At 41.7% G+C, this 144,179-nt stretch overlaps 1 protein-coding gene and 1 long non-coding RNA gene across 4 annotated transcripts; one reads left to right on the forward strand and one right to left on the reverse strand.

The window, feature by feature from the left end:
- Nucleotides 1-20,750: 20,750 nt before the first annotated feature.
- On the reverse strand, nucleotides 20,751-82,056 carry LOC135178774 (uncharacterized). The gene is made up of 3 exons (XR_010303745.1): nucleotides 81,414-82,056; nucleotides 26,143-26,241; nucleotides 20,751-22,254 (listed from the first exon to the last, which is right to left on the reverse strand). It is a non-coding gene; the product is annotated as an uncharacterized LOC135178774 (long non-coding RNA).
- Nucleotides 82,057-84,092: 2,036 nt separating this feature from the next.
- Nucleotides 84,093-120,289, forward strand: PCDH10 (protocadherin 10). 3 transcript variants are annotated; one of them, XM_064149995.1, is made up of 7 exons: nucleotides 84,093-87,824; nucleotides 89,445-89,503; nucleotides 90,076-90,182; nucleotides 99,252-99,557; nucleotides 114,215-114,310; nucleotides 116,170-116,244; nucleotides 118,635-120,289. In XM_064149995.1, exons 1-6 carry the CDS (start codon nucleotides 85,221-85,223, stop codon nucleotides 116,202-116,204), a joined length of 3,207 nt encoding a protein of 1,068 aa, XP_064006065.1. In that variant the 5' UTR covers nucleotides 84,093-85,220; the 3' UTR covers nucleotides 116,205-116,244; nucleotides 118,635-120,289. The 3 variants fall into 3 exon arrangements, with proteins under 3 accessions (XP_064006065.1, XP_064006067.1, XP_064006068.1); XM_064149997.1 differs by lacking the exon at nucleotides 114,215-114,310; XM_064149998.1 differs by lacking the exons at nucleotides 114,215-114,310; nucleotides 116,170-116,244 and having other exon boundaries at nucleotides 84,094-87,824.
- The last annotated feature ends 23,890 nt before the right edge of the window (nucleotides 120,290-144,179 follow it).

A 144,179-nucleotide genomic window follows, 5' to 3' on the forward strand; every position in this document is an offset into this window, starting at 1 on the left:
ATTCCTTAATCAATCAATTCTTGTTTCTGCTTTTCTACCCATTTCCCAATGTGCAGTTCCATTTACTCTCTCTTTTCCTCTCTAGCATCTGTTTTGTTTCATTTCTTTATCTGGCTGCTTAGTTTCATTGATAATAAGAATGCTTTTTTCCCTTAGAATAAAAAATGCAGGCAGCCATTTGCCACTCACCACATTTCCTCAAACCTCATCACTTTTCCCCTGTGTCAGCTGTTTTGTCATCAAAATTACTTCCTTTTACTCTTCCTTTACAAGGAATAGTCCAAATTTGATGATCTTTTGGGAAGCATTACCTCTTGTAATGATTTGTGTGAGTTTGTTATTGTCTACAACTACCTGAAGAGAGGCAACAGAACAAGGGGACACAGTCTCAAGTTGTGCCAGAGCAGGTATAGGCTGGGTATTAGGAGGAAGTACTTCAAAGAGAGAGTGATTGGCATTGGAATGGGCTGCCCAGGGAGGTGGTAGAATTGCACTCCCTGGAGGTGTTCAAGAAAAGACTGGATGGGACATTTAGTGCCAGAATTTAGTTGATTGGATAGAGCTGAGTGATAGGTTAGACTGGATGGTCTTGGACGTCTCTTTCAACCTGGTTGATTCTGTGCTTCTATGATTTATCTCTCTCAGCTATATTATCCCGTCACAGGAGTCACAGTGGCTTTGAAACTTCAACACATTTTCAGCCCTACAGGAGCTGATAAGCAGGAGATTTCCGCTTTGTCTTCCTTTGCACTACATCAGAGTAGATTTAGCATTGACCTGACCCAGAGATTGAATTGAATCATTAGGTAAAATTGAATGCTTGTAGAAAATATGTAAAATTGTGTAGTGATATATAATGTAATGGACTCCCTCAAAAGCTCTTCTGAACAACTCTGCAGAGATGTTACGAACGTTATTTATTTTGCCTCAGACATTTATTCCGTTCGTTTCTTATGCAAGCTTCCAGATAAATTTATATAAGTTCTAGAGGGATTGTTTTTGAACAAAATCCTTTGTAGCACTGTCAGTGATAACTCAGCATACATAAGGAGAAAGAAAACAATAAAAAAAAAAACTCTTATTTTCTATCTTTCTTAAAAAGCAGTGATTTCCAGGAATCATTCTTTACCTCAGTTATTATCTATAACACTATACCTTCACCAGAAATATGTAGGTACTTTCACAGATTTCTGAAATAGAGCATTAAAATATTACTAAGGAGAAAAAGAAAAAGTTGTAATCCATATAAGATACCAATTTTCCTGTCCACCCTTTGATTAAGTATTTCATTAGTCTCTCACTCCTAGCAGGAAACATTCTTTGGATATAGCACATATGATTTATTTCAGGACAAGAGACCCAAGTTTAAACAATTTTCACATCTCCTCATGACATGGCATAGTGGAGAATCTTCCATAAATCACTTGAAGGTGGACAGTTCTCCAGATCATTCAGCAGTAAGATTTAGTTGTTACTCAGTGGAGATTTTTTTTACATATTTATTTATTTATTTTTGATCTGTGCTGGCAGTTGTGATAGGGTGATGTACTTTTCACAATTTTATAATCACTATCAGCTCAGGAGAAACTGGTTTGGAGATGTCTTATGCAACTTCTTTTCCCACCTAAATGACAAACTCCGATTTTGGATATCTTCAGTGACTTACTGGAGTTGAGCTAGAGGAAATCACAACACATCTGCTGCTGTGTTCAGTCCTAATTCAACTTTGCTTTCAGGGAACATTTAGGATTCCTCAAGTAGTGATTTTGTGTCTACAGTCAGAACAGCAACCATGCAAACTATGGAATCACAGAATGGTTTAGGGACCTCAAAGCTCATCTAGTTCCAACCTCCCACCATAGGCAGGAACACCTCCCGCTAGAACAAGTCGCTCAGGGCCTCATCCAACCTGGCCTTGAACACCTCCAGGGAGGGAGCAGCCACAACCTCCCCGGGCAACCTGTGCCACTGTTTCACCACCATCACTTTATCTCTGAGTACGGGTAAGACTGCATTGGACTCGATGATCTCAAAGGTCTTTTCCAACCTGATTAATTCTGTCATTCTGTGATTAAATCTATTAAACACTGTTGCCATAGATCTGAGCTTAGTTTTTAAGAGTTTCCTTTCTGTCTTTGACTTTCACTCACTTCCTTGTTACAGAATCATATAACGGTTTAGGTTAGAAGGGACCTCAAAGACCATCTAGTTCCAACTCCCCACCATAGGCAAGGACACCTCCCACTATCTGTCTTCTTTACTTTGTTTTTGCTGCTTTCCTCATAAAGTCTTTCTGGAACCTTCTTTGACACAAGTGTTTGAAAGCTTCCCTGTCTGAGAAACTGCTTTTCTTTCCAAGTTTTCCTATCTGCATGCTACTTTGATGGACAGTCTCCCTTCAGCAAACATGTTTAGGTTCCTCCAAGCAACACCATCATCTCACTTGCTGCAGTATTTGTCACATACTGTGGGAAAGTTAACTTAGGCTAAGCATTGTAGTCTGGAAAAAGTAATGTGCCCATGAGAACATTAACTTCCAAACTGAAGAACAATATATTGATTTTTAGGAGGATATTAGTTAAGCCAGTTGTCAGCAGTTGTTCTAAATATACAGGAAGATAGGCATGAAAGAGGGTTTATCTAAACAGCTTCATTACTTTAGCCCTTCCTTAAAGAAGGGCTTCTGTCAGGCTCTACTCCTTGATAGCAGTTCAGTCTTCTCAAACAAGGAGGGTTAGAAAATGCTTCTCATATGAAGTGTAAGCATCATCCACCTAAACTGCCAGTTCTAAGGAAAACTTGTACAAAGTTGGGTTATGAGGACACATAATTTTAACTGAAGTTTCTTGCTTTCAGTTACTTTTTTCTTTTTCACCTGCATGCCCTTCACTTCTTCAAAGCCAGCTGAGTTTTCTGGAAGGTATGAAGAGGTTTTTTTCCCTCTGAAGCGGCTCACAGGTAACTAAAATAAGGGACAGTTCCTTTGGCTTGAAAAAAGAGGTTATTAGCTCTCCATGTCCCAACATGAGAAAGAATAAATGTGCAAGTAACACATTTTCTGAACGAGATGCAGAGTCTTTCTAGCAAACATGTTTAGTGAGGTCAGTGTCGGTCTCTTCTCCCAGGTAAAAGAATCACAGAACGTCAGGGCCTGGAAGGGACCTCAAATGCTCATCCAGTCCAACCCCTCCCTGGCAGAGCAGGATCACCTAGACCAAATCACACAGCAATGCATCCAGGTGGGTTTTGAATATCTCCAGAGAGGGAGACTCCACAACAGCCCTGGGCAGCCTGATCCAGTGTTCTGTCACCCTCACAAGGAAAAAAATTCCTCCTCGTGTTTAATTGAGACTTTGAGACTTGCATCTGTTTCCCGTCTCCTCTCACTGAGGAACGGTTGAATGTTTTGTCTTAACACATCTGAGATTCCCCCTTCCACTAGGATCTTTTTTTCCCCTTGTGTCTCCTGATATGAAAAGTTGGGCAAATACACCAATATAAGCAATAATATCTGGACAAAGAAAAAAAAGTAACCCAGTGTTTGCAAAGAAGGCAGGTAAATTTGATATCACTAAGCAAGCCCTATTGTACCTGCCAGATGCTAAATAACTGCAAAACCTGCAAAATGTCACCTTCCAAGGGATGTTTAATGCACTCTATAGGAAATTGCTTAACTGGGGCTTGTATTTTTAGGAAGCTTCCATCCATTTTTAATGTCACTCACTTTTCCACATCTATTTGCATGTTCTAAATCAAACCAGGAGCTGGGAGCGTACTGAAGAGATCTTTTCCTTGTTTGAAATGACTACTCTAAGCTAAACCCAGTGTTCTATAAGCAACCTGTTTGGGTTTGTTTAAAAGTAATTTAAAAATATAATTTCAGCTGCTAATTTCAGGCTGCCCTCACATTTTTGCTCTGTGCCCTCTTCTTTCCTTAAATCTGCCAACCAGTCTATCTTCAAAACTGAAAATTAGCTGAGATGTTATTACTTCAATTCACTGATAATTGCATTGTTTGTCTTCAGTGGTGATTACCTATTGCCTTCTCACACTCAAACAGGACTGGGGCTTGTTTCTTGTCAATTCTTGCTGTCTCTCTGAAAACCTGCATTTCCAGCTGTGAAATAACAAATAACCAATCTTCACCCCTCCTATAACTCCTGAATTTTCCAGAACTCTCAAATGTGAAAATTAAGTATCTCCAATGTGTCTACAGGTTCTCATCTTATTAAGAGTTTGGGTTTAGTGTTTTTTGTTGTTGTTTCTTTTAGTCAATAATTATGAAAAGACATAATGTAAAATATAAGTATGTAGGAGAGAGGAAGGCAGTAGATAAAGTGTGGAAAGAGATAAACTGAGGACTCTAACCCTCAACATTCATCTTTCCTTGCAGGTAAAATTCAGATCTTCCATATCTACACTAATGCAAAGCCTCCTTGCCTAGCTTGAAAAATATTTTTACCTCATTTTTTCTTATATTGGTTCAGAGATGGTGATCAAAGATATCTGCTAGGGGTATTTCACTGCATCATCTTTAAGGCCTCCAGCTACCCATGTACTGTCTGCACATCCTTCTCTCCCAGCAAACACAGTTCCTCATTCTCTGTGATTGGAAGCATTAACTGCTTGCTCTCTGTGTGCTACACAAGCAAATCTCTGCTCAGCTGAAGAAGTTCCCTATGCACTGTCTATCCTCCAGAGCTAGTTGCAGAACTAAAATATGCATCAGCTGAACATGAAGATGTTTTTCATCCCCCTTAAGAGTGCAGTTTCTAAGGATATATTTTTTTGACTATTTAGCTGCAAATGCTGCTTTAACATGGGAAAATCAGAGGGAGATAGAAGTTCTAAAGTCAGACAGTGACATATTTATACCTATATAGACCTATATACATTTATCTATACCTATATATACAAAAACAAGTCTTCTACTACCCATCTTGGAAATATAACAAGGTACGTGATACCTTAGCTTTAAATCTGCCCCCTGAATCTCATGTTTTCCATATATCTTAAGTATACAGCAGCTAAGTGGTAAGCTGACTACCTGACCAAGGGAAGTACTTTCATGAGATGATCCTCAAATAATTAAGATTCTTAGCTAAGAGCCTTGCCCTGTCCCTACATTTATAAAAGAAAGGCACCCACATTTTATTTTTTTAGGCTTCATTTTAGGTACGTCCTTTAGCAAATAAAACTTCCTACAAAATAAGCAAGCCCTGTACGTGGTCACAATCTCTCATTTTAGCTGTTGCTAAAAGTGTCTTTGAAGAGTTAACAGAAACTGCTGTCAGTGAGAGAAACCACTGGGTTTCATAAATAAACTTCAATTTTACTTCCAGGGGTTGAAAGTGAGAATAAAACCTGTACTTTTCAAACAAATGACTTCTTTTAAATCTTCTAGCATGCAACCTCTGTCTGAGTCACCTCTGTGAGTGCTGTGGTATCCCAAAAGGACTTAATTATCTTTCACTAATGCCAGAAGCATCATGTTGCAGCCCTGACACTATCAGTAAGTGACAGTATAGACTGGTGATGTAATCCTTCTAACTTTGTCTTACATTGTTCCATCAGAGCAACCTGTCCACACAGGTAGGGGACAAACTGCATTGCCAACTCTATCATCAGCTCTTAGGACATAAACATCCTCCAACCCCTCTAGCTCCAATGCAACATTAATTTTGCAACATTCATTATGACTGATAAATATACATTTGAATGCAGCAGCTATTAGCACATGGCAATTCTTACCTTCAACCAGGAGGTATTTTCATATTTATAGAGATCGTGACTGTATGTCATGGAGAGTAGCAAAAGCCCCTCTAAAGTCTCCATGTCATGCAGATTTCTAATGCCTCACATTCAAGCCAGAAGCATCGAAAAAACCAAAACAATCTTTCAGTCCCATGGGAAGATTTCTCCCTAGGGTAAGTGAAAGGTAAACACTGGCCATGTTTCCCTTTCACTTGGCCTTGCTTTCCAGACAACAGGGTATTGTTTTGGTTAGTAGAAACGACTATCTTAGGCCTGCCCAGCACCTGCAGGTGGGCTGGCCTGAGGAGTGGTCTTTATATTGTTTAAGGTAATGTTGTCCAATTGTATAAGTTGCTTACTGTTTTTTACCAATGTATGTGAACAACGTAAAAGTGGTCCGAATTGTGGGCTAGTCCTATTTTGGAACATTATAAAAATGGTGGACAGGCCAGGATCGAGGCCCTTGCGCCCTTGCCCTTGCCTTCTGGGTTTTTCCAGCCTTTCTGGTTTTTTCCCGTCCTTCTGGACCTCACCCTCGCTCCTGTCCTTCCTCGGACTTCTAACAACAACAAACTGCTTACCGATCTAGCCTCGCCTCGGGCAAACGCCAAGCCGCAGAGGCTGGAAGACTGCATATACCTGGACCCTCACCAGGAGAAAGGGACTCCCTATCAAGCTACAGACTGTGAGTAGCTGACAAACTGTTAACTCAAACCTCAGAGACTCAAAAGAACTCTCTTTAAACATCATAGACTCTTTAATTTGCCATTCTCTGAAATGTTATTTCGACCTCAATCAAAAGAATTCACAGGGGTGGTGTAGTTTCGGGAAGAGGGAATTCGCATTCTTTGCAATAAATCACTGATAAAATAGTCAACGCCTCGCGTATTTCCCCCATAAACTCTGCCGCGAAACTGCGTTCCACGACACTGTAGAATCATAGAATGGTTTAGGTTGGAAAGGACCTCAAAGATCATCCAGTTCCAACCCCCCACCATAGGCAGGGACACCTCCCACTAGAACAGGTGGCTCAAGGCCTCATCCAATCTATCTTCTAACACCTCCAGGAAGGGTGCAGCCACAACCTTCCTGGGCAACCTGTGCCAGTGTCTCACCACCCTCACTGGAAAGAACTTCTTCCTAACATCCACTTTAAATCTCCCCTCTTCCAGTTTAAACTCAATACTCCTCATCTTGTCATTACAAGACCTTGTCAATAGTCCCTTTCCTCCTGTAGCCCACTTCAGATACTGTAAGGCCACTCCAAGGTCTCTTCAAAGCCTTCTCTTCTCCAAGCTGAACAGCCCCAACTCTCATAGCCTGTCCTCATAGCAGAGCTGCTGCAGCCCTCTGAGCATCTTCATGGCCTGCTCTGGACTCACTCCAACATTTCCATGTCCTTCTTGTGCTGGGGGCTTCAGAACTGCACACAGTAGTCCATTAATCATATTTTAATGCTGTTATTTTTCTTTACCATTTTGTTTCTTTTGCATCTTATTTCACACGTAAAATGAAATTGAAAATGAAGTTTCAAGAAACACTGACTTAAAGATATTTTACAGACAAGAAGAAATGAGAATTGTGACTTGAGTAGGACTTGGGAGGGAAGGGGTTGTTGTTTTGATGACTACCTAATATCCATAAGGGTCTAAAGAAGATAATAAGGATTACAACAATTCTCACATTTTCTTCACACCACTTAAAAAATCTGCAAATAAAAATGAGGATAAGATATTTGCTGTTATGCATCTGGAATTCAAATAGACCAGAAGAGGCACCAACACTATGTCATTCACATTGTTACTTGCACGGGACTTATATCTTGTTTTTTTAAATGGAAGAAGCCTCCAGGCAGATATTACAAAGAATTTTGAAACCAGAAGTACAATTAGGCCCAGGGCCAACAGCCTGAAGCGTGACTCAGTCAAGGGATATCAGATCATAGATCAGGATAGGATAAAAAGAACAAAAGCAGAATTAAGCAGCCTGCACAGGCAAAGAAATAATGGGTAGCAATATTTTCCTAGCCTGAATTTGAAGAGGAAAATAAATTAAAGAGTATGATACAACAGTCACATATTGATATTATTGCTACAGTCTTTTTGGGGGAAAAAAAAACACCTTTAAAAATCAAACTAGGACTGTGCTGCCTAAAGCTTCTCTATTAAACCACAAACCTTAGTGATTTAATGCCATCCTCTGACCCTATTACTACAGACTCATATACATAACTCTACCCACATGAGCAGTCTCAAAGATTTCAGCAGGATAATACATACACCGAATGCACAGACAATATATATCTGAAATGAGTAAGTACACAGTAACATATGAATAAATAATGTTTAGTGAAAGGTTGGGTTTGAGGCAGCCTGATCTCAAAAGTAAGAGCTATCAGGTTATTTGTAAGGCAAGTATGTTCCAAAGAGAGCAGGCACAATCTGCTGGGGCAGTCTTTTTTTGCTTTCATCATCTCAGTCACCATGTCTGAGAGAAGGGAATAGGCTGAACCCCCACTCCCCAGGACACAGACACTGAGTACCTCCTGCTGTAGTGACAGCACCTTTTGCCTACTGTCAGTTCTGGCTTGGCTTGAGAGACTGTCCCAGTTTGGGGCCACAGGTTACCTGGCACTGGAGGACAGAAATGACTCCTACCCCTTTCCAGGAGTAAGAATTAGGATCACAGGGTCACAGGATGTTAGGAGTTGGAAGGGACCCAAACAGAGCATTGAGTCCAACTCCCTCTGCCACAGCAGGACCATACAATCCAGCTCAGATCACACAGGAACACATCAGACAGGCCTTGAAAGTCTCCAGAGAAGAAGACTCCACAATCTCTCTGGGCAGCCTGTGCCAGTGCTCTGGGAACCTTACAGTAAAGAAGTTCTCCCTTGTGTTGAGGTGGAACCTCCTGTGCTGCTGCTTGCATCCATTGCTCCTTGTCCTATCCCAGGCAGCAAGTGAGCAGAGCCTGTCCCTCCTCTCCTGACCCCCAGCCCTCAGATACTTATAAACATTTATTAGATCCCCTCTCAGTCTTCTCCAAGCCAAACAGCCCCAAGTCCCTCAGCCTCTCCTCACCAGGCAGTGCTCCAGTCCCCTAATCATCCTTGTAGCCCTCCGCTGGACCCTCTCCAGCAGATCCCTGTCCCTCTTAAACTGGAGAGCCCAAAACTGAACACAGTACTGAAGATGGGGTCTCACCAGGGCAGAGTAGAGGCGGAGGAGAACCTGCCTGCACACTAATTGGAAGTTTAAAGGGAAATTCTGTTTACATAAGTATATATACAAAAAGCAATCAGGTAGAGTAAGCATAAAACCCCTTATGCCAAATCTGGCCTTCTAGAATCCTCCACCCCTTCCACCTTCAGTCGGCCTAAGGGTAGGCCGAAACTGCCCTCCCCAGCTGGGGCCTGTAAGGCTTCAGTAGGCCACAAGAAGCAGCTCCTTTTCCTGCCAGCCAGGAGCCACCTCCCCTACAGACCATGAGCTGCTCCCAGGGAGAAGTAGCGAAGGGGAAAGGCAGGGAGAAGAAGGGAAGGGTATCAGTCAGGCACTGTCTTTTATCTATGATACAGAAAGACAAAATAGAATAACAACATTACAATATCCTGGGACGAGCAGGTCCATTCCCCCTGGGATGAGCCTCTGTCCCTGTGGCTTTGCTAAGGGAGACTCAGAATGCCTCAAACTACTGCAGAGACCTTGGGAGGAGTAGGCACAGAATAATAGAATTGTTTTGGCTAGAAAAGACCTCTAAGTCTTGACCATGAAGTCCATCTTCCAACCTAACACAACCATGGCCATTAACCTGTGTCCCAAAGTGCCATGTCTGCAAGTTTTTGGAACACCTCTATGGACAGTGACTCCACCACTTCTGTGGGCAGCCTGTTCCATTGCCTGACTACTCATTCAGTAAAGCAGTTTTTCCTAACATATCTGACCTAAACCTTCCCTGTTCCCTGGCACACAACAGGAGGACATTTCCCCTCAAGATTTTGCTAGTTCCTTGGGAAAAGTGACCAGTAGCCACCTCACTACAAGCTCTTTTCAGCTGTTAAGAGCAATAAAGTGTTCCCTCAGCCTCTTCTTCTCCGAACTAAACACTGGCTCACTCAAGCCACTCCAGAACCTTCACAAGCCCTTCTTAGCAACTCTATGTCCTTCTTGCAGTGAAGGGCCCAAAGCTCAATCACAGAATTAACTATGCTGGAAAAGGCCTCTTGAGCGTGTCCAGAGAAGGGCGACAAGGCTGGTGAGAGGCCTCGAGCACAGCCCTACGAGGAGAGGCTGAGGGAGCTGGGATTGTTTAGCCTGGAGAAGAGGAGGCTCAGGGGTGACCTTATTGCTGTCTACAACTACCTGAGGGGTGGTTGTGGCCAGGAGGAGGTTGCTCTCTTCTCTCAGGTGGCCAGCACCAGAACGAGAGGGGACAGCCTCAGGCTGCAGCAGGGGAGATTTAGGCTTGAGGTGAGGAGAAAGTTCTTCACTGAGAGAGTCATTGGACACTGGAATGGGCTGCCCAGGGAGGTGGTGGAGTCGCCATCCCTGGGGCTGTTCAAGGCAAGGTTGGACGTGGCACTTGGTGCCATGGTCTAGCCTTGAGCTCTGTGGTAAAGGGTTGGACTTGATGATCTGTGAGGTCTCTTCCAACCCTGATGATACTGTGATACTGTGTGATACTGTGATACTGATACTGTGATCATTGAGTCCAACGTTATCACCTAACCCTTCTTAATTAAATAAACCATGCCACAAAATGCTTCATCCTCTTAAACACTTCCAGGGACGGTGACTCCCTGTTTCTGTAGAGTGAAAAAGAAACTTGTCTCCTTCAAAATTTTTCTTGACTTCTCTATGCTGCACCTCCCCGGGCAGCCCATTCCAATACCAATCACTCTTTCCAACACAATATTTGAGGTGCAGCATAGAGAAGTCAAGAAAAATTTTGAAGGAGACAAGTTTCTTTTTCACTCTACAGAAACATGTACATTAAATAAATGTTGTGGCTACAAATCTTGCTTTGTTTCTGAACTTGCCTTAAGCTGCTATTAGGGTATTATTTCACTCTTTGACAATTTTCTGGCATCCTGCTAGCATGGGTGAAGTCATAACTAAATTCTTTCTCAGGACTCACTCTAAAGCTGATGTGAAAGTAAACACCTTTGCACAATGTTTTTTTTTTGCTTGTGTGTTCCTCTAGTTGCTTTTGCAACACAAGCAGCTTTGCTCAGCAGCAAATCCTATTCGAGCAGTTATTGTGATTGCCTGCACTAACATGAGACACTCATTTAAGAAGATTACAAAATAATGATGAAATTGCAGCATTACAGCATTGTAAATCTCATTGGTGGGGACAGAGAGGAGCTCTCAGAAAGGAGCAGACTGCTATTTCAAGTTTCTCTGTTTCCATTATCTGACTTCTCTGAATGTAAGGAAACTAAAACCAAAATCAGTATATTAAACTTAAATACTTTAGAAGTAGATGTGTATAATGTCTACAGTGTAGGTTAGAAGTTTAGTTTCACCCTGGAGTCAACAAATTAATCACAGGTGATTAAAATGCTATTCACTGTGCCAGTAACTTGTTTCATAAATAAGCATGTTGACACTTTACCTCATGAAAGCAAAGTCACACCAGCTCCTGCAAGAGGAAGTTTTGTACTGTATCAGGTATTTGCATTGGGACTGTTTGAAACTATGGAGTGCATATGAAGTGAAGAGCCAGTAAGATAACCAGTACCTTAAAATATACATTTATTGGCAAATATTCAGCAAAACAAAATCATGGACTTTGATACATCGCTATAAACAGACTGAGGGGGCACCAAACCCATAGGGTCGAAATGCTGGATTGCTCTCACAGCTCAGCTGAGAGGCTCAGGTTCAGGCAAAACTGAGGACTGTTGAAAGTATGTGCAACTTCAACCCCAGCAGGAAAGCAGACTTTGCTGCAGGATACCTCAGTCTCTGTAGTTACTCTCAGCACAGTATTTCCTTTTTCTTCCCCACTAATCCCACAGCCTTGAGGAGTTTCAGGCTTTATGTGGTGTTCTGGGTTGTGTGTTATGTTAACAAAATGAGAGAGATGGCTTCCTTCAGAACAATGTAGGCAATGATTAAAAGCTAAGAGTAGCTGTTGTCAGCTTGGATGTACTGGCTCTACCTACTTTTTAGCATCCCAAGGGTGTCATGAGTTACTGAGAGTCTTCAGTGCTCTCACTTGCCCTGGTCTCCTTTTCTGAAACAGTTTAAATAATCAGCTGAGAAATTTATGCCCATATTCCCAAGTGGTTCATCCATCCAGGCTGTTAGTCAAAGTATTATAAAGCACATTACCATATGTATAAGGCACTATGTACAAAATGCACATTCATACAAAGATATGTTTTAATTTAACAGAACTCCTGAGAAGGAAAAATCTGCGCAAGCAAAGGTTAAAAAGTAAAGCAAGAATGGGACATAATGAGAAAAAACTTCTGGATTCCTTTTCACTGCTTTTTGGGGTGGTATTTCTGCTAAAGCTAGTGAAATAAACTAGTTGGTGATGGAAAGCTACAATCTGCTGCCTTTGTCTCTGCATTGGCCCTTGGAGCAAAGCAACTACACCACCGATAGGAGTCTGCCAGAAAAACTGTATCCTCCATGTAGATAGAAAACAAATACCTTTTAAAATCTAAATGCCTTTATATTTTTTTTCATTAATCCTCTAATAGAGCTCCACCTGGGTTATCTGTTTAGGTAAATTATCTTGGAAGGAGTTTTATATTACACGATTAGCAAAGAGCTAGGTTGTATCTCTCTTGTGGGTAAGACTGCCAGCAGGAGTACATCATCTCTGCATTCCGGGTAGGTCACAGGTTCCTGCTGCCACCAGAGATGCTCCATTCTGGGCCTGGAAAATATGCAAACATTGTAAACAAACTATTGACTCGATTTTTAAAACATTTCAAGCAGGCTGTGAATGTCCCCAGCTCTCCCAGCATCTTTTGTGGACGCTGCTTGCCCATTTAGAATATCTTAGATTTAGAATGTTTTGGATTGGAAGGGACCTTTAAAGGTCATCTAGTCCAACTCCTCTGCTGTGAACAGGGACATCTTCAACTAGATCAGGCTGCTCAAAGTCTTGAATGTTTCAAGGGATGGGGCAACTATAGTCTCACTGGGCAACCCCTGCGAGTGTTTCATCACCCTGTTGGTAAAAGATTTTCTCCTTCTCCCTAGCCTAAACAATTACCTTTTGCACTGCATTCACACAGAATCATAGAATCACTGAAATTTTCTGGTTGGAAAAGACCCCCAGGATCACCAAGTCCAACCATTATCCCTACTCTACAAAGTTCACCCTCTAAACCATGGCCCCAAGCATCACATCCAAACAGCTTCTAAACACATCCAGGGTTGGTGACCCCACCACCTCCTTGGGCAGCCCATTCCAATGCCTGACCACTCTTGCTGGAAAAAACGTTTCCTAATATCCAGTCTAAACCTACCCAGTGGCAGCTTGAGGGCATTTCCTCTTGTTCTATCACTATTTACCTGTGAGAATAGGCCAGCAGCAGCCTCTCCACAATTCCCTGATAAGTGGTCCCTCTCTATCTTTCCTGTTGACTCCCTTTAGGTACTGAAAGGCTGCAATAAGGTCTTTCCAGAGCCAGGCTAAGGTCTCTTCTCCAGGCTAAGCAACCCTTTCCACCCAGAAGAGCGTGAGTTTTGATGCAATGAGATACTTGCAGGATTAGCTGGTAAAGAAACCACTTCTTTTTTATTTCATGGAACAAACCCTTCAGAAATTCTTGGTCTGGTGTTCCCTATTCTAGTCCGTTTACTTTTCAAGAAATTTGAGAAAACACATCTTTATAGCTTAAAATTTTGCCTTTGAAGTTAGCCCTTACAGGCAGATTTTAAAACAGCTGAAATTCTTTGGGAGAAAAAATATAATTACGATTTACAATTACAGTATCCTGCAGTTACAAGAAGCATTTTACCCCAAATGTAAATTATTTATATTTGAAAAACAAAGTTGAGCAAAACATTATTCTGCTTTCAGATTTCAAATGAGTTTTGGCAGACAACATATGTTCCCCAAAAGCATACTTTGGGGACTTGGGCCTTGACAGAAGGGAAGCACTAAAAGGATGAGCAACCAAGTGATATATTCCATCTCTGTTTTCAGTAATGTTGCCTTTTGTAGCATTTACAATAACAACAAAAATGATTATTCACAAAGCAACAGCTGTCCTCTGCAAACTACTCTTAAAACTTGTCTCTGTCATGATGTTTACAGAAATTTGACAATGGTTAGGCAGATGATAGCCTGCAATTGACACTTATTCCAAAGACAAGAATCATTTAATCCCTAACTAGTGTTTCTTCATTCTCCTTAGTGTGTTTGCTTGTGTAAATTGCTATACTTTCCAAACATGTAGGTAATTGTGATAGACTTTAGATATTATCAATATTAAAGTAACAGGATCAAAAATATATTTAGTTTTAAAAAAGTCATCTTTATCATATTAGTTTAATCATATTATTAATCATACTTATCATATTAGTTTAAAAATAAATCGTATTTATTTTTCCACCAAAGCACAAGTTCTCAGTCACAGAGAACTGAGTAAATGGCAGCAAATGGCTCCAGTGTTTGCATTAGGTGATTAGGAGCCACAGGATGCTAGAGGTTGGAAGGAAACTCCAGAAATGATCAACCCAAACCCAACCCCAACATCTAATTGTTTCTCTTAGGTAACTATAACCTATTAAATAAACCTATGTGTGAAATCAGATTGAAGTGCCAAGTTGAAAGAACTTTGAGTAGCTCTCTCCAGGTATCACAGGATTGCAAACATTTAACAGCAGATAGGAATAAAAAAAAACATTTGCTGAATAACCCTAGCAATAATTTGGGGAATGGATCACAAGAGAATTCCAGTCAAATAAAGAACTCCTTAGGTATATTGCTGAGGCTCAACAGTATCAAAGCAGCTAGTTTTCATCAGCTGCCTTGAAACCCCTTAGCTCTCACTGTTTCCACCACTGTCATAAAAACACACCCAATTTCAAGACTAGTATGTTTACAGCTCCAGGGGTAGAGGCAGCAAGATTCATTTGTCACCTTGTCTCCAACTAGAGCAGATCTATCTGATAGGTGTTCTCAAAATATCTTATCATGCTGGATTTCTTAACACACACACACACACACTGTGAGGAAATGTGGAGGTGAAAAAAGCTGTCCTAACATACCAGTACTTCAAGAACCCCGGTGAATATTGGAGAATCAGCTTTGAAATTTCACTGAAATTCAAAATGTCCCTCCCTGGCACAGGAATGTGTAATCCCCAAGACAACAGCCCAGTGCTCAGGCCCTGGCCACGGTCTGGCAAAACTGGGTTTCGCCAGCTGTGAATGCTTGGAGATGGGGAAGGAGAGAAATAGAAATAGAAATACATGCTTCATCCATCTCAAAACAACCCAACGATCAGAGGTTTTTTATTCACATCAGTGAAGTGTTAGAGAACTCTATAGAATATTCTAAAGAAAAATCTCCTCTGAATATGTATATAAAAGCTGGAATGATTTTTTTGGAGGGCATCAGTAACTCCAGTAGTAACCAATGAAGTGCTGGGCTGAAGCAGTTCAAATGGTCGCTAATATTCAAATAATCCATCGAAACTGTATTTGCAACAGCTTGGCATCATGAAAAGAATTTTGGATAAAGGGGAACAGATGAAGAGAAACAGTAAAGATAACTCAGAGGAGCTGTCAAAGTCCCCCAGGACAGTTTTAGACAGAATTAGGACACCATTTGCAGGGAAAGATGTTGTTATGGACACTGAAGGCTCAGTCCCAACTCCGCACGAAGGAAGCAGTCAGCGAGGACTGTTCAGCTGCTCAGCACTGATCGGAATTCAATTTACATTTAATTTTCCTGTAACTTGTTGGCTTCAAATTGTGAGGTAGAGATCCAGCCCCAGACTGGACTTTAATCTTGGATATATGCTCTCCTGTGGAGCACCCTGCCTAGGAAATCCAGGCAAAGCTGAGATACAGAGTCACACAGAGGACACTGATCTCTGCTTCGGAGACACAAGAGTTAAAGAAAACATTCTCGGTTAGGCAGTGACAGAGAGTATTGGGTAGATGCCAAAACAGGTAGAAAGACACCATCTGGGAGGTGTAACTGATACTTTGGCAAAGTACATTCCCTCTGCAAAGAGAAGATGGCACACGGCAGGTTCACAGCCTCAGCAAGGTGTTCCAGAGATTATCTCGGCATCCCTGCTGCTGAATCCCAGCTACAATCACAGCACTGACTTGTACCTGATTTCCCCAAGTCTTCAGAGAGTGCTGTAGGCACTTTCTCTTCCTTTTCTCTCCTCCACAGGCTTCATGGCCCAAAGCTTGGCATAATTAATCTTTGATTAAGGATTAAAAATAGCTTTAGAAGAAGCAATCAAGGCAGATTGTTTCCAGAATACCAAAGACTGCGGTGTTGGGATATTCTTAGGGACAGCAAGAAACTTTTCAATTCTGCACCAGATAGGACTGGCTTTTTTTTTTTTTTTTTTTTTTTTTTTTTTTTTGTGCTTTGAAAGAATTATTTATAAAATTCTACAATTTTTTAATAAACTCCAGAGGAACATTGGACAGCAGGAGCAGGTAATAGTTTTTATAATGAAAAGAGGGATAAGCTTCAGACACTTTCCCACCTAGTCTGCAATTGCCTCTGTGCACCACTCTTGCACACCTTCCAGTGCACAACGTGAGGTTATTCAGTGACTTGGGTATCCAAATTTCAGTAGACAATGCAGTGCCCAAGAGCTGGGAGACAGAGACCTTCACAGACTGAGCTCTTTGCCAGTACTCAGTCACTCGTTTATTCTGTAGTGATACAGCAAACATTTGGACCCATCTGAAGAGCTAGATTACTATTGGCTAAACAGTCAGTTTATCAAATTATTATATTTCATTACTGTGGAGTCAATATGTCCTGGCTTCCTGACAGAGAATAGGAGTAGGAGGAAGAGACTAAATAGTGCTTTTAAGAAGAACTAAGAGACTAAAGAGACATTATAAATACAGTTGAAAATACGGACCACTAGAAACTAGCAACCAATTAAAGCCCTTATATCTTACTGCTTCTTATCTCCATCTCAATTCTTATCTTATAAAACCTTTGAATAGGAAAAGGAATAGACCATTATAAAGGCAGCAAGTGGAGTTCAAGGTGGATAACTGATTATAAAGTCTCCAAAGGCACCCAGGGCTCTCAGAAGTTAGGATATAATTTAGAATTTGATAATCTACCTCTGAGTGCTTCAGCCACAAAATACTCTACATTGCCCTAAGTGAACTAGAGATATTGGCAGCCAGATAGTCACCTCCTTGTAGACCTCCACAAAATTGCCACCTTATTTCCAGAGAAGGGAGTCTTGCAGTAGCATGGTGCAGAGCTAAGCAAAGAGACTTGGCCTTTCAGTAGTAGCCAATACCTTGGCCCATTTAGCCTAGAGCATTCAAACAAATTTGACAAAACAAAGTGATGGTGCAAACCTTACTTTCAATGAAAGAAAGACCTCAGAAATTTAGGTCAGCGCTTACTATGTTAATTTTTTTCAGAGGCTTTTTGGCTAAAGCCCAGGTAAATACCTACAGCAACTACAGGTACAAAACCTATTTGTACCCAAATGCTTCACTTTGTTAAATCTGACTCTAAAATTACAGTGCAATAGAACAAAGCAGTGATATGTCAAACTGAAACTATAATTTCCCTAAAACCAGAGCTGGCAAAACCACTCTGCATTGCTGGTTTGCATAAAGTCCTCTTCCTCAGGTTTAATGCACTACTCAAACAAGTCATTGCAGGCTATGCTTTTTTGTGTGCTTCAGGCAGCAGCTGTTAGGAAGGCACACAGGTCTACATGTAAATTACACAGCTGCAGACCTCCTGGGAGAAATTAGCATAGGTCAGACCAAGATATTCTTTGTATTAAAAGAAGGACTTTGTTCAAGTAATGCTGTAGACTTAGTTTCTTTAACTGAAGAGTTCAAGTTCACAGACCAGCTTCAGCAAAAAGAACCTGACTGGAAATGGCAGTGCCTCATTTTATTCCTTTTTTCAACATACAGCCTTAGGATGGGGTGAAAATGTTTTATTCAAAACTACATTTTAATTAAAACAAGACAAAGAAGGAGAGAATTCTATGTATATAGAAAAAATGTTAAAGAGAGCAACACACCTGTCTGATGCAAATTTCAGTTAGATTGGGCTAAGTTTGAATTTGAGAGCTGCATTTGGGCTAAAGCACAAAGGCTTAAAAAAAAAAATCTTTCAAAGTCATGCAAATTTAGCCACCTCAAGGAACAAGTTTTACGTGTTCTCTGAGGCCTTCTGGATGGAAATCTGAACTTGGCCACTCTGAAAAAAGACATCTCTTATGGCACTGAGACAAAAATCTTAATGCTAAGTTCAGCCATTTAAATGTTTAAAAGCTGTAGTGCTATTCAGAGTTGGCTACGAAAGGCTAGAAACCTTTGACTATCTGCTAGCTCATAGCAATTAAAAAAGAATTAGAGATAGCACTCTCCCAGAATAAACAAACAGTTGAAGTATGAAGAGAACCAATGAGCCAGAATGCTCCTGATGGGTGTTTCAGAGAATTTGTGCAGGCAAAAGAAAAGCAAAACAACTTGTCAAATGGTATTTACAAACTTTAAATGCATTTTTATAGAACTCAAGATTTTTATGGACAGGTCTAAACCCTCTGCTGTCCTGTTGCCTCTCTGACCCTAATATTTTCTGAGCACAACACCTGGGACCTTGTCTTAATTTAGAACTAACAAGCATCAAAATTAATCAATTCTTCCATGTAGAGCCCAAATACAGTGTTTCAGACTGAAGGTGGAACTCACTGAAACTGTTGAATTCAGCTGAATTCATCCACCTTTACTAAAGATTGTTCCAATTGTAGGTGTTCCCAAACTGTCCAAAGCTTGACCTGCTGAGGAAATCAATTAGTCAGTGTTAGAGGCTCTAATTGGAAATTATTTTGTTCATTAGGGAGGTAGGAAAGAAGATAAACGTGTCAGAAAGATTGTAAGAAAGAGAAAAGCAGCATCCAGGTGAACACTGGGGACTGCTCCAAGGGGTTGACCCCAAAGAGGTGGGAGATGTGCCCAAGCACCTCCTTTCCTCCCGCATTCAGGGAGACTCCATTGCGTACATTTCCAAGAATGAAGAGCATCATTGGACCTGCTGGAATGAATCAAGAGGAGGCTACAACAATGCCCAGAGGAATGGAACACATCTCCCATGAAGAAAGGCTGAAAGAGTTGGGTTGTTCAGACTAGAGAAAAGAAAGCTCTGGGGAGCTTTCTTACAGCAAACTTTTGGTACTTAACGGGGGCCTGTAGGAAAGACAGAGAGGGACTTTTTAGCAGGGTCTGTTGTGACAGGATGAGGGGTGATGGTTTTAAACTAAAAAAGGAGAGATTCAGAGTAGACATAGGGAAGAAACATTTTACAATGAAGGTGGCAAAACACTGGCCCAGATTGCCGACAGAGGTTGTAGATGACTTGTCCCTGGAGATATTCAGTGTCAGATTGGATGTGGCTCTGAACAACCTGATCTAGTTGAAGATGCCCCCTGTTCACTGCAGAGTGGGGATGGACTAGATGACCTTTAAAAGTCCTTTCCAACCCAAAGCATTCTGTAATCTATGAACATCGAAAGTTAACCCAGTGTCACAACACACAGAGCCTTCACTGCTGTCCATCTCTGCAGGCTGAGAGGCTAATGAGGAAGAGGCTGTCAAAAGCCTGGGCACTTTGAGTTATTTATACTCCCTCCTCTCCAGGATATAAATGTACTGGGGAAAAAAAAATGCAAATACATTTTTAGTCATCTTCTCACTACATGCACATACATATATAAAAATACACACACAGACACACACACAACGTGTCTTTGAAAGCCATGAGAAGGGGGAAGCCATTCTTAGCACTGCTCCAGAGCCTTCCAGAGCATCCAGAGCACCAGTCCTGCACATGTGTTCTCAGAGAGGAAAGCACTACAGTGGAGACCAACGTACTTGCAGCATGCTGCCAACAAAGAAAAGGGCAAGCAGGAAACATAACTAGGTCCTCCCTCCAGACTGCCTGTGACTAAAATACAGGATGCAAAGTCCAAGAACTAAAGGGAAACTGAAGCCTCACTGATAGTAAAATTAATTAATTAAACATGCAAAAAATCTCAAACCTCTCACCCCCCAAAAAACCACAAACTCCAAAAATCTCCCAAAACAGCAACAAACCCCAAATCAACCTAATACTAATAAAAAAACCCAGGTGTCCTGTTCTAAAACTTGTAACTTCTAATCTATAAAATGAAAACTTTTGATGGGCATCAGATTGTGTGTCCCTGGAACAAAATATGGATCTGTAGCTCTCATGAAAGTAAAGTATTTCAAAGAAGGAATGAAGGAGGAAAGACATCTTAAATATAGTACCTCTCTCAGGAGGAATCTGCTCAGTGTCAGTTCATGACACTGCAGACTTTGATGCTGCTTTGACAAATATTTTCTCTAAGGTGAACTATAAGTTACTTTAGTTTCTTTTTTTTTCCCCCACACTTCCAGTTTATGTAGGAATTGAACTGAAATGACAACCTCTACTCCCTCCAATCATTTAGAGATGGGAGAATAAACACCATTTATTTTCATTAAACTGCTAACATTTCTTATTAAGGGAATTTAGACCATTAGCTCATGACAAAATATCTCATTCAATGTAATTTTAATTTTGACCTGCAAGGAAGAGCAGAAGTAAATAAGATACACTTGAAAGAGCAATGTAAGTTGCAATTCTTAATTTCCCTTTTAAAGAAAGCAAGCACTGATATTTGTCATTCTGGCAAACTAATGAAAGATGTCCTGATACTTCCTCTTTATTCTTCCAAATTTAGAGTGGCCTGCAATTTTAATATTTTTTTCTTAGCATTTTTTTAAAAATTATTATTATTTTTGGTGAAAAGCAAAGCTATCTCTTCACTCCACATTGCTTTGCAGTCTCAAAATAGACATCTAACATGAAAACACAGGCAGAGCTGTAACAAGCAGAGCTGCCAAGATAACGGCAAGAAAATTCACCCTTTGCTTTTACCTTGGTGCTAAGATATATAATGCACCAGTTTAAAACATTTTGCTTTAAACAGAGTATTTAAAATCTAGATTGAGAACAGGATAAAGCAGGTGGTACTGGCCATGCTGCCAGAAAAGCTTCATGACCCACAGCCACAGTTCAGATTTTTTTTTTTCTTCTTTTAATGCATTAGGTTAGGAAGAGAAACTACTTCCCTGTTCAGCTCTATCACTCAATTTTCACTTTGTGCACAATTCTTATGGGCTGCCATCTCTATCTCCTTCAATTTTCTCCTTCCATTCAACTGCTGTCATTCCTTGAAGCATAATGTAATGGTAACTTACAGTGGTATCAGAGAAGGTTTTATTTCTCTGCTCTTGCTCTGCTCAACAAGGAACACTTCTTGTCTTTTTCTATGCATACTTTGAACCTTTTCTGTAAAAAGGATTGCAGCTCTTCAGGTTTGAAGAGTTTCACATCTGAGCTGTGAAATTTTCTCCAAAAGTCCCCTAAAAAACTGTATGTGTAATTGTACCTTCCACTGTTTTGATGCTTTCCAAGGTTTGAAGGCATATGCTTTCAGTTTTAATAGAAAACTTCATTCTTTTATTCCAGTTATATAAGACTATGCTTTCTGCTCCCTGTATTTCACGAATTTAGACTCATGCAGTTTTACTTACAGGACAAGTCAGTGGTCAGGGCTGAAGCACCTCTCCTACAAAAACAGCCTAAGATAGTGGGGACTGTTAAGCCTGCAGAAGAGAAGGCTCTGGAGAGACCTTACTGCAGCTTTCAGATACTGGAAGGGGGCCCACAGAAAAGCTGGAGAAAGATTTTTTTACAAAGGCATATAGTGACAGGAGAATGGACAATGGCTGAATTGGAAAAAGCTAAATTTAGATCAATGTTTCCAAGTAGTATTCTTTCTGTAGTGTTCCTCAAAGATCATTACACAGCTTTGCACCCCATATGTAGACAAAAAAGTTAACTGCACAGCTATCACTGTGTGTCACACTAGATGGTATTAGTAAGACAGTAACTGGTGATGAGATGTGTTGTTAAGTTTAAATAAAACCAACCAATTAGACAGCCATGTACTTCAGGATTCTGTGGACAAAACTGATATTCCAGACCAGTTGTGGAGCAGTTATCACAGTAACAGGTCTTAAAATGAACATTCAAATCCTAGTCTTGGACTTTTTTCTTTCATAGAAGCTTAATGTCATCGCAAATGATAGATCTTTAACACTATTAAATGTCAAAGACTAAACAAGTAAAACTAGCTTGATGAAATGGAACATTGTTATGCAATTATGATCAGTTGTCTTCTTGGCACGTAAGGCTTGCCAGTTGTCTCATCTGAGGAAAGAAAGAGAGAGATACAGAGATCAAGAGTGGAGCTTTTTTGGTAAATCATACACTTCTTCCTCAGGAAAATAACTATTCACCCAAAAACTCCAAAAATGAGATCACAATAAACTTAGTTCAGTGAGGATAGACTATGAGAGTTGGGGCTCTTCAGCCTGGAGAAGAGAAGGCTTTGAGGAGACCTTGGAGTAGGCTTCTAGTATCTGAAGGGGGCTACAGGAGGGCTGGGGAGGGACTAGGTTTTGTAATGACAGGACAAAGAGTAATGTCTACAGCAGAGGGTTGGAACTAGATGGTCTTTGAGGTCCCTTCCAACCTAAACCATTCTGTGATTCTGTAAATGGGTCAGAGAGGAGAAAAGGAAGATTAGCAGTTAACAAGAACACTTGAACATTTTCAAACTAACCCCCAAACTTCCATATTTCAAATAAGAAAGGACTTCCTAGAAAATATTAAAACAGTCAAACGAAACGATTGTAAGGAAGAAAACTGTTCTGTTTCCTACAAGACACTATGTTTGACTACAAATCAGGGTGAATTTTTGATTCATCTTCCCTAAATCAGGAAGAAGTGTGCTATGAAAGTAATGATTATCCTTCATGGGCCTGTTGAAGTCAACAGTCTTGTATTCATACAACAAACGTCGCTTACAAAATGAAAGCCAGATCTTTTATTGGCTCAGCAGCTCATCTGGGAGATGGATTTCCTAGCAGAGCTTGTTTAGACTGCCTATCTCCACACAATTAAACAGGAGGCTGCCAGTGGTAAATTTAAATATTCATGTCTATTTAAAGGAAGGGGAGACTAGAAAGAGAGAGGCAGCATCCACCAGAAGATGGTGGTGCACAGTATGATATGAAACTAGTTCTAATATACCTGGACATACTCAAGGATCCTGAGGAGTTGCCACAGATGCTGTTAAGAGTAGAGTGCAACTCAAATCTCACATTTGTGTTACGAGTTCTTCTGCTTCAGTTCCCTGTGGTACTCAGCAAATCACTTTGTGTGACCTGGTGTAGATTTTCCCTTTCTATTGTCTTAGTAAAAGCAAGGAACAAGGGGTCAGTCATTCATATTTTAGGAGGAGATAAAGAGATAAGACAAGATCTGATCTTTCATATTCCTGTAAAGTATTGATTTTTTAAATGAGCATTAAAAGGCCTTTTTTATTTAATCTTTTATTCATATTATCCTAAATATTTCTGATACTTTCCTTATACTCTGCTCCCATTCTAACCCAACGAGCCAGCTTTAAATGAGAAAACATGGAGAATAAACTTTAGATTTTACTTTCATCAGCGCTTCAGACTCTGATCAGTTCAAGCCAGCAAGGAGCTTCCACACATCTTAGCTCTGTATACTCTGCACCATACTTCAACACAAAAGTAAAAACTAAATTGTAACCCTACTATGTTCAGGCTTCTACATAAGCCACATTAAATGAGAAAAATATTCTTTAATTACATTACTGAAGCAAATAATGCTCTCATTTCCAAACCTAACACTTTCTCACCCCTTCTTGAGTTTTCAATGCCTTTTGAATGACCTCCTGACCTCAGGAGGCCAACAGGATGACACTTAACAAAGCCAAGTGCAGGGTTCTGCACTTTGGCCACAACAACCCCAAGCAGCACTATAGGCTGGGGACTGAGTGTCTGGAAAGCATCCAGGAGGAAAGGGACCTGGGGGTACTGATAGATAGTAGGCTGAAGATGAGGCAGCAATGTGCCCAGGTGGCCAAGAGAGCCAATGGCATCCTGGCCTGCATCAGGAACAGTGTGGCCAGTAGGACAAGGGAGGTTATTCTGCCCCTGTACTCAGCACTGATCAGGCCATACCTTGAGTACTGTGTCCAGTTTTGGGCCCCTCAATTCAAGAGAGATGCTGAGGTGCTGGAATGTGTCCAGAGAGGAGCGACAAAGCTGGTGAGGGGCCTGGAGCACAAAGCCTATGAGGAGAGGCTGAGGGAGCTGAGGGTGTTTAGCCTGGAGAAGAGGAGGCTCAGGGGTAACCTCATTGCTGTCTACAACTACCTGAAGGGACATTGTAGCCAGGTGGGGGTTGGCCTCTTCTCCCAGGCAACCAGCAATAGAACAAGGGGACACAGTCTCAAGTTGTGCCGGGGAAAGTATGGGCTGGATGTTAGGAGGAAGTTCTTCACAAAGAGAGTGATTGGCATTGGAATGGGCTGCCCAGGGAGGTGGTGGAGGCACCGTCCCTGGAGGTGTTCAAGAAAAGCCTGGATGAGGCACTTAGTGCCATGGTCTAGTTGACTGGCTAGGGCTGGGTGCTAGGTTGGACTGGATAATCTTGGAGGTCTCTTCCAACCTGGTTGATTCTATGATTCTATGATTCAAGCTATGGTGTTCCTCTTGAATCACAAGTTTGAGGACCTACATTCCCCAAACCTCACCCTTGTTATTCTGAGCAATGTTTTGTTGTTGGGTTGCTTTAAAGTCAAATTCACAACATTTGATACAGGGGAAGAGATTGAAAATATCCTGAAAGAGAAGAATATTTTTGACCTAAATATTATGCCTGTTTTTTAACATTTCAACCAATGGTAAAATGCTTTCTTTATATGTTGCTTCAAGAAATTTTATTTGGGAGAGATAAGCATTCAGATCACCAGAGCTTAGAATGAGCAATTTGATCACAGTCCTTAAGTAGCCTGTCACAGTTATGAACTTTTATGCACAACATCGCACACCTGGGGCAAAACTAGGTCCAAATCACTATCCTAAGCCAATGCCCTATCCAGGGAGAATGAACGATAGGTTTAGTTACACCAGAATTGTGCCAGGCCTTCCTTGCAGTGGTAGACTTTTTACCAAGCAGGATTTGAAAGGTGGAACCTTGAAATCTTTATAATTACATTAATGCAATCAGAAGGTAACTGGCAACCAACACCTATCTCAGAATGCTGACAAAGCTTTTTTTTATTCTAATGGGCAGCTAAAGGATTTTTCTCTAAAATACTCAAAACTTTAGACAAAAGCAAATGAAGTTTTTGCCTCAAGAAGATTAGTTACAGGCATATCAAGCCTTTCTATGCTGTGAAAGATAAAAATAATTGCTGCCAGAGAACAACTGCTGTTAGTCATTGGCATGAAAAATGCTGGCCTGACATCTTTGAAAGCTGAAGCTATCGGCTTAGCCATGAGAAACTCACAACAGGGGCAGGAGCAATAGAAAAATTCAAATCTCTTCACAATCAGTGTGACTAATTCTGATTAAGGATTATCTTGTTCTTACGTTTGTAAAAGTCTGGGATGTGCAGATTTGCACCAAAGAAACCCCACAACAAAACAAACAAAAACCCCCAAACAACCAAAAGCTAAAATAACACCTCTAAAATATAAATATTGCACTTACAGCTGTTCCTGTTAAATAGCTCTAACTATCAATTTCTTTAGGAATGGGAACATGATCTAGATACACCCACTTCCTTGCATACAAGCAAAGATACATAATGACTAATGCTAGCTTCATTTACTTTTGGAGGAACTCATTGAACTTCTACACATCAGTTTCTTCATTTGCTGTTGCATCTTTTTGCAGTTATTGGCACACAGAAGAGTCTATTACTCTCTCAAGTGCAAGAGTTCTTAAGGAATTTGAGCGCACATGAGACAGCCATTTGGGAAAGGAGAGGCAGAAGAGAAGGAAAAAGAGGGTTATGATGGTGCTTCTCCCTGAGGATTTCTGCAGCTTGAATTTTTTATTATGCATTTTTTCTATGTAAATTTAACTTTTTAAGATTTTTTTTTAATTTAAATCAAATTAAATTTAATAAGATTTCACTAATGCAATCATTTGAATTTTAAATTACATTTATTTTTTATAAGGAGGGCAAGGCAGAAAAAAAGGGGCACTTACAAACATCAATATGCAGCTTCCTCTCTCCATAGATTCAAGACTGCAACCAGCTACATTTTCATGGAGGGAGGAATACGTCCAGAGTTACCCAGGAAGGCTCTGGAAACAAACAAACAAACAAACAGTTGTTCATGTGCCTTCTGTCAATGTACAAGTCAAATCACTGCCAAGTCCTCCTCTTTTCCTGTCACAGATTAATGGCCTCTGGGCAGCTGCCTGGGGAAGAACAAAGGAGGTGCCCATGTCACTGTTTGAAGCATTTGGTAGTGATTCCACATCACTGCACTGGTGTCTACTGGTGACAACAGAGAAAACCAGTAGCTGCTGGCTCTGTTGCTGAAGCAGACCCAGCAGTGCAGCCAAAAAGCCAATACTGTCAAGATCCGAGATGAATATATTAAGTAGATGCATTAGCTTAGCTTCTGGAGTTGCTTTTGCTCAGTCTGCATGAAAACTGGCTTGAGAACAGTAGATCACCTCTGAAAAGTCTCTTGTCTATGAAGTGTGAGTGCACTGAGCTATTAAAAATCCCCTTTTAAAGGTTAAAGTGACCCTTTGATACTAAAGTTCCATTGCATACGAATGGAGCCTTTCCTCACCTTCCTCTACCAGCCGTCTTACCCCAGCCCTTCCTCTAATGAAATTTCTTCTTTTTCATCTCTTTGCAGTTCAGTGGCAGTTGACATCATGAAAGATAGATGTAGAAACCTGCAGAAGAACATGCTAACCTTTCATGCTGATAGAGGAGACTTTTTAAAGGTTTGGCTGAAGCCAAAGATAGAGACTTGTGCCATCATTTTTACAGATGGATAGTGAATTTCAAGTATCCCAACATCTATAATGAATAAATCTTGGGTTTGGTTTTTTTTTGTTCAAAGGGCCACCAGGGGACCTCCTGTAACACCCATTATACACAATCTCCACCTCAAGAGTTTATAGGGCTCTGCAGAAACTACATTCAATTATAGGGACCAAAACTTGGGGCTGAGTTTGTTGGTTTGTTTATTTTAATTATTGCTGCAGTGCCAAAGGCAAATAGGAAGGGCTTTAAATCACAAGACTTCCCTTCTGACACACCAAATAGCTTCAATAAAATCACATTTCTGACCTCATTTCAGGCATTTAACATTATTTTCACAGAATCACAGAATCAGAATCACAGAATTAACCAGGTTGGAAAAGACCTCTAAGATCATCGAGTCCAACCTACCACCTAAACCTTCTAATTAACTAAACCATGGCACAAAGTGCCTCATCCAGCCTCTCTTAAACCCCTTCCCAGGCAGCCCATTCCAATGTCAATCACTCTTGCTATGAAGAACTTCTTCCTAATATCTAGCCTAAATCTGCCCTGGCACAGTTTGAGACTATGTCCTCTGGTTCTGTCCATGAGTGCCTGGGAGAAGAGACCAGCCCCACCACCTTAGATTCATGCACTTGGGTCTTTGAAGTAGTTCTGAATTCTTTCCCATTCCACTTCACTTTGTAGCATCTCAGCAGATGTGCAGACATTTGTGGCACCTAACTCAAGCATATTTCTGAAGTTGGTCAATAGGTCTTTACACTGAAATTGGCAAGGAATTGGCAGGGTGGCAGGGTTTATTGTTTTTACATTACTGCTATACAGACATGTTTCTACATCACAGGTTATTGAATTGAATTTCAATGTTGATTCAAGCAGCATCACTCCAATCTTAATACGGTGGCTTATGAAAGTAGAAAACTACTCAGGATTTGATAGTTCTCAGATGGAAATTGGTGAGAAAATTGCATGGCATCACAACTTGCAAGGCAGCTGGTGTGCTTTAAGTTTCCTTTTTGCGTAGAAAAAAAGGATCAAATGCCAATTGTGAAGTTCAAAGGATTTGCACTGCAGACAGGAAGAGTTGAATGGTTCATCATCACGACTTTTCAAATATTATGTATGCACAGGAGGAGAGAGAGGATTTCCTTGTAGGAAAAAAAAAATGGAATAGTGTAACATACACATGAAGTTGGAGGAGGGAATTTTTAGAGATTAGATCAAAGACACTGATCTGCATCTTGTTTATGACAGTATAAAGAAAGAAATCGTTCACGCTCTCATCAGTTACATTCTACAACTTAAGTTTCCTGTAAGAATCAGGGCTACATTCATCTGACATTGAACATTTCCGTATCAGTGCTAGAATGCCACATTTCCAGTGGTTTATATAACTGAAAGACACAAGCATATCCTATCAAACAGCTTTCAAGGGGAAAAAATAAGTCTCATAACATAACAGCCTTGATAGGTTTTATAGTATTGTCTTTTCTTGTCATTTCTTAATTTCATACAAGAATTTAATAGTTTTTCACCATCCCCCTCTAATAACAAAAATCTCTCTGCAATAATTACAGGTTTATTGTGTCCTTAAACAATGACACAAGCTAGGCAGAATTTGACATTGCATAACTATTGTCAGTCTTATCATTTCAAACAAAACCCAAGCAGGCAATAAATCCAATGTTTATGAAATCTAGGATGTCAGAGAAATCTGTGACATTAAATGAGGCTCCTTGATATCACTTTATCTTGATGTTGCTTAGGCATATCACATGTGAAGCATAAAGTTGAGCTCCAGACCTCTGCTGCAAATTTCCTCTGACTAGGGTGGGAAAGAAATGGAAGTAGCAGCACCTACAAGAATGTGCCTCTGCCACTTTTAGCTCTGAATCACTGCTTCCTTCCTTCAGCTCAACTACCCAAGTTGCAGCAGAGTCATTTTGTACAGTTTGTGCAATATTGAAAAGCTTTTCTCTCTCTCATTTGCATGTCTTTTGGCCACTTTTTCCAGCTCATGAAGCCAGAACATTATCATAGTTTTGAGCTTCTCATCAGTAAGGAGGAAAAAAAAACAGAAAATGGTCTCTTTTGGGAGAGCAAGGATGTAGAGGGAAGAAACATAGCAGCAAAATGTAAAATAGTTGCTTCAGAGCTATATCTTCCTGGTGTTTCTATGAAAAGACCTCAATCAAATGAAATTATTAGCTCATGCTATAGGCCATTCATTAAAGAAAGAAACAAACAAAAACAATAAACAACAACAACAAAAAACTCTAGCAGCATCTCACTTGAGGAAGTGCTGCCTTAAGAGACATAAATCATTAATTCATCAGACTTTTCCACAAGTAGAATTTTTTTTTTTAAAGTACACCCAACTGCTTCTTGTTGATGTTTCTCAGTTGCAGGCAAAAATCTGAACCAACAGGTTGCACTGATGTCTAAGGAAGCCAGTCACAGGACACCCACAGCTGCAGCAACAGCACACAGACATGATGCAAGCTGGTAACTGTGGGAAAATCCAGCTAGCACAGGTTGAAATTTCACAGGATCACAGGATGTCAGGGGTTGGAAGGGACCCAAACAGAGCATTGAGTCCAACCCCCCTGCCACAGCAGGACCATACAATCTAGCTCAGGTCACACAGGAATGCATCCAGACAGGCCTTGAAAGTCTCCAGAGAAAGAGACTCCACAACCTCTCAGGGAGCCTGTTCCAGTGCTCTATGACCCTTACAGTAAAGAAGTACTCCCTTGTGTTGAGGTGGAACCTCCTGTGCTGCTGCTTACATCCATTGCTCCTTGCCCTATCCCAGGCAGCAAGTGAGCAGAGCCTGTCCCCCTCTCCTGACCCCCAGCCCTCAGATATTTATAAACATTTATTAGATCCCCTCTCAGTCTTCTCTTCCCCAGACTAAACAGCCCCAGGTCTCTCAACCTCTCCTCATCAGGCAGTGCTCCAATTCCCTAATCATCCTTGTAGCCCTCCGCTGGACCCTCTCCAGCAGATCCCTGTGCCTCTTAAACTAAGGAGCCCAAAACTGAACACAGTACTCACTCTTGCACAGCAAAGGAAGGAGAAGCAAGGCTCCAGTCAGTTGTCACTTCTAAGCAAATATAGAAGTAACTGTGTCTCTCAACATGATGTCTATTTAGAACAGATGTTGTTCAATCCAAAGCTCACATATCAGCATGGGTCACATCAGTTTTGTCTTCATTTTGAAAGCATCTAAAGGTTGTTTTAATGTAATAGTGATGAGAGATGCAGTGCCACCAGCTGTACAGCAGAAAAGGCTGAAATATTTCTTTTCAAAAAGCATCAAACAGATAGAAACTGTCCAAATGGCATTTGGTCATTCATTAGCACAGAGAAAGTAGAGGTTACTTGCAGCACTACTCACCATGTGAACACAAATGCTGTTTTATGGCTAGCTGGTATATTTATTTTTTCCACTCCTACATGGTTACGTAGTTACTTCCTGAGATTTAAATGTATATGCTCCCTAACTCAGTTTCTGCTGCTTAGATCTTAGAAAACAGGAATATGTTGCTTTGTAATATAGGAAAGTTCTGTCAGGTCTTTCCAAGCTTATTATCAGTGCATTTTATGGAGATATTGATTTGCTAAGAGTGTTCTCTGCTATTTGATCAACATAGTTTTCTGACCCTAAAGACTACAGTGTGCATGCAAGGTAAGTGGACACATTGCCTCCAAAATTCTTAGAGCCCATTGTGCATGAAGCAAACAAACCCTGAAGAAACAGCTGTGCCAGCACTTGGTTACAGTGCAAAAGCTTAATTTTGTCCCATTTAAATGACAACAGAAATAAAATAGCATCCAAAGGTGGTTCATCACGAGTTTCATTATTTGGTGGCTTAGGAACGCTGTGAATCCATGAGAAACATCTTTCCACCACCACCTCCTCCTCATAATGAAACAACAGAAACCAAAAAGACACAAAAACAGCCCAGAGGAAATCCTTACTTGGAATCACTTCCTTTTCAACTAGCATTTGTTGTGGGATGTTGGTCATTTTTTAGACCCATGCCAACAGAACACGAGGTGTTTAGTAAACAAGTCCTTCATACTTTGAAGCAAGTGCTACACTCTCCTTACTGTGCATAGCATTTTGCAACCACACTGCAATGAAACATTTTAAAGGATATGTTGCAAAATGTTGGAACATATTTTAATGTAGTGTATTTATAAGCCTTAGCCATTACAAAAAGATGTGTAAACTATTCCGCGTATGTTACAACCAGAAAGAAGTGATTTTACTCAATGAGGGGAAGGAAGACAAAAGATCCAAACTTTTTCCTCTTTCATTTTAAACTTTATTTTCCCTGGTAGAACAAATAAAACCATACCAGAAGCATTTAATGGCACTATTAGCTCAACCATCTAAACCCAGAATCTATATTAATTACATTCATTAAACTTAATTGAACATAATCATCTAACCTAACAATTCCTTGTACACTAATTAATAAAAAAGCATGTCTCCTGGATCAGGAAAAGGCAGTTATTTATTTCTTTCAAAGACAGAGACAGATAAAATTCATAACTTCCATCACTACTATATTTGGATAGACTTAAAGTTTTTCAATTTGACTGTCCAGGGCAACAGATCTTAAAATTTCATGCAACTGAAATTTCATGCAACTTTTGCACATCTAAGTATTTTTTTTCCCCTCTGCTTGGTCGCATTTGGAGAGAAAGACATGGATCAGCAAGGTCATTTTCATGAAAACACTGCAAAGAGTCACAACAAATCTAAAAAGTGCCATCTATATAGTGAACAACCTTCAGTAACTCAATTTTTACATGGTGGTGTTCAAGCAACCAAAGTCATCTTCTTAAGCAGGTAAAGAGTAAAACATTAATTTGATAAGTGAGAAGCCTGGGCAGATCAGATGGATCACCTCAACAGGAAAAAAAACAAACAATTGCATAGACTACTTTTAATGTGCACACAAAATAAAGCAGTCTAGAGCTCTGCACCTACCACTTGCTTTGATAAGAAGCCTGACTGCAACTATGCCTTTGCCTTTGATAGCTGAAAGTCTTAGGCATCTGCAGGATTTTTTCTACATATTAGGTTTGAGCCAGGCCTAACTTTTCCACCTTGCTCTTGAGAAACCTCATTTGACAGACTTTTCACCAACAATTTTCTTTCAGGAACACGGATGAACAAAAGCAAGGAACATTTTCATCCTGATGTTATAGTCAGAACTACTCAAGGAGACCAAAACAAAGATCACCCTCAGCCTGGGAAGTCATCCTAAAAACTAAAAAAAGGACATCTCTAGGATAGAATTATTCTCTAACCCTCTTATTAAAGCTATTATAATTTCTAATAATAATTAAAGAAGCAATAGGCTAGAAGGAGAAAGGTCTAACCACTCTGTCATTTGGTAGCTATATAGGTCTGCATCCTAAAGCATGCATCTCATTTCATATTGAATAAATAATTTCAGTAATATTAGTAAGTAATCTTTGAAGAAGGAAATGGAGGTACCAGGCCTACACTTAATAAGCAGGATAGTTTCTTGGGAAGGGACACTAATGTGCATTTGGCAGAATGACTCTTAGATGTTACTCCGCTGTTCACAATAAAATTAAAATCACAGACTAAATCAGCCAAATAGCTTAGATGGCAAAACCAAACAAACACAAAATAGCAGACTCCCATGATGAAGAAATTGGCACCTCCATTTCACATCCTACAGAAGTGTACCAACTAGGGAACTACATTTGGTGGACTAAGCAGGGAAGAAGGTGGAAAGAGGGAAGAGTAGCATAGGTTAGCACTCCTAAATCTTTGAACTTATTAAGGAAACAAAACAAATTGAAGAAAAACTGATCAGCCATCTGTGATGGTTTGGGTGTTCTCTGCCCCCCCATACTGTAGAAATCACCCAGACTAGACTCAGCTGGCTCTGGAAATATGAATGAAGCTATTTATTTACAGCTAGCACAATATACAAGCAGATATTTACAGTATATACAGTTATAGACAGAAATATACAAGGTAAAAGGTAATACAGAAACACAACTCCCCTCCCAGAAACCTGAGTCCCCAGGAGGGGCTCTTAGCCAACCCTTCACCTTCCCCCTACCCCTCTCAACCTTACCCCAGTCCCAAGGAAGAATGGAGGTTCGGCCAGGGGGGTTAGGAAGCAAAGTGGATTAGAAAAGAAAAGGAGGAAGGGAGGGAGGTGAGGTTAGAAAGATGCAGCTCAGAGCTCGCCAGCAGCAGAAGAGAGAGTAGTTGTCTATGTTTTTATTTCTTGTTCTTATACATCTCAGCAAGCCTGTGAGTGAAGTAGACATCGTCATTGTTTTCCTTTCACAGCCTGTAATCTAGTCCTTTCCACCAAAACATTCCAACTAGCTTCAAACTAGCACGGCATCAATATGCAGATAATGGCAGTTTTGTCAATCACAAGGTGAAAGTACGTCCCCCCGAAGAACCAAGAAAGAAAGCTACATTTTAGCTGTAGCAGTTTGAAGATCCAGTCCCGCTCCCAGCACTTCCCACAGGGAAGTTCAGCAGTTTCTGTCTATACAACACACCTTGACCCAGTACCACAAGAGGAGAGGTCAAACTCTCCATCTTTCCCCCAGAACTTCAGATCACAGTATCACAGTATCACCAAGGTTGGAAGAGACCTCACAGATCATCAAGTCCAACCCTTTACCACAGTGCCCAAGGCTAGACCATGGCACCAAGATGATTAACACAGTTGCAGATCTCACATTGGAAAATTACTGCCTAAACTGGTAGCTATTCAAAATGAGTCAGAAAATAACCTTTCCACTACTACCATCCCTTGAAATTATTTAGCACACTCTCTGCACTTGATTGGGCGTAAGTGGCTTGTTTGAGGGATGCTATTTCTGCACATCATGAGCAAATGCATTTGTCTTTGTCTCAGTGTATTCACTGTATGGCCCAGGCTCTCCCACTGGAAAGTTAGACGAGGCACATGTTTGGAAGCATAAAGTCCACAAGGCTTCACAAAAACATGTCAGTACAGAATGGTAACGTCAGTCACGGCAGAAGCAAGAACAAAGTTCAGTGGTTGTGTTCCCCAGCTCTGAATTAATTTAGCCCAATTACACATGCTTTAAAGAAATACTTCTTCCTCAATGAGAATGGCTGAGCAAAAGTTGCATTTTAGTCACATCCAAATAATGAAAAGTTTTGGTATTAGCATCATTCCAAAAAGCCTCATCAGTTCCAACTTCCCCTAATTTCCAACACCACATTTTAAAGGAACAGGCTTCTGTATTGCCTCAGTCAGCCAGTACACGAATATGCTACATCCTACTGGAAAAAAAAATCAAAACAAAAAGATGTTTTCATGAAGTCTCCTTCCATCCTTCTTCTTTTCTCCCTTGAATCATTTCATTAGCACATCTTTTCAGGCCTCTCTCTTCACAGCCATTGCCTCTTTGAAGACGTAAAAGGTGGAAATTACATTACTAAACTTCATCTAAGCTGTTCAAGAGAATCTTTGAACCGTGTACTAAATTCCTGCTCTCACATACTGTAGAAATGGATAAAACACAAACACAACTTTGATTCTCTCACCTAAATTTAGAAATAGCACATTTCTGTATGTGTAAACAGCCATGTTCCTCTCTACTTGAATTTGTCTACATGAACTTCATTTCAGACCAACCCCATGTGAACCTCTTCCCCTCCTCTGCTGCTCCTTCTCAACAGAGTTAGTGGATTTTTGACTAATACAAAATGTGAATGTTTGACCTGAAATGACTGCAGCCTATCGATTTTCAGGATATATTAGATCCAAGTTATAGCCTCTGATCTCTATTTGGGACTCTAATGTCATTTTCTTAGTCTGTAATTAGCACTATTATTTTAGTGCCTTATTAGTAACTCATGCCACAAGTTAAGCAGCCACAGTTTCAGCCAAATCACAGTTGGGATCCGGTAAAACAAAGAGTGTACAACGCACACATTTCCGAGCTGCAGACAGCTGGGCAATTTCTCATTTCGTAGGAATAAACAGAGCATGTTTGGCTACCCAATGATTAAGTGATTATGCTCATTAATGGATTAAGCAACTTTTCAAAAACTTCATCATTCATAAGCAGTGTACCTGACTCACTGGCTGAGGAGCTCCTGCCCTTTCCCAGGCAGCGTGCTGGGAGTCACACCCACGCCCGGTGTCTGTTCTGGCTTGCCTCTGCAGCACAAGCCTCTGAGAGAATGCTGTTATCTCCTGACACTCATAACTGCACAACATTGCAGGATCTGCAGCCCTCCTCAGTATGTTGCAAATCTTTTTCTGCAAGAAATTTCAATGTAATTTTAGTGTTATTAAAAACATTGAGTCTTGCTAACAAATTTCATTTGATGCTCTGAGTCTCAGTAGAGCCATGGGATTTCTTTATAAAGAATTTCAACAGGAATCCAAGCTGGAGATAGATTCCTGACCCAAAACACTGCAACAGTGTGGTAATTCCAACAGTTCCACACCAGCCAGAATTGTTCTTTTCCAGTTTTGATTTTCTCATTTGTTTATTTTCAAGAAAAGGGTAACAATGGAGGAACAATTGTTATTTGTTTTTTTTTAGAATCACCTTTGGGTTGAAAGGGATCTTTAAAGGTCACTTAGTCCAACCCTCAGCAGTGAGCAGGGACACAGAATCACAGAATCACAAAATGTCAGGGGCTGGAAAGGACCTCAAAAGGTCATCTGGTCCAGTCCCCCTGCTAGAGCAGGATCACCTAGAGCAGATCACACTGGAACACATCCAGATGGTTCTTGAATATCTCCAAGGAAGAAGACTCCACAACTCCCCTGGACAGCCTGTTGCAGTGCTCTGTCACCCTCACAGTGAAAAAAATTCTTCCTCAGGTTCACATTGAACCCTCTATGCCTCAACTTCCACTCATTGCCCCTTCCCCTGTCTCTGGGCATCACCCAGCAGCACCTGGCTCTATCCTCCTGACATTCACTCCTTACATATTTACAAACATTACTGAGGTCACTCCTTAGTCTCCTCCTTTCACAGCTAAAAAGCCCCATCTTTAACTAAAAATGTTGATGGAAATCAAAGTTACCAGCTAGACTTGAAGATGGCGTGGGCTGCATTTGCTCTGGAGAGCAGAACTGGGATGTGTTGAAACTAGCTTAGCTGGTTACAAATGTAAATGTAAGATATGGTTATTGTATGCACACTGAAACCAAAGAAAAACTCTAATTCATTGCTGAAGAGCTGAGAGTGGCAAAACAAGTTTCCCAGCATTATTCCTCTGAAGCCCAGAGGAAAATTGGAAAATGCAACCTAAATTAGTTTTACTTCCTGCCCCACTCCCCACCTCTACCCACAACCAACCCAAATACTCCCAAGGCTGAGTCGCCCTATTTAATAGCACTCTTTAAAAGACATTTGCTATTAGTCTGTGGCATGGTCCATTTTCTGGAGCGCACTGTCAGCATGAGAGCAAGTGCAGATGTGGCATTCATAGAATGGTTTAAGTTGGAAGGGACCTGAAAGATCATCCAGTTCCAATCCCCTACCATAGGCAGGGACACCTCCCCCTAGAACAGGTCACTCAAGGCCTCATCCAACCTGGCCTTGAACACTTCCAGAGAGGTTGTGGATCACAGCATCACAGAGATCACATTCAGTGATTCTGTGATTCACAACCTCCCTGGGCAACCTGTGCCACTGTCTCACCACCCTCACTGGAAAGAACTTCTTCCTAACATCTGGTTTAAATCTCCCCTCTGCCAGTTTAAACCCATTACTCCTCATCCTGTCATTTACAAGGTCACACAAGACCTTGTAAATAGTCCCTTCATAGCCTTCCTTTAGCCCCCTTCAGATACTGGAAGACTACTCCAAAGTCTCCTCAAAGCCCCAACTCTTGTAGCCTGTCCTCATAGGAGAGGTGCTCCAGCCCTCATGCATGTGTGTTACACAGTATGGCTCACCTTCAGCATTTCTTCAGTATTTCTCCATCTTTGAGAAGCAGGAAAGTAATTATCAAATTAGTTGATGCAGAAGCCTAGGGCTGCAGAAACTAATTAACTCAATTTAATTTTTGCTAGATTTGCCAATATATGTGTGATGGTTTGGGTGTTACCTGTCCCCCTGCTCTTATGAAATCACCCAGACTAGACCCAGCCAAGCTAGAAGTTAAGGAATGAAGCTTTATATTTACAGCTTAGCACAATATGCAAGTAGATATTTACAATATATGCAGCAATATATGAGTTAACACAACACCCCTCACAGAAAACAGTCCCCAGGAGGGGCTCCCAACCTCCTTCTTTCCACCCCTCTACCTTATCCCTACGTGCAAGGTGAGGTTGGAGGATTGGCAAGGGGGATTAGAAAGCAGAAAGATCAGTTACAGGGAAGCACCCCAGGGAGAAAGCACAGGCTCCAACAGACACACATACACACACACACACACACTGTCTTATCTGTTTTGTGTTCTTTTTTTTATACATCTCAGGATGCCTATAAGTGAAGTAGACATCACCACTGTTTCCTCTCCACAGCCTATAACCTAATTCTTCTCACTAAAATATTCCAGTTAGCCTCAAACTAGCACAAGGTAGATGGTTTATTTTTTAATGCTTGAACTGCCTCATTTGTGTCTTTTTTTCTAACTGTCAGTCTGTAAGTGTTATGTCATAATTCCCTTTATGCAACAAAGTACCACCAAAAGAGGGAAAAAAATAACCATTGACAGTTCCATTCTTTCATCTCTCTGACAAAGAGAAAAAGGTATTCTTAAACAGACTTCAATTAAAGAAAAAATTGACTGCAGATTAAAAAATGTGTTCTGAACTCATTTCTATATTCCTTTCCTTTTTTTCATGTAGTCAGGGGAGAATTGATGGGCCCACTAAAACCTGCAGCTGAGATGCAACAGTAACAAGTTTCTACCCCAGGATTGCTTCACAGCTACTCCTGGTTTCCCTACAGAGGAGGAGGCAGGGACAATCCCAGAACCAGGTAATGAAGTGTCAGCTCTGCTCCAGCACAGGAGGCTGCTGCTCTCATCCTGGACTCCACAGTCCAACCCTAAAAGGCAAAAGAAAAGAGAGACAATCTGAGAGTTGTCTCCCACTGCTTGGCTTTCCACTACTTGGCATTTCCCACCTTGAGGCTTCTCCATCCAGAGGGGTAGGCAGAGCCTCTCTCCTCTCCCTGCTCATTGCTCTTCAAGGCAGTAGATTAAGCAAGTGCTTCTTTCCCCTCCAACTGAACTCCTTTCATTTATACTTTCTCTCTTGAAATCTCTCTATTTTGCAGGCTTATATCACATTACTCCCCACCTATCATCTCCCTCCAGCTGAGAAATTCTGCTTTCCCACATTTGACTGTTCTTTAAGCAAACCATCCCACAGTAGTCCTTCTCTGCTATATTACATCCTTTTTGATACGGTACATCAGCAACCAGTACTATTATAGTACTCAATGAGATCCAGGAAAAACAGGATTTAATACACCATGCTCTCTTTTGTTCTTTCCCCAACAACCCCTGATGCTCTGTGCCTTTTTCTTGCCTTTTGTTTTCTTTTTTTCTTTTTTTGGATTATTACTGAGCTGAGGGTTTCCCAGAACTATTTATCATAAACTCTGAAACTCACTACTTAGTGATGATGAGACTTCAACCTCAGCAATAGAATAAGTATGCAGAGCAAGGACAGCAGCAGGGCAGTGGAATAGAAAACTTTAAAGGCATATTTTGAGAGCTATACCCCAGGGCTAGCTTCTCTGTTTATGAAAGTTTACATTAAGAATTCAAAATTTGTTTTCATTCTTCGTGAGCACAAAAGCAGAGTTAAGTAACTGCCAGGAAAAAAAAGCCAGGTCAACACAGCAAAACCAGAATACAATATCACAAGTGACCTGTGCAGTGCAGAATGCTTCAGAAACCACTGAAACCTAAAGGCTTCTGTGCCTCCTGCATCCCAGGCGAGTGCTGCTCCTCGTCACTGCACATGGCATCCGACATTGAGGCGCTACTGCTGGACCAGAGCTGCTGCCACACAACCCTTGTAACAGCTGTCTTAGGCAATAAAAGCCAACACCACACCTCTACAATGCTTTCTCAGCTAATTCAGTCACTCTGTCCATGCTCTGCTCTTGGAAGAAAGCCAGCAGGACTCCCAAAGTCTGGATAGTGATAGGTAGCCAATTGCTTCACTTGAGCTTTAAAGCCTTTCTCTCAGCAGGATTTATGATCTCAGCACACCACCATGCTAAATGCAGTGACATAGCTGCCTATTCAGATTTCCCCAGAGGGCAAGAAATGCGCTGGAGTCTGCTAGCAGAAGACCATAAAGACAGAGCATGTGGGCATGTACACCTCTTTAAAATGAAGTCTGCTTGTTAGTGGACTGAGTGTCTCTGGATGCTAGCCCCTGCTTGCACTTTGCCTTTGGGCAAATCAGCTGGCGTCTCTCCTGGATTAAGCAAACTATAAGCGTAAGGATGGAGCAAAGAGAAAGAGTCTCCTTTCCTTCAATGGTGGCTTAGCTACCAAAAAACTGTCCTAAATCCCTTGAGGCACATGAATATGGCAGTACGCAGACCGGATCAAGCTGCTTGTTATAATATGCTGCTAGCACTCTAGAAAACCATATGTGAGAACAAAGAGGGCAGGGAAATTGCTAATCTAACTTGTACTTTTTGAGAAAGATTAGTCACAGCCATGGGAGTATGCACCTTGCAGTCCATGCTGAACAGATGAAAAAACATCCCAGAAGGATCACCAGAGACCTGATACTTGTGACGCTTTCTGCTGTGAAAGGCAGGTAATTTCCCTACAACCCCTTCCAAAGGCACTGGGTGAGTAAGAGGAGTACTTTTGAAGAATTTACATTGCAAAAGTGTGAGAGATTGCACTTCTTGCTCTTCTGGTCATCTCAAAATTGGTCACACAATGCAAGACTTGGCTCAAACCGAAGTGGAAGAGAAGTCCATTCTTGTGTGACAACATCCATTGCTACAGCAGATACTGCACACTCAGAGGGATGATGTATGAAGAACAACATAGCAAAGCGATCAAGCTCTGGGGAGAATGCTGCACTGGACCATTGCAAGATTTTTGCCTGCAAAGACAGACTGTGTTTACCACTGAATCAACCTTTTGTATCTAAATCTGATGGATCCTAATTGATAACAGTGAATAAACCCTGCTCAAGTGTAATCTGTATTATGGCTGGCTTGCTTTATCACTTTCCAAAGTTTTGTAGCCATCAAGTTTTGTAGCCACTGAAGTTGGCTGATAAACAGCCATGTCTCAGTTTGTCTCAGTAAATGCCATCTTTTTTTGCTAAGCCCCTGAAGCACTTTATCAAAATTTAAAGCATGCTTATTAATTTAGGACTTCCCAAATTACAAGCTTATCTTAATTCACTGTATAAGATACTTCTCAGGTGTTTAGAAGAACAGTTTGCACCAACAAATCCTGAGGGTGGTGGAGGGGTGGGCATCGTGGGCTGTTCAGCAAAATTTGAAGACTATCTATCAAATCCTCAGCTGAATATTCAACCAAGCAGCCTGGGCCAGAAAACTACATGGGTGTATCCAGAACCTGACACAGAAACAATCATGTAAGACATAGACATTATCTGAGGCACTCATTTTTCTTGGGCTTTCGAGAGAAGATGACAGACAAGATTATCTTCCTTTCAGATCACTGACAGACTTTAGGTTGAACAGCAGAGGAAGGTGGAAAATCTTACTTGAAAAGAAACTGGTATTACTAAACAGAAGAATCCAGAGCAACGTGAGTCTTGAAACTGTACTTCATGACCATTTAGCCAAGCAGAAATCTCTATCTGATTAATGGAACTACAAACATTTTCTACTTGTTAGTGAAGGACAAAATGTGAGGCAGTTTCATGTGTTCTGGCACGTGGGGTTATTTAGCTCACTCACTCTGCTATTGTTTGGTCACCAAACCAGCACCAAAACTCATTATTTCCACTGGGACAAATGCCTAAACATGGATACTGATTCAGTTCCACATCACATCTGATAAGGTTGACATCTTCAGAAAGGGGAAAATCTGTAACTGGTTATTTGGCCAGATTGTTATGTATGATGTGGGCATTTGCTGCACAGCAGGGGACGGCTTTTATTGGACAGGAGCTCAGCAGACAGGAAAGCTGTTTTGAAGCTGCAGATCTTGAGTTCCAATCCTGTTTTCCAGCGCAGGTCATACTGAGACAGACCTCTCTTTGTAACTTGTTCCACACTGTTGGAACTGCTACTACAAGTCTATTTGCTCACATACATTATTAATATCAGCCTCATGTGTCATCCCCCTTCTAACCTTCAGTCCAGCTATTTGAATTTCATTAGGCTATAACTAGAGTCTGTTGAAACTCAGCACTGAAGAGAGACAAACTGCAATAATTCTCTTACCTCATTATTAAAGATTTATATTACAGCACAAGACACAAAGTTTACAAACTTCATGTTCTTAAATGGGGGAAAAAACCAAAATGTTCCTCTCTGGCTAGGACAAAGTGCAGTGCTTCTCAAAGACTATTTTCTCCCTAGATTATTTGAGAATACCCTGTAAAAAATCAGTCCACCCCTTCAGAAGGTTGCAGGCACAAATAAATGTAGTTTTCCCAATACAAAAATACTCCTTTGGGACACATTCAACAGCAAGAATCCATAATAACATAAGGGTTTGAGACACAGAGGGAATAAAGGGTAGATAGGATGTCCAGACTATGTGATCATGTCTTTTCTTCTTACAAGAAGCTTGAAAGATGCAAGATCAGAAACTTGTGTGGTCTGTCCTAGGTGATCCTGCTTTGGCAGGGGTGCTGGACTCAATGATCTCTAGAGATCACTTCCAACCCCTGCCATTCTATGATTCCTTGACTGCAATAGGAGAACATACAGCATTTTGTCCAAAGGAAAACAGAATCATAGAATCAACCAGGTTGGAAGAGACCTCCAGGATCATCCAGTCCAACCTAGCACCCAGCCCGAGCCAGTCAACTAGACCATGGCACTAAATGCCCCATCCAGTCTTTTCTTGAACACTTCCAGGGACGGTGACTCCACCAACTCCCTGGGCAGCCCATTCCAATGCCAATCACTCTCCCTGCGAAGAACTTCCTCCTAACATCCAGCTTATACTTCCCCTGGCACAACTTAAGACTGTGTCCCCTTGTTCTGTTGCTGGTTGTCTGGGAGAAGAGACCAACCCCCACCTGGCTAAAACCTCCCTTTAGGCAGTTGTAGAAGGTGTGTGTATATATATATGTATATATATATACACACACACACATACACACACACACATATATAGATATCTTTTTTTTCACAGTTTCAAAGCAATCTCTTAGTCATTACTCAAAAAATCTTCAAAACCCAGGCTCAGTTTAAGGCCAGCATTTTGAATCCTTTTTTGGGTGTTACAGAAAAAGCTTTGTGCACAGGTAGGGTAGTTTCACACTCATGGCCACACAAGTAACCATGTTTCATAAATGATTTTTTTCCTTTTCTTTTTTGGTTCAGAACTTGGCTTTTGTTTCATTTTGTTTTCATATTTTCACCCTCCAAAAGACCCTTATTTGACAGTAGAAAATTACACCATGAAAGTTTTTGACAAACATCCCTGGAAATTAGGAAAAACAGAGTGGTTAGTCGTTCTGTTAATCATAAGCCCTCTTTATATTTTGTTTTAATGACACAGTAAATTCTCCTGTCATTTTCTTAGTGGCCGTTGGCTTTCCCTTTTATCATTCACATTCATGTACTGTCTGGCGCACTAGCTGTCCTTGACATTCCCTTATTAGGTTTACAAATAATCATTAATTTGCCCTGTGTTCTGCCTCCTGTTTCAGTGATATATAGGCATGTCATTGCCTTCCTAAAGTGGATTCATTATTTTTCTTCTTCCAGAAAAGCCCAGCACTTTTGCAGTTTGCATGGTGCACACGTAATGGTATATACTGCTCAGTGCATCTTCAAAGCTGGTTATCTATTCTTTAGATGTCATAATTAACAGACTTGTGTTCTGAAGTCTCCTCGCTGCTTGAAAGCTTTCTCTTGATCTGTTGCAAGGCATTGCACTCCAGTAAATAGAGTGCTAAACTCAGACTGAGGCTTGATTGTTATCCCTCATTTTGTCCCAGGCCTTTGCATTGAATCATCTCCATCTGATTTTGTATCAGGGGTGTTTTGGGTTTTTGGGGTGTGTGGATTTTTTGGGTTTGTTTTGGCTGGGTTTTATTTTTCTGCAGTTGCTGGAGTTTGTCTGTTTGCTTTGTTGCTGAGGTTTGTGTTGTCGTTGCTGTTGGTTTGGCTTTGTTTGTGGTTTGTTAGGGGTTCTGAGGGACAATCTCTTATTCTGGTTTTATATAGTGCCCTACAAAGATTTAAAGAATCAGTTCAGGTCTCTAGGCACTAAAGTGTTCTTTTTTCTGTTTCCATTCTCTTCCACAAGCTTTCTGAGCCCTGTACTACTACCCTCTGAGTGAAGACCATTGGTCCAAAACCATTAAGGTCTCAAAATCAAGGACCTTGGAGTTGAAGATATTTATCTTTAATGTGTGTTTCACATGTTGACAGAACTGAGTTGAACAAACTGCAAGTTTCACTCCTTCTCAGAAACAAATAGTTGTAATGGGTTAGTAATTGTAGTTTCTTTAAAGTAACTCCTTAGAGTGACTGAATTTCCCACACACACACTTCTATACTGTATTTGAATAAATGACAAGATCATGCAGCGGCATGTAGGACATTTGCAACATTTTACTAGGGAATCGTAGCTGCAATATGTTTTTCAGCATTTCCCTAATTGTTGGGGTTTGAGCAGGATTGAGTAACTGAATAGTCTGAGAAATGAGAAGAACAGGCAGGATAAGACTAGGGTCACTGATAAGAGGCACAGATGCAGGGAAGCAGCCTTGGGGAGGCTAGCAGGGAAGCTGAGAAGTTAACTGCTATCTGCAGCTGAGCTGTGGGAGGGGGCCTTGAATGGAGGCAGGCTGGTCAGCTCTGGGAGCAGCTGATGAGGGAGCCTATCAAAAGTACACACCCCTGTACCGGATGCACAAGAGAAGCATCACTCCTAGCTTCAATTGACTGATTGACCTTCTATGTACCATGCTGGTATAAGCTCACTTCTTTCCGGTCTCCCGCACGGCCTTTGAGCAACCCAGCACCTAAAACAGCTCCATATTTAGGAGAGCAAATTCCAATGAAATTTCAATTTCAAATGAAATCTGAAAACAGATTTCTCCACTCAAAAGATTTTGTTAAAAAAACAAACAAACAAACAAGCAAACCCAAATCATTAAACAGGAATGCACATGCACAGCTTATTGCAGAAATGACATTGAAGCTGAAAAGAAACTATACTCATTGTATCAGTTCATACACCAATGGAAGTTCTTTAGAACTGGAAAGCTCTTCTTAAGAATAAAAACTATACAGAAAGAATATTTTGTCCTTCCTGAAAGAGGAAACCATTAGTGTAAGATTTAAGAGAAGAATGGAAGCCACATTTGAAAGGTAAATCATCACATACCCATTCCCTTCCTTGAATTAGCCAGGTTATAACTACCTGTACCTATGCTAACACTGGGAATGCCTACAATAAATTGCATGCAAGTAAGGTAGAATCAGTAATTATGTAGGTATATTTGATAGAAGTGAGGTCTAAAAGGTAGAGTCAATCCACAGAATATTCATGAGCAAAAAAAAATTCTCACTCATTTAATAGGTTTTTCTATAGGTTCCAAGAAAGTGACTTACAAGTCAAAATACAATACTTCTGAATGTTAGCAGAATCACAGGATCACAGGCTGCTAGGGGTTGGAAGGGACCTCCAAAGACCAAGTCCAACACTCCTGCCAGAGTAGGACCATAGAATCTAGCTCAAGTCACGCAGGAACACCCCCAGACAGGGCTGGAAAGTCTCCAGAGAAAGAGACTCCACAGCTTCTCAGGGTAGCCTGTTCCAGTGGTTTATAACCCCTACAATCAAGAAGTTCTTCCTCACGTTGAGGTGGAATTTCCTGTGTTGTAATTTATAGCCATTGCCCCTTGTCCTATCCCAGAGCACAACTGAGAAGAGTTTGTCCCCTCCCTCTCAACCCACAGCCCTCAGATATTTATAAACATTGACTAGATCCCCTCTAAGTCTTCTCTTCACCAGACCAAACAGCCCCAGGTCCCTCAGCCTTTCCTCCTAGGGCAGTGCTCCAGTCCCTCCACCATCTTTGTAGCCCTACAGCTTCTCCAGTAGAACTAAGATTAGGGGGGGAAAGAGAGAGAGAAAATAGAAGCCAAGACATAACATGATTTAGCTGGGAAGAAAAAAAAAGAAAAAGGGGTTAGTTTATCCAGTAAAACTTGACTGCCACAATGCAGTCACGGTGTCAAAACCCAAATGACCAAGCTTCCCCACAGCATGTCAATGGAATCAAAATCTATTAACTGCCTGCACATCAATATTCTTTTGCAACGATCACTTTAAATCTCAAGGCTAAAGACACACTCTCAAATGAAGAACATCATCAAGTACCAAATAATTTAAAAGGTCATGAAGAAAGTTATGCTTGAGTAGGGTTGTAACAAATAAGCAAACCAAACAGGCAATAGCTCACCTGCTTCCCCTTTCTGCCTTGCTTAGAACCATCTTTCCTTGCACACACCAGGGTTTGAAACCTTGGCTAATAAGAGCTGTCATATGTTTATTAAGGTCATGAACATACAACACCTGAATGATATCAATATCCTTGATACAAGTCCTGAACTGTATAAACCAGCCACACTTGTCATTGTAACAGCATCAGTGGTACACGTTTGTTTATCCCATACATAACTTTAACAGTGGCAGTATTTACATCTTCCTAAATATCTAGGTTTGTTTTAGGGGTTGTGTTTGATTTTCCTTGTTTGGATTTTGGGGGGTAGCAGGTGGTGTTTCTTTGTTTGGGGATTTTTTGTTGGGGGCAGAGGGAAGTGGAATTCAAATTTGAACATCTTCCTTATGAGGAGAGACTGAGGGAGCTGAGACTTTTTAGCTTGGAGAGGAGGAGACTAAGGGGTGACCTCATTCATGTTTATAAAGATGTAAGGGGTAAGTGTCATGAAGATGAAGCCAAGCTCTGCCTGGTGATGCCCAAAGACAGGGCATGGGGTAATGGATGGAAGTTGAGGTATAGGAGGTTCCAAGTGAACCCGAGCAAGAATTTCTTCCCTGTGAGGGTGACAGAGCACTGGCACAGGCTGCCCAGGGAGGATGTGGAGCCTTCCTCTTTGGAGATATTCAAGAACCATCTGGATGTGTTCCAGTGTGATCTGCTCTAGGTGATCTGCTCTGGCAGGGGGGCTGGGCCAGATGATCTACAACTACAGTAGACATAGACTCAAGTTGTGCCAGGGAAGGTATAGGTTGGATATCAGGAGGAAGTCGTTCACAGGAGAGTGATTGGCATTGGAATGGGCAGTTCAGGGAGGTTCTGGAGTCATCGACCCTGGAGACTGTTCAAGAAAAGACTGGGTGGGGCACACAGTGCCATGGTCTACTTGATTGGATAGGGCTGGGTGATAGGTTGGACTGGATGATCTTGGAGTTCTCTTCCAATTTGGTTGATTCTATGATTCTATGATCTTTCAAGGTCACTTCCAGCCTGTCATTCTATGATTCTATGATTCGTGTACTTGTATCAAATATTGCTGAAGATAACCTCAAATATCACACCCCAGATCACTTATGTATCAGGATGCTCCGAGTACAGCCTATAGCAGCAGCTTTGAGTGTCTAATTGACAGGCTTTCATGCATGACTAACATTAATCAACTTATAAATCACACTGTAAAAGTTTAGGTTAAGAAAAACACAGTAATTTAATCAGTGTTGTACATTGCAGCTAGATTTTGTTCATTGCTACCCGTAATACTGTATCATTAAGCATGTTTAATTCCACATAAAGCAGTCAAGCAGTGAATGCTAAAGACTTCTTCAGACACCATTTAACCCAGCAAGCCTCAGGCACCACTGGAAAAAAAAAACATGCAATTTGAGAACAGGGATAAATCCAAAGATAGCATGAGCATAAAATATTTCATGCCTCAGTGACCAAATGCAACAAGCTTGTATTAATAACAAAATTCTGTCATTGATAACACTAATTATTGGTAGCAAGACACAGTCCCATAAAAGGAGAGTGATCTTTTGAGGTATGCATTACTGTGTATAAATCCAATATAAATACATGCTGATTTACTTCTCCATTAATCCCTCTCTATATTCCAGTGGAAGTGTTATAGCGAAATTTGGATGCAAGATACTGAATGACTTCAGCACAACTTAGGAAAGTCTTGCTCCTCCACTCTCTTCTGAAGTGATCAAACAGGTGTCTTTCAGCCACAGTAGAAGATTGTTTTCTGCTCTGTTCCTTACAGGTCACTTGATCTTATTTATCCTCTATCAAAGAGTGAAATGGGGAGATAAAAAAACCCAAAACCTATGTATCCCACATGCTTTTAATCTGCAGATTTTTGGTTTAGATTTCCATGAGCCTTGAGATTCAATCTTCCAAAATGTGAACTGATAACTACGTGGTGATAACTATGCAATTAAAGAATTACTGAAGAAATTTTTCTTTTCTCATTGTAATAAGAGATACAAACTATCATTGTCACATAGCAACAGAAACCAACTGAAACAAAGCCCTCCATCGTCCAGCAACAAGACAGTAAATTGCAGTGCATCTCAAAAGCAGCCTATCAATTGTCAGTGGGCAGTGACAGCAGAGAAAATGCCTTCCTGTGGAGTCCTGAGTCATCAGTGTGAACTTGTGCCACGTTCTTGCATTAGGCATTTGCCTGCTGAGCAGTTATTTGCCAGCATTGTAAGAGATAAACGTGTTAGCCATGCGGAGAACAGAAGTGGGGCAGAAATCCCAATAAAGCACCAAAACGTGGAGAAATAGTATAAAATCTTGTAAGTATCACAAAGTATTTCCAAAAGTGGAAATAATCCTCACCCCAGCACTCATAAAACACAAGAGGTTCTCAACGTGCACCTTCTAGGGAGTCCTCTGAGGATTTAGAAGCACTTGCTTATATCTGGCACTTCAGTGACAATACCTCTGTTTTCACATGCTTTTTGACCTGGCAATTTTTGCTGGTTTGCTGGGTTTGTAGCAACTTCAAGTGTCAGGCAACAAAACTCTGAATTAGCCATCCAGATCACCAACTAAAGCAAACCATTTCATATCAACTGAACTCACTTATTCCATTTTAATTAGTCATAAAAAGATCTAAACTCTTAGAAATGAAGATTTCTCTTTCATCTTCCAAGTATAAACATCAATCATTTCTTAAATGCCAGTTTTAAAAGAAGCAAAAGCAAAAGCAAAAAAAAAAAAAAACCAACAATCCCCATAAAACAAAACAAACGAAAATCAACCAAAATCAAAGCAAAAAAAACCAACAAAACAAAACAAACTTCCCAGATGCTTTATTTCAATGTGTAGACTGCCAGAATAATCATCAGTCCTGAAAGAACTACCACCACCAACACTACTTCATTAATAGTGAAGTTATTAATGCAGTAGACAAAAGGGACCACAAAACAAACCCTTCCAGAAGTCTGTTTATCAAAAGGCATCAAAGCAGGACTAGGGGGAATGGAGTGAAGCTGGAGATGGGCAGGTTCAGACTGGACATGAGGAGGAAGTTCTTCAGCATGAGAGTGGTGAGAGCCTAGAATGGGTTGCCCAGGGAGGTGGTTGAGGCCCCATGCCTGGAGGTGTTTAAGGCCAGGCTGGATGAGGCTGTAGGCAGCCTGCTCTAGGGTAGGGTGTCCCTACCCATGGCAAGGGGGTTGGAACTCGATGATCCTTGTGGTCTCTTCCAACCCTGACTGATTCTGTGATTCAGCCGTGAGGTCAGGGGGAAAAGTAAAAAACCAGATGAGAGGTAAAGTAAATGGATAATTTGTAACTTGGGGAAAGCTCAACAAGGAAGGGGCTGCAAAAGCCTACACATTGCTTTGTCAAACTCTTTTTTCCAATTATTTTTCCCCCTTGTAGCCATTAGCCACACCCCATCAGTGCTGGCTTGGGTGTGACTGCATCATCTACGCACTTATTCCAGAGATCAGACTGAGGTAGCTAGCAGAAGCTGCGGGTATATTGGCATTATCTGACAGCCTACAGATTTTAGACTAAATTATATGTACAATTATGTAATGGTCTGGTTTATAGTCCGTTATGAAATTTACAATATAGTCCCACAGAGAACCTACAGTCAAGAAGAATAATGTACTTTCTTTTGTGAGTGAAATCTAATTATACGTTCAAATCTCCAAACATTCGAACTGCAATTTCAAAGAGAGGAAGGTGAATTAGAAAGCAAAGATAATAAGAATTAAACAGTTGTAACATGGCTTGGCAGTGACTGTTTTACTTAAATTATGCACACTCAAAGCAACTCTCTGCACAGGTTAACATTTTCCTTGCTCACCAACAATAGCCCAGTTCACTATGGCAATATCCACTGTTCCTTAAATGGGAGCTTACGAAATCTTCTGACAGCTTCCAGCTTAATTGAAACTTGTACAGTCAGTGAAAGGTAGAGAGGGGGAAGACAGGCACAATACTCAGGATGTAATTTTATTTCACTTAATGCAATCACTGTGAGCCATCATTCAAAACTCAGGAAGAGTCTTCATGGATTCAAAAGACAAATGTTAAACAGTTCCCTTCCTTTTAGGGGATTAATACCATTCACAGAACTATATTCTTATCAGATAGCAAAAAGAGTCTTCACATTCATTCTTCTCTAAAAGAAATAAAAAGGCTAGTGGACAACAACAGAAAAAAAACCAACAGAATTTCAGAGTTACTCCTAGGGTAAGTTCATCTCTATATAGTGGCTGTGTTTATTTGAAATAGAGATGAACACATGCACTCATAGCAAACCACTAGAAAATGTAGACTCAAACTCTAACTCCACTGCAAAAGCTATAAATGAACATGCCCTAGACTGTGGTATTTGCAGATATCCCTGCTCTGTCACCGTGGCCTCTGTCAACCTTAGCTTTCATAAGCTCTGTAAATTAATTCTGAATGATTGTTGAAACAACTCCACTACAATTTAGAGCTCAGCAAGTCTTTTAAACACTTTTCAAATATGCATAACTAATCTATAATTTTATATTCTGGATCTGTGATCTTGTCATGAGGACACGCAAAGGCGCTGCACTGAAATCACGATTCAGATGATCACAACTCCTCCCACGTTTCTCCTGTTTTGTAAAGGATAGAAAATTATTTCACCTGCAAACCTTTCCTAAATGAGTTTTGTAAAATCTGGTTGCCTTTTTTTTTTTCCTTTCTTTTTTCCTTAACTCAGCCTCTCCAGGCATGTTACGTGAAGAAATGGTATTTTTAAATTCCAAGTGAGTTTCTAGTCTTCTTTGTATGGAAATTGCCTTTTTTTATACCAGCTGTGCACTAAAAAAATTACTTGGAAATTATGACATTTAAAAAAAACTTCTACTTTAAAGCCTCTTCTCTACTACTTGTCACAGAGCAGTTTCATATCATTACATAACCAGTAAGGAAAAACTAATATCATATCTTTAACCAATTCCTTCTTGTGTTTTTACAGAATCCAAACTATCACCTAACACCTTCTAATTAACTAAAGTATGGCACTAAGTGCCTCATGCAGCCTTCGTTTAAACACCTCCAGGGATGGGGACTCCACCACCCCCTGGGCAGCCCACTCCAATACTAATCACTCTTGCTGTGATGAAATTCTTCCTAACATCCAGCATGAGCCTGCCCTGGTTTGAAACTGTGTCCTCTTGTTCTGTCACTGGGTGCCTGGGAGAAGAGACCAATCCCACCTGACTGCAACCTCCTTTCAGGCAGTTGTAGAGAGCAATGAGGTCTGGCCTGAGCCTCCTCTTCTCCAGGCTGAACACTCCCAGCTCCCTCAGCCTCTTCTCACAGGGCTGTGCTCCAGCTCCCTCCCCAGCCTTGGTGCCCTTCTCTGGATATGTTCAAGAACCTCAACCTCTTTTGTAAATTGAAGGGCCCAGAACTGGACACAGTACTCAAGGTGTGGCCTAACCAGTGCTGAGTACAGGGGAAGAAAGACTTCCCTGGTCCTGCTGGCCACACTACTCCTTGTGGGAGAATTCTCCCGCAGTGGGACATGAGCTGTAAATATGAGGGAGATGTCCTTGAGCACTGCTGGCTCAGGAAGCCAGGCTGTGGACAAGTGAGCAACCCATGCACACCTGCAGGGAGCTGGACCTGCCAGCCCCTGGGGCGGACACAGCTCCAGGGGGCTGAGCCTGCCAGCCCCCTGAGGTGGGAACCACAGGTTGTTTTTGGCACAGGGCAACCTATCTGTGCCTTGCACGTGGCTCTGGGCCAATTTGTACTGTCCACTTGTGCCAGCCCCAGGCTGACTGGATACACCTCCTCTAAGCACTATATACGAGGCTTCGCTACCCTAATAAAGCTGTACTGATGCATAGAAGCTGCTGAGTCGACTCGTCAGTACCCCGATCTCACCTCTCACCAGCCTCCCGACTCCGACAATTCCTGATCCAGGCCAGGATGCCATTGGCCTTCTTAGCCACCTGGGCACACTTCTGGCTCATGTTCAGCTGTTGACCAGCACCCCCAGGTCCCTCTGTGCCTGGCTGCTCTTCAGCCACTCTATCCCCAGTCTGTGGCACTACACGGGGTTGTTGTGGCCAAAGTGCAGAACCTGGCACTTGCCCTTGTTAAAACTCATGGCATTGGACTGTGCCCATCTGTCCAGCCTGTCCAGGTCCCTCTGCAGAGCCCTCTTGCTCTCTAACATATTGACACATGCTCCCAACTTTTTATATTGTTTCCAAAAAGAGATTTTAAAGAGCTGTACATGTTCCTTGCTTCTGTGACTTAATGATAGATTAGTTTTATAAAAAGGGACTGAGGGTCCTGTCCTTTTTACCAAACCTTCTCAAACTCAGAAGAAATCCATTTATGCAATGCATCTTTACAGACCAAAGATGGACAGAAAGATTCTGGGCCCAGAGAACCTAAACATGCTCATTGTTAATTAATTCAGATTACTTTATAGTAAAAAGGACTGGAATAGAGAGAAAATATTTTTAAGTTTATTCCTGAAATAAAAGAGGTGTTTGCTGCTTCTGCGTAAGACTACCTGAATTTGGGGACAAAACTGGTCGCCACTCAGCCATGAAATCAGTTCTTAGCATTATTGGTTTCAAAGGACAGCTTTTTTTCTTGTTGGAAGATACTAACAAGTTGTTTACACCAAAGGTATATTACTGAGTATGCCACTGACTTTCAGAACGTAGGGAGAAGAGGAGGTCACTCTAGAGGAAAAGAAAAATAAAATCCTTGAAACAGTTAAAGATTTCAGTGGTACAAAGTACTTTGTCAGTGTTTGTGTCATATAGCACATTAGTGGAAAGAGTCTTGCCATTTGGAAATGCATCAATTGAGCATCTCCTTATATTTGCAGGATTTATTTGGGCATATGGGACTCCCTAATTCCACCACAGGATTAGTTCAGATTAACAGTGGTAGTGCTCTAGATCTCTTTAAATGACATCCCATCCCCTCTTAACACAGGCAACAGAGAAGCGTGCTAGGCCTTGTTAGCTTCTCCTTTTCATCTCTCCCAGGCACACTGGGAGACACCATGCTTACACAGCCAGTATCACATGCAGAGCACTGGGAGCTGAGCTTCAAAGCACCCACATCAGGAAAAAAGCACCATTCAGTGAGGTTAAGTGTGTCAGGTTTAGGGACTTTGCAATGCACTGTTTTCAATTTGTAATTACTTCCAAGTCAGAAATCACCTTCATCTGCATCTGTTTTAGAGAAATAGAAATGGTTTTGATTAGATGTTTTAACTCCAGCTGCAATCCTAAGAAATAAGTTTTCTTAGCTGAGGGCAGCTATTTGCAAAGTATCAAGGCAGCAGGTTTCTCTAATACGTGTTTTCAGTTTGTCTGTGTACATTCACAAGCTGCTTTTTATGCCCATTTGAAATAGTATTAAGTCCTTCAAAAACATCACACATCTACGTACAAAACTAAGCCTTAAAGCAAGATAATATCTCCAAAGAGAACTCTGCAGCAGAAGGCAACTCACACACAGTAAATTGTAGATCTGTCTGCTCCTTTCTGATGGTGTTTAATAACAGAGTAAGGAAGCACATGTACAGTTTAATATATGACAAAATGTATTTTTTAATGAAAATTTCAGGTGCATGCACATTCCACTCACTCATCTAATCCTGTAGTGATTATTTTCTAGGGTACATTTTACAGCCTTTGAAGCTAAGTAATTTCAAAAACTGGGAAGCAACTATTACGGCACAACTTGCCGTAAAGTTTGAAGTTTGTCAGCAAATCAGTTCTCTATCTACAGGAATAGTGCATAAAAGATTATAGAAAGCAGGATCATTAGATTTTTATCACATGAAGACCTAATATGGAATCAGCAAGTTGGGAAACAGGAAAACATACAGTAATTAATGTGCTATAGTATGCACGCATTGATTTTTACATGGACTATATTTTAGCTGTAATAATGTCTGGCACCAGACTACAAATCAATAGGAGACACTATTGTGCTGCCTTTTTTGTTCTTTTTTCTTCTTGTTTTTATCTTTTTTTCCCCCTTTTTTTCTATTTCTCTCTCTCTCTCTCTCTCTCTCTCTTTTTTTTTTTTTTTAGGGAAAAAAAAAAAGGAAAACAAAATCTTTTTGTTTAACCAGCAACTTCGGTTCCACATCCCAAGTTTGCTACTGCAATGCTTGCTGTTACTTTAAATGATATTCTCCTTCCAAACTCATTTCCCCTAATAAATGCCCAGTCTTTGTACTAGCTCCATTCTTCTGAAAAGGAGGACAGTCAAGTTTAGACCAAAAACAAATCACTTAGCATTGTGTGGGTGTGGGACTAAGTCTTCTGCATGGGATTGTTCCTGAGGATTTGAGTTTGCTATCACAGCTCAAAACCATGACGTTATGCTTTGCTTTCATCCACTGTTTCTCTTGGAATTGTTAAGCAAGTTTCAGACTAATGTGTGAACAGAAGATGAGGAAGAGACACTGGATGACTTTCCTGATCCTGAAAAGGTGTGACTGAACATTAAGAACAAAAAAGAGAGAAATGAGCATGTCTATTCTCCACCAAAAACACTAAAGTAGTGAGAAACTCTTTCATTAGGTCTTTTCTGTTTCTTTTTATTGTATCTGGGAAAGTTGAGAAGTTCAGATACACTTGCAATCCAAAAGTTGCTAATCCTCCAAGCAGCAGTTAACTCTGAAGGTTCACTATATTAACTCCTGCAAGGACCTTAGGCTGAAGGGAACACAGCAGGTAACTGCTCAGGTGTAAACCTGTAACCTCTCACAAGGGTGTTTCCAATTACTGCACAATATAGGGAAAAAAGTTAAGGGCCAGTTCCAAAAAAGAAGCTGTACTGGAGCAAGTGGCTGACAAGTGACTCATGACAGAGGCTGTGGGGGGCCAAAAAAAGGACTTGTGTGTTCGGACGTGTGCAGTCAGTTCGTGACCATGCTTTCATAGACTTAAAAATTAAAACCAAAGCCAACCAAAAAAAACCAAACCAAACCCAAACAGTCCGTAGGCTGCAACTTCACAGAACTCCATTAAAATGACAGAAGGGAAGAATATACTATACTAGCAAGTGTTGTAATGTATAGAGAAACCCAAGGACAGTTATGGTACATACGAAGGGTATTTTGCCTTACGTAAGAAACTTTATTTAAGACTTCATGTCACAACAGCCTCCAGAAGAACACAGAGAATATTATGGCATACTAGAAATTATCCAGGCATAAAAGGAATACTCAATTAAGATTCCTGTTAGTGATAATGCAGCCCATTTTAAGAAGGAAGGCATTAAAAAAAAAAAAAAGAAGGAAAATAGACTTAATTTAAGGGGGGGAAACAACCCACAAAAGTTCTATTTCTCCCAAGCACCTACAGTTCTTTTGCTTTCAAAGGCAATACCAGGTGTGCTTCCACTGTCTTTTCCTAGTAGTAGTATACAGCCAAGAAAAACTGGTATGGGTGACTTCATATCCATTGTTATCACCATTTGACTTAGCAGACAGGGTGAAGCTGATGGAAGTGATGCATTTTCTACTTTTTATACTGCAGTTAGTATTTCAGAAGTTTTAGAAACAAGAAAGCAAATGAGACTATGATGTACATTTATGGTAAGAGAAAAATTATCAAAAAATTAAATCAACACAATAACCCTTTAGAGAAAGCATGCACACAACTTCTGTAAAGGTTGTTGCTAATATGCAGTGTATTATTTGTTCTAGAATGTCTTTAGATTAGCCAGCTGGTTCTCTTACATACCAAAAGATTAGAGTTTAAAGGCTATTAGGGACCTACAGATCCCATTTCTTTCAGCAGTTGCTGCAAACACACAATTCTGGGGAAAACAAGGAAAAGAGCTCCTGTGATCTTACCTTGCAATTCCTTTCTGAAACACATTGACAGCTTTAGAAATATTCAGCCACTGTTTCCATCAAGAGTTGCAATTTAACTGCTTTATATAACAACAGCCTTCAGCCCAGAAACATACGCTTAAATTAGTTAAAATCAGGGAGCTGATATTAGGAAACACTCCTAATATGAAATTCTGTCTTAAGGTGAGGATTGAAAGCATACAGCAACTCCCAGCATTTGCTTTGCTATTTTTAGTCAGGAAAGTGTGTGATCTAGTGCAGCACCATTTGCGTTTTAAAATTGATTGTGCTGTCTTTTCAACAGTAATAAATATACTAAACCTAACATCATTTACATAAAAATCTGGAACCAACACAGCATCGAGCACAAATGCAGAACAGCAAATCTGTATTTGAGTGACCTCTACGTATAATGGGCCCACAAAAGTCTGCTAGCAGATAAAAGCTTTTTCAGGGCTGTCAGGTTTCACTGACACAAGTTCAGGAAGGATAAATGGAGACACAGCAGAAAGTAGTGTAGCATATTGTGGAAAAATAAAACAAAACAGCACTCTTCAGAAGACAGGTTAGTTAAAGAGAACCAAGCATCATGCTCACTCTGATCTGCTGGCTTTAGTATTCAAGTAGTTCAGGCACTGATCATTTACATTTCAAAGAGAAAAATGAAGCTTGCTGGTGATCTTCCACAGTGTGGGTGAGTGCTTAATTCTGCATGACCCACATCCAGGGAAGCAGAGGAAGCACCTTTGCAGCCTGCCCTTCCCAGCTTCATTCATGCAACTCAAGACACATCTTTGTCACCCAAAGCAATCACATATAACCAAGACAAAACTTAACTCAACCTTAAGATTATGGGGTCCTTTTTACATTACATCAAGGCATCTTGATAGGGCTCTGAGCAACCTGATCTAGGTGGGGATGTCGTGCTTACTGCAGCGGTGTTGGACTAGATGAGTTGTAGGGCTCCCTTCCAATCCAGTGCACATTCACGATTCAGTGATTTAGTGTATTTAAGTCTAGAAATTTTATATACAAAACCAATGTCAGACTGTTCACCTGCAGATGAAGAGATGATTTAGCTAGCATGCATCTTGACCTCTGCAGGTGCTAGTAATTCAACAAAACCAGCTTCAGCTGTTGAAGTTTGCCCATGTTCATTTGAATTTAAGCCCATTTACAGCAGAAGATGTCACTTCTAACACTGTGCAGCCCTAAGTTTCTCAGAGGAAACTCTGAGCACCTAACTGCCAAATTTCACTGTCTTAACATCTTGGGGGAAAGAAAAAAGAAACAAAACCACACAACCCTCCCCCATGCTTAAGAACAGAAAACTTGACTAATGGGCCTCAGTTGTGATTGGTTGGGAAAGAGTAGTAATACATACAAGGACAGCATTTGGTCATAATCTTCTTGTTGAACTTTAAATTGGAATCCAGGTTAGTGCAAATCTGAGAAAAGAACTGCTTTGGTTTAGTTTTCTAACTAAGGAAGATTTCTCTCTTCCTTACTGCCTAAAAGAAGTTCATATGAAATCAGGTCTCAAAGGCTTTCTAGGAGAATAAACACGTGTGAAGTGCTCTCTTTAGAACCATGGTTGCTCTGTCAGATACTACACCATCACAACTCTTTATGTGGATAAAGAACACTCATTTGTTTTCCTCTCCTTTTACTCTGAAAGTATCAATTTATAATCCACAGTTCTTAGCTGGAGAACTTCTTTTGCTGCACTCTTAGAAATAATATATAAATAGATATGAACAGATAAGTAAATAGAAAGGAGAACACAACCTTTATGTTCTCCTTGGCAACTTAATATTTTCAAAGTGTCTTTGAGACTTTTCCTGGCACTGGCAGTGTTAGATCAGACTTCTGCAACTTCAGAGTCCTATTAAAGTAAATTGGGCACAACAGCTATATCTGTTTTCTCCACTGCAATTTTAAGTTCCAATTCTAAAACAGAGAGCAAGTGGGGTGTCTTATCTTCACCAATTCAGAAAGTCCCTCATAGTCAAAAATAGCCTTAGTAAACTTCATATCAACTTGATAGATAAAACAAGAGCATTTACATTTACCCTGCCTCTTTCTTCATCCTCACTGCACCTAAAAAAAACCCCAGCTGGTATCAGTCTGAAGGATTATTTCATCATAATATTTAGCTTAAAAAAGTAAACATTATGAAAGGCAAATATCTAAATGTTTTGTTTCACTGTGCAAGTAACAGAAACAATGTTAATTTCCCCCCATTAACATCTCTCCTCTTTTCTTTCACAAGAATATCCTCTTTAGCTCCATACTCTGAAAATGACCTTTCATTTCAACAGCTCTGTGGGCTTCACCACTTGCAGAAACAAACATTTCCTCCCTGGCATAATAGTGATTATTTTAATATTCTCTTCGGCCTCTCTCTTCATTGCAATCCTAATAAATGCATTCAGGTTTACAATGAAGAGAGATCCTACCAGACAAATGGCAGCAAGGTTACAAGCTCAAGCCGGTGACCTTCTGAAAGCTTGTTTTCCAGAGCTGCCTGATGGGGTGAACATTCCACTGATGTTATTCATTGAAACAGGAACTCCAAATATTCTGCTTTTCTAAACAATGTCATTTTACCTTGACAGCGTATCATCACTGGCTTTCCTCTGTTCATCTCCTAGGTCAGGAAAGAAAGGTGAACAATTTATCACTCATGAATCCCTGATTTTAATACTGATATCAACTGAAATTCAATTTCCATTGAATACGTATTTTGAATATTATATACACATACATATGCAGCAGCATGAAGGCACAAAGGCTAAACATATCTGTCAGATCTGATCTGAGCTGGGTTGGAGATACAGCATTTTTCAACTACAGTATAAAACACTGGTGACTTAGACTTTGCACATTCCTGATTTTTCTAAAGCCTTTAAAGCCATTTAACCATTAGAAAGCAAACAGCTTAGCAGGATTTCCAGTTTTATAATTCATTTGACTTGAGATAGCAAGAGTTAAAAGAGAGTAGGTCACACAGGTTCATTTATTCTGAATACAAACCCTGTAATGATTAGTCTGCTTTCCTTTTCAGCAGGAGGATTTACAGTTTGGATTATACCCCACAGAGAGATACACAAAGGTGTCTTTCCATGTGCTAATCTCCCCTCGGTTGTTTTGGGTTTTGTTTGTTTGTTTTTTTTTTAACACAGAGATTCCACTTCTAAAATACTCCCTGGGTGACAAAGAGGAGGTCATTGTTGTTGTGTCCCACACTGAAAAATTTGGTGCCATCACTTCAAATGCATATGTGTTCCTTATTTGGGTACTGCTAAATTCCAAACATAAGTTACCTGCAAAACTTCAAGTATTCCTCTTTTCTGCCTAAAAAGCAGAAAATTCAGTCCTGACATCATAAAAGGGCACCTTTGATTTGCCAGGAAAGATTCAGAAATTCAGCTTGTTTCAGCACACAGAATTACAGGGTACAACCCCAAGTAAATTAATAACACACCAAGACCAGGAAAATAAGGTCACAGTGACTTTGGCTTGGCTTTGACTACAACATTTATAGTTGGTCTAGATTCTTGTGCTAATACTTTCTTTGAAGGCATACTTTTAATTAACTGTGGTAGAAAACATGGATATGCCAGCAATAGAGAGGAATTCTCACGTTCCTTTGCCCACTGTAAGCCAGAGTGGATAGAGTTTGGTTTTACAGTATATTTTTCATATAGTGCCCTGTAGACCCCTGAAGGAAGCTGAATCTGCGATACAAGGACTGGTTAAGGAAACACTATCTCCATCTGTAGAGATGTCTGTGGCTTTCTACAGCCTTCTACCAAGTTCACCAGCTATCATAGAATCGTAGAATCAACCAGGTTGGAAGAGAACTCCAAGATCACCCAGTTCAACTTAGCACCCAGCCCTGTCCAATCAACTAGACCATGGCACTAAGTGCCTCATCTAGTCTGAGTTGCCAAGCTTATCTTGCAACACACAGAACTATAACAGAAGAACAAAAGAACACTTATCTACTTTGTCCTTCTCCAGATTATCCCACAGATATGACAATACAGCTCCAGGTAATTCAGATCTAGGTTTGTGTATCTCCCAGTTTGCAGGATAAGTAACTGTACATATCCTAAATGGTGCTCTATTATACTATGAATCCATGTTTCTCAAAAATGTGATCCCTCCCATCAATATTAACACAATCCTTTGCTCTATTTCTTCAAGTAAGCAGCGGTCTCCTGAATAGATTGTAGACGCATAGAATTATAGAATCAGTCAGGGTCAGAAGGGACCACAAGGATCATCTAGTTTCACACCCCACCCTGCCATGGGCAGGGACACCTCACACTAGATTAGGCTGTCTAGAGTCTTATTCATCCTGGCCTTAAACATCTCCATGGATGAGGCTTCCACCACCTTCCTGGGCAGCCCATTCCAGGGTCTCACCATCCTCATCATGAAGAATTTCTTAACACCCAGTCTGAATAGACCCATTTCTAGCTTTGTTTCATTCCCCCCAGTCCTATCACTACTTGACATCCTAAAAAATGCCTCCCTATCTTTCTGTAGGCCCCCTTAAGATACTGAAAGGTCACAATAAGGTCACCTTGGAACCTTGGCTCTTCAGACTGAAGAGCCCCAACTCCCACAAATCTACATCTCAAATGGTACCATTCTTAAGATGTCTTCAAAACATTAAAATTCAGTGCAGCTGTATTATTTGACACAGCTATGAACTTAAAATTACCTTTGTCAGTCTACACAGCCCCTACACGTGTCGTCTTGGATTGATGCAGTGAGGATAATGCAGTGCCTTCGTTTGCAGTTATATGTTGTATAAAGGAGTCTGTAGCTGGGAACAGGAATAAGTCATACCCAGGACATTCCAACAACATAGAGATACTCTACAGACCAAAAGGTAACAAATGTTAGAAGGCTCAGGGTCTCCGAGAGGAAAACACAACAGAAACTTGGTAAAAAACTTCCTACAACACAAGCAAGAGGGTATATGCACAGAGATGTTCCTCAGTCAATCTGGGTTAGATGAGCTGCCTCAAGGTCTGAGCTCTTCCCATCTAGGCATGGTGTTCTCCAAATCATAGCCACTTAAAGACAACTGGAATTATAAATCAACTTCTAAAGGTTGTCTCTTTCCTCTGTCAAAATCATGAGAATTTATTTGTCCAAAACCCCACGATTTAGAGCCTTATCTCCATATGGCCGAGAACAATCCTTTATAAAACAATCCTCTGACTTTAAAATTAAAACTAGAGCTATTTAGTAGAGTTCCAAGCAAGCAGCTCTTGCCAAGTGGCTGTCAGATCAGAATGCCATGCAGTACACTTGATAGCAAAGGTAGTGTAGTTACAGGAAACCAATCTGAGATTTACTACTGGAATAATTCACACACTGCCAAAAGAATCACACAGTGAGTGCACACTGCAAGAGAGCTCTTGGGATCCTTATTCATGCATATCTGCGCACTTACAAGCACCTTACTGATTCAGATGACCTCCAAATTTAGCTTTAAGAGTTATATTTAAGGTATTCTTAATAAAAAGTAAATATACATTTATAAAAGAGTGAGAAAACAACTCAAGACGTGGAAAAAACCCAACCAACCAAAAACCATCACACCCTAAGTGCTTGAAACAATAAGACTGTAGAAGCCTTACACAACTGCTCTAATCTGTGCAGTTAAGGCATTTTTTACAGATCCAAGTAGTTTTTCCACTTATAGTTGTATAAATACACTACACTTAATGCACTTCCCTTCCCCACTGGGCCTTCTCTCCACCTCTGCCAAAGCTGTGAACTAAAATACAGTGTCACACCACACCACACTGGTGGGAAACCAGTTAAACCACCAGGAGTAGTCATTCTGATGCGTATTGTCTTTCGCAGTGCATCTGTACTAAGCCAATGAATTTATATTAACGCAAATATCTTAGCTGAGACACACTACAAACCAGTGTGAAAATACAAACATTTCAGTGATTAGAACAACAAAGCATCTAAAGGTGAGGCATTAAATGTAAAAGGACTGGAGCCTGGAGTCAAATTTGTTTAAGGGCTTAACTACTCCCCCTGAATGAAGTGTCATTCATTGTTGGAAATACAAAAGCAGACTCTGACAAGTCTAATTAATGAATAGAATTCTGGTGTCTTTTACAATAGACCTTTAAACCACTCCTACTCAGCAGGCTGAGTGATTTCACTGGGGGGGTACAGGGGCTATTGAGCTGAAATAGCAGTTCTTTTGCTCAGCTCACCTCTCACCACACCAGAATCCCAGGGAAATTTGTTCTGTATGCTAGCATCTTTCTCATTGCACCTCATCAAAAAATAAACTTAACCATAATATCCAAGTGAAAAAATAAGAGGGCAACGTGTTTCTAGCAAACTTCCAAAGACGCTAAAAAGGGCTTCGGCATCTACTTTCCCCTCCCCGGTCCTGCCCAGAACACATCAGTGAAGTACAATCTTCACACAGTCACAAATGTCTGCATTCAAAACTACCAAAATGAAGGTCTGCAAGGAAGGTAGTTTCATATTTAGGTTTCCACATGTCTATCAAACACTTTTTTTTTGAGTCTTATGAAAAGCACTAAACTAAGACGGGTCATCTAAAGTTTATTAAAGCATCTGTATGCTCCAGCATGGAGTTCACCGATCTCGAATGCAACATTATTCAGCCAATTTAACAAGATTAGCCAGCCTGCTTTTTCCACTTTCTGTCATTTCGTCCATAACAAGCTACCTTGTAGCTAAGGGAAGCCAAGCTCTTTTAAAGCTTTATTCTTTCACAGCCAGTAAAGTACAGCATTTACAATTGGGAGCTATCATGTCAGAAGCACAGTAGTTTCTCACGGGTCATTCAAAGTGTGCTACATGAACCAAAAAAGAAAAGAAAAGAAAAACAAGAAAACAGAAAGGATATTGGGAAGAAAAGAGACTAATTAATAGTTCTAAATTTTAGTTAAACTCTGTTCAACCTTCTGCCTCACAGATCCAGCTAGGCAGCTAATAAGCCTCATGGAATTCTGGCTCTTAATTAACACACAATTATTTCTCCAGAAGGATTAGAAGTTTCACCAAATGCTCAAGAAGTCAGTTTCTACAGCTCAAATTAGACTGCTGCCTACATTCAGGAGCAAGGGTTACTGCTCCATATTCTATTTGTAACAGATTTTTTTTTTCTAATGCAGTCCCATCTTTAAAGGAGATAAAGGATGCCTACATTTTCATCACACAAAGCTTCCCTCTGTGTAAGCACATAACATTCCTGGTCAGGAATTCAGTCACTTGACATGAAAAGATAACAGCCACTATTGCAAGCATCCCAGTTAAACATTAATACCAGTTTCATTGTGGCCTGCTAACGAGATTTCCAAGCTTAAATTTCTAAACTTTGTTGAGTCAGCCCAGAAAAACACCCAAAAGACACAAAAACAAGACCAAAACTTTGAATGGAGAATCTGTCTGGGCCTAGTATTTCAGTTGTTGAAGCTGTGTCAAAATCCTTTAAAAGAGATAGGTAACTAAAGCATGACTGCTTGTGTGTCAGCTTTCAAAACAGGCTGATATCTGTACTTAAAGTGCCCTTGTGAAATGAAAGCTTTGCTCCAAGCGAAACTCAATACTTACTTCACTCAAGCCTCTGGACAGAAATAGTTGCCCATGCAATTGAAGAAAAAGCCAATACACAGAACCAATTAATCATCTAAGTCTGCCATAAAAATGCAGTGTAACTTCTATCCTCAAAGCCAGTCCTCAGCTCTCTGTTTCACTGCTGCCTCTGATCCTGCTAAGCCAGCCACTAACGCCACCAGAGGCTGCTGGCTATAGACCAGCCTCTGTCAGTGTACTTCCAGCCAGCTGAAGAGTCAGGAAAACTGGAGTTGGGAGTTCTGAGCACCTGGGGAGGCAACTAAGAAGGTTTCCTGGCTTAGTGCCTGGAGAAGTCATGTAAGAAAGTCCATAGACATTTAAAACTATCAGCCAGGCTCCTGATCCCAAGCCTAGTTTGTAGGTTTAGTAAGCATCTGAAGGCAACTCCATTTTCTTCTTCTCCACCTGCTCACTCACACGTCCAATAGCAACAACCATTCTGGCTGAGAGCAAGCAACCTCTGAGCCAGTCCCTGGTCTGAGGCTCAAAGTGCCTGTGTATCTCAGAGGGGCTGGTAATCCTCCAGCTGACAGGGGGCCCAGACCACCCACAGGCAGGACAGGACACTGGCAAGAAGCAGGCTGGTGGCTATTGCCACCACACTGGGTCTCACTACAGCTCTGCTTGGGGTGGCACCAGTTCCTGTCTGCCCAGGTGCCCATGCCTCCCAGACTGATTTCCAGAAGTAAAACCACCAACACAGGAAGATATATAATTGTTAAAAAAACACTCCAAGAATGCACACAACAGCCACAAAAAGCTAACAAATTCAAACACCACAAATGGCCACAAAGTAGTGTCCCTTGGAAGTCAATACTGGGAGCAGTGCTGTTTAACATCTTTGTCAGCCATATGGGCAGTGGGATTGAGTGCACCCTGTTGTGGAGGCAGGGAACTAATGTGCATGAGTCAGGAATATGTATAAAAATAGAATTATTTTCCTGAAACCTGCCCCCAAAACTATATACAGAAATTAATTTCATTTTAATTAGCAGATTCAGTTTGATTGAGAAGATCTTACAAGGATAACATAGATAAATTGGATTATTTTAGAAGCCAGGAGATGGAAAGGCTAAGCTACTAAACACAGCATTCCCACTATTAACCGGGCTAGCCAAAGTTTACTCACAGCTGAGCCAGGCTGTCTGAGAGAAAGGGCAGCCCAGATGCTTGTCATCTCTCTCTCTTTTAAAGGACACTCGAGGCTCCTTAGCTTGAACAAAGGGTGCTTATGGTGGGAAGCCCTCCAAAGCAGAGATGGTCCTGTCCCTTAGGAGCTTGTCCTTCGGAGCGCCAGGGGACTCTTTCTGCAGGAACTATCCAGGTGGAGGAGAACTCTAAGGCAGAACCCCAAGGCGAGCAGTACCCCAATATTTATACCCTTCCTAGACTAAGAGCAGAGTTACCACTTCCTAAGCACGAAGAGCACAGCCAATCCCCAGCCCGATTCCAGCGCGGGCACTGCACAGGGCACCCCTCGTGCCAGAAGGGTCCCCTGCTCCCCCCTTCATACCTGCAGGGCAGGGGTGGGGGAAACAGGTTTTCTGCACCTTTCCTCTCCCATTCAAACCACGGAGGGAGAGGAATTTTGGGGTATACAGGATTCCAGGACACACTCTCAAGCAGGCTGGCAGATAACACCAAGCTGTGCAGTCTGGTTCACATGCTGGAGGGAAGGGATTCATCCAGAGAGACTTGGATAAGCTTGAGAAGCGGGCCCGAGCCAACCCCATGAAGTTCAGTAAGGCCAAGCGCAAGGTCCCACACCTGGGTCAGGGCAACCCCAAGCACAAACATCGGCTGGACGAGGAGCCAATGGACCTATGGGGAGTCACCCTCAGCCTCAGAGACTGCTATACCAAGTGTGCAGGAACATGGACATGGTGGCTGTGGTTGTCACAGAGATTAGATATAATTGCTGTGAGCTGATGACTGTTCCAGACTTCTTCTTCTTGTTGTTAAAAAATATATACAGGCAAACTAAATTCAACTCCTGGTTCTTCTTTACTTTTAAAGGTTGACCATTACCTTTATTTAAAATACTGTTCATTAAAACTTCCTAAGTTTCCATAGTTCCTTGTGGGTGTCTTTCCATCAACATTTCTTAGACTTTCCATAGAGGTGTGATTTATGGCCTTATTCTGCAGCCACCCACTGGAGGACTCTGTATTCACTGAGATAATCTGTGTGAGTAAATGTTACTCATGTACATCAGTGGTTTCCAAGTCAGACAATTAGCTTACAAATGTTTGCAGGCTCTTTTTTCATCTTTTTGATACCATAGTCAGGCACAGTATTAATATCCAATACTGAGCCTAATAAGATTGCCACTACCTTTGTGGGTTAATAATGAACACAGCAGGGACAAAATCAGTATCACTGCATTAACTATCATTATTAGGGTATCTAAGCATCAGCATCATAGTGACTGAATAGCTTAGTGTATATAAAAAAAAAAAATCTGTATTTGTCTGCTTATCTCCTTCAAATTCCATCTTTAACATTAAGCCTTGGATTTTTAAATTAGTAACATTCAAACACATTGTACACGGTCAATTAAACTGAACTCTGCTATTTCACATAATCAGAGAAACTGTGAAAGCCAGAACTAAACTTCATTTCAGCCAGTTTCAAATGGTTTTATATATGGAAATCTCCGAATAGTTTGACCCTATCTATGACCATTTTGACTTAAAAACAGAATCAGTACTACAACAGCAAAATTAAATTTTACCACATCACTTCTTTAGCAACAGGCATCCATGCAATTAAAATGCTTACAGTTATCAAACCTTATGCATGTATTTAGGTCTGGTCTAGCACATGCAAGTCTGTGGTAGAGGATTCAAGGCACATTCCCCATTGGCTAGCCTCGGGTACTGAAGTGTTTGCATGGGCAAGTGGGCCCCATACAGCCTGTGAGACCAGCAGAGACAAAACCAAATCATACAAATGTGAAGCCATCTCCACATATGACAAAATGAGGCAAGCAGGAAAAGAAAATGGGAAAAAGCCTCTTTGTTCAGGGGGAAGTCAATAAAACAGAAGGGGAGAGATGACACAGAAGGGATCCCCATGTGCTCAGGACATAAACTCACCCAAGCACCTTGATAATCCCATTCAAATTACACTTGGTGAAAGGCAGAAGGGCAGAGCTACAGTTTTCCCTCACTATGGACTCAGGATACAGACAAAAGCATGAGCCCACAATTTGCACAGGGTAGACACGTCTACAACTACCTGAAGGGTGGTTGTGGCCAGGAGGAGGTTGCTCTCTTCTCTCAGGTGGCCAGCACCAGAACGAGAGGACACAGCCTCAGGCTGCGCCAGGGGAAATTTAGGCTTGAGGTGAGGAGAAAGTTCTTCACTGAGAGAGTCATTGGACACTGGAATGGGCTGCCCGGGGAGGTGGTGGAGTTGCCGTCCCTGGGGCTGTTCAAGGCAAAGTTGGACATGGCACTTGGTGCCATGGTCTAGCCTTGAGGCCTGTGGTAAAGGGTTGGACTTGATGATCTGTGAGGTCTCTTCCAACCCTGATGATACTGTGATACTGTGACGCTCATGCATGGCTCTTCCCTGCACTCTGTTAAAAGCTTGATGATGGAAAGGCAGGCACCATGACAAACCTCAAAACATCCAGGTCTGCATGTTTCTGGCCTGAGAAAGTTTATTTATGGCTGACCTCCACTAGGGATGAGCTCCTACCCGCTCACACTGATGCAATACTTCAGTCGTTTCAGTTTTAGAAGTAATCTTGCCATTCTTAATGTGAACTACACACCAACACTTTGATTAATACCAGTTGGCATTTATTAGCAGCTTGACATAGAAGACAGTCTATGGGCTTAGAAAGTGTGACTTCCTAAGGCAAGCCTCTTCAGGAAAAAAAATGAGGTAACACAGCAGAGAAATGCAATGAGACTTTGCTTGCAGCCTCGTAATCTGCTTTTCTCAAGATTGGATGCACAGATGAAACACAGAGAGCAACAAGAGAAACTTTCTAGGACTAAATCTAGAAAATCTTTGAATGTTAAAAGACTTTTAAAATACACAATTAAAATGAAATGGTTTCATAAGCATCACAATTTATCTTGCCACATAAATGAGAACACAATTAGTTTTAAATATCTCAGAAGTGATTTTTTTTCCTCCTTCAGAATCAAATGGAGTTGAGGATTTTTGAACAAAGGAACTGACAGTGAACACCTGCAAGCATCTGTAGCCACATGCATTTCTCATTTACATCTTTATTTTACTCCTTCTTACTCAAAGTAATTAAAATCTTCCTTTTGCTGGAAGGTCTATGGGGAATCACGGCAAGGGAGTTGTTTTGAGAGATGATGAGATCCTGAGTGAACCAGCTTCCTCCATGTCCTCAGTCAACACTGCCTCCACAACTGGTGTGCTCCTGGTAAACCTTTCTTGGAGCTGCTCCAGGCATTGGTGGCAAATGGAAATGCAGTTTCCATCACATGGTGGACTGAATCTAATCTGCCCAAGGGCTGACTCACTTAACTGACTTCCACCCTGGCTGACCCAACCCCATTTTGTCTGAAAGAGTCAAGATGTACTTTAGGTAAGCACAGCTAAATTTGGGCGATGATGATTTTTATTTCTGCACATCCACTCAATTAATCTGTTCCTGGACTGTCAGCGATAATAATTCACCCAGAACTGCAAATTAAGTCATAGCCTTAAAATTGTTTTCTAAAACCTCCTGTTGTCGTCCAAGAACTTTGACAGTGACTCTCGTCATGACAGCTTGTTACCCTTTAGCATCACCACATCCAAAACAGGGATCATGTATTTGCTTGTTCATTTACAGGACTACAAATGCAGTGAAGAGATTACCACTTCATATTCTACTCCTTATTTGCTAGAACTTTCCTTACTTCATTTTCCTTCTGGGACCTTTGCAAACACCTATTTCCCTATCCTTTTATGGTATTTTCTGCAATTCCTCCTCGTCTCAATTGCTGCTACTGAAACTATTCACTGTCTTTCCCTTTCCATTTTGTAAAAAAACTTTAATTGCCTCCCCACCCCAGACTGTTTAAAGACTTTTGTTTCTGGTTTACATCAGATAGGCTAAAACTGCATTTTTCTGTTTTGCTTAATCCTAATTAAACTTCTGGCCCACATACAAATTACATCTGTGGCAGCTTTTGCTTTTAACTAATCTAGAAACACTAATTTTCCTATATGTTTTGTACTGAAGGAAGTTGCTTCCAAAGATGAGCAGCCCTGCTCTTCAAACACTTGCTCAGTGAACACCATGCAGAGATGTAATCTGCTTCCATACAGCCCTCCCTGCATCAATCAAGGATGAGGCGTTCTGTACTATCTACAAACTAGAGGATTATTTGAGACAATTTCACTATGATATGGCATAAATATTCAGATTAAAAAATAAGTGAATTGAGAAGATTAAAACAAACAAACAGGCAAACAAGCAAACAGAAAACTACAACCAAACAAGGAGGAAAATTAATTCTGCTGTAAAGCCAGCTAGTTAAACCATATTCTTGCTACTATATAATCACCACTAGCCAACCCCTGTAGTTTCCAGATGTTTATTACATGATATGCCAGGACAAATCTTCTTTCACAAAGGCTCTTTGACTCAAAGACATTAAACTTTAAGTACCTTAATACAAAAGCAGACTTTTTAAAGGGGATCCACTTGAACTTTTTGTATACAAAAAAAACAGCTGGAAAGGAAATAGAATGAAAATTAAGCAAAACAATGCTTACAGACAAGCAGGTAGTAAATCTCCATCTTCTTTAGGCACAAAAGCAACTCCTTACACCATCAGCACCCCATGCACAACAGTCTTATTAAGCTCCCCATGTTCTAGAAGATTAGGAGCCTGATCAAAAGAACACTGAAATCACTGGAAATCTCACATCTTGTTTGAACAGCTTTGGAGTTTGTCCATACTGACTGCATAAGAATAACTGCTCATAACAACTCAGCTTAAAGCTGTAAGAAAACAGCTCTGGTTATAGCCTCCATAAAAATACAATACACATGCTTTCTTTCTGTTTACTTTACTTACTATATTTTTTTAATGGAAACTTCCAGCATTTTGCTCCACAATATAATACAATTCATTTGGTCTGAGGAATTGAAAGGAAAATACAAGGTATAGAATTTTGGTTCCCTATTCTGAGATGTAGCATTATTCACAGTTGAAAATAACTACTATTTTACTCCTTAGCTTGATGGTGAACTAAAAATTATTTGCCAAAAACTTGGGATGAGAGTGGGACATACTTTTTCTTCCTAGAAAATGTTCTCTGTATTGCTGGTTCCAGGGTCCCTGTTCTGCACTTCAATCATGTTTCAACTACCTATGGGCTTTTCAATATAATTTCACATAGGCATTAAATGCAAGGTCAGACTTCTGTAACAGACTTGTGTGCATGCATGTGTGTGTGAGCATGTATATATTCTATAGGCCAAAAAATGAATATAGCATCAAATGATAAAAAACAAGGAGCACAACTCCAACAAAACATTCTAACTAAAACTTATGCTGGTTAGATAGTGACCATCTGTAATTTCAGGCAAGGTTTCTCTTGCTTGCACTGAGTGCCAGAATAATAGAATCATAGAATCATAGAATGGTTTAGGTTGGAAGGGAGCTCAAAGATCAACCAGTTCCAACCCCCCACCATAGGCAGGGACACTTCCCACTACAACAGACTGCTCAAGGCCTCATCCAACTTGGCCTTGAACACCTCCAGGGATGGAGCAGCCACAGCATTCCTGGGCAACCTGTGCCAGTGTCTCACCACCCTCACTGGAAAGAACTTCTTCCTAACATCCACTTTAAATCTCCCCTCTGACAGTTTAAACCCATTTCTCCTCATCCTGTCATTACAAGACCTTGTCAATAGTCCTTCCCCAGCCTTCCTTTAACCCCTTTCAGATACTGGAAGGTCATTCCAAGGTCTCCTCAAAGCCTTCTCTTCTCCAGGCTGTAGAGCTCCAACTCTCATAGCCTGTCCTCATAGCAGAGCTGCTCCAGCCCTCTGAGTGTCTTCGGGGCCTCTGGACTTGCTCCAACAGTTCTATGTCCTTCTTGTGTTGGGGGCTCAAGAACTGTATACCAAGTTGTGTAGCACAGTCAGCTTTCTAGAGGGAAGGGTTCCATCCAGAAGGACCTGGACAGTCTGGAGAGGTGGGCTCAGGCCAACCTCATGAAATTCAACAAGGCTAACTGTAAGGTCCTGCACCTAGGTTGGTGCAGTTCCAAGCACAACTCCAGGCTGGGTGGCAAATGGCTGAGAGCACCCCTCAGAAAAAGGAGCTGGGGGTCTGGGTTTATCAAAAGCTCAACATGAGCCAGCAGTGTGTGCACAGCCCAAACAGCAGCCCTGCGTTAGGCTGCAGCAAGAGCAGCATGGCTAGCAGGACAAGGGAAGGGATTCTCACCGTTTACTTTGCTCTCTTGAGACCCCACCGAGAAAAAGATGATTCTATTGCTCTGTAAAAGAGAAGAGAAAAATGAAATGAACCCCAAACCCCATGATTTGTTGCCCAGCGGCTGATAAACATACACGGATCTGCAGGATAAATGAAGCCATGTCTACAAGCAGGAGCTCATCTTCCTCCAAGGATAAAAAAAAATTAAAATCTGTCTCAAAAACTCCAGGGATTTAAGAGGGACTAGAACAGATGCCAAAGTTATGATGTTCTTTGAGCCAGAAAGGTTAAACCGTTCTGTAAATTTTCCTCTACCGCTCTCACAGACTGAAAGCAATTTTTTGCCTAATGTCACATTTGGTAACCAGATGGCATTCAGGAAACCTATATTCTTATTTTACAGGTATTTTAATAAATGCATGCCAGGCTTTTCAGATTACTAAAACAAGATTAGCATCTTCTATACATGAGTAGATAGATGATATATGTGTTACCTGATCACGCAGCAATAACAAGCTGGATAAGGTTCAACAATCGTATCGTCATGGTCCCAGTAAATTAGACAAATCAAGCAATGAGGATTATCTACTAACTTATTCCAAGTCAAGACAGATGTAACCTGTGATCCACCATGCCAGGGACACATAGAATCATGAAATTGAAGTTGGAAGGGACCACAAGGATCATCTAGTTCCAACCGCCCTGCCATAGGCAAGGACACCCTACCCTAGATCAGGCTGGCCAGAGCCCCATCCAGCCTGGCCTTAAACAACCAACTCCCTGGGCAACACTCCCAGGGTTTCATCACTCTCATGGTGAAGAACTTCCTCCTCACATCCAGTCTGAATCTACCCACCTCCAGCTTTGCTCCATTCCCCCTAGTCCGGTCACTCCCTGATATTCTGAGAAGTCCCTCCCCAGCTTTTTTGTAGGCCCCTTCAGATACTGGAAGGCCACACTAAAGTCAACTTGGTGCCTCCTCTTCTCCAGACTCAACAGCCCAAACTTTTTCAGACTGTCCTCATAGGAAAGCTGCTCCAGCCCTCTGATCATCCCAGTGGCCCTTCTCTGGACACACTCCGGCATGTCCACACCCCTCTTGTAATAGAGGGCCCAGAACTGGATGCAGTACTCCAGGTGGGGTCTCACCAGAGGGCAGTAGAGGGGGAGAATCGCCTCACTTGCCCTGCTGGCCACACTTCTCCTGATGCAGCCCAGGATCTGGTTGGCCCTCTGGGCTGCAACTGCACACTGCTGGCTCATGTTGAGCTTCTTGTCCACCAGCACCCCCAAGTCCCTCTCCTCAGGGCTGCTCTCCAGCCAGTCACTGCCCAGCCTGGATTTGTGCTTGGGACTGCCTCGACCCAGATGCAGGACCTTGCACTTGGTCTTGTTGAACCTCATGAGATTGGCTTGTGCCCATCTCTCCAGCCTGTCCAGGTGCCTCTGTATGTCTTCCCTCCCCTCCAGTCTGTCTGCTGCACCACACAGCTTGGTGTCATCAGCAAACTTGTTGAGGGTGCACTCAATGCCTCAACAAGTCCCCGACAAAGATGCTGAACAAGACTGGTCCCAGGACTGATCCCTGAGGGCCTCCATTTGTCACTGGCCTCTACTTGGACATGGACCCACTGACAGCCACTCCTTGAGTGCAACCATCAAGACAGTTCTTTATCCATCTAGTGATCCACCCATCAAACCCATGTGTCACTAGCCTGGAGACCAGGATGTGGTGCAGTACAGTGTCAAAAGCCTTGCTCAGTTCTAGGTAAATGACATCAGTTGCTTGCCCCTCATCTATGAATGTTGTGGCCTGTTCATAGAAGGCCACCAGGTTTGTCAGGCAGGATTTGCCTTTGGTGAAGCCATGGTGATTGTACCAAATCACCTCTTCATTATTCTCCAGACTCAGTATTGCCTCCAGGAGGATCTGCTCCATGATCTTACTGGGCACAGAGGTGAGACTGAGAGGCCTGGAGTTCTCTGGCTCATCCTTCCTACCCTTTTTGAAAATGGGAGTTGTGTTTCCCCCTTTCCAGTCAGTGGAGACTTCACCTGACTGCCAGGACTTTTGGAATAGAATAGAGAGGGGTTTAGCAACCTCATCTACCAGTACTCTCAGCATCTGTGGGTGTATCCCCTTGGGTCCCATGGACTTGAACACTTTCAGGTTCTTCAGGTGATCACAAACCTGATCTTCACTTACGATGGGCAGTTCTTCCTTCTAGCCCCTACATTATCTTCCATTACTCCAGGAGTGTTGCTGGAGGCCTTTGCAGTGAAGACTGAGGTAAAGAAGTCATTGAGAACCTCAGCCTTTTCCATGTCCCTTGTGACCATTTCACCTGTTTCCTTTCTGAGAGGAACCACACCTTTTCTAGGCTTCTTTTTACCATTAATATACCTGCAGAAATTCTTGGTGTTCCCTTTGACCTCCCTGGCTAGATTCAATTCAAGCTGTGCCTTGGCTTTCCTAACCAGATCTCTAGCTGCTTGGGCAGCTTCCTCATAGATCCCCATTCTAGCTGTCCTTTCTTCCACTCCTTCTAGAGTTTCTTTTTGTGTGACAGTGTGTCCAGGAGCTCGTTACTCAGCCAGGCAGGCCTCCTAGCATTCTTCTCTGCTCAGAAGTAATAAATCTCGCCACCCCAAAATTAACTTACCCATATTTTCAGAAGACACTTCAATAAATCAAACGTGTTTATATCATGCTGTATTTTGGCCATGGACACAGCATTTCTGATGCAGCACTGGAAGCTCTAAGATTTCCATTTTTTCACATTGCCAAACCACACCAAGTTCCTATAAAAAGGTCCCAGACTTCTGCTACTAGGATGCCCAAAGGAGATATTTATTTCTATTTCCATCTCATTTCAGTAGGCAGGATTAAGGAAAACCCTTTTCATACTGGACTCATACTCAGTCCAGTTCCTGTGTAGGACCTTCTGATTCATGGCCATAATTCATTTTTTTCATATAAGAGAACCAGTATATTGCCCATTACACACACCTAAAGACTGAGTCATGGAAAAGTAAAACACTTCTTCCAAATCACCATCACTAGCAAAGCAAGAGCAGTCTCTCCTGTGCTTTAGAATTTGAAACAGTTCTAACTTTGGTACTACATCAAATGGCAAATTTTGCCATTCCCTAAAAGCACATAAACTCTGGAAACTGTTTTATTACATCAATCACCTCTAGAAATGTTCAGAACCAAACGATTACTCAGCTCATTTTGGCAGAAAAAAAAAAAGAAAACACAGCTACATACATTTTTTTTCTACCCCAAATGTTTGTGATTCCTCAGATTAGAATGCCCATCAGGTATTAACTTCCCTCTTCCTGCAGAAACCACAACATAATGTGGTTATTTATCACCTATTGAAAATTCTTAAAGGGAGTATCAAAATTTAGAGTTTTATATGTACAGTTCTCTAGATAAAATACTTCTGATGATGCTATAATTTTCTGAATTTTGGCTTTTCTACCTTTACTTGCAATAGGAACCACATTTCTGAAGCTATTTATTGGGACGTTGGTAATGCCATAAAGGATATTTCTTCCTTCCTAATTGTGCTTTTGTTCCTTTCTGTGCTGAGCAAAATATGGCAAAGGGTCAAAAGTGTATATCCTTTCTTTCCAGCAAATTGAAGGTTCTAAACTAATTTCCTGTTCACCTCCAGATTCTTAGAAACTAGAGAGTACTGTAAAGAGTGACACAGTAAAGACTCTGTAAAGAGTACTGTAAAGAGTGCTCCCCAGATCCTACTGCCCAACATCACAGCAGCGTGGGAAAGCTGCAGAAAACTTTCTAGTACATTATTCCAGAAGAGGCTTTTCCAATTAAAGCCAACAAGTAATAGCCATAAATTGTTCCAAAATATTCCCACTCTGCTCTTGGCACTGCCTTTTACAGGAAGCAGCAACCCCCTTTCACCAAGTTTCCTCCAGATACTGGGAAATCTCTGAGAATCCCAGAAAACCAGCAAACTCTCAAATACTTTTCAAAGCTAAGAAAACCCAAAACTTCCTACAAGATTTCTATCCTCTTCCCACTCTGCCCTAAATCACATTTACATGACTCATTTTCCCATTTTACACTTCCCACAATGTAAGTCCTTCCTGTCTTGACTTCCTTTTCCTCCTTTTCGTGCAAATCTCTTTACTTTCATGCACAGCTCACACACAGCTGTGACAGTGTCTGTGTTGTATTTTGATTCAGTAAACTGATCGCTTTAGGTCAGCTCTCTGCTTTCTGGAGACAGACACTCTTCCTGACCATACAGCAGTGCAGATGACGACTCAACAGTATGTTTCATCACTCCTTTTACTTCTAATAAGCATAGTTCCTCTTTCCGCATGGACATTACATTGCTTGTTTGCATTCCAGCTGCTGCCTCCCACCGCTGCAGGATTTGCCAGACCAGCCCTTGGAAACAGCAGCTGCTGCAGCTCGCATCTCTCTGAGTGCCGAGCGCAGAAGGGATGCAGAAGGGCTGCTGCTGGGAAAAGGATGCTCTCCCTCCCAGTGCCCTGCACTGGCACCCAGCAACTGGGAGAAGAAGCCACCAAGGCCATCCAGCTGCTAGGCTGAGCTCCGCCACAGCGGTGTGACCCTGAAGTCACGGGGGTGACATTTTGCTGTCTTGAGTGGCAGAGTGATTCAGCCCCTCCCGAGAGCTCGAAAGTGCCTTGAATAAAAAGGCATCGCCTCTTGCTTGAAGCAGGATCGGTTTCATGCTGCCGTTGCTTCAGCTGAATTTGACTGCAGCTGCATTCCCCTCTCTCCCCACATGCGCGTCTTGCAGTACTGTCATTTCTTTCAAAGCTCAACATCAAGGTTCATGTAATTACACATAACCATATGTATATGATTGCACATGCATGCATTACTTCAAAAAGATTTATATAGTAAAGCCTGCAAAATGAGAAAACGCCAGCAATAAAGCAAGCAGGTGTGATTCAGCAGCTTGTTGTGGGCATGTTTGGAGACACCCACATGTGGCTGCAGACACTTCTTTAGTGCACACTGTGCCAACCCTCCACTTCCTATAAACCTGTAATCACCTCCAGAGCTCTTCTCATCATAGCCAAGTGCTTCCCGAGTATTCATCCTTTCATGTCAAAACACACTTGGCAATACTCTTACAGCCCTTCTTGAACCCAAATAGCTGGGGCATACATTACATATGGTTACACGCTGCAGCATATGGGATTCAACATATTTGACTATGCCAGCTTTCTTTTCCCTCCTCATTCACTGTATTCTGTAACAGAAGCTGAAGTCCTGCAAGGACAAACCAGCTCAAATTCGACATCAGCACACTGACCCAACACCTCAAGATTTCTTGGAAAAGATCTTGCCCCAGAAAAAAAAGATCTGGTACTATCGGGGCTGCTCATTCCAAGGAGCAGACTGCAGGACTGATAGTCAGCAGGCAGATCACCACCAGGTACGGGCTCATGAAAAGCAACACCCTAAGTAACTTTGAAAACAAACATTTCTTCGCTTCGACTACAGAATCTGCACACTTTAATAACTTCTTCAGTTTTGCTGAGTGGGGCATATCGTCCCCGTCCCCCATTGCTGCAGAAGCCTGCTGACCAGAGCAGCCTTGGAGTTACGTGAGAGAGAGGCTGCTGCCCGGGCGCAGCCTCCAGAGATGCCGAGCGTGGCACCCGGCTCTGTTCAGAGACACAGGCCTTCGGTTTGATTTCTCAATTGAAAAACTGTAATTGTAGCAATGCCGGGCCCCAACTTGCATAATGAATAGAGTGAGGACCATTGAGATCTATAGACTACTGCTACTTTACTTAATTAAGTAACAGCTAGTTGTGAGCTTTGCCATATGCATATGTAAAGCCTGCTGATAAAAGGGAAAAGGGAACTCTTAACAGCTTTCTGTTGTTAGGATGCAGGAGCTTAGGAAGCTGCTGAAAAGTCTGGTAGGATATTTAGCTTTGAGACTATAGTCTGATTGATTTTGCTCTTAAATTTAAATTCCTTTTAATTTTTTTTTCTCTCTTACCATTTGTTTTGCCGCACTTAAACTTTCCTAATAATTTCTCCACGCTTTAGTATTTGTGATCTCCTTTTTCTGCTATTCTGTGAGTTGCTCTAGATGTAGCCCTTTGTTTTTTTCTACTTCTTCCTGCTTCCCTACCAACAGTGGGAGTAGTAAGTGTATGGATGATAAGTGTGCACATGCTTCACATCTATATCCAGGTCTAGAAAGGAGCCTGCAGAATCCTGGAAATAATTATTCTGAGAAAAATGGTGCTTGCCCTCCACAGCAATTGCATGGAGCATATGAATTTGCACCACTTCTGTCATGAAGCCCAGCCTCTAAGCAGGAGTTGTGAGAGGAGATGGCTAGTAGAGATTTTTCAAGTACCAACTCACAAATTCCTGCAAGCGTGTAAGATGAGCTTTTCAAGGACTTAGCACTTTGGTCTATCTTCCTGAGAACGGCAAAAAGCATTTTGGAGACCTCCATCTTCTAAAGTCAGTCTTCCAAAATATTACAATAATTTTAAGAATTGACAAAACAATTAAACAATTGCTTTTCCTTAATTATTGCTTCAAGCATTACTGATTTCCACCTGGAACCTCTGTTTGAGGTAGGCAACACTATGGAAAGGTTGACACTAGCCAGCTGCAGTTTAAGGAGAAAAAGCAGGCATGTAAGTATAGGGTCTTACAATGTGAAGGTGCAAACAGTAAAATACAGCCTTAACTATTGGTAGTGCAAGTAGTATCACCTAGAACAGGAATAAAAAGTATAGATATGTGCTCTCTTCCTAAGTGACTACATAATTATAACATTGTTTTTCCCATTTTTCTCCTTTCACTTCCTAGTCAGTGCTATTGTTATCTGCTGCGTAGTTGGTGTGATGACTCAGATGATAGAATTGTGCTGGAGATTATATATACATGGAACACCAAGGCCAAAGAATGCAAATTCTTCTGGGCAAACAACCCAGGTGGGGGGACATGGGAAGGGTGGGTTGTATTTATTCTGCCAAGCACCACATGCACAATGTTACAAGGATAAAAATAAAAGTTTTATATTTTTAAGTACTGCTTTCCAGCTGAACCTCAAAACAAGCTATGCTTTAGTTCAAAGCTTGAACTTGCTGTTCAAAAGAAAATCAACAGAGTAATTTTCTTTATCACAAGTAACTGCATCTCCCTATGACAGTCTCAAACAACTGGAGTTTTCCACTGCAGTTTTGTCCTTATTTGCTCTAGTAATCATTCAAGCTTAACAGTATTTCTTAAATTCAGATACAAGTCAACTGTATTCCAATGAAATTCAAAGCAATGGGTGTAGTTCACTAAGCCATCTAAGCCATATCATAACAAAATAAAACAAAAAACCCAAACAAACAAAACCAAACAAAACCACCACACAAAAAAAAAAATTAAAAAAAAGCAAAACAAAACCAACAAACCCCCCAAAACCAAACCAGAAAAGACTGGCTTCATGGTAATATTTTGCTTCTCAGCTGATGCAATACCAGGCTTCCATCTATGGAATAAACTATTTTTCTGAAGATTCTAGTTAGATGGTAAGTAATTTGCCTTGTTGAAAACTACTTTGGCAAGAAGTATCTTCTATGAGGTAAGTTAGACACATAACGTCATCTCTTGTCTTCAAGGAACATGTATTTTTGATTGACCACCTTCTGTAAAGTCATTGTCATTGATTTATAAGGTATCTGCAGCATTAAAATAAGTGTTAACTTCAAAGTCATTACATTTGCCACTAATTAATAGGCTAAAAATAATAGGACATGAACCAAGATGATAGGAATTGGGCCAAATGTATATTGGTTAGTGTAAAGCCAAGCATACAGAAATTATTGAGTGTTTTGAAGTGACCAGGACCTTTACTGGGCTGATATGGACCATGTAGAAAGGCCTGGTGGCTAAAAAACATTGAAGCTTAACTGTGGAAGAAATGCAGACCTGAATCAGCCAAAAACACAAGCCGTTGCAACTCCTTTTTGTTATTGCTTGTTTAAATTCTCTTTTTTTTTTTTTTTGTAATAAACATTATGGTAGACTCTAAAAGCCAGAGGTGGGATAATAGCAATGGGCTGCACCAAGATGCTGTTTACCACAGAACAGTTTCTTGCTGCTTGTACGAAAATTTGAGGGCAAGGAAAAAGGAGGCTGAAGCTGGCCTTAAGAAACCCCTGAAGCACGCACACATTGCAATTTGTTCCTGGATTGTGGTGCATCCACCGCAATTCTTACCGACTACCAGCACCTTCTAGAGAGGCTCCATCACATCTGCAGTACAGAGCATGTAATAAAGCAGTATTTTATCTTCATTCATTAAAACAGCTGTCTAAGGTCATAAATACGAGTTGTTTTTATCACCAGGAGTCCTCCCCTAAGCATGATGATGATGATTAACATCGTATCTGCAGTTCTGCTTACATTTGCAACCTCGCGGCAGATGCTGGGCTCCGCTGCTGTTTAAAAGCCATCACAAAACGTCTTGATCACTGGTGACCTCTGCAAGAACTTCGGTGGCTGCTACATCGATCTGACCCAAGGAGTGCTCCCCAGGCAAACACGAAGGCAGGCTTTTTCTATTGATTAGCCAAATGGTCTAGCCTTTTTGTTTTGTCTCCTAGTTGGCAATTAAGAGAGAAATCCATTGAGGGACTGGTGGCAGTGAACCTTTCCCTCTGACACAAATAACCTTAATCAGGCCTCGTAGTTAATTTCTGATATTGTTCTGTATCGACCTCTGTCTGAAACAGGATTTTCATCCTATGGCCCTATCAGTAAAACACACACATCTTCCTGTTAGCAAAGCAGGCTTTTTCTAATGGTGACATCTTTTACTTCTTATTTACAACACTAATCACATCGTGGATTCCAGTAATCTTTTCTGCATTAAGAGCTGTTATTAATTGTCTCAAAGGAGAACCTGGATGGGTTTTGTTGGGGTGCTTGTTTTGTTTCTTTTTTTTTTTTACCCTTTCTCTCATTCTCTCTCTCTTTGGGTTTCTGTGGGAGTTTTTTTTGTCATTGTTGTTGTTTGTTTTGGGGAATTTTTGGATTTTGCTTGGTTTGGTTTTTTTTTAAATCTACCTAATGAAAATTAAACCAGGTAATGACAACCTTGGAGACTGTGGGAGAGAGGGGAAAAGGAGTAAAGTTCAATTCTCAATGTGTTTTTAATACCCAGACAGAAAAGAGGCCACAGTGTTTCTCAGCCTAAAACTAAGACTGATGTCTAAAACAGATCTAAAAGATCATTTTGATGACTCAGCTAAACAATGGGGATCACCTTTCTACACCCAAAGCTGTGATTGTCCAGGTTAGGAAAGTGATTGTTTAATCCAAACCACGTTTTTTGGGCATTTCCTTGTCATGTTAACTCCTTCTGTGTCTAAACAATGGAAATGCTACACTTGGGTAATATGAAATTAAGCATTTCCTAACCTCTTCCCCAGTAATAACTGATTTCACTCCCCAAATGGATGCATTAATCCTTTGCCTCCATCTTCCTCATCTGTTTTATAGTCTTTCATGAGAGGTCAGGATTTCTTTGTCCTTCTTAATGTCAAGTGATATTTTAGACTATGAACCACTGAAATACTTGGGGACGTTCATAGCTTATGTCATAATGACTTCACTGCTACTCTGTGATAAAGGACAAAAGAACTTGGTTGTGGGAGTGGGGGAAGCCATGGGGCACCAATGCAGGCTGAGCCTGAGGCTAAGTGCCCTTCCTGACTGACAGTTTTTGCCATCATACACATACAATCGTTTTTTCATGTTATTCACTCTCCCAGCACGTGTATGTGAGTTAAATGCAAAAAAATTTGAGACAATCCTTGAGATTTGGGAAATGAAGATGCTAGGGAAATTCTGGTCACCAGGAGTATTACTTATCACATGCTTCCTTTGCTAGAAGATGTCCCTTGTACTTGGGGTGCCAGAGACGTGAGGATTTTGGCAGGGAGGAACGATTTGAGTTACACAGGTGCTATCCCCCTCAACATGGTGGATTTACAAACCTGATGTCATCTATTTACATTTCTAACTGGCAGCATGGAGCGAGATACACCGATACAAAAGATTAGTCTTCATTTGGTGAAATAACTGCCAAATTAAATGATGACAGATGGAAAAACTAAACAGCACGGCGTCAGGGGTCTGATGATAGCCCTCTGCGTTAGCAAGAGGGTAAATACTAAAACCTCAGCTGGTGCCTGCAGAAGATACACGTCCAGTTTATAGACAGCCCTCAGAGTTTTTCTTTAATCGATACCCCCTATCGAAGAGAGCAGCGTATGGCATTAGAGCTAAAGCAGTGTTATTAGAAAATGATATACTGCACATTAGGATTTATAATTCATGTCGCCTTCATTTGCTCAGACCGTCGTGGAAATCCATAAATCATTTTCTCGTTCATGTATTGCCTAAGTGCAATTTGTCATTTCGCATTAGCAGGGCTGCCTGGGCTCAGCGGCGCTTTGAATTCCCTGCCCGGGGTTTCACACCCCACCGGGCCCGCCGCCCAAATAGGGACCTGGGTGCGCTTTCGGCGGCGGGCAGTGGAGCAGCGCGGGTGATCGCACCGCCGGGCTGCAGCCGTCCCAGGGCTGCGGCCGTCCCGGGGGTGCGCCTATACACCTATGGGCGTATGTGTATGTATATGCATATTCCCGCGTAGTTTCCCCTCGAACCAGGCAGTCTTCATGGGAGCGCTGTGGGGGTGTCGCGCTTGGGGAGGACCCCGACGCCGCCTCACCGTTACGGCGGGGACGCGCCGCACCGGCAGCCCGGACCCCCGCCTCCCCCCTTACCTCCGGCCCACGGGAGCGGGTTTGGTCACGGCCCCCGAGCGGGCAGGACCCACTCCGTTTCCGAGGTCGCCCGGGTTTCGCCAGTAGCACCACGGCTGCCCGCTTTCCTCGAAGGCAAGAGATTTGGCCGTTTGCGTGGCTCCGGCGGCGGGAAGGTTTAAGAGACGGGCTGCCCCGGGTCACGTTTAAATCGCTGGAAGCGGCCGCTGCTCTAACGGCGAGTTAACGCACTGGCCCCGGGCACCGAAGTGGCACACGAAGGGCACCAATTCTGGCATCTGTGTTTGAAATTGGCAGCCCGCGGGAAGATGAGCGGTCGCGAAGGAACCAGGGCGAGCTCCTATCCGCATCCAACAGGCAGCAGCAGCAGCAGCAGCAGCCGGGGGTTTTCTGACGGAATCCACTTTATTGGCAAACACCCACCGCGATCGACCCGCCGGCGCTGCTCATGTCTGCTGCAGGCGCTGGGAGGTGGGGGGCGCCAGGAAAGCTAGGATGTTATCTGGGGTCGCATTTCCCTGCCTGCCGTGCTGCCCGCTCCCCCACACCGGTCCCTGCTTTCCTGCTTCTCCTGCTCCGCGGCAGGCAACACCGAGTGCCTCTGGACTGGGCTTGAAAGCCGCCGCCGCCCAGCTGTATGCGGACGTAAACGCGGTAACAGAAGGGCTGCGTTCGCCGCACTCGGCCCATAGCCTGGGGCGAAAGGGTGTGGACTTTGTGTGGGCTAAAGGCGGTAGGAGAAGGGCCTGAGGGGCCGAGAGCGCGAAGCCAAAGCCCCGCTCTACCCCTGGGAACGGAGGCGGTGCCGCCGCCGAGCCGCAGTGCGCCGCTGCCGCCGCTGGGGGGTGCCCACCGCCCGTGTTTGCGGCCGCTGGCGGGGGGCGGGGCGGAGGCTGCTGATCGCTCCCGGGTAGTGTCGTGGAGGACGCACCGGTGCTTGCGCCAGTCACGGGCACGGAGTGGCCCTGCCGCGGTGGACGCTGAGTTCGCCGCCCCGCGAGCGTCGCCGCCGGCTACCCGAAGCGCAGCGCAGCGCGGCTTTGTCCCCCGGGGGAGCCCTGGGGTGATACGTTCATCGATCCGCGAGCAGTCGCTCCGCTGCAGGCCGCGCTGTAACCCGCTTGACACGGGTCGGGGGCCTTTTGACAAACTAACGCCCAGGGACCGAGGCCCCCTCCGGCGTGACGCCGAGATCGCTTTGACAGCGGCGGCGTGCGCTTGGCTGTGCCCTCGCCGCCTCTCATCGCTCCTGTTGGTCCCGGGAGCCCCTCCCCGGGGAGAGCAAGGGCAGAGGTGGGGGGCAGGAGCGCACAGCGCGGAGGTGGCTCTGATACATACTGAAGTTCGGTAATGTGTGGCGTTTCTGCAACGGGAAACGCGTCTGAGCGAGCATATAGTTCATTGAGATGTGTGGAAAGGAACCGGTGCCTACCGACGGATCAAAGATGGGGTCAGAGCATACCTGCGCTGTGCTGCTTGTTAGAAACAATACTTTGGATTATTTTTTTTTTCGCTTAGTTTTTTCATTGTGTAAAGTTACGGACATGGACAGCAGGGGACACCGACACAGCTCCGGTTCGAGCTACGACCACCCGTCTCGAAATCCACCCCTCATCCCTTTCAGTGCTAGGGGAGCTTCCCGGCGAAACGCATTGATCAAAAAAAACGTGTTAGTCGAGCACTTGCCGTGCTATAAACACTATTGGTAGAACTGACTTTATTTAGCACAGAGCTGTCTTCTCGCTGTCTGAAGGAAGGAAAATTGTTCTGTTGCTGTGTGAGGCAGAGAGGTACGCGGCGAGGGTTACTAAAATCTGCGACAAGTTGCCAGACCAAGTCTCGGTGGCGGCAGCGAACGCCGGCTGCAGCCTCCGAGCCTCCAACTCCGTTACCGGCCCTGGCAGCGTGGAAAGCCGGCTACAGCGAGAACCGACACCGGTATGGGCGCGATTGTCCTGAAAATAAACAAATCGGTGGTTCTGAGCCTCTGTCGATTCTTCCTGCTAGTCCCCTACCCCAGTGATGCCCTTCCGCCACCCCAAGCAGCCAGTGACATGAATGTATGCCCGGTTTCCCTCTTCCCTCCTACTCGGCAGTCTGTTACATTAGTGGAAATTCCAAAGTGTAAATCGGGAAAAAAAACAAACGCAGGCTCATACTTTAAATTGGCTGGAGCTGGAAACACTGTACTAATGTACGACGGAAAGTTGCACTTTCTCCGAAGTAATTAAGGCACTCCATGAAGGGCTGTGGGGGGTATAACAATCACAACTTTCCCCTTGTTTATGCTTTTTCTAAAACACGTCATTGCACCCAGCCTAGGGTAGGAAAGTTCGTAGCTGGTGGAAACTCCCTCTCCAAGGAGCGGGTTGTTTACGGTTACCCGTGTGTGCGCGTTGATGACGAGCGGTGATCACCCGGCCCAGAGACTGCGGCGGGGGAGCAGCCGCTCCCGTGGGGAAATCGGGTGGGCAGGCCGGCGGGCGAGCAGGCATTCCCTAGCAGCGCCCCGGGAGCTGCAGGGTTAGCCTTGCTCTGCCTGCGTGGATGAGCTGCCTCCCTGCCTGCTTTCCCTGCCCGCCTTGCCCGCTTTCCCTGCCCGCTTTCCCTGCGTGCTCGCCCGCTCTCCCATGTGTGACGTAGCCTACTTGACGTGCGCCACGGCCAATGGGGTGCCGCCCCCGGGGGCGTTGCTGCCGACTGATTGGTTGGCAGGAGCCGAGCGCTGCGCAAAAACAGAAAAGCCGAGCGCTGCTGGCTCAGAAACTGCCGGCAGAGATCAGAAGAGCTGGGGCTGGGACCGGGAGCGGAGCCGGGACGGGAGGCGAACGGCGACAGCGGCGGCAGCAGAAGCAGCAGCAGCAGCAAGCACAGACAGACAGACACAGAAAGAGGGGCTAGACGCAAAAGCAGCGAGAGGGAAAAAAAACCTGATCAGCACATCCATAAAAAGCAGAGTGATGATGATGAACATAATAATAGCAATAAAAGAAGAAAATGAGAGACTATTAACAGAAGAGAGAAAAATCTAAAATATATAATAAAAAAAAAGGAAACCCCAGAGAAATCAGGGAAAGTTTTGCGTGGCAAAGCTATTCTCTGCCTTTTTCATATATATATGAAATCTTTTTGCGGGTTGCAATTTTTTTTTTAATTACGCGGGTTTTTGCCTTTTTCTTGCATCTAAAGAGGGCATGTCCACCGGCTTTTCCAGCGGCATCTACCCCTCCAGCTCCCACCAGGAAGACAAACCGAGGACAATCTTGAAATACAAAAATTTCCTCCTTGGGATTTGCTGCTGCTGCTGTCTCCGCCGCCACTGCTGCTGCTGCCGCGGTGCAGTGCCAAGACTCTCGGAATAAATAAAAGCGGGCTACTGTGTATCTCTAGATACATCCAGCTAATAGCTATTATTAGTTGGCCATTTATTTCGAAGATCACAGATGAAGTGGGGACGCCTGTCTTTTTCATTTGGTCAGCGTGTGAAACAATAATACTCGTAGCAAAAAGGAGTGAGATGGGGGAGAAAAAATCTTGAACATGAATCAGAAGAAATAATACCTAGCACCCCCCCTAAATCAACCTCTCCCCCTCCCCTTTTCTTTCCCCCTCCCCCGATCCCTCTCTCCACACGCTCGCAGGCGCGGACACACAGGCACACACACACACACACACACACACATAGAGTCACGCACAGGCACACACACTACTGTGTGTTTTCGAAGGAGGAGGTGGTGGTGGTGGTAGTATTTGGAAGAGGAGGAAGAGGTAGTGCTGGGGAGGGGGGATCTCTTTCCCCATTTGGAGATGATTGTGCTATTCCTCTTTGCCTTGCTCTGGATGGTGGAGGGGGCCCTTTGCCAGCTCCATTACACGGTGCAGGAAGAGCAGGAGCATGGCACGTTCGTGGGGAATATCGCCGAGGACCTGGGCTTGGACATTACAAAACTTTCGGCTCGCCGCTTCCAGACGGCGCCTAACTCCCGCAGCCCTTACCTGGAGCTCAACCTGGAAACCGGGGTCCTCTACGTGAATGAGAAGATTGACCGGGAGCAGATCTGCAAGCAGAACCCCTCCTGCCTGCTGCACCTGGAGGTCTTTCTGGAAAACCCGCTCGAGCTGTTCCGGGTGGAGATCGAGGTGCTGGACATCAATGACAACCCCCCCTCCTTCCCAGAGCCCGACCTGACGGTGGAAATCTCAGAGAGCGCGACGCCGGGCACCCGCTTCCCCCTGGAGAGTGCCTTCGACCCCGACGTGGGCACCAATTCGCTGCGCACCTACGAAATCACCCCCAACAGCTACTTCTCCCTCGACGTGCAAACGCAGGGGGACGGCAACCGCTTCGCCGAGCTGGTGCTGGACAAACCCCTGGACCGGGAGCAGCAAGCTGTGCACCGCTATGTGCTGACCGCGGTGGACGGCGGGCAGCCCCAGCAGCGCACCGGCACCGCCCTGCTCACCATCAGGGTGCTAGACTCCAACGACAACGTCCCTGCCTTCGAGCAGCCCGTCTACACCGTGTCGCTGCCGGAGAACTCGCCGCCGGGCACCCTGGTGCTGCAGCTCAACGCTACCGACCCCGACGAGGGCCAAAACGGCGAGGTGATCTACTCCTTCAGCAGCCACATCTCGGCCCGCGCCCGGGAGCTCTTCGGCATCGCGCCGCGCACCGGGCGGCTGGAGGTGAACGGCGAGCTGGACTACGAGGAGAGCAGCGTGTACCAGGTGTACGTGCAAGCCAAGGACCTGGGGCCAAACGCCGTGCCTGCGCATTGCAAGGTGCTGGTGCGGGTGCTGGACGCCAACGACAACGCGCCTGAGATCAGCTTCTCAACCGTCAAGGAGGCGGTGAGCGAAGCGGCGGCGCCAGGCACCGTGGTGGCCCTATTCAGCGTCTCGGACCGCGACTCGGAGGAGAACGGGCAGGTGCAATGCGAGCTGCTGCAGGGCGACGCGCCCTTTCGCCTCAAGAGTTCCTTCAAGAACTACTACACCATCGTCACCGAGGGGCCTCTGGACCGCGAGCAGCCGGGCGGCGACGCCTACACCCTCACTGTGGTGGCCCGGGACCGCGGCGAGCCGCCGCTGAGCACTAGCAAGTCCATCCAGGTGCGGGTGAGCGACGTGAACGACAACGCGCCGCGCTTCAGCCAGCCCGTCTACCAGGTCTACGTGAGCGAGAACAACGTGCCGGGCGCCTACATCTACGCCGTCAGCGCCACCGACCGGGACCAGGGCGCCAACGCCCAGCTCGCCTACTCCATCCTGGAGAGCCAGATCCAGGGCATGTCCGTCTTCACCTACGTCTCCATCAACTCTGAGAACGGTTTCCTCTACGCACTCCGCTCCTTCGACTACGAACAGCTCAAGGAGTTCAGCTTCCAGGTGGAGGCCCGCGACGCCGGCGAGGAGCCGCAGCCGCTGGCCGGCAACGCCACCGTCAACATCATCGTGGTGGACCAGAACGACAACGCCCCCGCCATCGTCAGCCCCCTGCCCGGCCGAAACGGCACCCCGGCGCGGGAGGCGCTGCCTCGTGGCGCCGAGCCGGGCTACCTAGTGAGCCGGGTGGCGGCGGTGGACGCCGACGACGGGGAGAATGCGCGCCTCACCTACAGCATCGTGCGGGGCAACGAAGCCAGCCTCTTTCGCATGGACTGGCGCACCGGGGAGCTGCGGACGGCGCGCAGGGTGCCGGCCAAGCGTGATCCCCAACGCCCCTACGAGCTGGTCATCGAGGTGCGCGACCACGGGCAGCCGCCGCTGTCCTCCACCGCAGCCATCCAGGTGGTGCTGGTGGACGGCGCGGCTGAGCGGCCCGGAGGCGGGGGCGGCCTGGGCGCGGGGGCAGGCGTGGGGGGCGGCGGGGCCGGCGGCGGCTCCGGTGAGCACCGTCCCAGCCGCTCCGGTGGGGACAACTCACTCGACCTCACCCTCATCCTTATCATCGCCCTGGGCTCTGTCTCCTTCATCTTCCTACTGGCCATGATTGTCCTGGCCGTGCGCTGCCAGAAGGAGAAGAAGCTCAACATCTACACCTGCCTGGCCAGCGACTGCTGCCTAGGCTGCTGCTGCTGCTGCCCCTGCTGCAGTCGCCAGGCGCGGGCCCGCAAGAAGAAGCTCAGTAAGTCGGACATCATGCTGGTGCAGAGCTCCAACGTGCCCAGCAACCCGGCTCAGGTGCCGGTGGAGGAGTCGGGCAGCTTCGGCTCCCACCACCACAACCAGAACTACTGCTACCAGGTCTGCCTCACCCCCGAGTCCGCCAAGACCGACTTGATGTTCCTCAAGCCGTGTAGCCCCTCCCGCAGCACCGACGCCGAGCACAACCCATGCGGGGCCATTGTCACCGGCTACGCCGACCAGCAGCCCGACATCATCTCCAACGGCAGCATTTTGTCCAGCGAGGTAAGGCCCAGGCGCCTGCCACCCCCCACCAGCCCCTCCCGCCTCCAGGTACGCTCTCGGGACCCTTGGGGGTTCTTGGGGACCGCTGTGGGCCGACCATGTCCCCCGCTACACTCTGGGGCGATCCACAGCCCCGCGTCGCTTTCCCGAAGCTCTCCCCCTCCTTTCCCAAGGTGGAGAGTACTTTGCTTCTTCCTCCTGCCCTCTTTTCCCTTTAATTCCTCCGCCTCTCTCCTCGTTGGCCTCTAACGTTCAGGAGGATTCAACTGCAAGCGAGGGAGAGCTGAATGCGGGACAGTCCCCTCGCCCGCCTCCCAAATCTCTCGGCCCCCGGGCTCAGCAGCTCCTGCAGCCAAGCCTCTAAAGAAAGTCCCATCCTCCGCCCCCAGCGCCTGCGAACGAAACTGGCTCTGTCCAGGCAGCGCCGGGCGGCAGAGCCCCTTCCAAGCTGCTAGCTGCTACAGGATCTCTTGGGGGTTGGGGCTAGGGGAAAGGGATACTGCTTTTCATGGGGTAGCTGCAGCCAGCAATGAAACTGATATGAGGAGTAATCGCCGGGTTTTCTGAAACAGCATTTTAAAACTACTTTTTTTTTTTCCTTCCTGAAATCTCTGCATGTGCAAGTAAGGCTTTGGGGGAACCCCCCTCTGGGACTGTGACAATCTCTACAGTTAGCAGGAACTTTAATTAATTTGTGAATTAGGGTTTATTAATTGACTTTTCTTTACTCTATCTGAACAGCTCTTTATAACTCAAAGCTGAGTTCACAAAGGAAAGCATCAACAGTTTCTGTGAAATTACATGCAGACACTTAATGTCCCCTCCTGTTAAATATGCTGTCTGTATTGTGTTATCTGGCATGTAGAGGATCTTTATCAAAGCATATGCCGTGCCATGACACCCCTCTGTTAATCACTTTCTGCTGGGTTAGCTCATACATGCTCTCAGTCCCTCTCTGCCTGTGCGCTAATGAAAACAACACATTCTTCCTTAAACATGGACACCGAAGCCTTACACAGGCCAGTCTGGCAAAGGTTTGAATGGTATTTTCTAAAGCATTAAGCTCTGCAGTAAAACGTCTAAGATTAACTTTTCTTCAAAATGCCTATAAAACTGTCTTCTATTTTCTTTTTAAGGACTCGAGGGTATCTCAGTGTATTTTCTTCCTTAGGGTGCAGTAACTGTACTGTCTTACCCTATTTTTATACTCTGGCATTAAAAACAGGCTGAAGACTACATTACAATAAGTTTGGTGGAGGATCTTTTTTTTGGTTTGTGTTTTTTTTTTCTCAGACTTTAGTAGTACATAACTCCAGAAATAGTTCTTCTGAGTTGTGTGCGAGTCCTTGTGAGGCTTGACAGTGTGTTTTGTTAGAAAATGTGTCAGAATCTCATCTCCAAAAAAGCAGGGAAAAATTCTCCCATGCCTTCCCATCTGTGAAAGTAAGAGCTGAGTTTTTTTTTCTCCTTGCATACTTAGAAACAGATTGGGTAGGCCTACTTGAAACTAAACATGACCATTTATAGTGAATTCGGTGAGATGCTTTGGGATGTTTTCTGATGGTGCTTGCAGAAACAATGAGTGTTAAAATATTTCCCAATGTTTTCTTTTTTTCTTAGACAAAACATCAGCGTGCTGAGCTCAGTTATCTAGTTGACAGACCCCGACGAGTAAACAGGTATGATCTGAGGCCTCACTTCCCCAATGCATGCTTTAGTAAGTCTAAGTGGGGTGCAGAAATGTGTTTACTGCACATGAGGTCCTAGTAAAGCAATATGAAATGGAACGTATGTGGATGTATTGAATAAAATGCTGTTAACTAAGTGAGGTTGAGTTAGGGCTTCTCTGAACTGGTTTCAAAACCAACTGAAAGGAGATCAAAATCTGATTTTGTGTTGGTCTAAGACATGCTTTAAATACTTATAAATGATTCTGTAGGGTCTTCCAGAAAACATTTGGCTCTCTGAGTTAAAATTGAGCTATACAGCTCAAGTCAATGCTACTAAATTATTTATACCAATTGCATGAAAAACCAGTCAGGGACAGTAAATGCTTACTGTCCATTTCAGCTAGACTGCCAGGGTCTGGAAAGGCCACTTTAGTTTATGGTGGACAGAGCAGCTCTGCAGAGCAGTGCAGCAGGCAGCAGTGGGTGAATGCAGCACCGTGTTTGGCCATGTGATGGCAGAAGAATGTTTTATGAATTCCACTTTCATGTTTATTCTAATGTAAAGATGTTTCTGTGTCTAGTTCTGCATTCCAGGAAGCAGACATAGTAAGCTCTAAGGACAGTGGTCATGGAGACAGTGAGCAAGGAGACAGTGATCATGATGCCACTAATCGAGGTCAATCCTCTGGTAAGTCTGATAAGAGAATGGAAATAGTAGGTCTTTAAGTAGGCAGACTAGAAAGAGCAGTTACTTAGAGGAATATAATACAAGAGTGGTGTAAGTAATGTGAGCATACTGCAGGAGAGGCTGGGTATAAGTCAGCTTGCTACTGCAGTTACCTGGGCAAGGAGACATTTTTCAAGCCTTTTCATTCATAGGGCAGTTAATTTTGTTGATTTGGCTGGGGGTGGCATCTTATTCTGTGTCATTTGCCGTAGCAGAACCTCTTTGCACATTAAACCACAGTTATTGGTACATTTTTATAGTGCCTTTTTTTTTCTTTTTTTTCAAGACTTGATTTGCAGAATCTCTAAGCATTAAGCAATTTTGTTTAGTAGGCACTTTAGCTGGCATGGCAGTGTGAAGTGCAGTGGGAGTTCTCAAGGGAAAGAATGAACCCAGTGATTGAATGACAGCTAGGCTGTGAGGATTTTTGCTGGGGATCAGTGGAGACACATTGGGTGCTCTGAATGTGTAATACCTTAGTGGTTTTGGAGCATTGTTTCTTCATTCAGATTGAGGCACCATGCACTATAAGTGATCCTCATGTTAATAAGGTTAAGGTAGTCTTAAGTGCATTTCTTTCAGTCCTGACAAAGCAAAGAAATGGTTTAAAATACTATGATTTGAATCACCTAGAAAATGTACACATTGCAGTGTTATTCCCATGCGTGCAGCTTACTGCCTTTGCTCTCATACTGGCAGTTTTCTTCTGAAAGGGACATTTGTTTGGAGCCTATGCATTAGAATTCATTCTCACCCTCAGACTGCATTTTAGCCACAAATGCTTGTGCTTTCTTCCCTGCCAGTCCTCAAAGGTCTGGCATGTCTTGATTCAATGCAGTGATTTCTTTCTCCTTGCTTCCTCTGTGCTCTATCATGTCTAAGATTTTGCTACAAGTGTGTCATACAAAATACTGCCCAACTCAGTCTCCAGTCATACATTTTTTCCCCCTTGACCCCTGTCTTAGAAGATACCAAGGCAAGGGACTCTACTGTCAGAGCAGTGCTGCCTCACCCGCCTGCTCTCTTAACAGCCTCTATTTTCTTGCTGCTATAGTCACTGTGCCCTTAAACGATGGGAAACCCAGGCACCAGGGGAAGAGGAGGCTGCTACAGGGCCCCTTTATATTGCTGCAAGTCATTAATATGCAGACCTAATGAGACTTGAGAAGAGCCAAGAGTCTCCGGAGCTCCCTGCTTCTTGCAGGGCTTCATGCTAAGTGAACAGAGTGTCTATTTTGTGTCTGGGAACCTGACAACAAACCAGGTCTTGCCAGAAGTTTACATCTGAACACAGAGCTTCTTTCATTTTTGGCCTATATATGGCGTATGATTTATTGTTGTTTTAAAAAGCCATGTATTTAGCCTCCCCCCACCCTTTCTTTCACACTGTTTCTGATGCAGCAATCAGTGCTACTGAGTTATAAAAAGCTCCCTCTCCTCCTGCCCTCCCTGCATTCTTTCTTATTTTTTTTCCTTTTACGCATTTTACTGCAGCAGTCATCTCAATGAACATTTCAATCAGCTTAGTCCCTCAACATAATGAACCATAATAACCAAACAGGAGAGAAAAGAATAAACATCTGCAGAAGGGACTGGATTTGACTGATGGTGGGAATATAATCATATAGTTGCACATCAACTGAAAGCTATTTTGTTTTAGATGCATTCAGTGCTGTTATTGTTGTGCCTCTGCTCTTTATTCTCTCTCTCCATTTTAAAAGTAGTTTGTCTCAGATAGGAACACTAGAACTACTGTCAAAGTTGGCATCAGTCCTTATCTGGTTAAATTCTTCATTTTCCTAATTTCTGTTTGATCAAACTAGGGGGAAAAGAATCTATACCTTCAAAATAATTACTAATCTTTAAACAATCTTATGTGCTTTATGAACTTCTGTGTCTTCAATGGTGATTACTTACGAAGTAATGATAGCTGGCAATTAGGTTCAGTCTCCTCACAAAAGTGTGAAGTCAAACCTCAAAAACACAGAACTTCCAAATCAGTATATCAGTGTTGTGAGTTGAGAATAATTTGCATGCACAAGTTTTTAAATGCCAGTTCCAAATAGGTATTTAAATACAAATCTCAGTTGAAACTGCTTTAATCTTATACATACATACATATATGTACATACATATATATAAGCACATATATATATATATATATACATACATACCTACGTACGTATGATTATGTATGTATTACATACATAATCACTGAAACACAGAAGGGACCACCAGACATCATTGAGTCCGACCTCCCTGCCAAGGCAGCATCATGCAGGGTAGCTCACACAGGAATGCATCCAGGAAGGTTTTGAAAGTCTCCAGAGAAGGAGACTTCCACAACCTCTCTGGGCACCCTGCTCCAGGGCTCTGTCACCCTCACTGTAAAGAAGTTTCTCCTCATGTTGAGGAGAAACTTCTATTGTATACTCTGTAAGTTTTGGGATCAATATTACTGTTGTGATACAATGAATATGGCCCTTGACCTCACTGATGACAAGATATTTTGTTAGAAAAAATTCACTCTTTTTCTTAGGTTTTGGTGATTAATTTTATGAGAGAAAAGAAAAAAATATCTTGAATAGTTAGAATACCTGAGGGAATATTTTTCCTTTTTATAGAACATTCCTGCGATGTATGATTGATTTCTAAATTACTGAAGGAAAACACACTGGTTGATAACATAGAAGTCATGGGCTGGTTTTTTTTCAGGATGCTACTTGATACTGTGCAGCATTCTATTTGTTTCCAAAAATACTGAGTAGGTCATTCAAATAAAACTCACTCCCTACTAGTTGCAGTCATCAGCATGTTCTGCTGCAAAGCGTCTTTACAGTTCTGTACATGAGTTCTGTTGCTCTTACCAGTCCTGTAGCACACAAGTAGCTGTGTGCCACGGTCTAGTGGATTGGATAGGGCTGGGTGATAGGTTGGACTGGATGATCTTGGAGATCTTTTCCAACCTGGCTGATTCTATGATTCTATGATTTTGTGGTAGGCCATTGCTAGCTAAGCTAACTGTCAAAAGTCAGTTAGTGAGAAGCAGAACATGCAAGAGGGAAGTCTATCACATTGGCATAGATTTATTCTGTACAATTACTTAGTCAAAATTCTGAACTAAGCTGCTCTGTGTATCATAAAATGTTCTATTATGTTCTGAAATAAGATTTGAGATCAACTTTTCACAAAATACATTTTATCAATAATGATTTAATCATGTCTTTAAGGCAACAGATTCGTTTTGTTTCCATTAAAGTGCCACCTGAATGCCTCATAATTATCCACATTCTTATCTACCTCAACATCCATTGAGCGTAAATGTAGCAATCTACATTTAGGGGGAATGGCAGGTAGCAGGATACATCAGCCTAATTTGTGTGGCTTGTAGTCCTTTCATTGACTAGGGTAGGATTCAGGGCTTTTTGGAAAACAACTTTCCAAAGGTGAGAAAGCACAGGAAGTTTTCAGCAAACTGAAGATGAGCTTCTGAGCCCCCACACGTGTCTTTTAGTCACTCATGCTCCTCTTTGTCTGAAAATTGTTGAGACAAAAGCTGCTCTTTGTCGTCAAACAAATGCAGCTAATCCAACACCACTGCCTATTATTAACACACTATTTCAATCATGAACTGTAGGAGTAATCTCCGGGCTTGAAGTTAGTCTATTTCCCATGGTTGATTAAATTCTTGGCCTCCCTTGTGAAACTGACAACTTGGATGCCAATTAATACCCTCTGTGTGTGTGTATGTTTAAATTTTATGATTAGACACCTGTCCTGAAAGATTTGGACTTGTGCCATCAACCTGTTTCATGTGGTTGCTCACTAGCTACTCAGCTTTCTCAAGCTGAACATGCAGAGTTCTTCATTACCTTTGCTTCACCTTTCTTTACGAAATTGGCATGTTCTCTCAGAGGCATTTCAGGAAAGAATATCCAAGAGGTGAAGCTAAGTAAATGTACTGTTGTGTCTATACTGTAAAATGCATCAGCTTTTCAGTTAATCTTCTCTCTGCAGTACTAGACAGTGTGCTTTGGTGACCAACTGAGACCTGAAATTGGGCTTCCACTAGCAGACATTATGAAGAGCATAGATAGGAGTCTAATACAAAGCCACAGGGTGAAATATTGCCTCAGTCTGGAGAAGAGGAGGCTTATGAGAGGTCACCTTCTTGTGGCCTTTCAGTATCTGAAGGGGGCCTACGAAAAAGCTGGGGAGGGACTTTTCAGGATATCAGGGAGTGACAGGACTAGGGGGAATGGAGCAAAGCTGGAATATAGATAGGTCCAGGCTGGATGTGAGGAGGAAGTTCTTCAGCATGAGTGGTGAGAGCCTGGAATGTCTTGCCCGGGGAGGTTGAGGCCCCATCCTTCCAGGTGTTTAAGGCCAGGCTGGATGAGGCTCCAGCCAGCCTGATCCAGGGTAGGGTGTCCCTGCCCATGGCAGGGGGATTGGAACTAGATAATCCTTGTGGTCCCTTCCAACCCTGACTGATTCCATGATTCTACTCCTTTTGGGTACAGATTAGGTAAACCACAAGAGGGTTGGTATGCATTATTTCAGAAAAGCTATGAGATTTCAGTTCTCATAAGGAGAACTTGAGAAACCAGACAAATTTAAGTGATAAAAAGCCAGAAAAAAGTAGCACTGCTTCTGAGCCTATGCAGAGTGACAGCTAAGTCTTGTTTTGAAGATGACTTGGGCTAAGAGTCTATCTTGGATAGAGACTAAATATGAAAATGGCTTAGAACAGTGCTTTGACTTAAGCTCAGGGTGTTTTTTTGTCCTTTTTTCCTCTTTCCTTGGCCTGCTTGCTTAATAACGTTCACATCTCAATGGTCCAGATAGCGCTTTGAAGCTGAGATTTGGAAGAGTTGAATACTGAAGATGTTTGAGTCTTTATTCATGTTCTCATGCAGATGAAGTCAGTTTTATCCAAAGCAGCAGACCAGTTACTTAGCAAGAAAGCATGATAATAACTCCTTTTCATAAAGTCCAGTTGTTCAGTAGATAAAGTCTTCTACAAAGGACGTTAACATCATTATCCTTATTTACCGACACAAAGCATGAATCATAGAGAACTGAATAATTTGCTCAAGGATAATCTAAGCAAATGGATAGTTGTTCTGCTAGGGGAGGTCTGAAAAGGAGTCCTTGTTCCTTATGTCACACCTATCTCACGTCTAACTAGCATTTTGTAAGAAAAACTTCCATAGACAAAACAGAAAATGATATTTAATTCCAACTAAAAGCCAAAGTTATGAAAAAACGACACCCTGGGAGTGTGTGTGAGGGATCCCTGTAATAACAAAACTGCAAAAATACTTTGTCAACATTTAACTTGTATTTTTACTTTTTATTACTGCATTTACTCTGTAATAGTGATCAGCCTGTTCACTCATTGCTCTACAGGCTCGATATATGGCTCTTCTGCCTTAATTAAATTAAGAAAAAATACATTATTTAAAAATGGTTTAAGGCCTGATTCTTGCTTTGATCTCAACTGTCTTTCAAACCAATTAAAATTCATGCACAGAGAAAATTTTGTTTTCTCCTGTTGAAATACAAAAAGGAAGCAAATTTGGGATGTGCTGCAGAAATGCAACACCAAGGATCTGATGCAAAGCACCTGAGTTCAGGCACTTCAGATGAAGACAACCAGCCTTAATGTTCAACTTCTTTCCTAGTTTTTTGTTTCCTTTGAAGGAGTTTGGGCTTGTTCTCCTTACAAATCTGCAAATTGAGGTTTTGTGAGAGCTCATATTGCCCACTGGCCTGTCTGGTAATAAGACATGAATGAAAAAAAGGAATGAACCTGGAGGGGTGGCCCTTGCCAGGAACTTTCATGTGCATTCTGTGTTTGGTGTAGTGAAATGCTTGTAATTTCTCAGCATTTCAGTGTTCTCTACTATCATTTGTATCCACAAAGGACATTTGAAATTCATAATTCAGAGTCACCTTTAAAATCTCAGTTTATCTGCATACAAAGTCTATTGTGATAATAGCAAAATGAAAAACAGAAAGCATTTTTCTTTAATGTAGATTTGCAATTATGATGGATAGTTTAGTTCTGAAGGTTCATATATATATATATATATATAATCAGATTTATGAGGGAGATGAGATGGAAGTGTTAAACTGCTGAACATTTCTTTTTGCTGTAAATCAAGAACATGATTCTTGGTGTACGAAGAAGTTCTGTACTGAATGTTATACTTTGCTTGCCATCGTATTTCCTTCTTGGAGAAGAGCAAATAGCTTTTCCTTTCCTTGTTTTTACTGTTGTTCAGTTAGAAACAGATAATTCTGTACCATGAACCACAGGAAAAGAGGTGGAAGAAAATTAGACAGCATTAATACCACATTATATAGTAAATATACATAGCTGCCCAGAGATTTCAAAATCAGGCAGCTACTTTGAATTTATTTTCTGCACCCACTTAAATCCTGGGGAATGTTATGACTGATTCAAGTTGGAACAATACTCAGCCCAAGCCTCTCTGAACAGTTTGTTCCCATTCTAAATAAGCATTTACATTCTAGCTGTGTGTTCCAGCAATACATATTAAAATTTCGATGTATATGTATATAAAATTACTTTCTTTTCCAAGTTCTCCTCTTCAAAGGAGGGAAAGTTTTTTACACAAACTTATATTTGAAATCCCCTACATTCATTACTCTGTTTATTCAAAATCCTGATTTATAGTGGCTGTAGCATCTCTTTTATAATAAGCTGTTATATAATACTATTCAGTGTACTGCAGCAGACAAGCAGTATTCAAAAGGGAACTAGTATCTGGATAGAGACATTTTGCAGTTCAGCAGCTGATGTGAAAACAAAATAGTAAAATGGGAGGAAAATAAAAACCCACAAAGGGGAAAAATAATCTATCTTTGAAAATACATATCTTAAACCTAATATTATTTTAATATCTCCCTCCACACTGACTGAATAATACATTTTAATATTTTTAAGTTTTTCTTTCCCTTGCTGCCTTTCAGGAAATATTGAATGAATATGGTCACTGGTACACTGTTGGCAAAATGCAATTGTAATCATTTTCCTCTTAAAAGTGAGGTTATTTGTTGTTTACATGTAACTTTGATGGGAAGTCTGAAAATGGAAATAACCATTTGGTGCTGTCACTTAAATCTTCTGAATGGCAAGTAGTTGGATTCATAAAAAACATCTTTTTCTCGCATAAGAGAGACATTTTGACACGTGAGATACACAGACAGAAGGTTTTATAGACATCATTATATATTAATTTCTTTCTGGGAAGCCTGTATCTAAATCTTTCTTTGCAGTCTTTGATAGCTACTCCCACTGCAGAATTAAGAACTACACAATTTATGTGCCTTGCCTGATGATCTTCATCTGATTCCTTAATCATATCTGCAGTTCACGTTTGCGTTCTTCAACAGTTCACTGATCAGTAATTTATTTTCTCACTTCTGCCTGCCAATTATCAGTGCAAAGTTCTAATCGAAACTGGACATAGCATTGTATATTACTCAATTTAAAATTAAAAACTCATTATAAAGTGAGACTAATCTGAGATGAAAAGCTCTTTTTCTTAATATTTTTTTCTGAGTGACTGCTTTTAGTATTCAAGCACTTGTTGATAGCTCAGAAAGATGCTGGCTGAAGAGGCTGGGGTTTGTAGTGTGCAACACTGCATAAATACTACTAATGTAAGTCAAATTATGGTTCAAAACAGTGGTAGGATTCTTAATACTAATCCTCACATTGGAGATCAATTTAATCCAGTCCTTTGCAATGTTGGCTGGTGAATGAGCTGCATTACATGAATCTTCTTATAGCTGCTCAATTTTTTTCCCCATTTCTCTTGCAAGTAGTGTCATTTTCTTTTTTTTTTGTAATTCTAATGCAGTGCTTGTAAGTGCAATGTTTGTAACAGATTTAGTTCAGTTTTGACATGCCCCTTTATAAATACAAGGAAAAGATATTTCTTTCCTGTGCAATGTTGAACATAGACTTGGAGACGCCGGTATTTATTTTGCTGGGTGACAATGATTTCATACACCATTCCTCTCAAAACAAGTCTAATCCAACAACTTAGTGACTCACAGGCAGCAGCTATTCCTTTGGAAGGCTGCTCTGAAGGTAGTCAATAGCAGCATAGCTTGTCATTTGCAATCATAATAGCATTAAAGGATTTGTAAGCAAACAGTTCAGTGTTGGCAGGGACAAGTGTTTACTTACATAAGGGAAGCATTAACAGTTTTGTCAGTAGTATCCACAGCCATGTCACACTGGACCACGGCTACCTTTGTACTCCTAATTACTGTGATTTACTATAGGATTCTGTTTTAGGTTCCTTGGATGACTTGTTGATAGTAAAGACTGCTGCAGTAGCGATAAAAGCTCTCTCTGAGAGAATGATGTAATAATTGATTAAAGAAGCCATCCTGATCACTTGAAAGCTGGAGTCCTACTTTGTAACATCTACTTCTAATATCAGTAGGCTCTCTCTGTGTACTGATGTATGCACAAGCACAGGCAGTTCCTTTATTGGACTCATTAATATTTCATTTTCATGAATGAGATCTGTGATTCCTCAATCAGGGCATTCCATGTCTTTGGTCAGAGATACATTTATGCAGAAACATTTGCTTCATGTTCTTAAACAAGTATTTTCAAGTGGTGAACCACAGACATCAACTTACAAGTGGAGTTGAACCTTATTCAAACCAGTTCTGCATAATGAGGTCTGCAAGTGAGTTTTGTGAGTTAGAACCACCAATACTTGTCTTCTTGTGACATGTTTGTGTGTGTGACATTCTAACATTTAGTTATGCTTACTAAGTGGTGCCTTTGACTATCTGAAGACTGGACAATCAAGATTTTCTCTCTTTTTTTTTTGTCACTGATGAAAATAGTGGAAGAAGTTCTTAGTACATTTCTCTTTCCACTTCCTTTTCTTCTCAGCATAATCCTTGTCTGCCAGCAGCTGTTCGTGATGCTGAAGCTTATATCTCTAGTCTAATTTTCTTTCATGCTTGCAGGCATGGATCTCTTCTCCAATTGCACAGAGGAATGTAAAGCACTGGGCCACTCAGATCGGTGCTGGATGCCTTCCTTTGTACCATCTGATGGACGCCAGGCTGCAGATTACCGCAGCAATCTGCATGTACCTGGCATGGACTCCGTTCCAGACACTGAAGTGTTTGAAACACCAGAAGCCCAGCCGGGGGCAGAAAGGTCCTTCTCCACCTTCGGCAAAGAGAAGGCCCTTCACAACACTCTGGAGAGGAAGGAGTTGGATGGACTGCTGTCTAATACACGAGCGCCTTACAAACCACCATATTTGAGTAAGTACTATTCCAAAAGCTGTATGAACACCTTCCCTTTGAGGGAATAAATATTAGCTCTTTCTGCTATTCAGAGTAGGAATGACACAGACACAGCTTCAGGAGCAGTGAGGAAAAATGGCTTCTCTTGGATTCAGGCACTGCTGAAGAAGGCATTGTTCAATGCTTTAAAACCAGACAAAACCATGATTGTTTTTAGTGTGTTATGGATGGTCAGGCACCGAAGTGTCAGCTGCTATTAGTGTGGGAGTTGCTCAGTTTCGTTTTCTGACGATGGATTCTTTTCCAAGCTTTCTTGGATAGATGGTTTAAACATTGACATGTCCAGACTTACAGTTTTTAAGACTAAAATTAACTCGAGAGAGCTATCCTAGGAGCCTCTTTTTATCATTGAGTGGTATCTTCTGAGAAAACAGTAAGTGTATTATTTTGAAGTTACATAGTTAACGTTTAGGGTTCCAGAGGAAGAAGACAAAAACCTTTTTACCTGCATTCTCATCATCTTTCAGCCTACATAGTTCTGACTTTTGTCAGTGCTCCTCTGCACCTCCTGTCTTGTTCCAAACTCTTGCCTTTCTGTAGTCACCTTTCAACTATGGTTGGGTGGTATCAAAGAGTGTGATAGATTTCAAAAAGACTTTTATGATTCCTTTTGGAGTCTGGGCCAGATGTAGAACTCTTGAGTAATACTTTGATCTAATATGTCTTTCTGTTTAGCAGCCTTCTGTATTTTATTAGAGACTGTAATCTCCTTGACTTCAAGAGTTTATGATGTTTATCTCATCCAAATAAATGAAAGGCATCGACATTGCAATACTCACCCTTTTTCAAACAACAAAAGTCTTTCAGGACAGCAGATCTGGGGTTTTAAAAAAAAATCTCACAGAATGGCATTAATCTATTTATTTTTGTAGAGCATTTAGTTGTTCTGAGAGGTTGTACACTGGCAGTCCTTGCACATGAAGATCTTTGCTGCAGATCATTCTTGGCACAGACAGCTCTCTTCTCCCTCCTTAGTTAGCTGTCCAGGTATTTCAGTCCTTCAAGAGAGGTCTTTTTGTTACTTCACTCTTTGGATTTGCTTCCCTGAGAGCTCCTGACTTTGGATACCATACATGAAAGCTATTCCTAAAAATTCTGTCCTGAGACAATCATCTTATTTCGTGTTGGCTAAACTGTCAGATGTCAGTCTAAAGGCCCATGTGAAATCTAACTTAGCTGTGACCTAATGACTCATGACACTGTCTTTCCCTATGTGGCTTTCTATCATTCCCCTCTAATAAACATTCCTGAGTACTAAACTGTAATGTGGCAGTACCAATTTAATTTCTATCACTTCAGTTAAAAAAAATGACTTTCATAGTGCTGATGGTCTAGTCACCAGAGAGCTCCTATGCAGTATGTGCATTATGATGATGATTATGTCTGGTGACACCACAAGGGTCATTTTGTTCTGTTTCTTTCTAGGCCTGGGAGTTGTAATGCAAATAACAATGAAATATTTATTTTGTTGATAGTTCAGGGAGTTTAAATTGTGTTCATTTAACAGAGGTAGTGCTGTTGAACAATGTGTTTACATCTAGACACTGGTCTGAATTTTATTTTTCTGGTGTAAAGACATTAAAAAATTGAGGTAAAATGTCAGAATTAAACAATATAAATGAGTGGTATTAGGTCATCCACACCTGAGAATCCAGATTTGGTTTTGCTTTGGTTCTTTGAACCTCAAAACTGAATCTGTAACAAAACAAGTGTAGTAGTACTCTGTTTTGTTTGGTTTTTTTTCTCTTAGATAATATTTTCTTTCTTATAATGATGTAGCAAATAACAGGAGCAAATAAAAGAAAGTGAGCACAATAGTCACAGCAGTGAGGAAATAATTCATTATTAATAATGCATTCAGTAAATAGGGCAAGAGGAAGTTGATTCAGGAAGGAACTTTAGTTGAGCCACTGGGTAATTGCAATTGTAATAAAATTAAATTCAACTTCCTAACAAAGAAAATCATCTCAAAATCAGTTTGTCAGTAGAAGAATTTTAACAGAAGTTGTTAAAATGTATTTAACAAAGCCCTTGTATTCAGCCAAAACACTGTATAAAAAAGTGGTGGTATGTATGAAAACAGCCACTGGAAAAATCAGTAGCAAAGAGGAAAGTGTATTGCAGAATAGCAACACTATTTGAACTACAAAGGTGTCTTAAAACAAAAAGATTCCTAAGCAAAATGATCAGAAAGTTCTAGAAGGTTTAGGATACTGATTAGTGGACATAAGTAGAACTTCTTGCAGCAGACAGCCAAAAGCATGCAAATAAATTTAGATAAGCTTTAAGATGTCAAATGTAGTAAACTAGGAGAGAATTGGTGGGTCTCTTGAGTTAGTGAGGACAAGGGCATCACAGAGATTTTAAACTGCTGCTTTGTATTTGTATTTACTAAAGGAGGGACAGGGGAAGTCGGGCATAGTTAGGCTGGCACTCATCCTGGAAAAGCATTTCAGATAAATATACAAGACTGAGCCATGGAAGAGGATATTGTTGAAAAATTGACTAAGGCAAATAGGAAGTTATTTTAGTTTTCAGTTTCTAACGAAATCTGGTAACTAAAGAATGTCAGAGGATAGCTTTATTCTTAAAATGGTGCTAGAAAATCTTGTAAATTAGGGACCAGTGAGACACCCTGGTATAGGACATAAAATTGTCACACAGGGGTTTCAGTAACAAGGTAGCTGGCATCTGTCCAGGAAAGCTGTGCAGAAAGATTGTTGATCTGTTAGAATTTTGATAGACTTGGTGAGAATTAATCAATATAGTGTATTTGAACTGTCAAGAAAACCCCTTAAGATAGCATCTGTGTGGCAGAAGAAGCTACTAAAGTAAGCAAGTGTTGTCATAGGGCAAAGCATTACCAGACTTTCTGTGGCTAATGGAAACAAATCATGCAGACAAGTGGAACATTTTAGCAGAAATAAAGTTCCCCAGGTGTCTGTGTGGAGATCCATAGAGTTAAAAAATCAATTATCTGCAAATAGAAGTGAGAAAAAAGGGGATAGAGTTTGCAGATGACATAAAATGTCTTAGGTCAGTCTAGTCTCTCACAGACTACGTCTGCATTTCTGCGGTCCAGAAAACCCAGTCTTCTTCTGACCTAGCTTGCTCTGGAACTGAAAGCTGCAGAGCAGTGTCAGCACGGTGGGCCAGCTGGGCAGGCTTGCTTACTCACTCAACCTGTGCCGTTAGGGTAATAGCCACAGATGGCAGCTAGAGCTTTGCCTGTGCCATGTGAGTGTATCTGCTCATGTCTGTGTCTGCTTGGTGATTCTTGCCCTGCGTTCCACTGAACATAGTGCAGAACCTCTGGGAAAACACATGAGGAAGGTGTTGTATATTATCATGAGAAATTTTAAGTGTTCTTGAGGAAAAAAAGGACCATGGGAATAATTCCCTGAGAAGTATGCCCCAGTGTACAAAGCCAGCAAGAAGGAAATGTAATGTTAGGTCATAACAAAGAATTGAATTGAAAATACAGTTAAAAGGTGTTACAAAACCCTTACACAAAACATTTCACTCCGTTGCTCTAACCAGTCTGTTTATTCCTTAGAGCTATGTGGTATAATGACAAAAATAGTGAAAATAAACCAATGTGAAGTCATATTTAAAGCTTAGCACTAATTAACTTAGACAAGTTGTGACAGGGACACAAAGTAAACAGGAGACTGCGTGAAGTCAGAGGAGCGTAAGGTGGGTGTTTCTGGTTTGCTGTGCTCAGTAAGGAGAGAGCAACAAGGCAGTAAAACAGTTGAAGGGCAGCCAGGTCATGAAACAATAAGATCATACACATTTAATAAAATCACACACATTTGGGTCAAATAATCTGCCCAACTTAATGATTATGGGGTACGATTGAAACTAAATAGAGGGATTTGGGTGTTTGCTGCTTTGCTGTTTGGAGTTTAGGTCATGACATGGCTAAATGAAGAGCTGTTAACAAATTGTTATGTTACAAATTGTAATGTAGAAAAAGATGCAGGTCCTCATACCTGAAGGTATTTCTTTACTTCCCAATTTAAGAATTTCACCTTAGTGGTCTGAGCCACTGGACTCACACACACTGATTTCCACATAAACACACATGTTCTGTGTATTACTCCAAGCAGAACACACCCAAAGCAAATCCAATAATACTCAAATAATATATTTGGAAGAATATATTTTTCCCAGATTTGAAATATTTATTATGACTACAGGTTATGAAATTGTGATATAATAATAAATTGTAGGGGGTTTGAAAATAGTTTTCTCCAGAAGTAACTCCAGGATCATTCTAACTTGCATATTCTTCTTGCTCTGCAATTCACACTGACTTCTTCTGATTCATCCATGTGATTTGAACTCTGCCTCTCTGGAAAATATTAAGAAATGGTCATAAAACATGAGAGAGTCTGAGTGTCACTGGACAAAACAAAATAAGTAAAAAAACAGTGGTGAGGAAAACAAAATGTAGCTTTTAAATAATCCCTTTGTTTTCAAAATAATTTCTAACTGTTTCTGTCTAATTTTTCATTCAGTGATGATTATAGTACCCATTATTTTTGCATGTATTTTTACCATTATGACAAAAATCCCCAAACTGTCCAATATTGAGACTCTGTTGTACCAGATTCTGCTGAATACTGAGAGAGTGAATGCCTTATCAGTCTGATTCTGATTCATTTGGTCTATACTTTGGTCTGTTTGGTCTGTTCTGGTCTATACTTTGGACCAGGTCCTGAAATGGTGACTGTGACCAGCACCAGTAGTGTTGTGGTCTATACTTGACAATAAGAAGTAACTTTAATTATTTAATTTTTTAAAAAAATTTTGTGGATCATTCTAGATGTGCTTTTTTTCCTAATACTTTAAAGCTATCCTGCTGACATTAGTAGTAGAATATTTTTTACTTCCTGTGAAGAGGTTAAGATTATTCTTATATATGGAAAAAATCAAATAGTGCCATAGTATGTTAACTTTTTTGTGCTGAAGTGCTTAGTTTTTACTCTAAAATATTACTTCGGGGCATAGCTTAATCTGCTTTAGGAGCAAGTTAAAATAAACTACATAAAGGCACCATTTACTAGGCAGAATAACAGTGTTTCTGCAAGGACACGTCCTAGGATAATAATTGTGTTCTGAAGTAGCCCCCTAATTAGCTGTGTAATATTTTCTACATGCACACAAGCATCTTCATCTTTACTGATGAAACTGCATCATTGTCATGGTAACTGTTGCAACACCATTAACATTTATGTGTGAATAAAGGTTTTATCATGTCCATAGAATCGTAGAATGGGATGGGTTGGAAGGGACTTTCAAGAACATTTAGTTCCAACTCCCCTGCTGTGGGCAGGGACACTTCCCACCAGCCCAAGTTATAGAATCACAGAATGGTTTAGGTTGGAAGGGACCTCAATGGTCATCCAGTCCCAGCCCCCTACCATAGGCAGGGACACCTCCCACTAGAACAGGTCGCTAAAGGCCTCATCCAACCTGGCCTTGAACACCTTCTGGAAGGGAGCAGCCACAACCTCCCAGGGCAACCTGTGCCAGTGTCTCACCAGCCTCACTGGAAAGAACTTCTTCCTAATATCCAGTTTAAATCTCCCCTCTGCCACTTTAAACCCATTTCTGTCACTACAAGCCTTGTAAATAGTCCCTCCCCAGCCCTCCTGTATCCCCCCTCAGATACTGGAAGGCCACTCCAAGGTCTCCTGGAAGCCTTCTCGTCTCTAGGCTGAAGGGCCCCAACTCTTGTAATCTGTCCTCACAGCAGAGCTGCTGCAGCCCTCTGAGCATCTTTGTGACCTTCTCTGGACTGGCTCCAACACTTCCATGTCCTTTTTGTGTTGGGGGCTCCGGAACTGCACACAGTACTCCAGGTTGGGTCTCAAGAGAGCAGAGTAAAGGGGCAGAATCTCCTCCTTTGCCCTGCTGGCCACACTTCTGATGCAGCTCAGGACATGGTTGCTGTCTGGTCTGCGCTCACACTGCTTGCTCACCTTGAGCTTTTCATTAGCCTAGACCCTCAGGTCCTTTCCCTCAAGGCTTCTCCAGCCATTCACCACCCATCCTGGCCCAGCTAAATCAAGTTGGTTTACAAACAAATGAAAAGTTTATCAAAAGCCTTTGCACAGTTGAATATTTAGAAACTGAACTTCCAATTTTATTCAAACAGCCTACTCCAGAGCTAGCACTAACAGCAGTTTACAATCATTATCCGTCTTACTGAATTAGATGAGATTAGATTTCTCCTAGAGGAGAAAAATGTTCATGTGTTTGTACCAGGACAAGAAGTGCACTTACAGCACTTTTGTGGTGTGGGTTGTTTGTTTTGTTTTGTTTTGTTTTTTTTTTTTTTTTTTTTTTTTTTTTTTTTTTTTTTTTGTTTTTGTTTTTTTTTTTGAGAAATAAAGTGCATCTAAGTATTTTTGGGCTGTTTTGATCTCAATAGAGCAATGAAGGCCTATTTCTATATGGCAGGATATGTAACACAACATTTTCACAGTATCACAGTATCATCAGGGCTGGAATATACCTCACAGATCAAGTCCAACCCTTTACCACAGAGCTCAAGGCTAGACCATGGCACCAAGTGCCACGTCCAACCTTGCCTTGAACAGCCCCAGGGATGGCGACTCCACCACCTCCCCAGGCAGCCCATTCCAGTGTCCAATGACTCTCTCAGTGAAGAACTTTCTCCTCACCTCCAGCCTAAATTTCCCCTGGTACAGCCTGAGGCTGTGTCCTCTCGTTCTGGCGCTGGCCACCTGAGAGAAGAGAGCAACCTCCCCCTGGCTACAACCACCCCTCAGGTAGTTGTAGACATCAATAAGGTCACCCCTGAGCCTCCTCTTCTCCAGGCTAAACAATCCCAGCTCCCTCAGCCTCTCCTCGTAGGGCTTGTGTTCAAGGCCTCTCACCAGCCTCGTCGCCCTTCTCTGGACATGCTCAAGCATCTCAATGTCCCTCCTAAACTGGGGGGCCCAGAACTGAACACAGTACCCAAGGTGTGGTCTAACCAGTGCAGAGTACAAGGGCAGAATGACCTCCCTGCTCCTGCTGACCACACCATTCCTGATGCAGGCCAGTATGCCACTGGCTCTCTTGGCCACCTGGGCACACTGCTGGCTCATGTTCAGGCGGGTATCAATCAGCACTCCCAGATCCCTCTCTGTCTTGCTGCTCTCCAGCCACTCCAACCCCAGCCTGTATCTCTGCATGGGGTTGTTGTGGCCAAAGTGCAGCACCCTGCACTTGGAGCTATTGAACCCCATCCCATTGGACTCTGCCCATCTGCCCTGATCTTTGATGTATGAAAAAAATGTTTTGTACAAGAGGTCCTTACTGTTTCTGAGAAGTTTCCAAAAAAACAAGAGGAAACTGCAATTTTGTACATTGGATATGAGGGGGAAAGATTTTCATGTAGTTTCTTTTACTTTCTTTTTTCTTTTTCTTCTACTTTTTTGGGTGGATTTTTGGGTGTTTGGGTTTTTCTTTTTTGTTGTTGTTGTTGTTGTTGGTTTGTTTGGAGTTCTTTTTTGGTTATATTTCATTTCTAGAAATTATTGGTGTAATTTTATCACAGCTGTGACAGCATGGCATTACATGAGCATATACATAAACAACAGCTATTCTGAATGGACACTCAATTAATTTCTAATTAATAATTTGCTTTTAAAATTTGCCCACTTGATTTCTCATATAAATCAGGTACAGTCTGGAGCTGCCTGATCCCTTCCTTGATCATTTTTAGTTCAGTTTGTCATTTTCACACAGGCTTGCAGTAGAGATGCACAGAAATAAAAGAAAACTTCATGCTCTCCACCATGAGGGTGTTGAGACCCTGGAATGGGTTGCCCAGGGAGGTGGTGGAAGCCACATCCCTGGAGGTGTTTAAAGCCCGGCTGGATGAGGCTATAGACAACTTGATCTCATGTGAGGTGTCCCTGCCCAAGGCAGGGGAGTTGGAACTAGCTGATCTTTGTGATCCCTTCCAACCCTGACTGATTCTATGATTCTCTTGCAATTTTCCACAAACAAATTAGCACCAGTAAGTTGCATGTGGTATTAAAGTTCTGGGGGAAGAAGAAACAAAATATTCTAATGCTGGATTGAATACAAAAAAGTTTAATTGAAATACATTTTTTAGTGGCATGAATAAACAAATGATACGTGCATAGTATGTGTATGATATGCGACTAGTACAATTTAATGCTCCAACAGGATGTTACAATTGTACCTTTCACTTTAAATCTGATCTGCATAACTGACTACCTTGCATATCCTGCTGGAGACAGTGGAACTCTACGGTTATGTTCAGGAATTTATCTCTGGGACAAGATTTAGCTCCCATTTCTACACAAATGAGAATGCCTGTGCATGAAATATTGCTCAGCAAAAATGGAGGCTGAGTTGAAAAGCTGACATCTGATAATGCTAATAAACCTAATTGGATGATTTTGCTTTTCTAAAACGTCTAATAGAGCATTTCCAATTTTTCTTATATCTGTATCACTTACACTTCAAGTTTGCCACTTCAGATGCATCATCTCTATTAGGTAACTAAAGCTTGTGATAAAAAAAACAATCCCAGACCAGAAATAAAACCTAAACATATATAATAATACCAATTAATAAGGAGAGAACAATTCTGTGATGGCTTTCTAACCATTATTGCAGATACTCTATGATCTTGAATAAACCACCTATGATGATTCATTCTACAATGAGCATTGCATAACTTCTGAAAGGTATTTTTGTCTCACATTCACCACTGGTTTGCATTCTTCATCTGAACATGCTCCGCTTGCAGCTATCGCTCAAAGGGAAAAACACTTAGAAGAGAGCACTGCTGCAAGAATAGAAAATAAATGGATAATTCAGAGAGCAAAGTTAGGAAAGAATATATAAATATGCAAAGGTAACGTGGCTGTAGCCCAATAAATTACATAAGTTTTATCAGGTTTTAAATTAAAATAATGAATTACATAATTTTCATCACATTTTAAATGAAAATAATGAATACAAGAAAAAGAAATAAGCCTTCTTTTTAATATTAAAGCACGGGTGTTGGCTGTTATATTTGCATACTATTTGTTGGAATCTCTTTATGTAACTAACTCTGATCTCAGGCAAAATGAGCAGTGCCTTGTGTACAAAATACTGACTAAAAAGTATCCCTATTATTAGATTTACATAGCACCTTTTATGTCAGATGACTCTAGAGCTCTTTGCAACTGCAGTGCAGGAAAATAGTTAAACAATTTTAAAAAATTAAAAATAGCTTTAATTTGAAATAAAATGATATTCTTATTTATATCTTTTCTCTTCAGAATATATAATTTCAACTTTTTCTTCCTCTAATAGCTGCAAAAGTCTTTATTTGCCAGTTCTGACCGAAACACACACAGAGAAATCTTGTATGTGTGTCTCATGTTGGTGCTATATTTATTCATTTATGTCAATTTTGAGAGTGCTTATGTCTGCTGTGAATATGCCATCTGTGGAGATATCTTTTAAAATATGAAATGCCACTTTCTGGATTCCTACCAGTAGAATATGAAAAGAAAAAAAAAAAAGCCAACCCAACACAAAGATTGCTTTAGACTCTAGGAGTCATTTTTTGAGATTACTCTGTTATGCTGGTTTAAAATTCCAAAAGGCCTCTTGTCCTACAAATGAAAATCCTGGGACAGAAGTAATTTAGCCACTTATGGACATGAGTCTCTTTGGAAAGCAGTAGGCTGTTTGCAGTTAAAATTTTCAAAGGCAGTGAGGTTATTTATTTTCAATAGGCAAATTCTGTTCATTATGAATAAATGCTGCTCTTAAGTGTACAAACTACCTTACAGTGACAGTCAGGAGCTGGAGAATTGAGTGTCTAATCTATGCACAGCAAAGTTTTCTCATCTCATTGCTTCTGTCTGAAGAACTGCTTGGTCTGCACAGCAGAAGAGTTTATTCTTGTTCCTGACTCTTTTGTTGTACACTGGAACTGACTTTCCCTGGCTGTTTCCACTGCTTTCATTTTTAAGGGCTACCCTTCTTTTTTGTTTTGTTTGTTTGTTTGGGGGTTTGTTGGGTTTGGGGTTTGGTTTGTTTTTGTTGGTGTTTTTTTTCCTTCTCTCACCCAAAGGAGGGAAAATGGGGAAAGTCATTTAAAGAATGCAACAAACAGCCCCAGAGAAAAGGAACTGCATCTATTTGTTGTGTTTGGACAAGCAGACTGTAGGGATCAGTGCTGTTATTTATCCAGCATGCCTGTAAACAGCTCTATCTGTGTACTGGCCACCCTGGATCCACAGTTTTGCACTAGCAGGAGGATGCCCGACACTGGAAAGTAGCTGTGAATATCTTTTAATTCATTTTACAGTGTGGTGAAGTCAGAAGAGTGAAATAATATGTATTTGTTATCTTCTTGTAAGGCAGAAAGTAGGAGATACAGATGATTAGAATATTGTTTTTAGCTTCAATGCCTAATAAATTGTTGGAAGAACTAAGTATGGTGATAGTTATCAATGTGAATTCACTACAAACCTAGACTCAGCTGAGGTAATTTAGTTTCTTTCTTTGATGGAGCAGTGGTCTTTATCAGTTGGAGGAATTACTGTGGACATGGGGAGACAAATGTTCAGAACTCACTTCCCAAATTCTGCCTGAAAATTGTGTGCGTGTATGAGTTGCAAGAGTGAATCTGCATTTCTTGCAGACGCATGAATCTATTTCATATGTGTAAATGATATTATTTTACATGACATTTTCACAGGTTATCAGGAGTAATGTGGATTAGAAAGAAAATAAATGGATGCAGAGTAGATTCACCAAAGAAGTTACGAGGATGGCAGCCTCCTCTTTTAGCAAGTGGCCTGAGTCCTCTGACTTTATCTTTTCACCTCCAGCATCATGGCTGCATTCAGCACTGGAGAAGGAGTCATTATGAAACTGTTGAATGCAACCTTTCTTTATTCATAAGGAATTTTCTAGATGCTGATACTGTGGATTCATCGTTGTCAGAGTAAAATTCTGTCACTCTGTGGCTTTTTTAGTTGCCTATTTGTGCTTTTATTTGACATCCATCTATCCTCAATTGGAATCTGGATGACAATGACAATTGAATGAAGCTGCACACAGCTGTGGGTATTGATAGGAATGGAGATCTAAAAAACCAAAGGTCTTGCTTACAAATGAGAGGCAGCAATACCTTTTTTTTTTCTGCTCTACTTGGGATCAAGTGCTGTGTGCTTTGTACATGCAATATTCTTTATGTCTAATATGTTATGGTCTGTACTCCTACAATTTCTCATGTGCCTTTAGCCTGAGTCAACTGCCTTTCTTCCACAAGTCCTGAACATGGTATGAGTATCAGAACATGAGCCAGGGACCATTTTTAAAAGCAGATTGAATATGATCACACTATAGGGCCCCACATATTGCTCAATCTGGCTGAGAAATTTTAATAATGTGGATATTAATAATTTCATTCTGGTAGTCTAAAGTGACAAAGAATAGTGATAGTCAAGTTTCATTCATCAGTAGGACCTGAATCAGTATTTGTTTTTGAATAAGAAGAATTTTGGAGAGATTGTGGGACATTTATATGATACACTCAAATATCTTACCTTGGTAAACTGGGAAGAACTCTGAACAGAATCTGAGTGTGTGCTGCTCATGAAAAGCGGCGATCAGTACTGTGCTTTAGAAAATGGAAAAAGAAACATTCAAAACTGAGAGGGGACATGCCTGCCAGATCCTAATGCTACCTAGTCCCTGCTAGTAAAGAGGAATGGTGGAAAAAACATAATGACAAAGATAAATTGGATAGGAACATGCAGCGTGATGCTGGTGTAATACTGCAATGCACGCTGCCTTCTGTAAGCACAAGTACATTTAGTTATTTCAGGCTGAATCTGGCATGCTTAATTTAGGTACATCTGAAGGCCACCAAATGGTGACTTAAACCTATGTCTGTACTCCCTTGAATCTATAGGGAATTTAGGCACTTGAGAACAGATTAGGATTGATTCATATCCTTCCTCTTCTTCCTAGGACACTGAAAGTTCTAAGTCACGTTGTAGTCAGCCTTCAATGTATTCTGCACTGGCTGTCTTGCATACTGACAGCTTAAAGAGATGTGTTATGTAGACTCCAGAAGAGTGGCATAAAATGGTGAATTTTGAAAAAAACAAACAAATAAACACACACCCACCAAAAAAAAAACCACAACCAAAATTACATGGAGGAGGAAAAAAAAGGTTGAGGAGAAGAAATGGTTGTTGCATATAAATGCATAAGAATTTTTTATTGAAATAAAAAAAGAAAAAAAGAAAAGTATTCAAATGCTGGTATTAATAAGGGTGGTACCAAAATTGCTAGCTTACACTGAATCAGGACAAATGTGAGTTTGCTGCTAGAACATGGCTGATGGAGAATCTGGAAATCTGTGCTGAGTTCGTGATACATCAGGAACCATTTAGGAGTTATGTAGTTGGTGTTGATACAGTGCGTAGTTATAAGAACTCTTGCAAAATTAAATAGTCCAGGATTTTCTGAATATAATGGTGATGTTATGCATTGTCTCTAGTGTTTTCAGGTAGATAATACATTTATGGCAGTACAGAAAGAAAAAACCTACTTTTTTCTGCTCTCTGTATCATGTGGGAAAACTGCCTTTGGTATTTTTATGGTACATTATAGAACATAGCTTAGGACTTTCTGTGCTGAATTGTAGTAACTAAAAATCATTGTTTCTGTAGTAAATAATGGCAACCAGAGATAAATCAAATCTGACATGTACTATGCCATTGGGCTGTTGCTGGCAGTTAAAAGGGAAAAAAAATTGTCAGCACTTAAAGCAGAAAATCAAATGCACATAAAAATATCGTGTGTGCCACAGAGCATTGATGACAAAATCTGGGACTTGACTCAAAAGAAAATCCTTCTTAATCATATGTTTCATGTAAAGCACATGGTGATTAAGATCAGTGCTTAAACGTAAGCCTATACTTGAGGATAGTCCTAAGCAGAGAGAAATTTTATTTGGTGATTTCATGAACTGGGACTTGGGGATTTAAGAACTGAAGTGCTTGGGTTTTTTTTTTCAGAGGATCAGCTAAGTCCAGGTAGAATATAAATCTCAGTGCACTTAATAGCACCAGAGAAACATCATTTCAGCGACCGTCACCATGGGTCAACATTTGTATCAGGTTTCCCACTTGCCATATGAAAATACTTACCAAGACATGTTCCAGACATCAAAAATATCTTCTAAGTGTGTATTTTCTGATCTTGAAATGGAGCTAACAGAAGTGGCAATGTGTGTCAGTCAGAAAGTGGGTCAATAAACTTCTTTCAAAAAAAGATTGATACTCTGTTTAAGTTGTTGATGCAGAATTCAACACTATCTTTAAGTGTGGAAAGTGGCAATTTTGTACTTAAGCTCAAAGGACAACCCCTTCTCATGGAGTAAATACCACACTGCTGCTCATGTTCACTGGATTACAGTCAGTGCAGCATCCACCACTGTCAAATTTTGGCTTGGCTGAGAATTGCTGTTTCTTGAACCAGTTTTAACAGATAGGGGCATGGAAATTACGCACTTAATGCAAGACAAAAAGAAAGTGCAATATATGTGGTTAAATTATTTACTTCATACAAAAGACATCTTCTTGGCACAATCATCTTTGTTCCAGATGTAAAGTTGTAGTCTCATGGGAAGGAAAGATTTTAATGGTGTGTAGGGTTTATTTATTTAGATAAAAGCATGTCTGTTTCCAAAAAAAGATTCAGTGCAACAATTAGGAACTTGTGCATTTTGGCCTACTTTATTTATTGACAGCCTGAAGACCTAATGTTCATAATTACTTTTCTTTTTCCCCACGAAAAATCTGGGTAATTGTGCCCATTAGTCCAAATGCTGCTGGTTTCTTTTAGAAAGATTGTTTATAATTCTGAGTTTTGCAGATCCCAGAAGGAACACTTGAGTCATAATGAATTCTGTATCTGTGTTAGGGACAAAATCTGCCTTGGTGCACCTTCTCCTGCTTTCCCTACCTTGACACATGCCAGAAATGGCCAGACAGAAAGTTGTTTCATTCTTAGCTAACTCCCTAGTGGCCTTCAAGAGTTTCCAGACATACCTAAGCACATAAACAGTGGCTGCCAGAGCCAGTTGATTCATTGACATTAAAGAATATAAAATGAGTGTTCTCCATCTTCCTTTCCCCCCTAGCTTTTAATATAATACAGAGTTCACAGAACCACATTAATCGTGTAAGGTGCAACATGAGGATCTGAACACAAGGTATTTTGTCCAAGTGTGCTCTACAGAGTATGTAGATTTGAAGCACAAAATCTCTTATCTGAAGTCTTCAAAGAAGGAAAAGAAGTTGCCCTTAAACTAATCCATGAGGAAATGATATATAAGAAAAATGCTATTTTTAGGTTTGTGTGCCACAGTTGGTCAGGCTGGAAAAGACACTCTCTTTGCCATGAGTGGAAGTGTTATAAAATATTAGCAATGCTTGAAATAAAACGTCTTTATTAATAGCTCATTAAAGAAAAATCAGGCTTTGTGAATTGATACTGAATTGACACCTATAGTGACTGGAATACTTTTTTATCCACAGAACATGGGTGGCAGCAGAGTAATCCCCATCCTACATCCCCCAGCCCCAGCCCCAGCCGTGTGTCTCACCCTTTGCCTGGATGCACCACTACAAAGGGTGAGGGAGCTATGGTAGTTTACTCTGCATTCCCATTCACTTGTTGACATCTTTTCAGAACTCTCCTCGCTGATAGCTGAACTGGAGCTCCAGGTTAACTGAAGCAGGCAGATTATTTTGTACAGGATACCTAACACCGCTTCAACCCTGGTTTCTATTTGACTGGGCCAAGATCAAGCAAAACTGAATTTGAAGCCTGTTGGTTGTCACTAGAATTATCCATTCCTGGCTCTGCCCAAGCTGATGGGACTTAGCAAAGGGCTATATTTCATCTGCCACAGTTAATGTATGTAGGCTGTAAAGCAAACCATAAAAATATAAAGCTACTGAGAACCAATAATGAAATTAAACCCAACATTGCCATAATGTATATGAAGTAATTAACTGCTTTTAAATTCATTGTTCATTAGAAGTGAAGAGCATTTACTGCAGGGCCTAATAGCTGAGCTGTTTCTGAGCAGAATAGGATTGCAGCGTTGCATGGGGACAACCTGATCTGCATAAAGGTGGCACTGTGAGGCGCACAAGTACCTGTATCTGACAGCCAATATGAAGGCAAATATTACTTGGATACTGTGCTAGCTTAGAGCATTTGGATCTGAAATAGCAAGATGACAGCTTACATACTGGCCTTCCCCCCTCTTCTGCTCTTGGATAACGTTCTTTGCTTCAAAAGAGGGGCTTTCAGGTTCAAGTGTCATTTTTCTCCTAAGCAAAAGTGGACCAGTAATATTTCTGGAGCTGCAGCTGCATGCCTGACATTTGATATTTTAAAAAAGATTTTATTATCTAGGGGTTCATCTGGATCTTTGGACTGTTGCCACTTGGGAGAGCTCAGCAGTCATTCTGCTACAGCAGATATGATGCTGTGGGAGTTTATGGAGCTCTTAAATATAGAATAAAGTGAAAGTCACAAAAGTTCTAAAAGGCATAGAATGTGTTTTCATTGGCAGCTATGGTTGCCAGCTGTGGAGGGAAGCAGTGGACCTTCTCTCCATCCTAGTCAGATTAGCAGTACTAAGCAGGAAAAAAAAAATGATTCAGAGAGTCTGAAGAGCTTCCAAATAGAAGCAATCCCTTCTAGGGTTTGTCAACACAGGAGATATATATGTCTGTGTTCATGGCTGTAAGGAGTAGTCTGACATCTAGTTTGGACGTGGTGGAATGATTCATAGCAGGCTGAAAGGAAGATTTATTAGAGAACAGAACTTTGCACTATTTTCTGTTCATTTCTGATTCACAAGCTAGGAGTAGTCATTACATACTTTATGATTCTTGTTTCTTATGTTACTGTTCTGCATTTCTTTTTTCTGTTCATCTGCCACTGCTGTCTTTACACATCTCTCATCAGCCTACACAGAACTAGCTCACTGAATGGGAGGCTTCCTGGTGTCTACCGAGGAACAAACAGATCTTAATATATTTTTTGCTGGGTTTTACTTCTAGTTTTTATTGCAGCTCCAGATAAACTTTACACACTAAGCACTCAAATACTTAAAATCTTTGAGAAGTCTTTGGGGAAGGATCTGTAGTGAGTACAGAACAAATCATGTACCCTAGGAATTTTAATTGGAATACTTATTCTTCAGAAATTTTGTTCCCCTCAAACACTATTAGAATTTGGGTATGAATAGTATAATTACAGTAAGAGAATTATGCAACTGCTTATTATTAAAGCTCCTTTGCTAACACTGTGCTCACACAGGCTTGAAGCTTTCCTATGCACTAGGAAGTTCAGAACAGGAGATAACACAGAGATGAAAGAGAGAGCTGTGATCTCAGAAGAGATATTAGGCACCAGAAATGATGGCGTTCTTGTTCCAGCTCTTACACTGACTCTGATACTTCCGTTTCTATAGCACTTGCCATCTCTGGATCTCAAAGTGGATTATAAAGAATAGTGATTTAAACCTTCCTGCACCTCTAGGAGATAGGTAAGCAATATTATTCCCATTTTACAGATGGAGAAATTGTGATACAGAGAGGCTTAGTGTTTCTTGCTGAAGTTTGTTTACGAACACACATGCATGCACACAGAGAGCCAGAAACAGGTGTGAGAACTTTCACTGCCCTCTGTTTTAAGCTAAGTCCATCCTCCTTTCCATTTAACCTCTCTGATTTATATTCCCCATCTGTAAAAATACGGAAGCTGGTACAGGTAACTTGTGTGCACAGAGATTTCTGTGCAAATACAGAAGAAAGCAAAATGGTGGAGAATGAAATTTGCCTTTGAAATCCGATGCATTTTATTCATGTGCAGAGGATATTTCAATGTTTGGGACAAGGGTGTTTGTAGGTGGGGAGAGCTGCAGGTGTTTTACACCCTTACATGTAACATCTATCTGTTGCTATAAAATGGTGTGTTGGTTTGAGGCTAATTGGAATATTTTAATGAGGGAAATTAGATCATTGGCTGTGAAAAGAAAACAATAGTGATGTCTGTATCACTCATTTGTTCTGCTGAGAGGTATAAAAACATGATTGGTTTGTAATAAAAACATGTTCAGTGATGTTTAAAACTGAAGAACACACTATTTTACATGGCAAAAGGCTAGACCTCCAGCAACCGAATTTCTGTGTTACCTGAATGTACATCATAAACAGCTTTTGCTGTGCACCTCAAGTGCCACGTTAACACCACCAATACATTAGACAGGAGTAGAAGGACAGCAGTGCTGCACAGAAGCAGCAATTGCCCTGACTGCAGATCTCCGTGGTCTTCTCCTATGAAAATTCTAAAGCATCTGTAGTGCAGCTTGAGTTTAGCAGCAGCAGACTGTGGTCTAGACTACTGGTCTCATATATTCATAAGAAAAATAAAATTATTAGAAAGCTTTTGGATGAAATTTTTGAAGACCAAATCTAAGCCTCATTGCTCTTGTTGCTATTATTGGAATGATTGTTTCTTGCAATGTTAAAAAAAATACTTTAAAAGCTGTCTAGGCACTCGAGTAGCCTGATCATACCTTGCATGGAAATGTCATGAAGATTCTGATCTCTCTAATCTTAACTGCTGTGTTAAAAATATCTGGCAGGGGTTTTTAAAAATCCTTTCTAATTCTGCTACTAATTTGCTGCAGAACTGAAACATTCAGAACGTATTAAATGTTGATAACACATCTGGCAATTGTCTGTGTGTTGAACAGACAATGTATGCAGAAGTGTTTGCCACTTTCTGTGTGCATCCTATGGCATTGGCAGGTTAGGTTAGATTAGACACACACACAACACCCATGATAATCTCTCTCTGTAAGTAACCTGACTTCCCTGTGATACAGTAGATAAATATGGTATGTTTAGTTAGTGAATAAAAGTGGCTAGTTAGATACTCATGTTAAATGGAATGGAGTCTGGAAGTGCTTGTGTGTCAGCATGCAAACATCAACAAGCGTTTGTGGATGGCTTGATCCAAAAGTTCATTCTAAAGTTAAGATTTTTTTGTTTCGGAAACAATGCACAGAAATATACTGAATTTCAGGTAGGGATTTAGTTGATTTGGAGCTAAGGTAAAACTTGATTTTATTATCACGAGCTTTACTAAACAGTAATGGTAATGGTGATTATAATAACACTTCAGCAAGTGAATTCCTTCTTTGTCTCAACTTATGTGTGACTGAGATCAGAACTTAACCCAGGGTCTTCTTGAATGCTAATATAAATCATTCGTTACCTTTGCTCCCAATTACAGTTCAAATAGCTAGTGTCTTGAGGTAATACAGCTCCCACAGCTGGTGGATTAGGATATGGGTTTGTTAATGCATTGACCTTCTTTATCTGTGTAACATGAGTTAATTTGCAGCCTGACAGTAAATGCTGAAATTTGAATTGTAGCCACTAATGCACCATTTTTTCATCTCTGTCAAAGCAGACTAAGGGGTCATTTGCTGATGAGGATAATGGTTCACTTTGAAAGAGAAGGAAAGCTGCCTTCTGAGACTCTGAGGGCTTTTAGATCTTGCCTCCAAGAATAAGCTGAAATAGGGAAAGAAAGAAAGAAAAAAAAAGCATTGGAAATTCCATTATTATTGGACTTGAAAGTCTGACTATTCGTGTTGCTCCTTCTGCATAAGCACATGGGAATAGTTGCTCTGACCTGCTAGACAGAATAGCAAAACAGTGTGTGAAGTTTGGGGTTCAGGCTATCAAGCTCAAAAAGCCTTTTCTCTGAAAAGTGAATCAACAGTAAGCTGTTTGCTACTATGGGCATTTTAAGCAACAGTTTGTGCCAAGTTGTGATTATGTCTCTACGCTAAGCCTAAGAACTGTTGGAGATTGATTTATTTCTTTTTTTCCTCTCAGAAGTGTCTTTCTTTCTTTCCTGCAGCACGGAAAAGGATATGCTAGTCACTTCTACAGGACTTACCTGAAGCAGCATGATTTGCACAAAAGTCGACCAACAAAAAGCATCAACTTTCAACTTCATTATCTTGGCCATCCAGTTCTGTGTAACTGAAGGATTTGTGTGCTGTTGGAGACATCATGGCCAACAATAGGACCTAATTGCTCTCAGCAGGCCTGAGAAATGAGTTGAAATGTGTAGAACTGTAGAAACTTTAGAGGCAACTGATTTTGCCTCTCTGATCAGTGTGTGCCTGTTTACAGCACTATATTATCTTTCTCTCTCCAAAATGTCACTGAGCCCTTTAGATGTTTATATTCACCACAAGAAGCCAATCGTACAGATAAAAGAAATGTGCATTATAAATGCAATATCACTGTTTTAAACTTGACTGTTTTATATTAATTTTTGTGTGATCAAGTGTTCCCCAAACTATTCCAACTTTACAAGAGAGATTGTGATCATGTTCTTTTCACCTGTGGGTCACAAAAAAAATGTTCCTACTCTGAGGGCCCACGAAATTATCAAAGACATTCTGTAGTTTATACACCGTGTTGCAAAGTGTTTACTGTACTATTTCAAAGCTTCTAAATAAATATAAAATATATATATATTATATTATATATAATTTTCCGAAAAACAAACATGGTACAACTTAGTTGATTTTTAAATGGATTCATACAGTCTACACCATACACTAAAGTGAGAAGGTAATTCAGGGTTCCTAAGCTATCCTTGCTGAAAACAAACAAACAAAACCAACAAAAGTAAAAGAAACCTTTAATAGTACTTCCCCCACTATTCGTATTTTGGTCAATCCTGTTTTTTTCTTCTTGTTAAAAAAAAAAAAAAAAAAAGGGTAAAAAAAAGCTGTAAGCAACAACATTTTTGTCTAAAAGTTGTAATGAATTTTCAATGCCAAAGATGCAGCTGTCTATATTACCAGAACGAGCGCTATGTACTATCAAGAGGTATAACTCACTCTCCATCGTTTTGGTTAGATTTCTATGGTTTTTCATTTGGAATCACAAAAACCTTTTCTAAGGCTCTCTAAGCTCACCTGTATATGTTGTTAAAGAAGAACACCGGGTGTCTGTACATTTTGCAATGTAAGATATAATGTAAGTGAAGTTAAGTATTTTAAGCGAATCATCCCAGACTCATCCGTACGCATCCATGCAGGCATACACCCACACAAACGCCCGCACATCTCTCTCTGACATAGTTCTGTGAAACTATACAAATATATTGCCTACAAATATTTCTCTTGTGGCTAGGAATAGTTGTTGATAGAATTCAAATTACAAAGGCAAAGTATACGCCAAACGATTGACTCTTTTGTCACAAAGGAGATTGGAAATCAGGAACATGGCACATTCTCAGCTGGCCCCTCTCCCTTTGGAGGTAAAATGGGGTTGGCTACCATCTTGGTTGGGAAAAGGATTGAGCCCTTGCATATAATCTTTATGTTCTGTAATAATTCTGTGGTCTGAAACGGTATCTTAGAGCATTTTTTTTCTATGAAATATGGAAAAAGGTAAAAATTTCAAAGGTAAAGTTTAAAATAACTTTCATGTCCATGGAGTTTAAGTACCATTTACTAAATGTAAAAATCTAGTAAAATGTTTTTTTCTTTTTTTTCTTTTTGTATTGTGGTTTTTTTCCTCTCCTCTCTCCACTGTATCTTAATATGTTAAATACTGAAATCAAAATGAGAGAACATTCTGTTATCGACCAACATTATGCCAAATCTGAACAAATCCCTAGTGATGATTCAAGAGTAAGACAAGAGAAGATCTCTTGTTGATTGCAGTGGAATTTGGATCATGCCATCATATAGGAATTCTGATAGACGTACCAGTGCTGCCACAAGACGAGTATGTGTGAAACTAAATTCAGACACTGCTATGTTGTAATAGAGTCTGGGGTCTTTCCTTTTGGTTGGGTTGTTTGTTTATCATGCCGTTTTTTGTTAGAAGGCTATAAATCATCTGTAGGGAAACCATTCCCCTGTGGATCCAAACAAAACTCCTGGTAAAATTGCAAGAGCTCTTTGTACAAATAGCCCTGAAGTTGTTAATTTAATACTCCAAACCAAAAACTGTGCTTTAAATGTATACATAGAACTCCAAATGTTTTGTGGGATCCTTTAAAAAACATATGTGTCATACAAAACACAGTTCAAAAACCCCTCCAATAGTAGCTAACGATCTGAGCAAACACAACAGTGAAAAGTTTTTCTAACTAGTGAGACTTCTAGTCACTTACAGGCTTTGTTAATTTGAGGAAGAAAATGAAAGCTATGACAAAGGCTTCATTTAAGGCACTTCGTTAAAGTCTTCTTTACATTTTTAAAGCAAGAAACTCCTTGTCCCTCCTAGAATTGTGTTACCTTTATTTCTAAGTATCGTTTCAATATTAGGCATATACTGTCAGGCACACAATCCCTCAGTGTTCTGGGGGGAAAAAGAAATGTTTTTCCTTTTTTATTCTGTGAACAGTTGAAATGTTTTTATTTAAAGAAACTGCCTTCACATTTTGCATGCCATTTTTTTCTGCAAAATGTAGCCATCTCTTACCTTGCTCTTCCTTTCCATGAGTGGACTCTTCCCATGAACCATGCATGTGGTACACATACCCATTCATTTTTCTTTCTTAAAAAAAAAAAAAAAAAAACTTAAATGATACAGACATAAGTTCATGTAGGCAAAGAAATCCTTCTGAGATCTCTCCTCTCACTGGGAGAGTCCCAGAGGGAATCAGGATAGGATGCAGGAAAGGAAGTTTTTAAGTACTACAGCCTGGGCTCCCAAAGGTATTTAAAGACATAGCTCTTGCTGATTTCCCTAGCTCACTGTAATTTCAGTGTGATAACATTTGACACAAGCTTCAGGACAGGTTTAAAAAAAATAATACATAGCTGCTGCATCCCAAGAGAAGTGCTGACAAGCATACTGGGCGGTACAGAGGCTCAATTTCTCCCATTTCTTTGTTTTAGTGGGGAAGACACCTGTGTCATCCAGCCAACTCCCACTGAAACTGACTTGCTCAGCATCTTCCATACCCATCATGCTACTAGGTGCCTATCTGCACGGATAGGTATGTAAATGCCTTTAAACATTAGCATTTGTATTTGCCTCTTCCTTTAAGCATATGTGATGCAAATGTCTAAGGACACAAAAGTAAACTGAAGTAGCCAGAAAACGTTTAGATTGACTATTAATGGGAAATAAGCTGGGATAAGGAAGGCTCTGAAATCTCCTTCATTACAGGTTTTCAAGAACAGTTGAAAAAATACCTGTCAGGGATGACATAAGTGTACTTAAACTTGCCTCAGATAAAAGGCAGCACCTCAGTCCTGTTGTTCTAACATGTTCCTAGCAGGATGTGCTAAGCTGTGGAGGATGATCTTTGAGGTCTCTTCCAACCCGGTTGAGTCTATGATTCTGTGATTCTATGATGTGATCTGTACATAGCTGCAAGGATAAGAATGTTCTTCAATTGGTATCAGAAGCAATATTTAATGTTTAAATTTACAATTTATGAGCATAATAGAATAAGCTGTCTGTGTCAAGAACTGTCTTTGGAGTAAATTAGAGTTCCTGCACAGATGACAGGTTCTTATAAAGGATAACAAAACAAAATCAGATCTATAAATCTGTTTGCTTGTTGGGTTTTGGTGTTTTGCATTTTCAGTTCCTGATGTAGCTATGTAACCATGGGTTTCTAAGCAGTTATTCAATTTTTGCAAAACCAGACTTTGGGTTTTTTTTTTCCCAGACAGATTCTTCCAAAACTTAGAAACACTAAAACGTTTCACTACTAATGCAAGTTTTTACTCAGCTGCCAACTGAGAGAAAGTGAAAAAAAAAAAAGAAAAGTATTTCCATTAATGTATTCTCAGCAGACTTGAACGAGGTTTAGTAATTTTTCATCAATATTGTTGCAAAGTTCGATAGAATGACCATGCACAGGTAAATAGAGTTTGTAAAACTGATGCTTCCTGCGTTACAGTGGCGATATATGTGTGTGGGAAGGTTTGTGTGTGTGTGCGTAATTGTAGTTTACAATCTGGTAAGTTGCCACTGGGTTTTTTTTCTTACAGAAGTATGCTCCTAGCAGTAAATGCAATCTGAAGGGTAGAAACACTTTTATGATACTACAGAGTTAGACTTGTTCTTAGTGTAGATGGGAGTTTTGCATTCAAGGTTTAGATTCAACCCCTTCTTCATGCATTATACCCACAACCAAACATGCAGAGCTTTGCAGACTTTACCTGCTCACAGTAGGCTTTGCATTTCTTTTTCTTTGTTATTATTATTTTCAGTACCATCATTCCTCAAGGTAAAGGGTGAATAAGTAGATAGTCTTCCTAGGCTGATAAACTGTCATAGCAATTTTGCAAGGCTGTTAAACATTTGTACATCTTGTATGGAGAAAGCTGGGCATATCCTGCATTGTTCCACGTTGAAGTCTTTAGTTTTGTAGCATCGGGACTTTTGGATTAAAGTCTATACAAAGGCGTAGGGGCCAAAAGAAGCATCTTTGATATACGCTTAGTTATTGCAATTTGACTGCAAAGCATTAGCATCAGATGTCTGTAAAGAGTACAAAGGTTTTTATTCTTTTTGCAGTAATGTGAACGACAGCAGTAAGACTTTTATTATATTATGAGAAATTCTGAAACTGTGAGTTAAATTCATTGCACTGATCCCTACAAATTCTTAAAGAGCTTCTTAATTTTATTTTTGTCTCTAATCTGGTAATCTGTCTTGGTATGAAATGGATACATATATAGAAACAAATACACATGTCCGTTAAAATCCATTGCTGAGCATCTGTGGTTTTGTAGATACCCTCCTATGTAAGACATGAGCAAGAACTAACTTGGACAGCCTTCTTGAATTGAAATTGGTTTTGAATTTGAATTTGTTAATAAAGTTCATGATATTGACAGACATCAGGAAAATTTATATCTATGTGGGTGTAGTTCTCCAGAAGGCAAAAGCTTCACTTAGGAAGCATCCTGTCAGAAATGTATAAATGTGAGTGCTGAAAATCTTGCTGAGTCAAGATAAAACACACGGTGCTAAAGCTTTCTAGTTCGCTGTGCCAGCACTGCTTAAAGTGTCTTCTGGATATTAACCGCTTGAGGCAATCAGAAGCTATCAAAAATGGCAAACAGGATTCAGATAACATTCATCATTCTTACTGAATGGAGCTGAAGACACTGGATGAATGTATACTAAAATATTTATGTGTATTACACAATACAGAAAATCCAGTTAGGCCAAGCAATTAATGAAACAGTTTTCTTCCAAGTACATGCACTTCAAAGATTAAAGTTCACCTGGTGCTCAACTTAAATGCATATTTGGGATAAATCATCTTTGAGTTGCACTAACACTGAAGAGTAACGTATTTGTATCACAAAGCCTTACAGCATCATGATCACAGGAATGTAACCAAACCAAACTTAAGTTTAAGACATCTTGGATCCAAACATTTAGGTTGCAGAACTGAACTGTATTTTATATGCATCAGAGCCTAATTCCATTAAGGGCAATGGCCCAAGCCACAGTGATTTGAAGGAGAGCAAAAGGAAGTTTTCATTTCCTTCTCTGTGCACATGCCTTTTTAAGCAAGAGCAGCCTCTAATAAAATTCACACCAGAAAAGGGGAAGCTTCTCTAGCTCTGCTTTTAACTAGCTCTGTGACTGAGTCTGGAAATTTGGACATGGCTGTGTGACAGTTTACAACAGACAGGTTTCTAATCATTTTGTCTCAAAACGAACTTACACCAGTAAAATGATGTCGCTGTTTCAGATTTTCTGAGAAGACAGAGGTGGCAATGCAGTCCTGAAAATACAGATTTATGTTTCTGCCATGAAGAAGGGTAGAGAATTAAAAATTAATTGGAGCAGAGTATTCTCATGCTGCCATAGCTCTTGGTGGAGAATGTGAGGCAAGCAAGCAAAGAAAATACCACCCTCAGTGAATGTTTTGCTGTGTAAAGTAACAAACGAACCCTAAGAAGATTACATCCTTTAATGTCTGGACTGAAAGATGTTTCCTATCATCTTTTCTGGTGTAAATTTTGCCTGGAGTACAAAATCAGTCCTGTGAGAGCTTTTTGTGTTTACCTCACTGTGTGGAGGTATTCCCATGTGGTGAGAATAACACAGAAAAAAAGATGCAGATGAAGTCTGATGTCAGAATTACCTGGTAACTCTGTCTACATTGTTACAGCTTTTCTAGACAGGTATTAGAACAATTTAGAGCAGAAACTGACAGAAGAGCAGTGCTGTGGCACAGTTCATCTGTGAAGAAGAAAGAGAGAGGAGAAAGAGAACATTCTCTGCTTCCCCAAATCTCACACAAGACATTAATTGCTACTTAAATAGTGCTTTGTTCAGGAACATAAATATCATGAAAGAGAAAAAAAATCCCCATGAGAGCAATATATTTGTGGTGGCTTATGCTGTCTGCACGACAAAAATGAAGAATGCAAGCAAACATTCTCCTCTTCAACCCCCTGAAGATGAGGCTAAATGATGCCCTTGGAGCTCATGACCATTTGTTTTTTCTAAGAGGCTTGGCTTGATTTATATTCTGTCTAAAAAAAAACAGAGAGAAGAGAGACAGAGTACTGGAAGTAGAAAATAGTAAATTAGCATAATCTAGGGAGAAAATGCACTATACCTTGTGATGGTGTCATTAAACCTCTCTTCTAGAAATGATCTGTCACAAATTCAGCAAACAAACAAAACCCCCAAAACAGAAATAAATCTGTTCCTTTCCACCTCAGGTGCACATTTAAATGTGATCAGTCACAGCTGAGTTGAAAAATAGCAGTGTGTGAAATATTCTGTTCTTTCTACACCTATCCAGGGGGATAGTAGGGGACAGCCCTGACATTCAGTATCTCCTGGGGACAGGCATGGTCTGAGGCTGTCGGCCCACAGGTGGGAGTGAGGATTAAGGGGCCATGGTCAGACCCTAACCCTGGGACAGCTCATTTTGGGGGTGAGCCCTGCCATGGTCTCCCCCCACAGCCACCAGTAGGACATGGGCCACCAAACACTCAAAATCAACAGCGTTTCTGACCCTATGGTGAAAAGTTAATAATTTACAAGCTTCCTTCCCCATAACAGATACGTTATAGGCTACTGCAAGTACAACTTCTTAATGGATGTTACTTCATTGTGCTTTTCACCATTTATATTAGCTGCTTTCTAGGGGGGTTCCTGGCCTTATATAATTAAATAACTGACATACCAATCTACATTTGAAATGGTACCTTTATAATTACATATAGAGTTCAACTGACTCATGTCATTGGACTAGATGATCTTTTGAGATCCTTCCAGCCCCTGACATTCTATAATTCTATGATTCTATGATCATGTAGAAAATAATATTAAAACTTCTGGGGTTCATTTTACTACTTCAGTTCCTGTTGTCACTTCCTTTGTGGTAACACAGGAATTAATTTCGTTTTCTTGTTCCTGAAATAATGTTTTGTTTTACTTAGTGAAACTGATTCAAGAGGTACCACTTACCCAGAAAAAGAAGTCCACGCAAAAGCAGGTAGTTTACTCATTTTTATACAAATAATTTCTGGGCCTCCCACTGTTCAGGGACAAGGATGTGGAATGCAGTAACAAGAAGTATTTTAAGTCTCCATAGTGGTTTACTGAACTGACTTTTTAAATTGTATTTTGTTTCCTGTTTGCATTCCATCTGGAGTAAACTATAAACCACCATTTGCTTCTGCACTTGTCAGGTGTTTAATTCTTCATTCACAGAGTGAGATCTACAACTTCCCTCAACATATTGCTAATATTCACAGATATAAAGCTTCAGGGGAAAGAAAACAAACCAAAACAACAACAACAACAAAAGCAAAAAAAATTCAATCCAAACACCAAACAAACAAACCAAAAAAATCCTGCCCTTAAGCACTGGGAAATCTATGAATAGCTGTGAATTGAAAAGACATCTATTTTTAAGTTAGATTTCTATCAACTGCTGTTCTGTTTGCTTTATCTAATTTATGTAAGCAAAATATACTCCAGTGCTGTGACAGATGCCTGTGCCGCTATCCTGGTGTTACTGCAGCAGCACTGAGAAATTTCATAATGCAGTTTATTGCAGAGGTGAGAATAGGACCTGGTTCCTAAATCAAAATAATAAGAAAAAACCCCACAGCAACAGCAGTGATTATAATATAAAATAACGTAGAACCACATGGGTGCTCCAACACTGAGATCTCCCCATGTGCAGGTTAATGAGCTAACCAGCAGTCTAGAGAGCAATATATAATTTGTTGCCCTTGGTCTCACTGTCAAAAGAAGATGTAATTATTCTTTGCAAAATGGGACAGCTTCAAAGAGAAAAATGAAGAGCTCTTCATCTTTCCACTCAGGGCCTAAATCTTTTTGGATTTGATGATTAAGAAGGGTTGGGAAAAGAAAATTGGGCCTAGATCCCATCACATAAAAGAGGCACTGTCCTCAGCGGCCAACATCATGGGCAAATACTGTGATCTGTATGGAACAAAAAGGGCCTCTAGCAGCATTTCTTACTCTTTTTCTGTTTAAATACATTTCTTCCCAGAACACATGAAAATAGGGTCCTGTTTTGTTAAGAGGTTTGTTAAGATGTTGAAGATTAAGCACCTGAGATTTCCAGCAAAGATGGCATGAGTTTTGGAACAATTTTTCAGGATGTAAGAAATCAATATTCAGCTCCCTCCATCTCAGATCATTTCTGCGTCTAGATCACAGAATCATAGAATCATAGAATTGTGTTGGTTGGAGGAGACCTTTAAGACCATCAAGTTCAACCTCCAAACTAACACCACCACAGCCATAAAACCATGTCCCTAAGTACCATGTCCACACTTGAACACCTCCATATTTCTTGAACATCCACAGAGATAACAACTCCACCACCTCTCTGGGCAACCTATTGCCATGCCTGACCACTCTTTCCGTAAGGAATTTTTTCCTAATATCGAATCTAAACCTCCCCTGGTGCAACTTGAGGCCATTTTCTCTCACTCTGTCACCTGATACTAGGGAGAGAAGACTGACCCCTACCTCACTACAACCTGCTGGAGAAAAAGGGGGGACAATAAGTTTTACACTGCATAGTTAAATAGCTGAGACTGTCACTTTCTCCGGCAACTCAGAAAGTCATGTGGCATTGTCAAATGTTTCATGCAGAAAACAGCTTAATGCATGAAAGACTTCAGGGACCTGACTTGGTCTGAATTATATCTGAACAATTAATTTTACACTTTTGAAATGAGACTTGGACAGAAACACAGCTGTATAAAATGAAGGGACAGACAAGAGCACAAAAGTCTTTTCACTCCAGCTTAGAAGAGTTTCTAAAGAGCAAGTTGGAGGACTGTCTCTTGTTTTGCAATTCCTGCTTATAAAATTATTTGTTTCTTGCTGCAAGAACTAGGCACATGTGCAACCTTCTGTGGCTAATCACTGCTCAGCTATAGACCCATTTGCTTGCTCTCCGGTGAGTATTTCATATCATATAAAAATCTTTGCTCAGTGGGTATCTGTAGATGACACAGAGAGTGACACTAAGCATAGAAAAGAGCCAGGCAGATGTGGAAAAGTTCAGAGGTTCTAGACAACTGGATAAATTTCCAGAAGAGAAATCTTTCCAAAGTCACCCTATTGATGACACAAACGTTAATGTTCCACTGGAGTTACGAAGCAATACATCCTCAATGTTTCCCTACAACAAATACCCTCACACTAACCTTATATATCAGAAAAACACAGAAAAAAAGTAAAACAAGAATGTGGCTTATGGAATTCTGGTATAAAGGGAAGATTTTCCCATCACTCTGACTCCCTTGGACTATTTTGATGGCCTCAGCATCCTGTGGCTACATCGCACCCTGGTTTCCCTCATGGGCCATGACACTGACCTTCACCCATGGGCTGGTCTACTGTTCCTTGGCCCTACCCTGTCCCCAAGGAGGTGCTCAATGATCACAGCTGGGGCTGTCCCCAGCTGCTCTCTGCCTGCCCTGCTCCTGACTAGGGTAGTGGCAGGCAAGGGCCCTGCTTTGAGATGCCTGTCCTGAGGGAGCCCCCAGCCCCTCAGCTCCCTGTCACTAGGAGGTCATCATTTCCAGTCTCCTGCCTTGCTGTGGGATCAGCACATTTGATGCCGTTTCCAATATATGTTTGCCTAACCTGCTCTTACAGACTGTACTATTAGCAGGCACAGTGAGCCTCTGTTGTAAAGAGAGATTTAAAAGAGGAATATTCCATTTTGAGGTGGACTTTTGCTATTTCCTTGATGTTATGGTATTAAAAATGCTGGAGTATTTAGACTGCGGAGCAATAGCTGCTCCAAATAAATAAAACAAGAACATTTCCTGTGCATATGTTGTCACTAATGTTACTGAAGATCATTGTTTTATCCTCTTGGTCTCGGCTTGCTCTTACAAAGGAAAACATTGCACCTATAACACTTCTGTCTTTCCCTCTTTCCCCAGTCCTCTCCCCCTACAAAACACTTAAACTGGCCTGGTGGCAGTTTAACAAGCAAATCAATAAGAGAAACTGTAGGATACATGTGTGAATAAATTCATCTGAAGAATATTGTGCACTTATTGGTGTGCAGGTAAAATCCTACTTCAGTTGCAGTTTAGTCTACATAAACCAAGGAGAATAAAGGTAGGTTCTTAGTCCAATGTGCATCTGTGTAAATCCTGTCTAATACAGGTCCACTCTAAATAAGGAAAAACGACCCATTAATCAAAATACCAAACATCTAAGTGGAACTACAATTTTATAGTTGAGTGAATATACATAAATAACCCAGGAATGCAAACTGAATTAATGATATGTGGGGTTGTCCCTCTCAAAGTCATAGCACAGAACAACTTAGAGAAGAATAAATGAGACAACAGAGAAGGGTATCTGAATTAATCACTCTGCACCCTTGATGTAAAATGAAGTTTGTCCATTTTTCAGCAGCCATCCAGACTATAGTCCTTCCAGATTATATTGCTAGAAATGAAGATCTCTCCCTGCTTGCACCCTATTCTCAGCATTTGTGTTCCCCTAGGGCTTTTAAAGAAGAAAGAAGAGCAAAACAGTCTTGCTGCTGGTGAGAATACCTCTCTGGATTGATCTTGTATTTTAACACCCCGTTGTATTCCACCTGCAGTTACTCAACATACGAAAGCTAAATTGGGAGAAAATGTCTTTCTTAAAAGATCAAAATATCAGAAGGCTTTGAATCCTTAAATAATATGGAAGATCACAAGAAGTCCATTCAAGTTAGAAGAATCTGCTCATCACCTTGAATTATATCAGTACCATCCTTCTCTTTATAGCCCTTAGAGTGTGCAGAGTCAACTACAAAATGGCATAACAAATGACACTCTGTGGCCCGCTGATTTCTGGCTGCCATTTGCACATTAAATCAGCAGCAGCTGTCACGATCAGGAAGAGTGGTAGTCAGTGTTGGAGGGAATAAACATAGACAGGAATGAGGACTTGGCTCCTTAGGGGAAGAAGGGAAATGAAATAGAAATGGAGTGGTATAGACAATACAGCTGGTGAATTAATAACTCACAGTGTTATAAAAGGAATATGGGGCAAGTGCTTTACAAGGATCATTTGCATATCTCAGTGCTCCTGTCTGAATTTGTGCTGCATGTTGCCTCTCAAAAACTGAATGGAAAATGCTTTTAAATGTCAAGTGTTTTTATTAGGTTTGTTTACACATGCTTTTGTTGTCCAGTAGGTATGTTAATAAGCAGAGGCTGGAGTTTCATAAGATTGCATCTAACTTTCACGTTTGGGGGATAACAGCATCTGCTTCTCAGCGCAGTGACTTCACTTCACTGGGACACGACCATGGAGCCACTTTTTGGTTGCCTTTCTTGAATGAACTAGGGAGGAGGCCAGTCCTGTGGAACTATGACTTGGTCTGTACTCAGGCTGAAGAGTGGTTCCTTCACAACTCACAACTGAAAATACATTAGTTGTTGTTATCTTTAAATGCTTAATTTCTTCAAAGACTGATTTTAAAAATTTCTGACCAGCCAGAGGTCAAAGGGTGCCAGGTGTGCTCAGTGGTTTTCAAAAGTAAGTTAGTATGTGAGAAAAGAGCCTGACTTCCTTTTCTCCACAATTACAGATGCAGTATTTCCATCATCTTTATTTCAATGTTAAGCTGTCTTTGTTCAGCAAACACAGGATGCATGTATAAATGTCTGCTGGGAAGGTACCGTGAATATTTCTTCCTCTTTGAGCTGCATATTTATGCAATCCATGCTGAGACTGTTTTGCAGGTAGGAACTTATGCATGAGGCAATGTCGAATTCCTCTTGTTTGTAGATTGGGTAACTTTCAACTGATTTGAGTCTCACCTGCTACATCTGTTAGCACTTCACTGGGAAGTGTCTCTCCTTGATGGCCTGTCACTCTTCAAGAAAGATCCTTCCCTTTTGTTCCTAATCTCTGCACAGCGTTGCCTTCTCTTTGTTAGCTGGATCACTTCTCCAGAATTCACAATCTTTAATAAACACATCATCGACAAAATGCTTTCATCTAGTCTTTAGATTTTTGTAACATCTCCAGAAATTATTTTGCTCTTTCTACGTGTTTTGCATAAACTTGTCAGCAAATCTGTTTACCTCATTCACAGAGAACTGAAGTTTGTGCTTTAAAAAAAAAAAAAAAGAAAAAGAAAAAAGAAAATCTTTGTTCTTCTCTCAGCTCAGTAACTATTCATCAGATGCCTTGCACTCTTTGGAGGTGGGTTTTATACCACTCACCATAGAATCATAGAATGGTTTAGTTGGAAGGGACCACAAGGATCATATAGTTCCAACTGCCCTGCCATAGGCAGGGACACCTCCCACTAGAACAGTTCACTCAAGGCCTCATCTAGCCTAGTCTTGAACACCTTCAGGGAGGAAGCAGCCACAATCTACTTGGGCAACCTGTGCCAGTGTTTCACCACCCTCACTGGAAAGAATTTCCTTCTAACATCTAGTCTAAATCTCCCCTCTGCCAGTTTACACCCATTACTCTTCATCCTGTCATTACAAGATCTTGTAAATAGTCTCTCCCCAGCCTTCCTGTAGGACCCCCTTCAGATACCAGAAGGCTGCTACAAGGTCTCTTTGAAGCCTTCTCCAGGATGAAGACCCCCAATTCTCATAGCCTGTCCTCATAGGAGAGGTGCTTCAGCCCTCTGAGCATCTTCGTGGCCTCCTCTGGACACACTCCAACAGTTCCATGTCCTTCTTGGCAACAAAACATGACCACAATGACAGAATTGATTGTACACAAGTCCAGGGTTCATATATCCAACTGCTAACATTGTAAAAGAAAAATCTGAGCTCTAGATCCTTGTATATGTAAACAAAGTCTTGAATTTTTAAGTCTTATTTATAGTGTGTGTTACGAAGGGACACCCTTCAATGTTGCCACACAAATATACTCAACACTCTGTAGCATATAAAAAAGTTACTTGTATGTGACGTACTGATCAGTTAAATGCAGACAACGAATCAGAACAAGGTCAAAACACCTGTTCTAACTCATGTTTGGGTGTGGACAGCAGGCTTTATTTATCAGTACTTGTAAGGCAATCACACATGGAAGACCTGTTTGCAGGCAGAGAGATCTGTACTGGTGAATGCACGAGCATGGCAATCAAAGATGTCCACACATACCGATCTTGCAGTTTTATTATTGAAGTCAGCAGCAGAGCTTAGACAAACAGAGGGCCTTGAGGGGAAATACCCATCAATGAGAAGGGGAACCTAATCTATACAATGTATACTAAAACCCAGTGGTACTGCTTGAAAGATTTGCAGGAAAGATGGACTGCTGGCAAAAGATGAGCAGGGATGAAAAAAGTTGAAGATTAGAACACAGGAATATTAAGCCCAGAGTTTCAGTACTTGTGTAAGACCTGAGATTTCTCCAGGGGCTCACAGCCTTCAGACCTAATGAAGACAAAGTGCTGAAGTTAAGGTGTGGGTGGCCTTTTGGAAATTCAAAAGTTTGAAATGTGGTGGTATGTCATAGCCCAGATCCATCCCAGTCAAGTTTAGACATCGACATTAGGTGACCTCATTAGGATATAGCAGTAAGGTGATAAATAATGCAGGGAAAGGGGAGAAGAATGTCAAGGGAAGTTGAAACTGAAATGGCTGCTGATGCTGCTTACCTGGCCACGAAGTAGCTAAAGATAACTATACTCCAAGTTTTGGCACTTCATTTAACTGCCAAAACTTCAATACAATAAACTCAATCTTAGGACCCCCATCTTCTGAATTCTCAAGGCAGAAAGTCCTGTTCAAAAGCTTCACACCGAACAGAGAAAGCTGCATTTAAAAAACTTGGCTAAACCAAGTCATTGTGCATTGTTCAAAAGTTGGTGCCAGAGTTAGAGCCCTTGACCTGGGAATGTCATGGCTCATCTGCAGCCCTGGCTGGTTTGCTTCACGGCGCTGTTATATACAGGGCATGTGAGGTGAGCGGAAGGGTGACTGCATGCTGGCCTGGTTTGGAGATCAGTCAGGTAAATCTAAACACCCTTTTCTCTTGGGGCACACCATCTAACAGAGGTCTCTCATATCCTAACCAGGCAGCCAGCAGTACTTGAAAATATGATCTGTTGTGGGGCTGCTTACAATGAAGGTGGAAGCTTTTTTCACTAGCATCACATTTTATTTTTTTTACCTCTCAATAGCTGCTGACCCTTATTTTAGGAGACAAGAGAGCAACTAAAGTTTTAAATCAACAACAGCAACTCCAACAGTTGCTGCAGTTCATTATTAGCTTGGAAGAAAACAGAGCAGTGATTATTTCCCTAATTGTCCTTAAAGTCGTTATTACATATGCAAGTACAATTTGGTACTCTCTAGAGTCTTTCTCTCATTACTCTGTGTGATTCACTAAATTACACAATTGTGATTAGTGCGGCAGTCGGTGTCCAAGTGGTATCAGGCAACTACTGGGCTCCTCTTGCAGAGGTCAATTTAATTACATTGTGCATGACAGAAACCAGGCCAACTGAGTATTGCCTTTGCCACCAGCAATTGACACCTGAGTGTTAATGAGCTGGTAATTAAGAGTTGGCACAGACAGGCACATTTTAGTGTTTGGGACTGGGACTACCATATGCTTCGATGCCTCAATGCTAAAACCCTGAAGTTACTGTTTTCTAAAATATACATTATTTTAAAAGAAAACCAAATTATGGCATTTGTAAATAGCAAGCAAAAATAACACTTTTTAATAGGACTGAGCATTTATTTTTTCATAATACATGTTTACCAGTACATATTCACAGTGGAATTGCCTGTAATCAAAGGGATGTTTTAAAGATTGTTTAAAAGTAAACAATTGCTATTAATTTTAGTACTGTAGTTTAATCAGAGCTGAACTGATTTTTCTTGCAACTCAGAATTCAGTGCAGTGTCTTTCTCAAAAGAAGAGACGTTGATAAACATGAAAGTGTGGCTGGAAAGCTGTGTAAGTGGAATGGATCTGTGGGTTTTAAGGGATAAGCAACTGAATATGAGCCAGCAGTGTGCCCAGGTGGCAAAGAAAGCCAATGGCATCCTGGCTGGGATTAGAAATGCTGTGTCCAGCAGGATCAGGGAGGTGATTGTCCCCTTGGACTCTACTCTGGTGAGGCCACACCTCAAGTGTGTTCAGTTTAGTTTTGGCCACCACATTACAAGAGGGATGTGGAGGTGCTAGAGCCAGTGCAGAAGAGGGGAAGGAAGCTGGGGAAGGGCCTGGAGAACAAATCTGATGAGGAGCAACTGAAGGAGCTGGGGATGGTCAGTGTGAAACAGAGGAGGCTGGAGGATTGGTCTTGATGATCTCTTGGAGTCCCTTCCAACTCCTGACATCCTGTGATCCTGAGGCTGAGGGGAGAATCCATGGCTACCTACAGCTACCTGAAAGCAGGTCGTGGAGAGGCTGCTGATGGTCTCTTCTCACAGATACATAGTGATAGAACAAGAGGAAGTGGCCTGAAGCTGCCACTGCATAGATTTAGACTGGATATTAGGAAAAATGTTTTCCCAGCAAGAGTGGTCAGGCATTGTAATGAGCTGCCCAGGGAGGTGGTGGAGTCACCAACCCTGGATGCATTTAAGTCTTTTGGATGTGGTGCTTGGGATGAATCTTGTAGAGTAGGGATATTGGTTGGACTTGGTGATCCTGGGCATCTTTTCCAACCGGAATGTTTCTGTGATTTCTGTGATTAGCAGACATGCATTTAGTACTAAGAAGCTTAGAAATACAGAAACATTAGCTGTATATTTCCTGAGTTATTTACTGATTTCCCTAAGTTGCTCTAGTATTAGTGAGGGTTATCTGCTGTTATTAAAGTGAAATCTTAGTTTCCAGCTTCTTCACAATATAGCTTTATAGAAAAGTCATATATCTGTGCATTTCTAAAGATGTAAGATGTAAAGTCTGTAATCTGTGGTATGGCAACATTGGGTTTAACTTTTTGTGAGGCTTTTCTCAGACAAATACTGTTTACCAGGCATTTGGTAGGTAAACAGAAAGGTGTGGGTTCATCTGCAGCATGTCACCTAGGGAGGCTGAAATGGCTGACTGCATTTGCTGGAGGTAGTGGAGGTGGAAAAAAAAGCAGCTCTGCTCAATTTGCTTTCCCAGTGCCTTTACAGTTCTCTGAAAACAACCTCTACACACTGTCTAAATTTATGAAGAAGAAAGAAGCTGATGAAGAAGACTGAGCTTAGGGAGATCTGAGAAGTGACTGGCACGAAGGAGAAAGTGATGACAAGTCATGGGGGAGGAGGGGAATGAAACTAGAGAATTGGAGAGGAGGAAAAGCTATATGGTAGGGAAGCCACCTCTGAAACATAATCTCAGAAACCTAATGTCCAGAAAAATAATTGTTAGAAAACATAATGCCAGGACAATTAGAAAGAGGGAGAAGATTCTGTATGATAGGGAAACCACATCTGAAACATAATCCCAGAAAATCAGTATCACCCTCACTCATTACTTTGCAATATTCCATTTTCCATTTATTGTAATGTTTCTCAAGTCCTGTGGCTGAAGGATATATATTTGTAACTGTCAGAGAGGTTTTAAACCAAATGCATAAAGCGGGTAAAGTAAATTAAAAACATGCCAATGATTTAGCATTTTTATGAGTTTCATGAGGTTAACTCTGCCTGTTCAGTATAAGGAATATTACAAATAGGCTGATTTCTGTGATGCAGCGTTTGTGGCTGTGATTCCTGTGTCTCAATTTCCTTGTATAATAGGGTGATATCATACAGTCAGACGCAAATGACTTTATACGCTTCTTTATCACAGCGAAAATGTATGTTTTAAATGAAGGCTTATTGATATATGGACCTATTTAAAAGAGCTCTCTCATACCTTTTTCATGAGTTCTTCATCAAATAGTGTTGCTACAGTCCCCTCTTTCCTCGACAGCCTGCAACAGCCCTCAGCAAGAGAGCTATTTAAGCTCTGGGGAGGTCCTTCGAGACTCACTTAACAAACCCACCTTGAGGTCAACAAGGGACCTGTCGTGCACCCATCTGGCAGCAAGCTCTGTAGCCGTGGGCCCCTCATAGCAGCTAGGCATTGTTTATGTCTGCAGACTGACTTGCTGCAGTGGCTCTGATAATTTTCTGGTGGCTTTATGAATCCACAGACGGTTCACATCAGATGAAAAATGTTATTAACTTCACTGAATCTTAGTTATGGGATTTATTTCTAATTTTCTTCTTTCGAGGAGTTTGGTTTTTTTCCGCTGAACCCTCCGTAGGACATGCAGCCTTTTATATGCAGATTTCTATAATTATGCTTTGAAATAGCTTTGAATTCCCGGTGGCTTAAACGCAGAACATGAAAGGGCAAATGTTATGCTGAGCTGAAGGATATGAAAGTGGCACGTACATCTGTCTAAAATGAGATATAGGGACAAACAGCTCTTTACACAGAGACGTCAGTTCTTGACAGGTTACTGAAGGATCTTTGCAACCACGGAGGCTGTCTTGGGCAGCACGGAAACACTGCCTAGGGATAGCTTATCAGCTTGCATTTTTCTTTTCTAATACTGAAAGGTGAGTAGGTGCTAAGTGAGGCAGGAGATGCAGACCACCAGGAAAGCTGCAATCCTCCCCACCGCAGGCTGGCCCCAGGCAGGCAGCGGGCTGCTGGGCAGGGGGGGTAGTTGGATCATCGCCTCTCCAGGTGGTCCCCCAGCGATTATGTTATTTTATGTAATATGAAATGTTATGGGTTTAATACCACTGCGGCCCAGCAGGGATGTCCCTTACCCCAGGCAGTAGGGCTACTCTTCTCGTGGGAAAATGAAGCGAGGAGTCCGGAAGTTGTTTGCCGCCTTCTGGATTGATTTCCTTCCTTCCTTCCTTCCTTCCTTCCTTCCTTCCTTCCTTCCTTCCTTCCTTCCTTCCTTCCTTCCTTCCTTCCTTCCTTCCTTCCTTCCTTCCTTCCTTCCTTCCTTCCTTCCTTCCTTCCTTCCTTCCTTCCTTCCTTCCTTCCTTCCTTCCTTCCTTCCTTCCTTCCTTCCTTCCTTCCTTCCTTCCTTCCTTCCTTCCTTCCTTTCTTTCTTTCTTTCTTTCTTTCTTTCTTTCTTTCTTTCTTTCTTTCTTTCTTTCTTTCTTTCTTTCTTTCTTTCTTTCTTTCTTTCTTTCTTTCTTTCTTTCTCTCTCTCTCTCTTTCTCTCTTTCTCTCTCTCTTTCTCTCTTTCTTTCTCTCTTTCTCTCTTTCTTTCTTTCTTTCTTTCTTTCTTTCTTTCTTTCTTTCTTTCTTTCTTTCTTTCTTTCTTTCTTTCTTTCTTTCTTTCCTTCCTTCTTTCCTTCCTTCCTTCCTTCCTTCCTTCCTTCCTTCCTTCCTTCCTTCCTTCCTTCCTTCCTTCCTTCCTTCCTTCCTTCCTTCCTTCCTTCCTTCCTTCCTTCTTCCCTTCTTTCCTTCTTTCTTTCTTTCCTTCCTTCTTTCCTTCTTCCTTCTTTCCTTCTTTCCTTCTTTCCTTCTTTCCTTCTTTCTTTCCCTCTTCTTTCTTTCACTTTTTTCTTTTTTCTTCTTTTTTTTTTCCTTTTTATTTTTTCTTTTTAACAAGGAGACTACTCTGGGCCCTAACAGAGAAGAAGTGCTTAGGCTGGACCATGCAGGCATGTCTGGGGGGTCTGCCTTTCCCCCATGCAGAAGTCCACTGCTGCCTTCCTGACACAGCCAGGCAGCATGGAAGGAATGGGGAATACATTTGCCCAGTTACACCTGAAGCTATTTTAGAAGCCTAAAAGCATTCTCTTGTAAAGTAGCTGTGGAAAAGCCATGCAAACTCTTCCTGTGAACGGAAATGTGCCAGGCCCCTGTATATGTGAAGCATTTCCTCACGTGTGCACGTTTTAATGCAGTCTGCTGGATTATGTGCATCTACATTCCACTTCTGTTTAAAATGTCTTGTCTACAGAACTGTTAAGGTGGTTGGATTTTTTCACTGGCACTTGCAAAGAGAATATTTGCATTCAGGCCCTCTAAAGCACTTTATTGTTGAGTGGCACAAAAGGTGAAGTTTTTAGCTTGAGTCTATTTTAAAACTTCTTTAAAGTTACTCCATTTTGCACCTAGAGGCTTCAGGGCCAGGTCCTGCTTCTGCCTGGGGGTGTGCAGGGTGAACAGCCAGGGCAGGGCAGGGCCTAGCCGCACACCTGAAGCCTGGTTAGTGGGGCAGGCCTGCTTCTTGTCGGGAGGCTTTTGGGGCTAGGGGAAAGCCCTGACAGGAAGCTGCAGCTCAGTGAGGTGGGTCTAGGAGAGCCGAGGGTGGCTGGGTGGGAAGAGTGTCAGGGTCACAGGGGAAAGTGTCTAGAGCCAGGGCTAGGCATGGTGAGGTCCCTAAGCTGCAGCTCAATGAGGTGGGTCTATGAGAGCCGAGGGTGGCCTGGTGGGAAGAGTGTGAGGGTCACAGGGGAAAGTGTCTAGAGCCAGGGCTAGGCATGGTGAGGTCCCTAAGCTGCAGCTCAGTGAGGTGGGTCTATGAGAGCCGAGGGTGGCTGGGTGGGAAGAGTGTCAGGGTCACAGGGGAAAGTGTCTAGAGCCAGGGCTAGGCATGGTGAGGTCCCTAAGCTGCAGCTCAGTGAGGTGGGTCTAGGAGAGCCGAGGGTGGCTGGGTGGGAAGAGTGTCAGGGTCACAGGGGAAAGTGTCTAGAGCCAGGGCTAGGCATGGTGAGGTCCCTAAGCTGCAGCTCAATGAGGTGGGTCTAGGAGAGCTGAGGGTGGCTGGGTGGGAAGAGTGTCAGGGTCACAGGGGAAAGTGTCTAGAGCCAGGGCTAGGCATGGTGAGGTCCCTGGAGCTGTGCCTTGCTGGCTGCTGTGGGACTGAGCCATCCTCCACGAGAAGCTTCTGTTGTTCTGAGGTGGTGTCACGGAGGGGGATTCTCAGCACCTACACCAGTTTTGGTGGGGGGGAGAAATTAATTGGGGTGAGATAATTTTATATAAAAATATATATTTATTAAACTCAATGTTTTGGACTCTTGACACCCCCAGCCACTGTATATTAATATTGAAGGATTCTTTACATGGTTATGAAAGCATTCTAGGATAAATTATGTACAGGAACTTATTAATTGCTAGCAAACATTCAAACTATAAACAGAGAGAGGAGTTTTCCCTGTGGCAAATACCATTTGGGGTCTATACACTATTTGTCCAGCCAGGAGGGCTGAAATTGATTCTGCTCTATGGCAACCGATATTTAGAGAGATATTAAAGCTTTTACTCACAACTCTTATTAATCAATAATCACCCTCCGGGCTACGTCATCCTCTGCCAGTGTCCAATCTTCAGGGAATCTCTGCCTGTGGACTTGGAGGCTGGAATCCTCTGGGCTTGAGGGGAAAGGATGAATCTTCCCAGCTTTTGGGAAATATTGGTCTCTGACCTTTTCTCCTGGCTTCTTCTGGAGACTTTGTCCAGGGACTCTGAGCTGGCAGTATCTCAGGTATAGGAGTAGAATATCGTGTTGTCTCTGGCATGGTTCTCACAGCTAGCAGGCCATGTGTGCAGACAATTCAGAGCCCGCTTCCTGGTTATCTCAGTGGCAATGGCACGCTTACCAGGCAATGATAGGCAGTGGGCATGCAGGTGTGCATGGCTGCTGGGAGACTGTACTCTATAGGTAAAGGCAAAACAGGATCTGGTCCTGATAACACAGTGGTGTGCAGATGTGCACAGCTGGCTGGAGACTATAGGCTCCGCATATATATATCTATATAAGCAGGCTTAAGTTAGCTCTGCAAGAAAGGTACGCAGGCAGGTGAACTGCGAATAGGTCAAAGCATGAGGGTCTGAGCCTCTGAGCATCGGAGCTATGCAATGGAGTCCAAGCATGGGGGTCAGAGCGGCTGAGCTATCAAGGTAGTATCTGAGTGGCTGAGCTGAGCTGCAAGTAAGGGTCAGAGCGGCTGAGCATCTGAGCTGCAGGTGAGGGTCAGAGCGTCTGAGAGCTTTGTTTACCTATGTACCCCTATTTATTGACTATGGGACGAGATTAATGGCCTCTTTGGCCACTAGAATGACCAATCAGGTTGGCAGTCAGCCAGACCTTACCATAATAGGCAGAAGCTGCTTGCTTGGACTTTCCCAAATATGGGGATCACGTGGGCTTACCCCAGGCAGACAAGAGCTGGGTGTGTGTGGGCTTATACAACCTGTTTACAACCAGGGATCCTGGCAGAAAAACATGTCCAGGCAAGCACAGGCATAAATAAGCCTCTTTGCGGGATTACAGGCCCTCCACAATAGGTGGCCATGGTCAAAGGTAATAAAAGTGGGTTAAATGGTGACTGAAGGAAATTCTAGCTAATAGGTTTCATAGAATCATAGAATGGTTTGGATTGGAAAGGATCTCCAAAGGTGATGTAGTCCAGTCCTCCTTCGCTGAGCAGGGATGTCTTGCACTAGATGGGGTTGCTCAGAGACTTGTTGAGCCTCACCTTCAGTATCTTGATTGATGAGGCCTCAGCTACTTCCCTGGGCAACCTGTTCCAGTGTTCCATTACTCCCACAGTAAAGAACATGTTTCTAACATTGAATCTAAACCTACTCTTCTCTAATTTCAAATGATTTGCCCTCATCCTATCACTACAAGTCTTTGTAAACAGTTGCTCTGTAGCCTTTTTATAGGCCCCTTTCAGGTACTGGAAGGCTGCTGTTAGGTCTCCTTGGAGCTTTCTCTTCTCCAGTCTGAATAACCCCAGCTCCCTCAGCCTACCTTTGTAGGAGAGGTGCTCCAGCTCTCTGATCATCTTCATGGCCCTCCTTTGGACCTGCTCCATGTCCTTCCTCTGTTGAGGGCTCCATAGCTGGACACCGTACTCTAGATGAGATCTCACCAGAGCAGACCAAAGTGGCAGGATCAATCCTCTGGCTGGCCATGTGACTTTTGATGCAGTCCAAGGTGCAATTGGCCTTTTGGGTGGCAAGTGGACAATGCTGGCTCATGTCCAGCTTGCTATCTACCAGAACTTCCAAGTCCTTTTTTCCACAGGGCTGCTTTCTACCACCTCATCCCCTAGCATGTGTTGATAATGAAGATTGTTCCAACACAATCAGCTGTTGTTTTTTTTGTTGTTTTTATTTTTTGGTTGACAAACAGTATCACAGTATCATCATCAAGGTTGGAAGAGACCTCATAGATCATCAAGTCCAACCCTTTACCACAGAGCTCAAGGCTAGACCATGGCACCAAGTGCCACGTCCAACGTTGCCTTGAACAGCTCCAGGGACAGCAACTCCACCACCTCCCCAGGCAGCCCATTCCAGTGTCCAATGACTCTCTCAGTGAAGAACTTTCTCCTCACCTCCAGCCTATATTTCCCCTGGCACAGCCTGATGCTGTGTCCTCTCGTTCTGGTGCTGGCCACCTGAGAGAAGAGAGCAACCTCCTCCTGGCTACAACCACCCCTCAGGTAGTTGTAGACAGCAATAAGGTCTGCCCTGAGCCTCCTCTTCTCCAGGCTAACCAATCCCAGCTCCCTCAGCCTCTCCTCGTAGGGCTTGTGCTCAAGGCCTCTCCCCAGCCTCGTTGCCCTTCTCTGGACACGCTCAAGCATCTCAATGTCCCTCCTAAACTGGGGGCCCCAGAACTGAACACAGTACTCAAGGTGTGGTCTAAGCAGTGCAGAGTACAGGGGCAGAATGACCTCCCTGCTCCTGCTGACCACACCATTCCTGATGCAGGCCAGGATGCCATTGGCTCTCTTGGCCACTTGGGCACACTGCTGGCTCATGTTCAGGCGGGTATCAATCAGCACCCCCAGATCCCTTTCTGTTTGGCTGCTCTCCAGCCACTCCGACCCCAGCCTGTATCTCTGCATGGGGTTGTTGTGGCCAAAGTGCAGCACCCTGCACTTGGAGCTATTAAGCCAACCTTTGCACTATTCTTTTTGGTATTAATCTAAAAATAGAGGCATAATGAATAATGAAATAGACCTCGGTAGAAAATAATTACTGTGGAGATAATGTTTTTTTGTTTGTTTGCTTGTTTGTTTTCCAGTGAAGGAAGTTTGCTTTCACTAAGCACAGACTTAAATGTAAGAACTTGAGAAACTTTGTCTGTCATGGTCAAGTGATGGCAGTTGTGTACAAGCTGCAAACACATCCACACATCCCTCCCCCCTCCTTTTTCATTCCATCTCCATATAAAGCCTTTGCCTTGATCTAGGCAGTTTGAAGACTTTCATGGATAGGCCAGTTGAAAAACTTAATTTTCCTTCAGTACTTGAAAATGGATTATCTATGTTCAGAGACTCTGAAGGAACAAAGACAAAAGCACATGTGAGCTAGGATTTGGTTGTGTTACAGCAAGATGTACTTAAGCGATGCCAATACTGAATTGTCAGTTGTTGTTTGGTATGGGTTGAAGATAGTACATAAAATTGTGGTAGTTCAGGGTGTTTGAGATGGCTTTAAGTACTTCAGAGACACTAAGGATGTTTCTCTTGGATGGATGTGCTATTTAGAGCAGCTCCCTAAACTTTAATTGCACACCAGTAAAAATTGCACATCCAGTATATGAGTTTGTATTTATAAATTATATGCAGATACTGCTGCACCAATATACTATGGATATTGTAAAACATACACCAAAAAAAACCCCACAAAGCTTTAAAAGGAGGATGAAACAAATCTTGTTAAAAAAAAAATTGCTTAATTAAGAGTGCAGAAATGCTTTTTTCCTACACTCCAGGGAATTCTCTCATACACTCTCTGCGCATTCCCTTTGCACCTCTCTTTGGAGACCATCAACTTAGAGCATCTTTGTAGCTGACCAAATAAATCAACTGTGTGGTAGAAATAAGTTCTTTTATGACTGTAGACTTCATTGTGCTATTTCTAACAACCTCTTTTCCTTCCCTCTTTCTCTGTATTCAAATTCTTTACTAGGTTATCAACTTCATGAGGTCAAATGTCCTAATTCAAATTCACTGGCAGTGAGAGCTGAATTTGGCTCAGCTGTGGAAATACTTAATGAACTTAGTTATACCCTTTGCTGATACTCTCTGCTATGATCATTATCTTGCAACTGCTTCCAGAGTTCAAGTTTTGTGACGGTAAGAGAAGTTTTAATGAAGTACTTAGACTGCAGCAACAGCTGAAAACTTGGTTATTTAAAGGTTTTTTTTGAGGAATCTTGAGATCAAGACCTATTAATTTCTGGGAAACCGGACATGAGTTTCTATACTGAAGTTCAGTTGTATGTTCTGCTTTCACTTTTATGTGGTAGTTCTTTATCCACTGAAAGCTTTTCTTCTGCAATGAAAAATGTGACGAGAACATGAGTATGAACAATAATTTTTCTACTCTGTAACCAACAAATTTCTGGCAGTGGGAAGCGAGAGGGAACTTACTGAGAGGTGTGGTTTATTAGGTGAGATCTTATGGCTTAGAATTATTTGGTGTAAGTGTTTATCTGTTGATTTAAGTGAAGGAAATTATTTCAAAATGTTGCCCTTGGTAAACCACTTCAGAGAACTGTGTAAAAATCCTCTTGGAAGTGAGAAAGCAGTGGGACATACATTTTCATTCTGAAAGGGAATTCTTGCTCCCAGCAGGTGTGTAGGAGCTTCATTCACCCTATCAAATGAAAGATGACACAATTATCAGTGTGTCTTAGGAATAGTAACTAAGGTTGATATTTTCTTGGTAAAGGGGTGTGTTCAGCAGCTCACTGGTCCTGTGAGCTCACAGGGAACTGATCTTGTGTTCAGTGTGTGCTTTAAAGGGCTAACGTTGAAAGGGCAGATATCCTGCAATGCAGAGAACCTTGAGATAGCTCAGGTGTCTCCAGCATGAAATCCTGCCCTGAATAAGGAGTTTATTGCCACTTAAGATAGATTCAGTCCTGTGCTGTACCTGCTATTTCACTTCCAGGTTTTGAACTGGAGCCTTTACAGGGCAGCACACTGACTTCTGTTTTGTTGAT

This window comes from Pogoniulus pusillus, chromosome 10 (genome assembly GCF_015220805.1).
Source record: "Pogoniulus pusillus isolate bPogPus1 chromosome 10, bPogPus1.pri, whole genome shotgun sequence".
Lineage (NCBI taxonomy): Eukaryota > Metazoa > Chordata > Aves > Piciformes > Lybiidae > Pogoniulus > Pogoniulus pusillus.

Bases quoted from the DNA above. Each gene is read 5' to 3' on its own strand.
- PCDH10 (XM_064149995.1), top strand. From the start codon at position 85,221: ATGATTGTGCTATTCCTCTTTGCCTTGCTCTGGATGGTGGAGGGGGCC. The intron at 87,825-89,444 runs GTAAGGCCCAGG...TTTTTTTCTTAG, and splicing joins GCAGCATTTTGTCCAGCGAG to ACAAAACATCAGCGTGCTGA. The intron at 90,183-99,251 runs GTAAGTCTGATA...TCATGCTTGCAG, and splicing joins TAATCGAGGTCAATCCTCTG to GCATGGATCTCTTCTCCAAT.